The sequence below is a fragment of the Barbus barbus genome, assembly GCF_936440315.1.
Source record: "Barbus barbus genome assembly, chromosome: 3".
Classification (NCBI taxonomy): Eukaryota; Metazoa; Chordata; class Actinopteri; order Cypriniformes; family Cyprinidae; genus Barbus; species Barbus barbus.
The window spans coordinates 19,701,763-19,845,941 of NC_136731.1; the positions used below are offsets into that span (position 1 = coordinate 19,701,763).

At 39.5% G+C, this 144,179-nt stretch overlaps 2 protein-coding genes across 4 annotated transcripts; one reads left to right on the plus strand and one right to left on the minus strand.

Moving 5' to 3' along the window:
- Window positions 1–38,402: 38,402 nt before the first annotated feature.
- On the minus strand, window positions 38,403–107,789 carry LOC306850023 (uncharacterized protein). Its single transcript, XM_079385437.1, has 67 exons — window positions 107,460–107,789; window positions 92,845–93,012; window positions 92,505–92,718; window positions 91,492–91,654; window positions 85,993–86,115; window positions 83,689–84,132; window positions 79,623–79,742; window positions 79,413–79,535; window positions 78,674–78,724; window positions 78,529–78,570; window positions 78,312–78,374; window positions 77,363–77,437; window positions 76,994–77,077; window positions 74,642–74,698; window positions 74,443–74,496; window positions 74,304–74,357; window positions 74,039–74,092; window positions 67,267–67,320; window positions 67,042–67,095; window positions 66,631–66,675; window positions 61,179–61,232; window positions 60,997–61,041; window positions 59,853–59,906; window positions 59,709–59,753; window positions 59,287–59,340; window positions 58,926–58,970; window positions 58,443–58,496; window positions 57,837–57,881; window positions 57,571–57,624; window positions 57,172–57,279; window positions 57,033–57,086; window positions 56,691–56,744; window positions 56,549–56,593; window positions 56,333–56,386; window positions 56,196–56,240; window positions 56,016–56,069; window positions 55,887–55,940; window positions 55,459–55,512; window positions 55,216–55,323; window positions 54,907–54,996; window positions 54,665–54,718; window positions 54,470–54,577; window positions 54,261–54,368; window positions 54,129–54,182; window positions 53,986–54,039; window positions 53,784–53,891; window positions 53,361–53,414; window positions 51,417–51,470; window positions 50,470–50,523; window positions 50,236–50,289; window positions 50,042–50,149; window positions 49,917–49,970; window positions 49,768–49,821; window positions 49,628–49,681; window positions 49,491–49,544; window positions 49,293–49,400; window positions 49,094–49,147; window positions 48,891–48,944; window positions 47,241–47,348; window positions 46,675–46,728; window positions 46,471–46,506; window positions 46,138–46,191; window positions 45,749–46,058; window positions 44,719–44,831; window positions 44,532–44,600; window positions 43,642–43,875; window positions 38,403–40,691 (listed from the first exon to the last, which is right to left on the minus strand). The coding sequence occupies exons 1-67, from the start codon at window positions 107,536–107,538 to the stop codon at window positions 40,545–40,547; spliced, it is 5,658 nt and encodes a 1,885-aa protein (XP_079241563.1). The 5' UTR covers window positions 107,539–107,789; the 3' UTR covers window positions 38,403–40,544.
- A 14,527-nt stretch (window positions 107,790–122,316) lies between these two features.
- On the plus strand, window positions 122,317–130,374 carry LOC306846759 (retinol dehydrogenase 8-like). 3 transcript variants are annotated; one of them, XR_013782108.1, is made up of 7 exons: window positions 122,317–122,599; window positions 125,489–125,650; window positions 127,325–127,504; window positions 127,699–127,792; window positions 128,139–128,322; window positions 128,468–128,836; window positions 129,121–130,371. XR_013782108.1 is itself a non-coding variant. In XM_079380352.1 (6 exons), the coding sequence occupies exons 1-6, from the start codon at window positions 122,491–122,493 to the stop codon at window positions 128,693–128,695; spliced, it is 957 nt and encodes a 318-aa protein (XP_079236478.1). In that variant the 5' UTR covers window positions 122,317–122,490; the 3' UTR covers window positions 128,696–130,374. The 3 variants fall into 3 exon arrangements, 1 of the variants encoding a protein (XP_079236478.1); XM_079380352.1 differs by having other exon boundaries at window positions 128,468–130,374; XR_013782109.1 differs by lacking the exon at window positions 127,325–127,504 and having other exon boundaries at window positions 122,467–122,599; window positions 129,121–129,439.
- The last annotated feature ends 13,805 nt before the right edge of the window (window positions 130,375–144,179 follow it).

Here is a 144,179-nt window from a genome sequence, read left to right on the forward strand (position 1 = left end):
TTGACTTTCCAGAAATCAACATGTCTATGTAAAAACTAAATTGTTGATATTAAGAACAGACATTTTTACTAGTAAGAATTGTATTTCTGATATGTGAAATTGGAATTTCAACTAGTAAGAAATTAATTCTTGATATCAACAATTGATTTTGAATGGCAGCCTATGGTGACATTTAACTAGTGAAAATACAATTACAGATATCAATAATTTAATTCTTGATATCAACAATTTAATTGTTGATATCAAGAATTAGCATTTTAACTAGTGGAAATCCAATTGCTGATATCAAAAATAGCCATTGTTACTAGTAGAAATCTAATTCCTGATATCAAGAATTATCATTTTAACTAGTAAAAATTGAATTGTTGATATCAAGAATTCATATCATGTGAAGGAATAAAAGTCAAAACGGCTTGCCATACTTGGGTGGTTTGATGCTGCCACTCAGAAAAGGTGGTGTGCCCTTCGTGCTGAAGCCTACATTAAATGAAAATGACAAAGCGACGCCACTGTGAAAAATCAAACAGAAGAGGGGGAGTCAGACAAGCAGCCGGGCCTTTCCATCTCGGAGATAATAATCTGACACTGTCCCTGTCAGCGGTCCCATCCACTGAGTTTACTGCAGCGCTGCTAATTCAAGCTCCATCTTCCTTCCTCTGCTCAGCTCAGTCAATGTTTGCTTTATTGATAATCACTTCAGATGGACCGAAATCAGAGAAATAATTTCTCTCCTCCATAGACAAGGGAATAGACAATAAAGAAGACTGCGGGCTGAACACCAGTCTGCGCACACAAATGAGCGAACGTACGTGTTTTTGTTCTCAGTTTGACTACTGAGAATCAAGAATGGAAATGACTTGTGGAACAGCACGTTTACATCATTTTGACAGATGGGTTGAGGCCTTCCATAACAGCGATAGTAGCTCTGAATATAAATATGCATTGCTCTTCAGTGTCAGGAATATTCTGTATATAGGCCTCACACAACTGTGTGAAACAGCAGTGAAAGCTCTTCTATTTTTGATGGTGACTCCAGAGTTTATGGTTCTGGGAGGTGATGTTTGACAAAAAGTACTATGTTGTGTCTGAGCTCAACAAAAAGGATTATTATTTTTATTTTTTTTAGTTGAGATTTGTACTTGAGCCACCAATATTTTGACCATCGAGAAAAAAAATGAATACAATTTTATTTTAAGATTTAAAAAAGAAACAAAATGCAATCATGAAAAAAAATGTGTTTTTAGTGATTGTGTGCATCTTATTTTAAACGTTATATTTTTTGGGAGCATCCTGCATACCAGTGGCATCCTGCCAACTAACCTGAAAGTCTCACACAGGCCTAAAACAATTATGAAATAATAAATCTTTAATATATATATATATATATATATATATATATATATATATATATATATATATATATATATATTAGTGACATATATGCATATCTTATATGAAATGTTAAATTTCGGGGACGTCCTGCATACCATTGCCATCTTGCCAACTAACACAGGCCTTTCACACAGGCCTTTGCCCATTTTTAAAAATTACATAAAAAAAACATGAAAAATGTATTTAAAAAATACAATATATATATTTTTTTAACAATGCATTTTTGAAGACATCCTGCAAGTCAGCGATTAACCACTAACTAACCCGAAACTCTCAAGCACAGACTTCAGTCCACTTTTAACCAGTCGCGTAGCTACGGGTGGGCCTTTCATCCAATGAGAAGTTTGTAATGGATGGATGCAACTTATTAATACTAATAAACATCTTATTTCACTGTAACTTTATTTATTAAAATTATTAAATGCTTGTTTTCATGGTCAATTACAGGTCGTTTCTTAGTTTTCCCTCCTCCTAGTGCATATCATCATACGCTTGTCAAAATGATGATTCGTCCGTTTCTGTTAGTCCCACCCACAATGTTATTTTTACGGCCTATGGTTACGACATAAGGATATAATAGTACAATGCACACCTTTGTGAAGTTAAATTTGAATATAGCTTAGTGAAGCAAACATTAATCAGATCAATTCTTTAAAAAGTAAAATTCTTAGCAATAAATCCGGACCGTCTACAAATGAAACCCGCCAGACCACCTGCAGGTGCTGGATTTGTCGATCGGAAACTTCTGAACCAAGGGTGTTTGATATTAGCATAGGTACAGTGTTTGATCCGCTAAACAGATGCGTCCTTTGTGGAAAGAAACACATAAACATTGTGCTAGATCCTGGTCGCCACAACAAACTGCACATTTCAGCGGGCCTCGATGTGCGAACTGACAGAAACGCTTGATTATGAAATCATCTGCGAAGCCCCGTTGTTTCACACTGAGGTAATGCTTTTTAATAAACTTCCTTTAGTTAACGTTAGTTAATGCATTAAATAACATTAGCAATATATTTGTCACCGTGTTTATTCATCTTTGTTAACCAGCTCAGGCAAATGTTAACAGATACAACTATTAAGTTTAATAATGTCCTATTAGTAAATTTGAAATGAACATTAACATAACAAATTACTAATGTTAATGCATGCTTTAGAAGTACTGTGTAAGGAACCTTGGTGCTGTATTTTTTGTTGGCAATTTGACATGCAGTTTTCATATGCTACACACCTGGCCCACCCAGTTTTATGTAGGCCCACCCACTTAAACATTTCTGGCTACACTAGTGCTTTTAACAATTCATGAAAAAAAAATTATGCATATATGTTAGATATATAAAATATAATTGTTTATTAAAAGTTAAATTTTTGAGAGCATCCTGACAACAAACCTGAAACTCTCTCATCCCACCCTTCATCCCATTCTTAAAAAATGAAAAATCATAAAAAAAAGAAAACATTTATTTAAAAAACACTTTATTTCTGTACATTTTTTTTTTAAACCTTACAATTCTGGGGGCGTTCTGCACACCTGACGTCCCAGCAACATACCCAAAATGCTTTTGCACATGTGCCTATTCTTAAAAATTTCATTAAAAAAATATATATATTTTATATTAATATTTTTTAATTACATATGTGTATATAGTTTTTTAAACATTGCATTTTGTACATCCTACATATCAGAGATGGTCCTGCCCAATACCACGAAAACGCTGACCATCGTCACGGTTTTCATCCTCACTGAAAATGCAGAAGATTTCCCCTCACTCCATCTCTTTTTCTCTCATTAATCTGAATGTCTGTTGAATTAATTCATTTTCTCTGTGCAATGACGACACGTTCAGCCTTATTAGAATCAATGTCACACTGAAAGGAAGAGGCAAGGGACTAAGAAATTGAGTGAACAGAAAGCAAGAGAAGATGTAGAATGCGTGCAAGGAGAGGCTGGCGGCGAAGGAAAGGATGAGGAGAGGATCATTACTGCTCCAGAAGAACTGTGGAGGCTGAAGCACATTAGCTGAACTCATATAAGGGGAATCTCCGTTCACCCTCCCTCTGCATCTATCAGATCACAGCACATCACAGAGAGGCCAGAGGATAAAAGCACGGCTCAGATGTAGAGATATAGGTAAGAGACATGCTGAATATCCTGATGCCTCTGAGCCTGAGGTCTCAGAACATCAGCAATGTAGAAATCTCCCACCACCCACTGATAAGAGATCAGTGTAAGGGACTGGCCAGCTATCAGCTTGCGCCGAAAAGTCGTGCTGCTTGTATACAGGAGAGAAAATGTGTGGCTGGAACGAGCTGCATGCAGAGAGCCACCTCCACTTCATCGCTATTCTTCGGCAGCCGCGGGGAGTGACCTTTGTAGGCAGAGAGCTTAAGATAGTTAAAATTTGATTGGATTGAGGGAAGCGAAAAGAGGAGAAAATAGAGCCTTTTTCTTTCATTGATGCTAACCTTGAGGAGAGTCCCAGTGAGGATGACTGGAATTTTTCCCTAAGAGACAAAGAGAAATGGAGACCAGAAAGACGTTGTCGTGCTGCATTTGAACAATATATATATATATATGAAATTATACTTTGCATAAATGAAGTCTAATGCATTCCTCAAGTACTCAAACGGAAATGCTTAGTCAATGGATTGAGAAATGTTGGGCTATGACTAAAAACAATATTTCTGAGTAGGTACAGTACTTCACAACCAGTAAAAAAAAGTCGGTTCTATAATGTATGAATTGGATATGTTTTGAATATGAATTGAACATTGTCACGTAACCTACAACGGGATAGTAATGTGTTCACTGAATGTGTATTTAAGAATCTCGCCTGTATACTCTTAAAAATAAAGGTTTATTGGCATCTATAGTTCCATGAAGAATCTCAAATATCCATGGGACCTTTCCATTGCACAAAAGGTTCTTTATAGTTGAAAAAAATCCTTTAGAATATGTTCTTCACACTTAGAAAAAAGGTTCTTATAAGAACTGCTCACTGAAAGGTTCTTTGTGGAACCAAAAATATAGCTTTAATGGCATTGCTGCACATTGCACCCATTTTAAAACCTTTATGTTTATATAATAAGAGCTTACTGTAAAGTCTGCTATAGCACCCACTTGCATTGTGTTATGAAAACACAGCGGCATACAAAATCATGTACTTGTGTAGAGCGTTTCAAGACTCAGAACTGACAGACACATCAAATCCAGTATTTCTAGGCGAGAAAGCATCTTACGTTTGTTATTTGCAATCAGAGGTCAGGGATTGCATTTCGCTTCTGAATAACCGTTGTAGTTCAAATGCGATAATACAACACAGTCTCACTCCTCATCGTCACATATTGACGCTTGTTCATTGCCCCCTGGCGTCAACATCCGAGGCAGAAGGTACCCCCTTTGCGTCCCTTTTCAACGTAGATGGCCGTCCTATACACGTCCATATAAATTCCTCATCTTCGGATTCTGACGCAGAGGGGCTCAACCAACGAGAGATATGGTGCGCTGGAAAGTTTCGGTTTTCATGCTCATAATCAGGTGTTTAATGTTAAAATAAAATTACCAGTTTACCCACCTCTTATTTTATCGTATATGGACCGCGCATTGCGTTATTGGATTTACAAAGGCTTTCCAAACGTGTTTGAATAAGCAGTGTTGGCCTATTACAATGATTGATTGTTGAAGTGTTAGCTAGTGTACTGCGATGTAAATGTAGGTGATGCAGTGTGATTTTTGAAGGCTAGACGTTGCACGTTGGTGCATAAACTCTATCTCGAGGTGGATAAACACTTGCTTTAAAGTCCCGATCTAAATCAAATGATTCGCAATACACGCTTTGAAGTCCCGATCTGAATCAAATGATTCGCAATACACGCTTTGAAGTCCCGATCTGAATCAAATGATTCGTGATGCACGCTTTGAAGTCCCGATCTGAATCAAATGATTTGTGATACGCGATCCGATCACTTTCTCTATATAATTTTTTCGTTGTTTGAATAACCGTGGAAAAAAAATTATAACAATTAATAAGCCTAGCGTACAATGTGTTTTATTAAACTGTAATCATGTTAAAATGTTAAAATGATAATTTTTCCGCACATGCACAGAATGAATCGGCAGGCGGACGTATTCGCGATCAATCTCAAGCATCCCGGCCTTTATTATGCCAGGGAGTGTTTCATTCAATAATGGTTTTGCTTGTGTGTTAGACGGCTGTCCACACGTATATTTGATGACTGAAACTGTGGACATAGGCCTGTGTATTTTTGACAGTAATAAAGACCTTATTGTAGAACAGTCCAAGCCTAATAGTAGGGCAACGGAGAGCCCATTCACACTTGGGATGGTCTAAATGAATTTAATTTTGACATTGAATGTGCCTTTCAATGGGCAATTTCTGTATGTGTGTTGTGGTTTTATTTGTATGACAATCTGTTTGCCTTGAAAATGTGCTATGTATTTAAATATCATAATTTGTGTGTGCGTGTGTATATTGTACAATTCAGAATGACAAAGCCAAAATTCAGGAACCAGGCCAGCAGGAAGTGCTGCAGTGCCTGCTACGCAAGCCTCAGCAATTGTAATAAGATGGAGGCCCTCAAAGACAGGCTGGATAATGAGTAAGGCAGGGGGTCTGGAAAAACCACAATGCAGCAAGAGTGGTTTCTTCTGCCCAAGTTGCGGTAAGTTAAAATACTTATGCTTCATGTATTGGATGGTTGTCAATATGAATCTCAAAGCACATTAACATCAATACTATCCTACTGTCAGCTATCAACATTATAATTTCTTACTGCGTAGAACAATCCAGCGTGAATCAACCCATATTTCTGTTGCTTGAGATTCACCGAGTGCTGTCAGTAAGAATAGGTACAGTGGGTACGGAAAGTATCAGAATCAGAATCAGAATCAGAATGAGCTTTATTGGCCAAGTATGTTTACACATACAAGGAATTTGTTGTAGTGACAGAAGCTCCACAGTGCAACAGAAAGACAGTAACAGGACAGGGCACAGGTAATGAAACACAATAACAGGAAATAGCCAATAACCAATGTACAAAGCAGCAAAAAAAATAAAAATACACAATATATAATATATAATATAGGTGACTATGTATGTACAGGTCAAGTATGTGCAAATTAGAAATGATAAAAATAAAAATAAGTGAGTGTGGTGAATGGATAATGTATTAGTTGTGTGTTCTACTGCGGAAGAAACTGTTCCTGTGTCTGGTCGTTCTGGTGCTCAGAGCTCTGTAGCGTCGACCAGATGGTAACAGTTCAAAGAGGGAGTGTGCTGGATGTGAGGGGTCCAGAGTGATTGTACCAGCCTTTTTGCTCACTCTGGATAAGTACAGTTCTTGGAGAGTGGGGAGGGTTGTACCAATGATTTGCTCAGCAGTCCGGACTACCCTCCGTAGTCTTCTGAGGTCAGATTTGGTAGCTGAGCTGAACCAGACAGTTATTGAGGTGCAGAGGATGGATTCAATGATGGCAGAGTAGAACTGTTTCAGTAAGTCCTGTGGCAGGTTGAACTTCCTCAGCTGGCGAAGAAAGTACAACCTCTGCTGGGCCTTTCTGACAATGGAGTCAATGTGAATATCCCACTTCAGGTCCTGAGAGATGGTGGTGCCCAGGAATCTGAATGACTCCACTGCAGTCACAGTGCTGTTCATGATGGTGAGTGGGGGGAGAGCAGGGGGGTCTCTCTGAAGTCCACGATAATCTCCACAGTTTTGAGCGTGTTAAGCTCCAGGTTGTTGAAACTGCACCAGACAGCCAGCTCCTTAACCTCCTGTCTGTAAGCAGACTCGTCACCGTCCTGGATGAGGCCGATCAGTGTGGTGTCGTCTGCGAACTTCAGGAGCTTGACAGAGGGGTCTTTAGATGTGCAGTCGTTGGTGTAGAGGGAGAAGAGCAGTGGGGAGAGTACGCAGCCCTGAGGAGCTCCAGTGCTGATGGTTCGAGTGCTGGATGTGAATTTGCCAAGCTTTACTGCTGTCTGTCTGTCAGGAAGCTGTTGATCCACTGGCAGACGGAGGTGGGGACGGAGAGCTGAGTTAGTTTATTTTGAAGGGTTTCCGGGATAATGGTGTTAAAAGCAGAGCTGAAGTCCACAAACAGGATCCTCACATAAGTCCCTGGTCTGTCCAGATGCTGCAGGATGAAGTATTCAGACCCCTTTAAATTTTTCACTCTTTGTTATATTGCAGCCATTTGTTAAAATCGTTTAAGTTCATTTTTTTCCTCATTAATGTACACACAGCACCCCATATTGACAGAAAAACACAGAATTGTTGACATTTTTGAAGATTTATTAAAAAAGAAAAACTGAAATATCACATGGTCCTAAGTATTCAGACCCTTTGCTGTGACACTCATATATTTAACTCAGGTGCTGTCCATTTCTTCGGCTCATCCTTGAGATGGTTCTACACCTTCATTTGAGTCCAGTTGTGTTTGATTATACTGACTGGGCTTGATTAGGAAAGCCACACACCTGTCTATATAAGACCTTACAGCTCACAGTGCATGTCAGAGCAAATGAAAATCATGAGGTCAAAGGAACTGCCTGAAGAGCTCAGAGACAGAATTGTGGCAAGGCACAGATCTGGCCAAGGTTACAAAAAAATTTCTGCTGTACTTAAGGTTCCTAAGAGCACAGTGGCATCCATAATCCTTAAATGGATGACGTCTGGGACGACCAGAACCCTTCTTAGAGCTGGCCGTCCGGCCAAACTGAGCTATCGGGGAGAAGAGCCTTGGTGAGAGAGGTAAAGAAGAACCCAAAGATCACTGTGGCTGAGCTCCAGAGATGCAGTCGGGAGATGGGAGAAAGTTGTAGAAAGTCAACCATCACTGCAGCCCTCCACCAGTCGGAGCTTTATGGCAGAGTGGCCCGACGGAAGCCTCTCCTCAGTGCAAGACACAAAAAAACACCTGAAGGACCACAAGATGGTGAGAAATAAGATTCTCTGGTCTGATGAGACCAAGATAGAACTTTTTGGCCTTAATTCTAAGCGGTATGTGTGGAGAAAACCAGGCACTGCTCATCACCTGTCCAATACAGTCCCAACAGTGAAGCATGGTGGTGGCAGCATCATGCTGTGGGGGTGTTTTTCAGCTGCAGGGACAGGACGACTGGTTGCAATCGAGGGAAAGATGAATGCGGCCAAGTACAGGGATATCCTGGACGAAAACCTTCTCCAGAGTGCTCAGGACCTCAGACTGGGCCGAAGGTTTACCTTCCAACAAGACAATGACCCTAAGCACACAGCTAAAATAACGAAGGAGTGGCTTCACAACAACTCCGTGACTGTTCTTGAATGGCCCAGCCATAGCCCTGACTTAAACCCAATTGAGCATCTCCGGAGAGATCTAAAAATGGCTATCCACCAACGTTTACCATCCAACCTGACAGAACTGGAGAGGATCTGCAAGGAGGAATGGCAGAGGATCCCCAAATCCAGGTGTGAAAAACGTTGCATCTTTCCCAAAAAGACTCATTGGCTGTATTAGATCAAAAGGGTGCTTCTACTAAATACTGAGCAAAGGGTCTGAATACTTAGGACCATGTGATATTTCAGTTTTTCTTTTTTAATAAATCTCCAAAAATGTCAACAATTCTGTGTTTTTCTGTCAATATGGGGTGCTGTGTGTACATTAATGAGGAAAAAAAATTAACAAATGATTTTAGCAAATGGCTGCAATATAACAAAGAGTGAAAAATTTAAGGGGGTCTGAATACTTTCCGTACCCACTGTATGAAGAAAATTGACATAGACCGAATTTGTGAAGTGGCAGCTGACTATAACTGAAAGGAGCACATAAAACTGATACTTTCCTTGGCTTCATTACTTAGTGTCAACTGCCATTTTGCTATTCTGTTTTTGTTGTATCAAATTTTCTCATTCCTCTACCTAATAACAGCACTCACTGATTTCGAGGAACAGGGATATGGGTTGATTTACACAGGAGTTTTCCTTTAAGGTTGATCGAAGATGCTGTCATGTTGTGACTGAACATACAATTTTATAAAAGTTACCTTTCACTGACATGTTTATGCGTGCATCCCACAGACCTTGACTTAATCTAAAGCTGGCACACATACCATTAACGGGATGACATTTGGATGGATGTAAACTGTGTCCAAAATCACTCATGTTCCCTCAATTTACTTATCAGCGCACAGATACATGTATCATAGACTTTACATGTGCACAAATAATGTGATTATTTCCAATAATCAGAATAAGGACTTAATCGCATTATGATGTTTACATGTCAAGAGCAAAGCACTTCACTCCCGTTTACATGCAATTTCCATATTCTTATTATTCGCTAAGAATTATGATTAATTTTTTAATGCTGTACTCACATACCCCAATACACAGGATAAATTATGGACTCAGAAAGAGCACAGGTGCGTTACTATCCGCTGTTTTAATTTATTTTACATCTAATCCAAAACGCTTCCCCACCATCGATATGCGTATTATTAACAGGTGCGTGTCACGTCATTCATGTACATCACACACACATGCGCACTTTGGTCAGAGCAGCAATACTGTGATTAAGGTGTTTACATGCCTGTATATTTAGATTAAAATCGACATACGCCACCTACGTTAATGCAATTATTCTTGCTGCGATTATGAGCTTAATCACATTATTTAGATCGAAGTATTGTGTTTACATGAGGTAAAGTTTAATCGCAATATTGTCAAAATCTCACTATAATTGCATTAAGAGGGTGCATGTAAACGCACTCACTCTCTATCCTATGCAACTGGTGAGCTTTCTAATAGTGGTGACCAAAAGTTTTCTTGTAAATAAATGGTTTACAAAAAAAACTTAAGAGTTTGCACCAATGTCAGCCTACTTATTTTATCTTTTTACTTCAACAATTTATTTAATTTCTAGTAAAATTGCACTGCTAAGGACCATTCATAACGCTGTTAAGGAACATCCAAAAGTAGAGATAATACCTCTGTCTTGACACTGGGAGGCTGTGTAGAAATATGTTTTATTTTTTCAATTTTCTTTTGTCTTTAATTGTCAGATAGAATAGTTGAGAGTGACAGGAAGCGAGTGGGAGAGAGAATTGGGGTGCGATCTGGAAATGACCACTGGTCAGGACTCGAACTCAGATCACCACGGTATGGTGCTGGTACTCCAGCCAGTTGTATGATGACCAGGGCCTAGGACTACCTTTCTTAACAGAGCATTCGAAAAGAGAAAGACATTGGCATCAATGTTGACAAAATCTTATCCAGTTTCTGATTAAATTTCTATTCCCACTCACAATATGGTAAAATATTAAATGGACTGCATTTATATAGCGTTTTTTCCACTCCTTCGAGCATCAGCTACACACTCATACACTGATGGCTGCCATGCAAGGTGCCAACCTGCACACTAATTACCAGTTACTAGTCACTGACTGACACTTTGTGAATAATAATTTCATACAAATGTGATATCACCTCGACAAATAGTGATGTTGAAGTACTTTTTTTTCATTTCAGGTGCAGAAACTTGCTGCTTTGGGCTATATGCCCATTTTATTTATGGGCAGAAAAAAAAATAATTTGTTGAGAGCGGATATATGTGCTGGAATGCCACTAACTGAGGGCACACGACCTTTTGTTGATGCCATGAAGGCGGCTTATGAATATTTACTTATAAAGCAAGGTTAGGGTTATGCAGAACTCATTAATTTTTAAATTATATTTTATAATGTTTCTCTTTGATGTATACAGATTAAAATGAATGTCAACTTGTTACCTCCTTAACAGGACCCCAGATGTCTCAGCCACAGACCCGGTCTGACCAGCAGATCCAGACCCAGCCTGACCAGCAGATCCAGACCCAGCCTGACCAGCAGATCCAGACCCATCCTGACCAGCAGATCCAGACCCAGCCTGACCAGCAGATCCAGACCCATCCTGACCAGCAGATCCAGACCCATCCTGACCAGCAGATCCAGACCCAGCCTGACCAGCAGATCCACACTAAAGCTCACCAGATCGATGATGGTGTCATCCTCAACCGCTACTTTTTGCCCTCTCCACCTCATCCCCAGACTCACCCTGAAGCTCAGCAGCTCCAGATTAAGGCTGAAGTCCATACTCAACCCCAGCCCCATCCTCAGCATGAACCTATCCTACCAAAGCCCCGCAAAAGAAAACGGGGTAAGGTAAATTTTCTTTGCAGCCATTCTCTATATTTATGCAGAATTAATTACATTTAAGTTTAGTTAGGTTAATGTTAATTTGGGACCTCCACAACAGAGCCCCAACCCCCAGAGTCTCCGGTCCACCATCAGCCCCAGATACAGGTCCAGCCCCAGCCCCAGCAAATTCAGCTGCTGACTGCCAAGCCAAACCCCCAAAAAATAAAAAAGGGTAAAGTAAACTTTCTTGCAGCCAATCTCTTTTGCAGAATTCATTACGGATTAAATAAACACGATGTACTTTCTGATGTAAAACTAGTGAACAGAGCTTTATTGGCACTGCTAGAAAATTCCAATTGGTGTTTGATGACATTACAGTAAGCAATGCCATGCTGTAAAGGTAAAGTGAACTTTCTTATTGGCCAATTTCTAATTTATTTATTTATATTTTTGTAATTAGGGAAATACTGTTGTCCTCAGATGAATTGGTTCTCTTTGATTTAGATCATTTTGATACAACAGTTAGGTCGTCAAATTATCTGTTATATTCTGATTGGTCGAGAGATGTTCAGTCATGCTATTTGACTAAAGATGTCTTTGTATGGGATGATATTAGACTCAAAATGATTAATAGATGCACGCACAATTCTCCATGTACTGCATACATTTTATGCATGTATCTTACTAACCACAAACAAATGTCTTTCAATTTTCAAGTCTGTGGAATTTGGGATTAAATGTTTATGCAGTGATTTTAACAAATACACACGTTTGTGTATAAAAATGTTGTGATCTGCATTAATATATCATAAATTGCTCATGCAAAAAGGAATCTGCATTTGTGGATCGGGTAACACACGTGCAGTTATTGACATCTTGTTTGCATTAATCTTGTTCGGTTCATTTGGATTTTGAGACTTCATTTTCGCAGTTTGCAGCATTTCACGACGCCCACACACACAACTACCAATGAACAAAGCCCAGTGCAATTCATTAACGTTTTTAACGATTGAAAAATTCGCAAATGTGCATCACTACACTGAAACAAATGCTTTTCAGCCAGTGTCTGCAGAGTTAAGAATTACATCAATGTGCAGCAATTTGTACAAATAGAGACTTATTTTTGAATACAAATGTTATAGTTTGTATTAAACTATCATAATTTGTGCATGCAGCGATTAAAATGTGCATTTGTGGATCAGGCGACGCACGTGCATTCATTCACATCTCTTCTGGGTCGATTCTATTTGATTCATTTGAATTTTGAGACTTTCGTTCCGCCCGTTTAGCCTTGCCCAATCCACACACACACAGCTCGCGATCCACACGCAGCTGAGCCTAAGAACATCAGCGACCACTAGATTACTATTCTCTTCTTAAAAAGTTTACTTGTTACATTGTGTGTTGTCCTGAAATATGTCCAGTTTAGCACATTTGGCCTTCTGTGGCAGCAGAGATCCTTGGAAAAATACTATTTTGGGTATGCACATGCCTTAACCCCTTCAGACATGCATCCACTAAAATGGACATCACATGATGTTTTGTTTAAACCAATATTTTTTTTCATAATATGAGCAATACCTGGTCACTGATTGGTCCTCGATCACAATGAGGATATGACTCCTAACTTAATCTGATTGAGCTACAGGCATAACAAAAGAGAGACATGACTAACCAACTAGACAGGAAGAGGAAGAAGTCCACATTTTATTTTTTATAAAATATGCAGATTTATGTTTATGATAGCCTCATCAACTTTTACAAAATTATGAAATATATATCAAATGAAAATATTCAAAGTTATTATGAAGATCTTTCAGAGTTGCAGAACACAGGGTTTTTTTTCGCTTTGGACATGAGGTCTTGAAAGCACCTCATGAATTACTTGTATAACAGGTTGAGACATTATTGGAAGCATTTCAAAGCTAAATACTGAACTACACATTCAAATGTTAATGTTTTATGAATTATTATGGAAATTAATATTAATATGATTTAATTTATGTCATCAAAGGGACCATAGCCTGTCAATCAACATCAATATTGCTTAATATTTGTCACACTGAACAACAATTATTACTGTATTTGCATAATTGTAAGGGATAGGTGGAGACGTTAATAAAACACAATCTAACAGGCAGCAAATTAAATTTGTTGTTAACAGAATCTGAAAGAAAGCCGAAAAACGTAAGACATCTGGACAAGAACGTGTGACGTCGCTGCACAGCTGGGATCTCATTGGCTGTGAAATTCTCTTGTCACCCGCAGGACTGTCTGTGGTTGGACTATCTTTTAACTCAAATTAAACAGTGCATCATGTTACAAAAGCATGTTTTGTTGATATTATCACATTAGTAATATATTAAGTTAACAATGAAGTGTTTCTATGTTGAGAGAAATCACTCCTAGATAGATAGATAGATGTGTGTGTGTGTGTGTGTGTGTGTGTGTGTGTGGAAAAAAAACACTACATATAAATGTTTAGTGTGATGTTACTGTATTTTACAATACACATGTTGCTATACATGTTGCATAAGTGATTAATGGTGTCTTTACCTTTTGATATCGGCAGGCAAGTGTGGAAGCCAAGTTGTTAGACTTTTGCTGATTCCAGCGCATGGCCATGACTGTGAGCATGTCTGTGCGTCCTGCAAACAGAACAAAAAGTATTTTTTCACTCTTCTTCACAGTAGAGGTAGGAGAAAAACAGTGCAGACTTGTTGGGTACCAGATACTTTTCAGAAACAATAACTTAGTCTAGTACCGTGGTGTCAACCTGCTGTCTTGTGCCATTTGATTACAGTTCAAGGAAAGGGTTAGTCGGTTATGTGGCACAGGATAGTGGGGAAGTAGCATGGAACAGTGACACAGGACACGCAAATGGCATAGAGCACTGTAGCAGGACAGTAGGTGAGTATGGTAAGGTATGCTCATGCAACAACAGTGCAGTATTTGCTCCAACAGACTCTCCTTATGATTTTCACTTCAAATAAAATGAGGATGATGGTATCGATCCACCCATCTGTCTTCAAGATTCTACATTCTAAATCTGCTTTGCTTGATATGTTCAGAGTCAGCATGATCCTCATCCTTGTTATCAGGATCAAATTTTACTGTAGTTTGAACACTTCTCATAGCAGTGTGAGAAAAGTTAAGAATTGCAGTCGCTTACAGACATTTATTGTATCACTTTATCAAACTAGTTACACTGTGTAAACACTGTGTGTGTTTACCGTACCTGCTTTTGACATGTGCTTTGTGGTAACAGCAATTCTCGAGAGGAAGGAATTACATTGCTCCACCTCCTCCCCAAGAATCAAACCAGCCCCCTCCTGGTACGCCCCACTCCATTTTACCTTCAAAAAAAAAAAAAAAAAAAAAAAAAAAATCTAAGTCGCAACAATCTTATGTTTAGGGAAAGAACATCACATGAAAAGTCACATTTTCTTACCTCACATTTGAAGTCGTGGGCTTTGGCATGAAACACTGATAGAAATGGCTTCATTGAGGGCAGATCCTGAAGCTCAGGGCATCTCTCACTCACTCTCTGGAGGTAAGGCCAGTACTTGCACGCAACATCCATAGCAAAGAATTTCAATGGCTTACAAACCATTTTTTTCTGGAGGTACAGAAGGTAAGCAAAAACCTCCCCCCTGAACATATTAAGGGCACAAAGGAGAACACCATGCCGACAAACTGCAAGTTCTAGGCCCTCCTCATCCATTTTGCTGCAGGACTTCTGTGAGGTTTCTCGTGCTGCTGACCACTGTCCCCCACAGACACCTCTGCCAGAGACCTAAAACTTGGAAGATGGTTAACAGTCCAAACAAACTCCTATGTAGGACATGGTTTTACAAGTAAATATAGTGATGTTCCCTTCCAGGAACTTCGAGCTGCGTCGAAACGCATACGGGAACGCCATCAGCGTAACCGACGCTCTGAATATTGTATACAACCAGTCTAATGGATAGGCGAGGCGTCACGGGCGGGGTGACATCACGACCAGGAAGTATATAAGCACGTGCGGCGGAGCCGGCTTCAGCTTTTTGTCATTCAGCAAGCGCTCTGTGTGTTGACAGTCTGATTTTTGTCTTGTGAGTCTTATTTAGTGTTGTCTGTCAAGAAAACTAAAAAGATGCCTAAAGTAAAGGCCAAGACAGTGGGCGATCTTGGATCGCGTTTCAGGTTGTGTGTCAGTCCCTGCCCTCGCTACATCACGAGTAGGGACACACACACACAATCTGTGCATGGTCTGCCTGGGGCATGCGGCATCGGCTCTTGAGAGAGCCGATTGCCCACATTGTGAGCAGTTCTCGCGCAGTGCTGGTCCCGTTTTTGCCAAGGCAGTGCGGCGACTGCACTCGTGGGGCTTGCAAATGGATCATCAGATCCAGCGCCCACTCTCTGTGTTCGGAAGCCGCGTTCTTCCCCCAGAGAGAGGGCTCAACACCCCGCTTGTCTCCCAAGTTTTGTAAGCTGCAGTATTTGCACAAGCATAAGAGAAAATAAAGCCGGTCCCGCTTCTGCCGTAAAGAAAGAGAGAGAAAGGCAGAGCGGCGGCTGCGCTCGCGGAGCTCGCAGGCTGATCTGGCTGGAATAAGATGGGCGTGTCCCTATCCGCCAGATCTGGCGCCCCGTCTCGCGGTTCGGAAGCGGTCTCTTCCCCCCCGAGACGAGGGCTCTACGCTTCGTCTCTCTTCCTCCGAGGAGGTTGATGTGACGAGCGTTCACGAGGTTTCGCTGCCTCTGTCGCCCCAATAATAAAGGAAAAAGAAGGACTCTCTTCAAGAAGGGAGCCTTCACCAGCTCTCCACACGGTGCTGGTCCCCTTTTTGCCGAGGCAGAGCGGCGGCTGCACTCGTGGGGCTCGCAGGCTGATCTGGCTGGAATGAGATGGGCGTGTCCCTATCCGCCAGATCTGGCGCCCTGTCTCGCGGTTCGGAAGCAGTCTCTTCCCCCCGAGAGGAGGGCTCAACGCTTCGTCTCTCTTCCTCCGAGGAGGTTGATGTGACGAGCGTTCACAAGGTTTCACCGCCTCTTTCGCCAGTATGAGGAGCTTTTAGAGGTGGTTAAAAAAAATAAAAATTTTTGAATGAACGTTTGAATGAACGCTTTCTGCGCTCGCGGCTGCCACCTCTACACAGTATGCGCACCCCGCACTTTCACTAAGTGTGTGGATGCGGCACTGGCCCCGTTGCGGCTTCAGGGCATCCGCATACTGAATTATATCGACGATTGGTCGATCCTCGCTCAATTAGAGCATCGGGCGATTCGGCATCGAGGTGTTGTTCTCGCCCACATGAAAGATCTGGGGTTCAGACTGAACGCCAAGAGAAGTGCGCTTTCTCCGGCTCTGAGAACCACTTATCTAGGCGTGGTGTGGGATTCGACCACGATGCAGGCACGATTGTCGAGTCGATCCTCACTACAGTCATGAGGCGGTTTGCCGCCGCTCTCTAACTCAGGGGGCTGCTGGGCGCAGCCTCCTCCGCATACCAGCTCCTCGCGCAAAAAGGTCCTGACGGGCGAGCCCCAGGACCGTGGAGGGCGACCCCTATTGGGGTACAGCGGCTTACACCGCGGCACACGGTGACCGTCTCCCCTCGGTGCCCTCTGGGGACTTGTCTACCAACCTGGCCGTTGTTCCAGGGTGCAGCTGGTCCCAACGAGTGTTCTCTCAGGTTTTTCCGCCCGTGAGCACAGCGGAGCTGAGAAACTCGCCTCAGCTGCCAGATCACGCGTCTCGTTCCGGTGCGCCGCATCGAGACAGCGGTCTGGCCGCTTCTCTTACACCAGAGGTCAGTCTCGAGAGACTGATTCCCTTAGGAGACCATCTGGCAGCGTGGAAACAACTGCCAATGTGTCTCTTTGGGTCCTGCCTTGCAGGGTCTGGTTCTTTCAGAGGTCCTGACGGGCGAGCCCCAGGACCGTGGAGTGCGACCCCTACTGGGGTGGAGTGGCTTACACCGCGGCACACGGTGACCACTTCACCTCGGTGCCCTCCAGGGACTTGTTTGCTGACCCGGCCGTCGTTCCAGGGCACAGCTGGTCCCAGCGGGTATATTTCTCAGGTTTATCTGCCCGGCAGCGCGGAGCCGAGAAACTCGCCCCAGCAGCCAGGCCACGTGCCTCCTTCCGGCGCACCGCTTAGAGACAGCGGTCTGGCTGCACCAGAGGTCAGTCTCGAGAGACTGATTCCCTTAGTAGATCATTTGACAGCCTGGCAGCGGCTGCCGTATGTGTCTCCTTGGGTCCTGCAGACTGTAGCGAAAGGCTATCGTATTCAGTTTGGCGGGCCACCCCCGCCATTCTGCGGGGTTGTCATGACTGCGGTCCGCCCCGAGCAGGCTCTGGTTCTCGAACAGGAAGTCGGTACTTTGCTGAGGAAGGAAGCCATCGAGTTGGTTCCTCCTCATGAGACCCAGTCCGGTTTCTACAGCCGGTACTTCGTTGTTCCAAAGAAGGATGGGGGGTTGAGGCCCATACTGGATCTGCGTCTACTGAACTGCTCAGTCAGGAAGCTGAAGTTCAGAAGGCTTACTATCAAGCAGGTCATGTCTCAAATCAGGTCCGAGGACTGGTTTGTCACGATAGATCTCAAAGACGCATATTTCCATGTGTCCATCCTTCCCTCTCACAGGAAGTTCCTGAGGTTCGCCTTTTGGGGGCAAAGCGTTCCAATATCGGGTTCTTCCCTTTGGCTAGCACTTTCACCCCGCACTTTCACCAAGTGTGTGGATGCGGCATTTGCCCCGTTGCGGCTTCAGGGCATCCGCATACTGAATTATATTGACGATTGGTTGATCCTCGCTCAATCAGAGCAGTTGGCGGTTCGGCATCGAGGTGTCGTTCTCGCCCACATGAAAGATCTGGGGTTCAGATTGAACGCCAAGAGAAGTGTGCTTTCTCCGGCTCTGAGAACCACTTATCTAGGTGTGGTGTGGGATTCGACCACGATGCAGGCATGATTGTCCCCTGCTCGGATCGAGTCGATCCTCACTACAGTCAAGAGAGTGCGAGAAGGCCAGCCACTCACTGTCAAGCAGTTTCAGAGACTGCTTGGGCTCATGGCAGCTGCGTCCAGCGTGATACCTTCTGGCCTGCTGTACATGAGACCCCTACAGTGGTGGCTCAAGACCAAGGGGGTCTCCCTGAGGGGAAACCCGCTCCGCGCTGTCAAAGTGTCACGCCGTTGTGTCCGTGCCTTAGACATGTGGAGGGATCCTTGGTTCTTATCCCAGGGCCCGGTATTGGGAGCTCCTTTTCGCCGCGTCTCGCTAGCGACGGACGCTTCCCTCACCGGTTGGGCTGCGGTCATGAGTGGCCACCCTGCCCGCGGTCTGTGGAGTGATCGCCACCTGACGTGGCATATCAACTGGCTAGAGATCCTAGCTGTGTTCCGTGCACTCAAGCACTTCCTCCTAGACCTAGGAGATCACCACGTGCTGGTCCGCACCGACAGCACGGCAGTGGTCTCTTGCATCAACCACCAGGGAGGTCTGCGGTCGTGCCCCTTGTATAAGCTGGCACACCAGATCCTTGTGTGGTCCCAGGGCAAGCTCCTATCACTGAGAGCTGTGCACATTCCTGGGCATCTCAACATGGGAGCAGGCGTCCTGTCGAGACAGGGGCTGAGGCCCGGGGAATGGATGCTTCACCCCGAGGGGTGAAGCAGATTTGGAGAGTTTTTTGGCCAGGCATTTGCGACTCGAGAGTCAGCATAATGTCCCCTCTGGTTCTTGTAGCCCCTCCAGCTCCTCCGGGACTGGATGCTATGGTACAGACCTGGCTGAGGCTTCGTCTGTACGTCTCTCCCCCCGATCGCTCTGCTCCCGGGAGTTCTGGCGAGAGTGCGCCGGGACGCGGTCAGCCTACTGTTAGTAGCACCGTTCTGGCCGGGCCGAGTATGGTTCTCGGACCTGATTTCTCTCCTCGACGGCACCCCGTGGCCGGTGCCGATCAGGAGAGATCTCCTCTCACAAGCCGGGGGCGCCATCGTGCACCCCCGGCCGGAGCTATGGAAGCTGTGGGTATGGCCTCTGAGGTGGCGCAACTCATAGCTTCCGGTCTATCAACCGAGGTTGTCGAGACCCTCCTTCAATCCAGAGCTCCCTCCACGAGGAAACTGTACGCCTTGAAGTGGAAGCTTTTCACTTCTTGGTGCGGAGATCGCCAGCTTGACCCAGTCAACTGCCCAGTTGGTACAGTTCTGGAGTTCCTGCAGGCCCGTTTCTCCGCAGGGTTAACCCACTCCACTGTTAAGGTCTACGTGGCAGCTATCTCTTCGTACCACGCCCTTATTGGTGGCCACTCAGTGGGCAGACACCCCCTAGTTACACGTTTCCTCTGCGGTGCGCTGAGGCCTCCGGTACGATCACGAATCCCCACGTGGGACCTAGCTGTGGTACTACAGGCTCTGAGTAGGGCGCCTTTTGAGCCTATAGAGGAGATAACAGACAGACTCCTCACGATCAAGACCGTCTTCCTGTTGGCCATCACCTCTCTGAGGAGGGTGGGTGACCTTCAGGCCTTATCTTCGGCCCCTTCTCATATTGACTTTGCGCCCGGTTTGGCCAAAGTGTTCCTCTATCCCCGTGCGGGGTATGTACCAAAGGTTCCGACGGTCGTACCACAGCCGGTCGTGCTTCAGGCCTTCTGTCCTCCTCCCTTCAGGGAGCCCGACCAGGAAAAGCACCACTGTGTGTGCCCAGTGCGAGCACTGGTTGCATACATCTACAGAGCTGCCCTGTGGAGGAAGTCGGACCAGCTGCTGGTGTGCTTTGGTCCGCCTAAGAGGGGTCTTCCTGCTACGAAGCCCACTCTTAGTAGGTGGATTGTGGATGCTGTCAATATTGCTTACGAGGCCTCTGGGCTTGCCCATCCGTTGGGAGTCAGAGCGCACTCAACCAGAGGTATGGCGGCCTCCAAGGCCCTTTGGGCAGGCGTCTCTGTCCAAGACATCTGCGACGCTGCTGGGTGGTCCACGCCCCTGACATTTGCCAGGTTCTATGACCTCGACATTCGAGCCACTCCAGGCTCCTCTGTTCTCTCGTCCTGACATCAGGCAGGGACTTGTCAGTCTGGCGGCATGGGCATAGCGTTCCCATAGCGTCTTCCGACGCAGCTCGACGTTCCTGGAAGGGAACGAACCAGGTTACGTATGTAACCCAGGTTCCCTGAAGGGAACGAGAGCTGCGTCTCGAAGCCATACTTCCGGCATCCCTGCCAGCGCTTACTTCATGACATGAAGCTGACGCGGGCGCCGCCGCACGTGCTTATATACTTCCTGGTCGTGACGTCACCCCGCCCGTGACACGTCGCCCTTCTATTGGACTGATGACATTGGATGTTCAGAGCGGAATGACGCTGAGAGCGTTCCCATAGCGTCTAACGACGCAGCTCTCGTTCCCTTCAGGGAACCTGGGTTACATACGTAACCTGGTTCGATTTTCATTATGATTTTACAGCAAAGTTACTTTCAAAATGATGAACTGTCAATCTAAACACTGAAATTTTGAAGTACCTTGCTGCACTCTTGAATCTATAGTGCTTACGGTTTCCATCAACAGAGACCGCAAGCATGTGTGGGGTGCATGCTGGGCAGTTAAAGTGGTCTTCCTGGATGAGTCTGTCCACTTCAAATCGGACTGCCTCCCACTCCAAAAAGCTTTTTCTGAAGCTGTCTGCTATGATCTTTCCAGTCTGTTTCAAAAGAGTACAGTAAAACAGAAACAGTAAAACAGATCAAGAAATTGAAGACCACTCTACATTGAAATAAGATAATATCCATCTAAAATAGATAAACTTTGGAATGTGAGTACTACTTTCATGACCTCTGATAATATACTTCAAAGGAAAAGAACCTGAATTGAAGAAGAACTTGACAGTCTACATCTCTAGCCAAAAAAGCTACAGTTTGTTCCAGTTTGTTTAAGAGTTAGCCAGTGCAACGTTTGGCCCGAATGTTTCCCAATGAACATTTATGTGATCAGCAAATGATACTGGGGAGAACACAACAAAGTGTGTCCCCTTCTTCATAAAACACTCAGTGCAAACTACATGACAGCACGGGTTGCTAGCCGTTTGTACACCTGTGACAAAAGGTCTGAATTTAACACATCCCTAAACAGTGTAAATGTTCATGTGTACTTGACCTCATACTGTAATTGTGAGTTACTCTAAAAGTCGTGGCCTAATGGTTAGAGAATTGGACTCGTAATCGAAAGGTTGCGGGTTCGAGTCCCCGGCCGGCAGGGATTGTAGGTGGGGGGAGTGAATGTCCAGCGCTCTCTCCACCCTCAATACCACGACTGAGGTGCCCTTGAGCAAGGCACCGAACCCCCAACTGCTCCCCGGGCGCCGCAGCATAAATGGCTGCCCACTGCTCCGGGTGTGTGTTCACTGTGTGTGTGTGCATTTGTTCACTACTCACTGCTGTGTGTGTGTGTGCACTTGGATGGTTTAAACGCAGAGCACCAATTTCGAGTATGGGTCACCATACTTGACAATACGTCACGACTTTACTTTTTTTTACTTTAAAATTACCACCACAAATACTTACACGGCCAAAGCGGACAGTTTGTTTATCTAGCATTCTGAGAAATGCTAGGCTGGACATCCCAGGTGCTGCCATCTTCAACTCCTCAAAGGAAAATAGGATGTCTGTAGCATATACTGTAGAAAATTGCGAAGTAGCAGGCCAGTAGTCATTATGGACCAGCTCATCCACTCCAGCACGCCACGTGGCTTCGCATACCTCACATTTCAACTCTGGCAAGTTGAGATCATGTCGGCTTGGGGAAAAGGAAAAAATTATATATGCACATTTTATTCTGACACTGAAATGGGAACCTTTGACTATCAGGAGGACACTAGCGAGGTTTCCATTAAACTTATTTGCATTTGATATTTGCATTAATGAAAATTCAGCTCAAGAATATACATCTGTGTTTGTTTCCATCAGCTGTGTAATGTGAATTAAAAATGGGCATTAGACTAATCAGGGGATGTGTTCTGACCAGCTGTGGGATCAAAATGTCTCCAGGACAACACTGAAACATGTAAATGTGCATATATGCCAATTAAACTGTTTCCATAAACTTTAATTTGCACTATGCCTTATTCACATCAAGAGTTAATCCACCCCCATCAAGCGAATCAAATTTATATTTGCATTAAGGGACTGATTTGCAGGTGTTTCCAATTTAGCATTTCTTATGCAAATAGCTGAAATTTGAATTAACAAGTTGGATAGAAATTCAGTCTTAAATATTTTTAAGGACTTAAATACAAAGGGCTAAACAAGGCAGCAAAGAACAGGTGAACTAAGGCAGGGACTGACACCTAGACAGATGAGGGGCAGAGACAGGAACAGGAACATATGGTAGGGATAAACAAAGGAGCACAAAACCAGGAAGTAAACAAGGGGAACACAGGAAGTAACACAAGGAGCAGACATGATGGATAGGGGACAAGGACAAGACAGTAGATGACATCACAATCAGAAGAGGGAAGAAAGTGATTCATGTCAGATGACACCCATCCCCAAAGTTCTCCTTACCATTCATTGTAACCACAGCAATGGGTTTTCCAGTGATGACACTTAATCTCTGAGAACAGCTACATATTGTCCCTGGCATCTCCAAGGGTACAAGACGCACTTGAAAAGAATAAACATTCACGAGAATAGTTAGAGGAGAGAAGATAAAGTCTAACATACACTGCCCTTCAAAAGTTTGGAAACACCCCTGGCAAAGTGTGGTTTTGTATGATGTCATCATAAATCCTTAGCAGTGTTTGGTGCAAATACAGTACATTAATGTAACTTGACATTGTCCTTGAAGACCAGCAAATATAATTTTCATTTTGATAATAATGGCAGTATATATACACACGTATCAAAGTCAGACATGCCCCTTTGCCAGCTGTGATGCCTGGTTACTGGTTTAAACTTGACCCAGGTTTTTAAAAGATTTTTGGGTCAGCACACCTTAATAGCTCCAACAATTGATTGCCAATTAAGTTTAGAATACAAATCTACAGATTATGCAGAGCTGTAATAGCTGCTAATGGTGGATATTTTGATGAATCGAAAATTTAAGTATTACTGTTTGTGTAATAAAATATGTTTTTGCACTTTGTGTTGTCCATTATCAGTGAAAATTATCACAAATTAAAAAGGATTCATGCCAATATTGTCCAAACCCCCACTTTTCTAGAGTGTTTACAAACTTTTGGAGGGCAGTCTATGTCAGCTCTTTAAGACCAGATATTCTTCATGGCTTAATCGACTGATCAGAAATGATTTAGGTTTTAGTATTTAGTTTTAGATAACTGGAATTAACAAGTGAGAAAACGTGACACTCAAAAACTACAACTTACCACACTGGGTAAGAACCTTCTCCACAAAACGATGTCGGTGGCAATGGCTGAAATAAGCCTTCTCTTATTGAGTCCCTGTTGTGGAAGACTTGAGCCTTGTGGAAGTTGATGTCACAACGGGCACAGAGAAAGGCGTGTGGTCGACAGACACAACAGTGGATCATAGCTGGACTGGAGTCACATTTCTGGCAGACTGGACTTGCCACATGCTGCTTAGCCACCATGTTGTCCACCAACCAGGGCCTCACTTTCACCCATCACTCTGAAACAAGACTTTTTCTTAATGACCAATCACTGGAGACTTGACAACTCCTTAAGGAAAGACTCTGTTAAACAATGGACAGTATTCAAAAACAACAAGTTATTAAACAAAAGAGTATATCACCGAACAACACTCATTCTGAAGTGTGTAATAATAACTGTGTTACTTATCATACTTACACAAAAATATGGAATGTGTATTACATTCATATTATTAATTAACATACAGTTTCACAGTGCAGAGACAATATAGGACATACCAGCGTTTACGTGAGAAAAGTCACAGGTCATTTCCACACTGGTTTCCCGGAGCCCTGAGAAGGGAACCACCAGTCTTTCCAGTTTGTCTGTGGCTAAGACCTGCTGTAGAATGAAAAAATAAATAAATTACAATTAGAAACACATACATTGTGATTATGTTTAAAAGGCATTCATGGTAAAGTTTTATCATTGCTTTTCCTTAAAGTATATATAGTAAGTATGTACATAATATAATAATAATCATATATTTTCTAATTCAGACCCATGACTTGTGATATGTTTATATCTCATTCTAAAAGGTAAAAATATATCTAGAGATAAAATCTAGATCTTAATTAATATGATTGAAAAGAAAGTCTGACCTGCTTGTTTTCTGGAGGATCTTGGCCTCCCATAAATAATGTTCCCTTCGCTGTCCCTCTTAATCCACTTCACAAATGGCTGGCTGGTGGATGGCTGGATGGCTGATGCTGCTTCCTGTTGCTTGTTAACGATCTCATGCAGCCTTTGGAGTGCATCTATGTCTTCTGCCTGGCTGACAAGACTGTTCACCTCCTCCAAGAGCTGGTTCAGCTTAGGATCTGACATGATGCACAACAAACAAAAGTGCACAAGGACAAACACACCACTAAGAGAGGAGAGGAGAGGAAAGGAGAGGAGAGAACAATACAAAAACGAGAACAGAGAGAAAGACAATACAAACGTGGCTTTTAAAAATGCCTTTTGTAGTTAGCTGCTGACTTTTAGTAAATAAACTGTATTTGAGAACCTGTTTATAGAGAGAAAAGAGAAAAATAAATCAGTATAGAATTGATAAGTAAACTACACATTACAATATATCCTGTGCATTTACCAAATGCATTTTTCTTTTACTGCACACATTTTAGCAGGGATAATTACAAACACAAAGTCTAGATTATTTTATTTTTTTTTATTATTATTTTATTAATTCCAAACTCTGGACTTATATCGGTCTCAAACTGGACCTACACTCTCAAATGATCTTCTGACAACACCTTCCGCTTGACAAAGTAGTCATGTTGCATTCAGTTTTTAGTTTGGATTATTTTTCTCACATAGTAGCATATCATAATATAATATGTCATTGATCTTGGCTGAAAATAAGCGTACATTTAAATTTATAACTGTAAAGATTTTAAATATTAGAAAAAAATTCCCGCTCTGGCGCAAGGATACAGTCTCTTCTAAGCACAGTGGCGAGACAGCACGGCCGGTGTTCTGAAATATTCGGTGTCTGAGATTTTCGGTGAAGCTGGGCGGAGCAAACATGAATATTCATGAGTTTCCTGTTTCGCGTTAAAGCGCTACTGAAAATATTGACTGTTTTCAGAATAAGAAATGCTTCAAAGTGTGATGTTCAGCAGGTATTTAGGCTACTGTTAATTTTGGCACAATAGTTTGTAGATTGTGCCATATGTTTAATTATTACAGCTATTAATTTGTTGATGTGCCTGAGGATACACTCCAATTTACTGAGCCAACATACATTTTTGTTTATGTACCTAATTTATTTTGACAATCTTTAAAACTGTTAATAACTGATATAAATGTATCTTTGCTGTGTTGACATAAAGTTTCAGTTGTGATCATTCTGGGGTGATTCTTTTTGTTTGCTCAGTTGGTAGCTTATATAACATCAACACAACTTTAGTAATAAATTCATGTTTTTGTAATATATTTAAATTATAATATAAACATTCTTAACACAGTGTTTCAAATGGTTAGAGACATGGTGTGATGATAAAAGATAAAGTCTTTATGTGGCTTTTTAGCATTTATGAATACAATAAAGATCACTTTGATCCGATTAAACTGATCCCATCAGAAGGGTGGATTCAGCGTGGATTTCATGCCCAAAATGTAATGAAAACTTTAAAAATGTATCAAATAATACTATATTTGGATCATGCAGTATCTTACAAGATATCCTATTTATTCATAAGGTTTTAATTTTATTTGTTCATCCGTCAGGCTACAGTGATTAGGTAGGCTTTAACATATTCAGCCTTTCAGTATAGGCCTACAGCAAAGTAGAAAGAGTTTGGCCTCATAAAATAATCCCCCAAACAGCTGTCAAAATTGACCAAAAACAATAAATTTTATTCTGTCACTAATTGATATATATATTCATCACAATCGAAAATATTTTTGTTTTTAGAATATTTATTAGTGATTATAAAAATGCAAAGAATGGCAATCACTGATTTTTGAAATCCAAAACAAATCCAAATCAGAAATAGTGTCTAACTATTGCGTCCCTTGTTGCACGTCCTGTTTGCTCGTTCTGGCAGAATGCAGGAGGTTGGTTAGGGTCTCCAAGGGGCTCAGGTGCATCATTGTCAGTACAGAGAGGGACATTGCGCTTAGTAGCGATGTTGTGTAGGACAATACAGGCAAGGGTTATGTTGCATGCTTTCTGTGGTTCCGCTCTCAGGTAGTTAAGGCATGCAAAGCGCCTTTTAAGAACTTCATTTAAAGTTCTACATTGTGATTTCCTATCCTGTTTGAGCACTGGTTATCCAGATTTGGTGATCCTGAAAAGTTCCTATCCGGATCAGATTGATCCAATCCGATGTTGCTTTGAAAAACTGGCTCAAAAGTAAGATGGATTACGTGATCACGGATCGCAAAAAAAAGGATTACTAAATCCGGATCAATTTTATCCGGATTAAACCTTTTGAAAAACCGGGCCCTGGATATAGTGGCTTCACTGGTTGTTTATAATGATATTTATACTTTTTAGATGAAGCTTTGTATTATATAAAAAAAGAAGGTACTTTGGCAAAACTGGTCAGCACGAAAAAAAGTGCCGAATAAATTTTTGAAGAGCTCCACAGCAGCCCAATAGGTGCTCACTGTGGCATTAAAAAACCCTGGATGCCATAAACAAGCGCTTTTATTGGCCTGGTATGTCTGTGGACATAAAAAAAAATGGGTGAGTTTAATATGTGAATCCTTCGTCATGTTTTCATTCAAGATTCAAGATTCAAGATTTGTATTCGTCGCATACACAATTATACAGAGTATAACCAGCAGTGAAATGTAAGTTTCATACATCTATTATTCCATCAAAACTGATTTTGATAATATATTTTAGGTCAAACACTGTGCTGCTTGTCAAAAAAGACAAGTGCTTCTCTGAAGAACCCAACAGAATCGTGGTAATTCATGTTTTTATGAAAAACACAAGGAATATTTTTGTTACAGCTATTTTATATAGTAAACATGAATGTTTATTAGGTGACACAGCATTGGGATATTGTGGGGATGGATTTAGTGGGAAAGCTCACACCAACAAAAGAAGGCTACCAGTATATCTGTGTGATGGTAGATTAATTAAGTGGTGTGAGGCTTTCCCACTGAAAAACAAAAAAGCGTAGAGGAGGTAACAGCCTGCATAGTAAAATTGTTCTACAAATTTGGTGCCCCTAAAAGACTCCTAACAGATCAAGGCACTGAATTTGTAAATACATTTTACTTGTCCGGGATGATTTGTCACCCCCCCCCCCCCCCCCCCCCCCACCCCCACCCCCCATTATGTCTTGTCCACTTACACATTTGAACATAAAACTTAACACCAAATCATTTAATGTCTTTAATGTGTTCAGCATTATAACTTCATGTCTTTATAGTAGTAACTGTGCAAATGAATATGTGGTATGTTACTTTAGCTACTTAAATCATGTGAAATGATTTTCGCTAGGCAGCCTACTACAATCTGTTATTTACCAGCTGAACATGCAAAACTAGATATTTTATCAGATCATTATGCCACCTTAGATATTTGTTATCAAGTTATCAAACAAAACTTTAAAAGACCCTGGAAAGGGTTTATAACACATGTTAATGGCATATCCTAATGACAGGCAGGCAAATGAATTGCTGTAATCATGAATTCAAACATAACATATACAATACACACTATTGTGCTCATATGAACAAAACTTCAAAAGCAAAAAAAAAAAAAAAAAAAGATCACTGTAGATCGCCACTGACACTGAAACATAATTACATTACGTCAAACTTTCTGTGCTGTGATGATTCTAGAGTGCGCTGATATTTTCAGTAGCGCTTTAACGCGAAAGAAACTCATGAATATTCATGTTTGCTCCGCCCGGCGTCACCGAAAATCTCAGACACAAATATTTCAGAACACCGGAGTGTCTTTTATCAGTTCACAGAGGACCAATCGGAGCGAAAATAAGCAGGTAAAATGCATATTTTCAAGAAATGATTTTATTATCCACGGTTTCAAGTATTGGGAACATTGTTTTGACAGTTTAAATTACCTTTAAAGTAATGTAGCCTTTAAAATAATGTTTTTTTTTTTCTGGCCGCTTACTCGCTAAAATGTCTGCATAAGCTTAAAACATGTAATTTTCTTTAACGGTAAGGTGTAGTTTTGTTTTTTGCCTTATGTTAATGAAGTATTAATCTCAACTGTTGTTTATTTTATGCTTTACTGATGCATTTTGTGGCCGTCTAGCCGCCATTTTTTCATTTGAGGGAAAAGGTAATTTCCACACAATTTATAATAATAACCGTGTTTGAATGGCAAAATACTGAGTTTTTAAAGCATCTGACATAACTTGCTCCTAAAAGCGGACAAATGCTGCTTTCGAACGCCATGTAGGGTGGATTTCAAACAGTTTTGAGACCACCGCTCTCTTTAGGCCTTTCTGTGCGCGCGCCTCGCGCATGCGTGAACACCTCAATGAGCTGACAGCTCTTATAATGACTAGCCTAATTAACATCAACCCTTCACTTTCTCATTCATGCATGTTTCTTTGAGTAGTACTGTGCTACGCATGTATATGAAAATACAGCAAAATAAACTATATAAAAAGATAACAATCTCTAACAGTAGAGGCATTAAACTGTAATACATACAAATCTTTTTAAGTATTTTAAAAGTAACATAAGTTTTCGTGTATGGACAGCAGTTAGATGTTTGATAGTGCTCTTAAGCAATTTATAAAGGATTATAAATGAATTTATACATTGATGTCAGCCACATTTATACATGATTTTATACATCAATTGCTCTCCATATAAAATACTGAATATATATATATATAGAACTGTATGTAGAGCTTTATACCATATACACTGTTGAAATTATTCCTACTTTTGTTTTTAGATAATGGAGTACTACGGTGCAAGTTCACGTATACACGGCGACAAATCAAAACAAAAGTGCAAGAATATTTAATGAGCTTTGCTGTGGATGCTCTGGAAGTTCTTGATGAAACTGTTGAGCAAAGTGTGAATGATGAGCAGGTTTTTGAAACTGACATGTCACATCAACTGAATTTGACATTGGATAGTGATGAAACAAATGACTCATTTCAAGATTCTGATGAAGAGGAAATGGAGCCTCAGCTTGACATGAAGACAAAACTGGCCAAATGGGCAGCTAGTCAGAATATCTCTCAGTCTGCTTTGTCAGAATTACTGCACATATACTTATAAATGAAGGTCTTAACTTGCCAAAAGATCCAAGAACACTTATGTCTACTTTAAAAGACTGTGAAGTCAAAAGAATGGGAAGTGGAAATTACTATCATTTTGGCCTTTGTAATGCAATATGTGCTGAGCTGAACAATGCACAAGATGAACTCACAGACACATTAACTCTTAAGACTAAATGATGATGGAATACCACTTTTCAGAAGTTCCAATGCACAGTTGTGGCCCATACTTGGTAAAATTAAGGAGCTACCTAGCTCGAAAGTGTTCATGATAAGTCTGTATGCTGGCCCATCTAAACCACCATCAGTTCATGAGTACATGAAAGATGTTGAGCAATTTAAAAGACTCACAAAGGAAGGCTTGTACTTCAATGAGAAACATTACAATGTTCCCTTGCCTGATGCATTTATATGTGATGCTCCTGCAAGGGCTTTTCTCAAATGTATAAAAGGTCACTCAGGTTACAGCTCTTGTGAGCGTTGTGTGCATCCTGGTGTTCATTTAAAAGGAAAAATAGTGTACCCAGACATGGAAGCAGCCCTGAGAACAGATGCCCAGTTTGAAGAAATGTTAGCTGAGGAACACCATCGTGATATGTCACCTCTTCAGGAGTTGGGAGTAGGTTTAGTTACATCTTTTGTACTTGATTACATGCATTTAGTGTGCTTAGGAATTGTCCGCAAGCTTGTTTCACTGTGGGTTAAGGGACCCTTGACATGTAGGATTTCATCAAGTGTTCTTTCTGTTGTATCTGAGAACTTGAAACGACTTAGGCAAAATTTGCCTAGGAATTTCTCAAGAAAGCCACGATCCCTTTATGAATATAGTCAATGGAAAGCCACAGAGTTTTTGTTATATACTGGCCCTGTTGTGTTATTTAAAGCATTGCCTAAATGTGTATATAACAACTTTTTAGTCTTATCTGTCCAGAACTGTGCAGTGACTATTGTGATTATGCTGAAAAGTTATTGAAGTTTTTTGTCACAAATTTTGCCAAAATCTATGGATCTGAGTTTCTTGTATATAACACACACAGCCTTATACATTTGGCACAAGATGCTCGTAAATATGGTTCTCTTGACTCTGTATCGTGTTTTCCATTTGAAAATTATTTAGGACATTTGAAAAGGATGGTTAGGAGACCTCAAAATCCTGTTGAACAAATTGTGAGACGTGTGGATGAGAAACAAACTTTTAATAGGGACTCAAAAGGAAGTTCAGCATTGAAAGAACATCTTAAACAGCCACATTTCTCTGGACCTACTCAACCAGGATTTTCCACATGCACACAGTTTAAGCAATGCCAGTACAAAGGAATGACCATCTCCTGCTCTCCGGGAAACAACTGCTTTGAAATTAATAGCAGAGTTGCACTTGTTAGAAATCTTTTGGTCTCTCCCATGACAGACATTTTTGCAGTATGGGAGTTTTTTAATACAGGGACATGCTTTTTTGACTACCCTGTTGCTTCTTCAAGTTTGGGAATTACTGTTGTCTCAGCACTCACCGGACAGTTTTTTGTTGTTCCAGTGGCACAACTTTCAAAAAAACTTGTTGTTCTCCCTATGACTGATGTGTATGTGGCTTTGCCTCAGCTGCATGATTACTGACTCTGTACTTTAATGGTTCAGAATGTCCCTTTATAGTGTAGTGGAGTTCACTGATGAGTACACAGACGATGGAAGGACTGTCATTGATGTCATCCCTACAAACTGGATTACTGGACCAGAAAGAGAAGAATGCTTTTGGCCAACTGGTAGGACTGTGCCCATCAGCAAGGCTGTTAAAAAACTATTAACTCCTGGAGCAGACTGGGCAAAGTACAGCATACATAGGAAATGCAGGTAACTTGAACCATATGGTTTAAAATTTTCCAAATGGTAGACTTGTGTTCCTAAATGTATTTGATTTATGTTTGCTTTTTTTACAGAAACATATTCCGCAGCAAGAGCTAAACTTCGCAGGGCTGAGGATACCTCAGATTTACAAACTGACTCTGAAGTGCCATTGAAGCGCAAAAGATTGTAAGTTAAAACTCGTTTTCTCGAGTGATGCTAGTTGGGGTTAGGAGCTAATACTGTAACAAAAACATTATTTTGCTTAAACTTAAATATATATGGCTTTGGGTGACACCAACATTTTAGATAACTGTAAAATTTCTTAATTCTCAATTTTTTATACCAAAACAATTATAATAATACTAATATTTAAAATTCATACATTATAAAGACAAGTGAACAGTAATAAAATATGAACAGAGAGTTCCGCTACAGGACCTGCCGCTCAGAGAGTCACCGCTATAACAACAACTGAAGACTTGGAAGCAATGAATGAAAAGTTGCAGGACCCAAGATTAATGTCCATTGTTGTAAGTTCATGTTCAGAGTTCACGTTGCTTGCTGGTCTTATTTTTGTGTGGTGATCCAGGGCTTGAATTTCAATGTGGGTATTGTGCTTGCGTGCTCACTAAGACATGATTTATGTTCACATACACACAAAGCAGACGCACACAAAGCCGCCTCTCAGACAGTGTGCGTCTACTGAATTGATTTCTTTTTAGTGTCATTAATGTTAATCAAACAACATAAGAGAGTTGTGTTGTCAAAGGTACCGACTTCGGTATCAGTTGGTATTTAAATTAAAAACATTTTACGATACCAGCAATTTCCTGCGAGCATTTTGAGTACTTATGAGCAGATTCTTAAAACACCTCTGATTGGCCATTGTTTTCATGTGCTCAACAGATATGTCTATGATTGTGTACAATGATCATTGATTCACGCTCTCCACTAAGCCAGGGTACCCGCGGTGTCTTAAAAGCATTGATAAAGTCTTAAATTTGATCATCTCAAATTAAGGCCTTAATAGCCTTGAATTTGGTATACAAATTCTTGGATTTCGTTACAAAGGTCTTTTTTTTTTCTTTTTTTTTTTTCTTTCCTAGGATTAAGTTCATACCATAACAAAATTAACTGGTAACGTTACCAATGTCTAGGGCTGGGACTCGATTCCAAAAAGAATCGATTCCGAGGCGTTGGGAATTGAGAGTCGATTCCATTAGGCGGAATCGACTCCTCTTTAAGATTTTTTTTTTTTTTTTTTTTAACACAAACCACAGCCTGTAGGCGATTTCATTTGTCAACACAATCATGTCACCTGTAAAGAAATAAAGTTCAGACTAAATAAATGGATCCAGTCGTAACACAGAGTGGTTTAGGTAGGATGATTATTTCAGCATTGTGTAGCAATCAGCGCAATGACTGACCCAATGAAATCTTTAGAATCGGTTGCTGGACGGGGTTTGATCTTCCTCCTTGTAGTTTAGGACAAGAAGAATAAATCTGATTTCTTACACTGCTTTTTAAAAAACAACTACGTACAGTATGGAGACTGACGCTATCAGTGACTACGTTTACAGGGGCAGCAGTAATCTAATTATTGACCTTATTCTGAATAAGACAATATTCTGATTAAAGTGATTACATACACGAGTTGCTTTCAGATTATTCCGTTCATGTTCCCGTTTTACGTGTTACAGATCGATTAATGGCACGCATCATTACGTCTCCATGCCATGCAGTCCAACGTTTCTTCCAGAATTATCAACATACAGTTTGTCTTCGTTATGGTACTATGGTACTATAAATAGTTTTGGCTGTTTCATTTTCAAATTATACGAAAGCTACGAGTCACTTCGTCGTCGTATTAACAACGTTAATAGTTAGATTAAGGTGTGTAGCCTACATGTCTGTAATGCAGTCCGATAATGCGACTAAAATAGGAATAATCCACGTCTTAATTCAATTTGCGTTTACTTCTATTATGACTTTAGCCAGATTAAGGTAATTAGAAATCACTGTTTACATGGTAGTTTCTTAATCAGAGTATTGTTTTAGGCTAATCAGGTTCATATCGGAGTATTAATTATTTTAAATTGCAATAATAATTCGCAATATGATATAATGGGATATTTCACATTTCGTAATATTATATAAAATGGGAAAGTGTCAGTTTAATCCGCTGTGGCCAAGGAATCCGAATTACGTTTGGGTCAAGCCTGTGCCAGGAAATGACCGCGAGGCCTATTGCAACCAAGAGCTGCGAAGGCTGTAGTGTTCAACACCAAGTTTAAATGTATTTGTTTATTACAAATCAAATGTGTGTTACGCTGTTGCGTATGTATTAAATATAACTGATCATTTAAATAAAATGTTTTATTTAATTCAAGTAGCCTACTTGTACATAATTATTTTCTAGGGTTTGAAATTTATACAGATTTGACATTTTCCCCTCATACTTCTGTCGGAATGGGTACGAAGTTGGCATTGAATTTCATTTGAAATTGTATTAAAAAGGTCTTAAAAAGACTTGAATTTCATTTGGAGGATCCTGGGGCTACCCTGTAAGCGCTTACACAGACACACATGGGGGCATTTGAAATCCGCATCTATCAGCAGATCCGTCAGCGGATCCCTAATATATCTGCTCATAGACAGATCCTCTGAGATGCGGCTTTCAAATGCTTCCGTGTATATATCTGTAAGCGCTCAGTGAAGAGGGTGAAGCGATGATTATTGTAGTCAATCACAGACATATCTGTTAAGGGCGTGAACACAAGTGCTGAAAATGCTGGTATCGCCACATTTTGGGTGTTGGAAAGGCGCTATATAAATAAAAATTATTATTATTATTAAAATAATTACTATTTTAAAAATGTCAGCTCCGACTGGTACTGAAGTCGGTACTTTTGACAACACTATAAGAAAGAGAGAAAATCTCAAATTAAATTCAGGTTCTGAGATCACTCTGCAGGTGAACTGATTTATGTATGTCATATACAAATAATTTTGTTTGTGTTTGTACTTAGGTTGCAAAGGTAGCAGATATTGGTGGTTCTTCATTGGATGATGCTACACGGAGGATGATGAGATTCCTGATTTCAAATGAATTGGCGATCCAGTACAATCTCTTTGGCCGTGATGGCAAGAAAAGATTTCGAGATCTGCGCCTTTTTGATGTTATATGTGGTAAATGTGTTTTATTGCTTGCCTACTCATACAGATTTATGTGTAAAGCACTTTTCACAATACACACATATGGATACTACAATTCTCAAAATAATAATGAACCATTTGGTACGACATCCACGTATCAATAACAATCATAATGCCAGGTTTATATTACACCGTTTGCAGTGCGTATGCGGTGCATATTTTACAGTGTTCATGTTACATTTTACATGTACTTATTATAGAAATAAATTGTGCATTAATTTATGCAACTAATCTAAGCCAATCCCTAATCCAGACCCCATAGAAATAGTAACCCCAAAATGAAAACGGTCATATACTTAGCCTCATGTCAATACAAACCCATAAGAAATTCATTCCAGTGGAGGGACAGAAATCTCTGATTTCAGTAAAAATATCTTCAATTGTGTTCAAAAGACAAACATGTTTTATGGGTTTGGAACAACCTAAGGGTGAGTAAATGACAGTTTTCATTTTGAGGTGAACTAACCTTTTAAACCTATAGTAAGTAAATGTTGTTAATTAATATTACAGAGTACTTAAATGTACACCTACACTGTTACAAGGACACTATAAATAAAATAAAATGTAACCAAAGTATGTAGATGGACATTTTCAGATGATTGTGTAAACTTTTGTTTTTATAGGTGGACTGAAGAAGAATGCAATGACCAAGACCGTGAACCAGAAAGACATAGAAAAGGCACTCTCAAAATGGTTCACAGGAGCTAGAGACCGGGGCGGAAAGAGAGCAATCAGGTCACAGCAGTTTTCAGGACTGTAATCAATTTTGTGTGTCCATCCGCACAAATTGTTGAGTCCAAGTGTACTTACTGTATTGTAACTTAAACAGAGTTTTTGTGTTGTCATTTAGGTTTTAAAAGGGTTTCTTAAAAGGGATAGTTAACCCAAAATTTAAAAAAAATCTATACTATCTGTTCTATTGATTTAAACCAAGGGTGTCAAACTCTGATCCTGGAGGGCCACAGCCCTGCAGAATTTAGACGCAACCCGAATTAAAAGCACTTGATCCAGCTAATCAAGTCCTTCAGGCTTATTTGAAAACTAGATGGTATGTGTGTTGGAACAGAGTTGGAACTAAAATCTGCTGGGCTGTGGCCCTCCAGGAGTTTGACACCCCTGCTTTAAACCCATAAGACTTTCATTAATTTCTGAAACACAAATGATGTTTTTAATGAAATTAAGACATTTCTGTCTCTCCATTGAAAGTCTATTCATGACTTTTCAGACCACTTGAATTAAAAAATGAAAATTTCTTATGGGTTTGGAGTAACACTAGTTTTCATTTCTTGACTGTTGATTTTTTTTTTATTAATATTATTTTTTAATACATAAGTTTGGTTATGTGAAATCAGCTGTTGGGATAGTATTACACTGTTTTAAATTAAACTGGTAACTTTGGTGTTTTAACACTACAAAAACTTCAAGTTTTATTGAAAATGTCTGAATTATAATAAAGTATTTGATATACTGTACTTTTAAATTTTATTTCTGATTTATTTATTTTTTAAATTGCACTTCATGTTTTGAGATTTTGTAGATTAATGAACAGTGGAATATTCAAGCAAAAAAACTGACATTCACCTAACTAAAATACTGATTTTGCTTTTATCAATTATTAATTTATTTTTTATTTTTCTTCTATCACAGGTAAATTAGAATTGATAATTATAAATACTGTTCAGGCTTGATGCGTCAAAAAACCAAATAAGAACAGGCACATATGGGTGTATGCCATATGGGTTTCAAAGCGAGATCAATATGTGTCTTATGTATGTTGCCCAGTTGGGCCCCATTCAGGTTCTATATGAGATTTATGTGGGCTAATTCATATAGGGCCCAAGTGGAACCCGCGGACAAACCCATCTAGGCCCCATATTGGCCCCATCTGGGTCATAAGTGGGACCAATATGGGTCTTATATGTGTTGCCCAGTTGGACCCCACATTAGGTCACAGTCAGGCCCCATATGAGATTCATATGGGCTACTTCAGATGGGGCCCACATGGAACCCATGGACAAACCCATGTAGGGCCCATATTTGGGGCCCACATGGGACCCGTGATAGAATGTTGACTGGGTACTTACACGTGTATGGAAGTCGAGAAACGCAATGGTGCATGGGATCGTCGCATGCAATGATGTATCACTGCTGAAGTAGCTGATTGGCCAACGTGAAGTAGGGTACAGAGGCAAGAACCATTATTATTATTATTATTTTGTACAACTGCTCCGGTCAAACTATAATATGCACATTATAGCCGCTCTCTCTGAACTTCCAAGTCGTAGATTAACTGCTGCGTTGCTTAGCAACGCCAAGCAAAGTTTGGATCTATTTTGGGGGGCGGAGGATGAACGAACAGAAATGAAATCTAAACGGTAGAAAATACAAATAGATGTCTTAACTTCGTTAGTTGGTAACAGTTGTATAAAATCAATATAACAAGTATAACACGCAAATCGCTTCATTGTAAAGAGCGCAAATTGATTTTGACCCTCTGCATGCGTCAAAATCCGACGTTGAGGGTGTGACCCATTTAAAAAGTCTATCCTTTGCAGACTTAAACCTGTATTTTTTTATTGCAAGATAATGCCTACATCTAGCCAAATTATTTGTCATTATGACCATGAAACCTGAACTCCAGCCCACGCGAGAGATTCGTTGGTTGCTCCCCCCCCCGCGTCAGAATATGAGGGATTTATATGGACGTGTATCTACGTTGAAAAAGCGACGCAAAGGGGGTACCTTCTGCCTCGGATGTTGACGCCGGGGGCAATGGCCAAGCGTCGATATGTGGATAATAAGGTGTTTCTAGGAGATGCGCTTGTTGTGCCAACAACATGAAGGCAATTTATTCACTTTCAAGAGGTGAGCGGGTATCTCTTACTGGTTTCAGAATGCTTGGTTTGTGTGCTTATAAATAATTGCAGAGGTTGAGAGGAGAAAAGCGCATTAGCAAAACACGCAGCAGACAGGGACAAACGAAGGGGAGGTGAACGGGGTGGGTTGCCAATTCCCTCCCCTATTTCATTGTGTCCCTCCGCAGATATGGTTAATTCTCCTTGGCTCACTTTTTAATCTAAAGCCATTTCATTATTTACACACACACGTACACACAAAGGGCTGTCTGCTTCCCCTTCTCCTCGTGGTTCCTCTCCTGGGGAAGGAAACAAAAGTTAATTGAAATAAATGAACTGGGGAGTGAATCAGAGTTGATTACATCTGCGCGGTAGGAAGTGATGTTGATTACAAGTGCAGAGAGAGCACTTGCTTGTCTGTTGCCTTTACAGAAGACATCACAGTGCCTCTGATCCTCTCCAAAAAAAACACTTGCCTCAGAACCCCCAAAATTGCTTGCACTTCGAAGACAATGAAAAGGTTTCCTTAAAAGAAAAGCATTTTTTAATTCGCTCATCACTTTTTCACAAATACAACTGCCAGGCAACAGATTAGTATCATCATTCATACTTTAGAATAACTGTACACCATGTAAAATTAGTAGCACAGACAATCTACAAAGGAGGGTTCAGAGGTCAGGATGGGCAGGACTGAACTCAGTTTAGGAATGAGGATACCATAGCAACCAGGCCAATTAATATTTAGTCATTCTGGGATTGTCCAATTAACAAATTTGGTTGTTCCACATTATGTAGTTTCAAATCAAGCAACCCCTGCCAACAGATAATCAATATTTTTGTAAAGAATATTGTAAAATGTGTTGTGCTGATTAACAGATTGAATAGTTTGCTTTATGTCAGTTCCAAATCAAATGATATCCTTGGCTTAGTCTGTATTTTTGTCTTGCTTCCCAGGACAAATATTGAAAAATTCTTAAATCAAGATAAATTTACTTGCAAAATGACACAAGTCTTGTTTTCTGAAGAAAAGAAAATAATTGCGTTAATGTTTAAAACTAGAAAAATATCTGCCAATGGGGTCAGAAAAACAAAACTCAAACAAGATTATTTTTCTTACCCCACTGGCCACCAAAACTTGCTTAGTTAGAAAAAAAGATGAACAAAACATGGTATGTCATGTACTGGAAAAGTAGCCAAAAATACTGAGTAAAAAATATTTTTGCAGTGTATAGTTAACTTTAAAATGTTTTAATGTTAAAGTTAAAAAGTGCATAGTTAAATTTAATGTTTTTTTTTTGTTCAAATTGAGAAAATATAGTGTAAAATTGATCGCCATTGCTCACTAATCAGATTTGGAAGTTTCTTCTTTCATTTTCAACCGAGAGTAAACCTTTTTTTTTATTATTTTATGAGTAAACATTGGGTAAGATGCATTTACTCTCAGCATTTTTGTGTATGCCAATATATTATATACATATCAGCATTACATCATTGGCTTGCCTGCTCTTTACACTATATTGGCTATATATTACAGCACTTTTTTTAGTGTTTATTTCCCTCCATTAGTATTATTAAGCAACACAGAAGTCTTCCCTTTTAATACCTCTGCCCCTGAGACAACAAATTATTATTACACACAGCAAAAAAAAAAAAAAAATCACCTTAGCACCACAGTGGGAACACACAACAAACAAGACATATCAACACATACACAGCACACGATACTCTGAGGTTGATGATCAGGAACTTGGTAATTACAAATTCAGATACGAATGTGTTTACATAAAAAAGAAGCACAATTTAGTCAGGCTTCAGTGTAATGAACAAAGGTTGATACTCTAGCACCATGGAAACATGGATCACTGACAGGCAAACATACTAGGCTGCCCGCTAACAAGACAAGCAGCTTAAGTGAGCAGACTACTTTACATATTAATAAGCAACTGGTCTAAATTTGAGTCATGCACATAAACTGCTTTGCATTTTGAAAAGCTCGGGCCTTATTTAACATTGTTTATGTATGAGCTTGCACTGATTAAAGATGAGTAACTGCAAGTTTGATGCGAGGGAATATCCAAATGAGGAATTACAAACAGATCGGGGTGGTATTTTCTTGTCAAACTAGTAAAGAGGTATAAATTTGCCTCAGTTGGCATCACATTGCAGTCAAGGCAGGAAAATGGGTCTCAGAAATATTTACTCTTCAATGTCAAAGCTGATCCCTCAAGTGGCAAATTAATTTCAAATCATCGCTATCAAATGAGACAAACAAATATGAGATCCCAGTCACAGGCTGTAAATTCAACATATATGCTACGGGCTAAAACGGTCTGTGGCGCAGATGACAGACAAGTTATGTATTTGTTTTTCAGTCGGAGCAGTTCTGGGAACTCTAGCAGGTCATGCCTCATAATTTAATCCACAGGTGAGTACAGTATAAAGACAGATGGAAAAAGAGATAAAAAAAAGACTTCCCTTTGATAAATGTGCTTAGTTTGTCCTGGTTGGCATCCTTGCGTAGCCACCATGGATTTTTGGGCTTTTGCAACCCATCAGATGTTCAAAAGTCATTTGGAAACATGCCACCAACCCACCGTCTACATATTGTGTAATAAATAGCACTCGTGGCCTCGTTTCTTTAGCTGGTGAGTCCTGTGATGAAGCGCACTGTGTTAGCCATTAAAACACACTGGTCCAACATGGAAGCCAAACTTCTGGTTGTTATTCCCAAAGTCTGATACTGCCACATCTATGACCGGAAGAAGCTCTGATCGCGGAGAGTCAATCTGCAACACGGTCCTCTCCTGACCCTTACGTGTCTGTGGGAAGAAAATAAAATGTGAGCTGAAAGAAGGCTTTTATAGTGTATTTTTGCTCTGGGATGAATTGCTGAGTGTATCCCTGTGAGGTTCTTCTGCTGGATAAAGCATTAAACTCTTGCTGAAATAGGCTTATTTGGGTGCTATTTTAGAATTAGCGTGTTCTGATTGTTTTTAGCTCCCCATTCTCCACTGACAGAAGGCTAATTTGGTGATTCATTAAACTCCAAGAAACTAAGTGTGGGCATTTTTTTCTAAGGAAGTGTTAAACTAATATTTTCCATACAGACAAAATTGCTGTTTACAAACAAACACACGGTGACGGCATAAACAGGCTCTTTAGGCACCCCAGAAAAGAGCTGCTTTAGATTAGCACTTCATTTAAAGCAGCAAAAACATTGGTGGAGGTTTGGCCTTCTTTGGATTTCCACCATGATAAATGGATTAGGACTGTGGATTTAACTTGGGATTTGAGCACAGATGCTTTTTGTGAAAGGATATGCAGATTTAAACCCTGCAAATAAAATGTTAATTTATTTTGAATGGAATAAGTACTGCAACTATCGAAAAAAATATGTTAAGTCTATAGCCCCTTTCACACATACAGACTTTACTGGAAAATTATTGGTAAATTGCCATAAATACATCATGTGTTAACAGGACCTTTTCAAAAATACTGGTAAATTTGTTCTGGCAATTTGAGAAGTTGTAACATTGCCAGTAAATTGCCAGAATTCTGTTCATAACGCGCTGACATAAGATGTCTACTCTAGGCCAATCCAGAGCCACTGAAATTCAAAATTCAACGGCTCTGAGCCAATCATAACAATCTGACGGTATGAATTTACCTGTCATTTGAAAACGATGTGAGAATGGTATTACTGTGTGAAAGGGCTTATGTAAGATTGCCAGTGTGGTCAAATGTATACTTGAGAATTAAAAGATGCATACAGTATAGCTCAGGGCTATTCAATTGGCGGCCCGTGGGCCCAATCCGGCCCACCAATCATCTTCATCCGGCCCGAGGAAGAGTATGCAGGTGGCACATTTGCCTTGAATTGTTCTTGCACTAATTAGTTTGTCCACAAGGTGGCAACATTGGCCCGGGCCAGTCAAAAAGAAAAGGGAGAGACGCAATAACAACAATCTACCGGAAACTGCAACATCAAGATGGCAGCGTTGACAAGCTCTTATGTGAGGGAGTTATGAGATATCCACAATTGTGACGTTAGTTAGTTTAAACAAGTTTAAAGACAGTGTTATCGGTCATAACTTCTGGCGAGAAATAGCGACGACACTGGACGAAGATTTTTATCAAAGCAGGAAGTATAGTTTAAAAATCTGCGTGTTTGGCTGTACTTATAAGCTGAGCCACTTCAGACAAGCATGCCAGCGCTTCAATGGACAAAACCACACACAATAATGTAAAAAAATTTGGTTTTAGTGAGTTACCTCATAAACACAGTCTTAAATCAGTTATAAAATCCCAAATTACTGTAAAGAGTTGGGAGAAAATTGGATATGAGACACATCCGCGTCAGGTTTTATTAACGAAACGGTGCTGCTTTTAAAGTGAAACCTGCTGCTGTCTGTGATTGATGTAAATCAAGGAACTAAAGAAAATGAGAAATCACTTTACTGCTCTGCTTGCTCATTAACGTTTGTAGCTTGAATAAAGAATAATTAATATAGCCTTTGCATACAATTTATAGTTTGTGAAGATTGTTTTAAGTTCACTTATAAAATAAAGTTATCATATTTTATATTTATAGCCTATTAAATGTTAAAAATAACAATATTTCAGTTATACTGTAATATTAAATTAATATTAAATAATAAAAAATATTAAATATTTTTTAAAATATATAGATTTAATAGAGACAACAGTAACATTATTTGTATCAATGATACTTCTTCATTAATAATAGGCTAGTAAAAAGATGCCATTAAATACATATTAAAAATGTACCATCTTTATGTTGTTTCTATATTCATTTAGAAGTTCAGTGTGAAAATATGACACAAATATATTAATATGCATTTAGTCACATTTTTTAATTACAGAAAAAATGTGTGATTATTTGTTTTATTGAATGGCAGACAGCACTAATGTTAACCTTTTATAGATGTTACTGTTGGTAATATTAGTTAATTTTACAGCTGAATATGCATTTAAATTGAATTTCCAATTTTATAGCCCCCCCCCCCCAGAAAAAATTGGGACGGCCCCCCACCCCCTTGGCCCCTTCAAATGTTCAATTCGATAATCTGGCCTTCAAATGAAGTTAATTGAATAGCCCTGGTATAGCTCATTTGCTGGGTAGCCAAATATGTGTAGTTTTTACTTTTACATGCCTGATTTCTATTTAAAAATTGCACTATATGTTTGAGGGTGTTTGTTCACTAACCTGTGGACAAACTGGTTGTCTGACAAACTAAAACACTGATTACAGTGTTTATACTATTTAAATACTATTTAGATTATTCAAAAGTTGTGGGTCTACAAGATTTTTTCTGAAACAAAAAATCTCATATGCTTTACAATGCTATATTTATTTGACCAAAAATACAGTAAAAAAACAACAACAGAAATATCATAGTAACATTAATATAATATTGCTTTTGTTTATTGTAACATTTTAAGATATAATTTATTCCTGTGATGGTAAATGAATATTCAGCATCATTACTCCAGTCACATGGTCCTTCAGAAATCGTGCTGATATGCTGCTCAATAAACATTTCTCATTATTATCAATGTTGAAAACACAGTTGTTGCTGAACACCATTTATTTTAAATAGAAATATTTTGCTACATTATAAATATTGATTAATTTAATGCATCCTTGCAGAATAAAATTAATTCCTTAAAAAAAAAAGAACAGTAGTGTAGCTCAATATCAAAACCAAAATCTGCTTATTTTAATTTCATAAATAGAAATCTCCTCACCTGACAACCATCATACAGTGCTTTGATAAAGGGCGATTTGGCTTGCATCATCTCCTCATCGTTGCTGCCACGGAACCGTACGGCATGTTGATGGCTGTGGCTCGCCCCGTCATACCAGCCGACAGAGTTCTGGCAGCTATAGGTGAAGGTCTGCGTAGCTGTGGCACTGAGGAGCTTCAGGAAGGTCAGCTGGACCACAGGAACTGGATTTCCATCAGTGTCAATATAGGAGAACTGCAGCAAAAGGGAATCATGGGTAAGGAGCACTCAGCTTAAAAGTATCAAAGACGGTTCTTTAGACACATTTATTGCATGACATCCATACAAACTCGCACACCCCTTCTAGATTTTATTTCTAATGAAGGCAGGAAAGAGTGACATCTGTCTGCCTAAATCTCCATAACAAGGTCAGATGTTGCACCTTACGAATGAGCTCCGAGTGAAAAAGGCTTTAGCTTTTAGTCTCAAGCTACATTTAATGAGTCAAGACGGATGGAGGTCGCTAGCGTGCACTCAAGAGAGTTTGGCCCGAGGCGTTTCAGATAGAGACGCATATAAATTCCATCATATCCCTTTTCTAGACCAGACATACCATTTATTTATTTTTTTTATCAAAGACATACACCCATTGAGTGATGCACCTCAGTTGATTGTTTGACAGTTTAGAAAATCTCTTTCACCATGTTTTGCTGTTAATTTGAGAGTAAAAATTCTATATAACAACTGGTCTATTTATTGCATCAGGCAGTATGTTTCTAACAGACTGTGGGGCGACAATGAAATTAAATGTTCTAAAACAAAAAGGTGTCTAGATTCAAACTTGGTGCTGCATGCATGCTGACAGTAAGACAGTTAAAAGATGAAAGAAAAACATTTGAAGGAAAAAGCACCTGTTTGCCCTTTCTGTACTGGCTGTACCAACTGCCAGGTTTTTCTTTGTTCCAGGCAGCCAGCTTCACCTGTATTGAGAGATGAGAAGACAGATCAGACGTGTTTTTCTTCAGACTCCAGAAGGCCTATTGAACTGAGACTGTAGGAAGACGTGTGTAGTGTACGTGAGTATGGTATGAGTGTCACCATTTCAAATCGTTTATCAGGGTGCAGACAGGTCTCCCCCTCCGAAGTGAAGTTGCAGAAAACCTTAATGGAGTCTCGATGGCAGCCTTGGTTTGGGTCAATCCAGTATTCACCTAAGAGGGGGTGGATTGCAAGACCTCTTTAAATAGTTTTTAAATAATCATTTAGCTGGGGAGAATAACATGGGGAAAATTCACTAAATAGTCACTTTCAGTATTAAACACACAAACAGCACAAACACAACTCTTTTCTATGTAAATTAGAATCATTAAAGATACTGCTAGTGCTATTTGCCAAGGTCATGTGGCATTCAGAATTGAGAATTCTTTTTAAATTACAATTCAATTCCTGAATTTAAATTGATGTAGACTCAAAATGTATTTCATGAAAAATGAAGACATGCCTGTAGCTCAAACTGAGTATGGCACTCACAACACCAAAGTCATGGGCTCGATTCCCAGAGAAGCATAAATTGACAAACTGCATTTTGCAAATGCTAAATGCATAAATTCAAACAAATTAAAATTCAAAGAAACCTCAATAAGCGCCATTTCTAATTGCCACATTCTGTTTTTTTTTTTTAAAGCTTTTTCAGGTATCTGGTAGAATGTAGTGATTCTATATAGTAGAAGGGTTAAAGTACGCACATCCAAAAATGTCTTGGCCTGCAAGATCTGCACACGGTTAATTTCTTTGAATAAAGGGAGATTAACAGTGTGCAGATCATTTTTCTATTATTTAGTGATTCCATGTAGTTCCATTGAAGTTTGTCAGGTTGTGGTTGTCTGCAGCATCTTTTACAACCAAACACTCTGAACTGACCTGCTTGATAAGAGAATTGCACTGTGCAAATTTTATTCAGCTTAGATTGTGCGCTGTTACCTGATTTGCATAATTCCTTTAGTAGGAACAGGCAGCAGGCAGCATGTGCAAATAAACCAAGACGGGCACAATTAGCAGGCATTCTTAGTGAATTCCCCCCATCGGAGAAATTAATTAACTAATGGGAAATGTGTGTAAAATTCCTCACCATCTTTATATTCTGTATGACACAACATCAGCTCCTTGCATGTGCGGGCAGGACTCTCGAAGGTCCCGAGTGGTTTTCTCATGAGCTCCACCTCTGTTTTCATTGAGTTGAGTGAAGCAAACACCTCCTCCATGCCTTCTGGTTCATCCAGAGACTCGTCTGCCTGTAGGAAATCCTCCATGTTGAGCTGGACTGCTTCCTCGTCCTCGCTCTCTGCCCTGGCTCCGGCTCCTTGTCGGTTTGAGTGTCTCCTTCGCTTTTTACGTCCCTCTCTGAATGGCAGAGGCTCGATCATAGTGGCTGATGGGCCCTAGAGAAACAGAGTGAGACATGAGGAGACAGGAAAGCAGAAACAGACAGAAAATTAAGGAGATATTATGATGGCTCACAGGTGGTCCAGGTGGGCCAGCAGGTCCTGGATCTCCTCTTGAACCGATGGCTCCCTTTGGGGGAAGAGAAACAGAAACAGTTTAGTCAGGCATCCCTAAAATTGGCACAACCCTCAAAGGGCCCTGCCAACTCAGTGCCTCATATGGCGATTCGTTCAGAGGGATTATCCAAGATAGAGCAGCAGAATGCAACTCAGGCACTGACAATGTCTTTCACTCAGGTTTCATAACAGAAGCAAAAGCTCAGATCAAAACAAACAAATACCATATAACAGAGAGGCTGAAAAACAAGATTGCAATGAAATATATATATACATATATATATATACAGACCTGGTCTCCTTTAGATCCTTTCTCACCTATTGCACCCTACCAGTGAAAAAGAGAATATCAGTAATGAAAAACAGGCATATGATTCCACAAATAAATTTAAACCTAACAGGTACCTTCAAAAGTAGTTGCCTTTCCACTATAAAACCAAGAGATAATCAATAAAGAGAGTGAGAAAAAGGAATGCATATAAAAATGACAACTCACAGACAACCCAGGGGGTCCAGGTGGGCCAGTCAGGCCGCGGGGACCACCAACACCCTATTATTAAGAGATCAAAATAACATTTTCTTTAAGACCATCCTTAACAAAGGCAGTTAAGGGGTGTATGTGTAGCATGATTCTAATATATTTACACTGTAACAGTTTCAGTATTATTACCTAATATTTTTCATTGGCACCTGACAACCAAGATGAAAATCTCTATGGTGGCTATTGGTCATTCATGCTAACATTTGCCCAACAATCAATATACAAAATAGATATTAAATTAAAATGCATCCTAACGTTCTAAGAAATTGGTCATTCAAAAAAATTCTAGCTAAAAATCCGTTTTAATTGAACATTTCTCATGAAACATTCTAACTTTCTTAATTTTTTTAGCATGTGCTCAGAGAATTTGTGATTGAGAATGTTTGTGCATTACAGTTGCCTACTATAATTATACATACATTTTAATAAAACTCAATGAAAAACTCCAACACAGACCAGAAATCTAATGCTAATATACTATATAGTATAAATTGTTTATAAAAGCAGAAATGTATACATACACCATCTCCTTTAGGGCCTTGTACTCCCTGATTTCCTGGCAGGCCTCGATCTCCTTTTTCTCCCATCTCTCCTGGAGGTCCAATCAGTCCAATCAGCCCAATATGACCCTAGACAGCACAAAGAACAGCAGAGCTAGACTAGTGCACTACAATTACAATTACAAAGTCATTACAATTACAAAGACTTCACAATATTTCACAGTGAGCACAGTGCCGGGAAGTTATGCTTTGAGAGTTTTATGCTTGACTTTTGTGAGAGATGTAATTGTTGGTTTCAAGCTGTTCAGTTATGTTCTCAGCTCTCTCAAGCTGTATTGTTTGGGTTACGTGAAATGAGCTTAAAGGTCCCATGACATGCTGTTTTTTGGATGCTTTTCTATAGGCCTAAGTGGTCCCTAGTACTGTATCTGAAGTCTCCTTCCCGAAATTCAGCCTTGGTGCAGAATTTCAGCCACTACGAGCCAGTCCCACAATGAGCTTTCCTTAGGACGTGCCATTTCTGTGTCTGTAGCTTTAAATGCTAATGAGGAGGAGAGAGGCGGGCAAGGTGGAGGGTGGGTGTGTGGCCTTAACCAGCTTGCGGCCACGGTACCATGCACTAATGTTGACAGTGGATGTATCGCAATGGCTCGTAGACACGCAGTCGTTCAAGCTTTTCAGTTTGACCCAGAATCTGATCCGGATGGAGAAGCACCGGATGAAGAAGTTGCAACTCAGCGGCTACAGCAGGACCATCTCCGAATGGTTCGTTTAAAATATTGTGTCTGGATACGGTCAGTGTTTCCCACACATAGACTTTACCTGGGCGGGCCGCAACAATATCCACGGCCCGCTGCCATCAGCTCCCGTGTCTCACACACGAGCGCGTCTTTAGAACAATATGTAGTAACTTCCAGACCCTTTTGGTGGCTTTTTTCCCATAACGGGTACATACTAACAAAAAAACCTATCATTCAGTTGGAAGATGCCTCCAGTACTGCCCCGCGAGCACGAGGTCTGACTCTCCCGCTCTCCTGACTCTCCTCTCTCGGCGTCTGTTGTGACCATAGACTGTAAAGGTTCTGACCAGCGAGCGGCAGAGAAGCAGCGCTTTCAGTTTGCCTTCAAGGGTTAACATGTATTATTAATGGGTCGTGTTTACTATTTATACTTGTTTTATGTATGACAACAGAAAATATGTAAATGTGAACAGCTTTATTGGGCATTCAGTTGTATTACAGTATGTGACAGTTCATAGAGTAGAACAGATCTGAAGTGCCAAAAAACAATGCTTCGCTCGTTTGCAAGCCATGATGTCTCTTGAGGAAAAAAAAAAATATTGCGCTCGCCTCATTTTCTCATGGGCGGGCAAAGCAGAGAAAGGGGAGGTAACCTTTCCCCGTATGACGACATAAAGCAAAGATTCCAGATTGGGCCATCTGAGCTTTCATTTTCTCAAAGGCGAAGCAGGATACCCAGGGCTCGGTTTACACCTATCGCCATTTCTAGCCACTGGGGGACCATAGGCAGGCTAGGGGAACTCATATTAATGTTAAAAAACCTCATAAAGTGAAATTTTCATGCCATGGGACCTTTAAGTGAAACGAGCACATCTATGATGCAGTCAGGTATCATACCTCACAGTGTCAAGTGTTTATGATTCCCTCATACCTTATCTCCTTTAATGCCAGAATCTCCTTTCAGTCCTGGTAATCCAGCTGGACCCTATATAAAGCAAAGCCAGTCACAAAGTTCAATTTCATTTTGAGGCAGAATTTTCTACAAGCCCCAAATCATTTGCCTTCTTTTCTTAGAGCAGCATTTGATACAGTTATAGATCGATATGGGAGAGAAAGAAGTGGTGAAAACCCTACCATAGGTCCTGGGGGTCCCGTTTGCCCTGGAGGCCCATTTAACCCTTGCTCCCCCTTAAAAAGGACCAAACAGAGTGGTAAGTTCAAGATAGATTAAGCGGTCAGAGAGATCAGTAATAAGAGCGGGTAAGTAATGTTGTTCGATATCTGCTATCAATAGCAGATTGGCATACTGTAACATAGATGTGCTTAGACTCACAGCAGAGCCTGGAATCCCACGCAACCCCTCTGGACCAGGGTTTCCAGGGTGTCCCTGTGGTCCAACAGGCCCTGTTTTTCCCATTGGACCCTCGGCACCAGCAGAACCCTAAATAAGATAAAAATGTCAGTTGTTCTTGTGTAAAACTATGCCATGCTATATGAGAGTTTAGATGAAGATTTATTTTAAAAGACTCACCTTTGCCCCCTTTTTTCCCTGTTTCCCTTCTTTTCCCTCGGGACCTACATGACCCTGTGTAGAAGGAGACTAGTGATTAGATTACAGAGGTTTTTTTTTATAGTATGGGAATCATTCAGTACACAATAGAATCCCACCCTCCGTCCAGGTGGCCCTGGAGGGCCAGGCTCTCCTGAGGCTCCTGGGGATCCCTGTTCAAAACAGAATATTTACTTGAATTAGTTTTACAAATGTATCATTAAATCGATATCTCTAAGTGCTTGAATACTCTACTTACAGCTTTGCCAGATTCGCCACTATCCCCTTTAGCTCCTGGCCCACCATCTATACCCTACAACCAAAATTATATTCAAATAACCACGTGAAATTACCATCAAAATGTATCAATCTTGAAGCTTGTATTAATGCAGGTGCTGCTGCACTTACATTAGCACCTGGCTCTCCAGGGGCCCCTGCGTCTCCAGGAAATCCAAGGGGACCCTATTGAGGAAAATGGATGGTGTCAGAGTAAAAATATCCTGACAGTTTTAACTATAGGAATAGTTACTCACTGGGTGTCCTTTGGGTCCATCTGATCCAGGTGTGCCTCTGATTCCTGGGGGTCCTGCGGCCCCAGGGGGGCCAGTATCACCTTTCTCGCCCACTTCACCTTTGTCTCCCTTGACATTAAAGCAACAGGGTGCTTAGTGATACATGGGGGATCAAAGACTAATGAGAAAAGAGGTAACAGGAAGAAATTACTTACAGGGGGGCCAGTTTCGCCCACATTTCCTGGATTCCCTGCTTCTCCATCCTCACCCTAGATACAGAGCAAAAGAGACCGACAAAGAGAAGCAAAAAGAAAGAAAGCGACCATCCATCATAATTAGGCTTACATGTTCACGTAGTTACAGAGGCAGTACCCTCCAACAAATAAACACAACCTCCCCCATAAATCACAAAAACACTTGTACATATACACAGTGAGAGAGAGGTCTACCTTTTCTCCCACCCTTCCTGGCTGGCCCACTCCGCCCGGCATGCCCTGAGGACCCTTGCCACACAAAACAAAACTGAGTCAGTTTCATACATAATGCACGCAAGGCTGTCTCCTCTACTTGCAGACTGTTGACATTACAGTGATGAGATTACAGAATACCGAGCATGCTCTCTGTGCATATGCAATCTTATTAAGCTAAAACGCCATGTTGTTCAGCTTCCTCCTGGCTGAGGCGTTTATGGCTGCAGTGGCTGAGAATGAATATCTCGAATGAGTCTAAACTGAAGTGGCTGCCCTGGTCTCTGGAGTCTCTCTGCTGAGTGCCTTGAAGTGAGGTGCACACATGAAGCCAAATAGATGACCAGCACATCCATACTGTCCGCTTTTCATACGGTGGGCACAATGAGCCCCGGTACACAACTCTTCTCTTCTCCTCTCCCGCTCTGTGAAAGTGCTGGTGTACAGGTCACTGCTGCGTCTGTCTCGGTTTTCTCACTTTTCAATTATTAACACATGGGAGATGTTAAAAGGCGACCATTAATAGAGGTAAATATAACTCTCTCTCAGGGATGATAGTCTAATATTCCTTAATCATTCATAGAGAAGTAAATATAACTCTTGCAGAAGGATCATATCCCACTTCTTGTTAATAATTTAACACTCAAAATCAGCAGAGGGTGGGGAGAAAGAGATATGGGGAGGATGAAAGTCTGAGGAAAGAGAAATGAGGTGTCGTATGTGGCCTCATAACAGCCTGGGGGGTTTTCATCTGCAGCAGAGTGTTGATACACAGGACAGGTTCTTTGGAGTCGTGAAACAAAGACTCCTCATTATGTCTCAGCAGTACTGGGACAACAATCCTTAATCAGCGCTAATCTACTGTCCTGCACTTGAACCCTACTGCACAGGAGGTTGATAGACAGGAAGGAAAACACAAAGACACTTACCTCTCCCCCAATGGGTCCCTGGGGGCCACGTGGGCCATGTTGTCCTGGAGGGCCCTGATGAGAAGCAGAAAGATTAAGCATTTCCTACATATCATTAGACATGTACTCTCTCTTTCACTCTCTCTCTCTCCTCTTTTTGCACAATCAGCACCTTTCTCTGTGTCAGGGGTGTTTTTTTTGTACATGTCTGACATGGTGGTGACAGGCTATTATTACAGGCGGCCTGAAATTTCTTCTCTGTGTGCTGTGTCTGCGTTTTAATGAAGACCATCTCGCTTCTCCATTCTCTGGTTACACTGCATGAATTCTCAATGCCTGAGGCATACCTCTTATTGCTGCGGAGGGCAGAACACGAGCCATTAATCAAACTGGCCAAAACTGTTGCTAGCACACCGCACACGGTCTCCACCGAGAGATATTAGTACAGCATGAAGCATCCAGCTGGATAGACTACAGCGAGGATCAACACCAAGACTGAGTGTGTAGTCTCAAAAATATACAATACCCCACTCTCCAGAATCCATCACAGAGGCTTAACACAAACTGGTACAGCGAAAATGGGAAATTCAGTGGCTATGCATTAGGTCCTGGAAATCCCATGATCCTCGGCATTCACTCATGGATGAGATGTTCCCAGTGAGGTCCTGTGGCTTTGTTTTTGCCCGGTTTTGATGCACTTCATCTAATCGTGCAAGTGTGTGGAACCATTGAGAATCTTATTTTGCATTCCTTCATGGTTGACGGAGCCGTGAGAAGACTGTCACAAAGGAGTGCGCTCATTAGACAGCCCAGGCTCACGGTAATCTGATTAGCAGATGTCACGCTGCCTTCCACTTCAGAACCAGCACCACTCTCTTTCTTCTGTCACTCTCGGCTCACACAGGTCTGACACTTATACACTCACACACATGAATGATGCCCCAGTCTCACACAGCTTCTCTCATGGTTTCATCTTTCAGTGTATTATAGTTCTCTACTGACTCTCATCCTACACACAGTCCTATTAAGAGAAATGCTGTGTTGTTTTGGAACGTTGGACTGACTTAATGTGATACTCGAGTGAATGATTATTTTTTCATGAACAAGTTTGTACTATAAACTACTATTTTATGTTAATGTAACAAAAGTGTAAATGTGAGTTGTACTTGAGGCTCCAGGAACAAGTTTGGGAACCACTGGCTTAGAAAAGTTAACAGCACTCTTGTCTTTGACAAGTGACATGATTTGAGGAATCATTCAGGTTTGGGACAACATGCGTGTAGAAGTACTTCTGAATTTTCCTTTCTTTTGGAGAATTTAAAAATTCCATTTCTATATTTGCGGTCTTTGAATTTGAACTGAGGTAGCACATCAGAGCTGAACTGAACCTCCTCGAATGCCTCAATTGTAGAGCTGGCTGTTTGAATGACTGTAGAAATTTGTGCTTTTTTAATTTATATATGAAGAGTTCAGATGCAAAAAGCCTCTAAGTGACATTTGAAAATGTCTTTGAAATTTTTCTCAGGCTCCTATGTTTATGTTTAGTCATTTCACAGTGATGGCAATGAAGAGAACCTATTCATTGCCATTAAAGTGATATTACTGAACCTTCACATAGGAGCCTAATAAAATGCTAATTTTAGAAGAAAATTTCAAATGGCACTTAGAGGCTTTTGCATCTGAATTCTTCATATACTTTTTTTATATCAGACCATTTCACAGACTAGCATGGAAGAACACTTCAACTCAGTTATGATCAGTTTAAATCAGAATAATTCTCCTGTGTGATTCATCCCAAATTCAATTAAAAAATCCAACTCAAGAACTAAAAAAGTTTTTTTATATACTGAATTTTTTCCAAACTTTCTGCATGCAATGTGTAGCATTTAGGGGTATTACACAGGCTAAAAACTTATACTAGAGCCAAAATATTCATATGAGGAGTTTAAGAAATGCACATCTTACCATAGCTCCAACATGGCCACTCTCTCCCTTCTCTCCAGGGGGTCCTGGCATTCCCTAAATAAACACATTTAAATTTAGAGTCATACAGTTTCAAAATTAAGGTGGATTATTCCCCTAAATGAACTGTGAAAACTATGCCCCATCTGGATGAAGATGAACTAAGATTTTGCAAACAGTGCATTCATGCATGCAGTCAATAGATAAGGACATCTGGAACTGACAGAATGCTCAATATGTAACAACACAGGGATGCAGGCTTAAAAATGGCAGTCTACTTGCAAAAACGTCCAAAAAACCAACAACCTTCTGTTATTGGTTGTATTTTATAGCCCCAACTCTAATTTCATAGGTTTTGTTTGGTTTAACTAACCTAACTGTGGAAAGATGGTCTGAAAAGCCATAGATATGTGGCATATGCTGTACCTGCAACCCTGGTGGTCCAGTCGCCCCTTTGAAACCACGAAGACCTTCATCTCCTTTAGGGCCGTACATTCCTTGCTGTCCCCGGGGCCCTGGCTCCCCATCCAGACCCTGAAAGAGACATCAGCACTGGACTGTGAACACATACAGAATTCCAACCAGCATCACCCTCACATTGGGTCACGCACACCACACTCATACATACCGGTGATCCTGGCTGTCCAGGAGGTCCTTGGCTCCCAGGTGGCCCTGGGGGACCCTGTGAGATAAAACAGAGATATGGTGATACATACCTCTAATGAAAGTTCATGTATTATTCAGCACTTATGACAAAATAGAGATACTAACCCCCTCTCCCTTGTCTCCTTTGCTGCCTTTCTGCCCTGGTCCTCCTGTCTCCCCCTGAAAAACATACTCATGCTCATAAACAACAACCAGCCTGAGCACAAGCAACTGTTGAAAAAGTAGCCGAAGCTGTACCTTATCTCCGTCCTCTCCAGGTGGACCAGGTGACCCTGCAGGACCAGGTAATCCCACAGGCCCTTGTTCTCCATCTCGTCCAGCAGGACCAATTGAACCTCTCTCACCCTGAAGAGGAACAGAGGTAATTGGTCATTACTCTTGAAGCTACTCTAGCACAGTAGTAAATCTTCTCATTTCACAGAGTAAAATATCCTGTCGACACTCACCGGCTCGCCCTTCTCTCCCATTGGCCCAGGGGGGCCAACACCTCCTGTACGACCAGGCTGACCAATGGCACCTGCAGGTCCAGCGGGTCCTCTTTCTCCTGTGGCACCCTATACAGACAAAGGAATTCAACATTTTAGTTAGGTGAAGTATACTGAGGAAAACACATAAGAGGAGGAAGGTGAAAAAAGACTTACAATTGGTCCTGCAACACCAGGGGGGCCCTCCCCACCCTTCAGACCTGCAGTACCCTAATAGACCATAAATGCAAGACAGTATAGATTAGATAGTTGTCAAAAAAATCCTACAGCATTAAACATCTGCCTATTTGTAAAAAGCCTGCTTTCATATTGGAACAGTTGTCACTTATGTAAAGGTAGCAGCCATCACAGTAGGGATTATAAGAAGATATTCTCTCAGATGTGCTGAGGTATGTTACCGGAGTGCCAGGTAAGCCTCTTTCTCCTCTGAATCCATGACGCCCAGCAGGACCACTCTTCCCAGGCAGCCCTGCAGGGCCTGGATCTCCCTGGAGACCAGAGAACACAGAAAAATGGATCTCAGTTTCCACAACTCTCTCACTCATTAGGAGTCATCCATCACTCTTTATAGGCACTGAGCCATGCTGGGAGCTCTATTCATATTAAATGAGCAGAAACATATGGAGTGTAATGCGCAATGTAACATAACTAGATGAATGTTTTTGGGGTGTTACGTGATGATGATGATTTCAATGCTGATATCTAACCTTGGCACCCTCTTTGCCTGTGACTCCTGGCAGACCTTGCTCTCCAGGGGGTCCTGGGGCACCCGGATGTCCCCTGTCACCGGTGGGGCCAGTCTCCCCAGTTTTTCCCTAGAATAGAAGATAAGTGAGACAGCTTTATTATATCAGATCAAACATTCATAAATGTTGCATAGCTTCATGGAACTGAGTAAAGACCATGAAGCAGGAAGGCATTGTTCATCCAAGCCTGTGTGATCGACTTACCTGTGGGCCAACCACTCCAGCAGGCCCAGGGGGTCCAGTCATTCCTTGAAATCCCTGTATGGAAAAACATGAATGTGAAAATGTTTTTTCCCACTGATTATAAAACAACTAATTACTGTTCAGTGTATCTAGTTATGGAAATTAATTTAAAGCCCAAGATGGCCCCTGTCCCAAATGCTGTCCTCATGATGTGATGCTGTATAAAATGTCAGGTAGTAATTCACGGTGAAGTCTGCATTAAAGCACTTGTGTGAGTAATTAAATGACAAGTGGAATATACAGTGGTCTTAATTGTCATTTAACAATTCAGAAGGCTGCTCACAAGTCACATCAAATGTGTCACCAGTCCACATCAATCGCACCATTTGGGACATGACCATGGTTACCTTTCTCTGAAATGATTCTTTTTAAAATATGAACTGACTCACCGGCTCTCCCCGTTGGCCTGGATGACCTGGCAACCCATCCTTTCCTGGAGGGCCCTTAAAAGAAAGGACAAAAAACGTGAGAGATATCCTTTTATTCTCAAAGAGTTTTTTTCTTTGCTGGTCACTTACGTTTGGTCCCTTTGGCCCGGCTTCTCCATCGCGTCCTTGTGGACCTTGAGGGCCCTGAAGCAGAGCAGAAGAAACACTGTTATTCATTTATCTCCGGCAATAAAAAGAAATGTGAAATCTCACATTAATCTGGTTGATTGACCGTGTAATATGAGGAGAATTGTAATAGATAACACATACTCGCTCTCCTACGGCACCTTGTGGGCCGTCATGACCAGCAGAGCCCTGTGAATAAGACAAAGAAAGGGACGTTGCATGAATTTAAACACATACAGGACCACCTTTTTAAAATGGAATCTATAGGATGGATTTCTTACCTTGGCTCCAGGCTTTCCTGTTGGTCCTCTTATTCCTCTTCCCCCACGTGAACCCTACAAACAACAGGAAGCAAACACATAAATATGCTTATAATGGATGCATGATTAAAATAATAGTTCAATCAATTATTATTGACTGCTCCCTTAATAATCCCTGTATGTGTTTTTGGTAAAACCACAGAGGTTTTACATTTCATTAGCATGCTTAAGACTTACATTTGGACCTCTTTCACCATCGGGACCAGGCTGTCCAGCAGAACCCTGTAAAGAAAGCATATAAAAAAATGAGCACATAAACATTGATGCAGCAGGGTATGTGTAGTCCCTCGGACAGTGTACTATTGCACCGGCCTCTTACCCTCTTCCCTTTCTCTCCTTCCACCCCAGCTGTTCCAGGAAAGCCCTCTGATCCCTGTGGACCGACTCGAAGGTTAATCAATTACCACATTCCATTCATTAATCAACCTCTACATTTAATTAACCACAAATTAACCTCTAAAGTCCCATTACCATAAATAAGCTAAATAATAATTGTAGTTTCAGATAAGCTATTAATAAAACAGCCTCTAAATGGCCATTAATCATCCTCAGTAAAAAGTTGATCTTGAAATATTAATATGCCATGACTGAAACTTGCGGCTTTCAGATTTCGGTAAAAAAAAAAAAAAAAATTATTGTTATTTCATTGATAATGCTTTACCTTGGAGCCTTGCCTGCCGGGATATCCAGGCAATCCTGGAACACCAAGTTTGCCCTACACATGGAATAAGAAGTTAGGAAACTGAAGGCAAACAAAAATAATTGGAATATAAACAACGCCAAACAGAAGCAGCAATTACCTTTTCTCCAGCAATGCCCGCAGGTCCAAGCTCTCCCAGGGGTCCTGATTGACCCTTCAGCCCTTCCGGTCCATCTTCACCACGACTTCCAGGAGCCCCATTATTACCCTGGGCATGCACACACACAAGTTATGCCATCAAAAATATACACTTTTACATTTTCTGAAGAAATTGAGAGTTTGAGAGTGGTTACCACTGCTTTTTAGTTGTATGTTTTGGGCAAAATACCTTTCCTCAACAAGCTGCATGATATGAAGTGCAATTTGCATCAACAGCACAAACAGCGTGGGACCACTCAAATATTGTAATTGAATACTTAATGCAATGGAACACTTTTGAGCAATAATAATGATGTTTGTTTTAACAAGCACATTATTCAGGCTGAATGGAAAGACTCACTCTGTCTCCTTTGATGCCCATGTCACCCTTGGCCCCTGGGAAACCATCTTCACCCTGTAACAGACAAAAATAATTAAATTAAATTAGCCGGAAATACCTTGAAAATCCTCCACATAGATGAAAACATAGATGCACTCAAGAAGCCAAGAAAATCATACATCCTGTGATAAAGCATAGTGCTTTATCACTACACTGAACACTGAATGTGTCTTCTCTTACCTTGGCTTTGTTATGAGAAAACAAGTGGATTATGTTTTTTCTCTTACCTTCTCCCCCTTGCTACCCTTCAGTCCCCTCACCCCATCTGCGCCCTGTTAGAAAAGCACAAAATATATCAGTATACCGCAGGGATCTCTGCACATTTCCAAACCTTAGGTAGGAAATGTTCACCTGAAAGGCAGAATCTCAGATAGGCTGTCTTGACATGAATACCAGCACTGACTGTTTAAAGTAATAAAAGTCACGGCTTACAAAATGCTGGAGGTAAGACATACAGCAACAAATAAAAACACCATTGTGACAGAATATAGACACAGACGATAATAATCTGGATGACAACTTCGGAGTAGATTTATGTGCTATCAGGATAAATCCATTTTTATTCCTTGACCCCATGCTGAAGGCATCACACACTTCCTCACAAACAAGCCCAGACAGGTTTCGTTTTCCTCCTTGTTGCGTTTTCAACTGTCCATCATGAGTGCTGCGCACTGTCAAGGTTTTTCCGGGGAGAATTAAACTGGTCTACCTGAGCCAGTTGTCTGCCATTCACCCACAGTCGGACTGTCAATCAAAAGTCCCCCATCCTAGACAGAATGTCTTTGAGTGTCTTTGGAGCTAACCGTACAAGCTGCTATCTCAAAACTGCTCACCTTGACTCCACGGGGCCCGGGATATCCAACCGGCCCTTGTGCTCCTGATAAACCCTGAATAGAAAAAGAGCCCATGTTAGTTTAGTGAAGGGGAAAGCACTGCACTAACAATACCCTGTCATTTATCTACGATTAAACTATTGCAGCCCATGTGTCCCGACGACAATGCACTCGCATGAATGCTTGGTGATGATGATGCAGCGCAAGGGTACATTGGTGAAAACGAAACAATGACCGCACAATGGCGATGGCTTGATTCAAGTGTGCAATTACTTTTGTGAACGGTGATAATTTAGCGACTGCAGCTGGAGCGCCTGTAACAAAAGTTTTCAAACAGAGGGGACCATGGCAGGGCAGGGCAGTGCTTTTCTGCGTGGTGCCGCATTTAGACTCTTGGCTCTCTCCATTTCCTCTTCAGAGTTTCACCGCTTATTCAGGTCAGTGGAGCAGCGATGTGTGTGTGTGTGTGTGATTGTAACCCACCTGGTGTCCCTTCTCCCCTGGGGGTCCCTCTCTTCCAGGATGACCCTGTGATTTGAACAGGATAACCAGTTGTTAGCATGACAGCAGGCTGATTAGGGGACATCCTGTTTCTGTGAGAGAGCTAATGAGCCAGCACAAAAGGCCAGGCCTGGACTAAGGACTCTGCATCATCACTTTTTCAGCATTCTGTACATGAAAATTATGCTGTGAAGATTTATTGGGAATGTTTGTGATAGCGGATGAAATTCGCTAATGCGCATGTGTCCGTATGCTCCATAGTGTCCCCTGCTGGCTGGTAGAGATACTTAATAAAACAAATAAAAAATTCAGTCCTGTGATAGTTTTGGAGAACAGTACTTACTGGAGGACCATCAATCCCAGGAAGGCCCTGCATTCCAGGTTTGCCCTCAGGGCCCTGTTTGAAAAAAAAAAAAGCAGAAACAAACAAATAAAAACACACACACGCAAACACACTCAATATTAAATCCTCTGATCCAAACCACAAACCAAAACCTTCTTTATACCCAGCATGCCCAGCTTGTTAACTGCAATCAATATCCATAATGTGCTTAGGCACATTTGAGAGAAGATGTGTGTGCGTGTGTACGTGAGGTTTCACTATTGATTATCTGTCTAGATTCATATGGAAATCTGAATAAAAGCACACACACTAAGATGCTCACTCACCCACACTCAACACTTCTTTTCAAATGCTCATCTACTAAGGGGTCAAAGTCAATCAGTGCTTTAAAACTGAAATAAAGCAAGACTTGTAGAGTTTACCTTCTCTCCTGGCAGGCCTATAGGCCCCTGTGGACCAGGGAAGCCCTGAAAAACAGCATAATTATTCATTAAAAGGCAAAAGTGTACATTTACATTGCTGGCATGGCTTCAGTAGGCGATACTGGAGTGTAGATAGATGTATACCTGTATGCCTGGGTTCCCCTGTTGACCTGGAGGTCCAGGCTCACCAGGTGGTCCCTGTAAAATGGTAGAAAAGTCATCAGTTTTGTGTGATAATAATCATCATTTTGTAAAGGCATTCGTTTAAGATGTCTTCAAGTCCTCCTGGGAAGTTTCTACTTGGTTTGCAAGTGTAATTATGACATAATTGTAATTATGTGTTTGTTAAATTTATTTAAAATGGACATGGTGGGCTATTTCATTTTTATTTCTTTATTTCATTTTTTTAAACAAGATGATGTGTTGCTCTAGTACCACAAAATCAATGGCAAAGGATCTGCATTATTGGTGCTTTAAGTATGTGTTTTAGCTCTCCCCAGCTGTCACTGAGAACGTTGGGAAATATATTTTTGTTGCTCAGGGGTGTTGCCTCATAAACTGGCTAAATGAGTAGTATTTTCTGTCGAGCTTTATAGCTGGTTTTAATCAATAGTACACAAAGTGCATACAAACTAAAATGTACAGTTGACAATGAAAAATTAACCAAAATTTTGCAAAAAGAGCAAATAATTTGTTGAGAGTTACACACTGAGAATGAGAGACTTACCCATATGGGACTTATCCATATACTTCCATTGTAAGTGCATTTCTGTCAACACATTTCTTTTTGAAAACTGTGGAATGAGTCCAAATTTTCTGTGGTAAGCCACAGATGTTGTCAATAAAACTTGAGTTGTTTTTAACACAGGATCACTCCCTTAATTATAACCTATATCAATTAGCTTCTCTTGTGATTCTTTAATTGACACACCCCCAACTCTGAAAATTGGGGCTCAAAGAAAATCTTGAGTTCCCACCAGTAATTAAACCATTGTCGTGTCATTCATCTGCAATCATCTTGTAAATACTATCATTCCAACATGACTTAACAGCAGCATATGTCAGTTGAAAAAATGCAGGCTTGAAGTAACTTTGCTCTGCAGTTCTCAAGGGATCTGCTACCCTGTCTGTCAGTGCAACAGACCCTCTACAGGTTATTTCTCAATGGTTATATATATGACATGTTGTTTTGAAGAACCATACTAAACCTCACTGTGCTCTTTTCTAGAATTTATTGGTTTGCAGACATTGTGTAATACATGCATGGGAAACTTTATAATAGACCCACCAAGTTGCCCTTTGCCCCTTGAACACCATCAACGCCTTGAATTCCCTAAAAGCAAAACACAAGGTTTTGTTTCACAAAAAAAGCAGCAATTATATATCTCAATTACACCACAGCACCTCATATTCATGTTGTACATGAAAACTAGCCTTTATGTAAATATGATGGATGGGCAATTGTCTTACCTGCTGCCCAGGTGGACCAGGTGGCCCTCTTGGCCCCACAAGTCCTCTTAGCCCCTGTAAAGAAAAACAATCAGAAACTCATCAGAAACTCCCATTATTTATTTTATTTAACCTTTATTTAAACAGGAAAAGTCCCATTGAGACACAGTCTCTTTTACAAGGGAGTCCTGTATAGCACGTTCAAACATAGGTTACAAGACAATAAATTACAATATAAAATACAACGCAGATTTACACAAAATTTACAAAATATTTGCATGTGAAGATGCAGTGAATTTAAAATATATAAACAAACGAAAATAGTGGCTAGAAATCAATGTCCACCCACCATTAATTAAAACAATTACACATGTCCGTCCGCATATCCGATATTCTTTTTTTAAAAGCAGCTAGTGAAATTAGCGCACCAATCTTAAATCCAGACTGGAGTTCATTCCAGGACGAAGGACCATAGAATGACAAACCCCTCTTTCCTGCTTCTGTCCTCATTCTTGGTACATTAAAAAGTAGTACATCACTAGATCTTAATCGATATGTACTTTGGGTACGAACAAATTTGAAACAAATATAAGACGGCAAAATACCTAAAATCGCTTTATAAATAAAAATGTACCAATGTCGCATCCTGCGCGATTTAAGTGACGGCCAATTTACCATATTATATAAGATGCAATGATGTGTCTGATAGCCAGCATTTGTAATGAACCTGAGAGCCGCATGATAAAGAGGGTCTAATATTGACAAAGTAGATGGACAAGCAAATTGATAGATGATATCCCCATAATCTATCTGAGACAGGAATAGTCCTGCAACCAGTCTTTTTCTTATAGCCCTTAAAAAGCAAGATTTTAATCTATATAAGAATGCCAGAGTGAATTTAAGTTTCATAACGAGAGCTTCAATGTGTTTTTAAAGGTAAAACCTTTATCAAGCCAGATACCCAAATACTTGTAAGTATCAACAAGTTCAATAGCTTCATCTTGAAGTGTCTTAATAGCAAGAACTGGGACTTTAGTACCTACGGGGGCAAAAATCATTGCCTTCGTCTTTTTTGCATTTAAAAGTAACTTCAAATCAAACAAGGCGGATTGTAATGAGTTGAAATCTGACTGCAAATTCTCACAGGCAGTCTCAGATGTAGAGGCACAAGAATACATAATTGTGTCATCGGCATACAAATGATACTGTGAGTATGTAAATTCACTACAAACATTATTTATATAGATAACAAAAAGCAAAGGACCTAAAACCGATCCTTGTGGCACACCCTTTTTTAGAACGACAGGGTCAGATGTTACATTCCCATGTCTTACAATTTGCATCCGTTCAGAGAGATAGCTGTGAAACCAATTTACAGCTCTATGACCAACACCAATATTCAACAAGGTTTTGATTAGCATGAAGTGATCCACTGTGTCAAATGCCTTTGTAAGGTCAATGAACACAGCCATACAGAATAACTTTTTATCAATTGCCGCTTTTATATCATCGGTAACTTTTAAGCAGGCAGAAACTGTGCTGTGGCCAGATCTAAAACCAGATTGCATGTTGTTAAGAATATTTTGTGAACCCAAAAAGTTTTTAATTGATCAGACACTAAAATCTCCAAAACCTTAGCTAAAACCGAAAGATTTGAGATAGGTCTGTAATTATTTGCATCACATGGATCCCCAGATTTTAGTAATGGTGTGACGTAAGCCTGCTTCCACGAAATAGGCACTGTATCAGTGCAAATGGACAGGTTAAAGATATAAGTGAGTGGTTTCACTACAATTTCAGCTGCCATTTTTAGCAAACCAGGATCAAGTCCATCTGGCCCAGCTGCCTTCTTGGAATCAATGTTCTGCAAAACATGTAAAACTTTTGATTCCAAGAATGGCGTAAACTCAAGGATCGAAGAGGAAATAATATCAGCAACCACTTCCCCTGGTAGTGACTGGGATATAGGTTCCGCCCGGAATAGATTATTCCAAGATTCCTCCATGTTGGTTTCACCATGGGGAATTTCACCTGTTTCTACTTGGGAATTATGTTGAACAATAGAGGTTTCACCCAATGTTTTCTCAAAGATATGACCTGCCTTTTCAAAATGCTCATTAAAAGCATTTAGCATATCCCTCTGCTCTGTTATCACAGCACTTCCTATTTTCAACTGGTGGGGGAAGCCATTAACGTTCTTATTTTGTAATGCTCTAATAGTTTTCCAGAATCTAGAATGGTCATGCAAACTAATTGACGTTTGCGCCAAATAGTATTCAGCTTTAGATTTTCTAATAAGCGCTGTACACTGATTTGTAAGAATTCTAAAAAGATACCAATCATTAGCACTCTGTGTTTTTCTAGCTATTGACCATTGATTATTTCTGGCATGGATTAGGTCAGCTATATCTTTAGAAAACCAAGGGTTGTCTCTGTTTTTTATCCTAAACTTCCTAATGGGGCATGTTTATTTGCAAGCTTTAAGAAATGTTGCTGAAAAAAAGCAACAGCATCCTCAATGGTAGGAATCAATTCTATTTGAAGCCATTTCACTCTGGATAAAGTCGTGGCCTAATGGTTAGAGAGTCGGACTCGTAATCGAAAGGTTGCGGGTTCGAGTCCCCGGCCGGCAGGGATTGTAGGTGGGGGGAGTGAATGTCCAGCGCTCTCTCCACCCTCAATACCACGACTGAGGTGCCCAATTGCGCCCCGGGCGCTGCAGCATGGCTGCCCACTGCTCCGTGTGTGTGTGTGTGTGTGTGTGTGTGTGTGTGTGTGTGTGTGTGTGTGTGTGTGTGCATTTGTTCACTACTCACTGCTGTGTGTGTGCACTTGGATGGGTTAAACGCAGAGCACCAATTTCGAGTATGGGTCACCATACTTGACAATACGTCACGACTTAAATCTTGAAGGAAAGCTTGCTCCGAGAAATGCCTGAAACAACGTCTGAGAACAATCCGACCTTCGGATTTGGGTAATTTTGTACTCCTAACACATGCAATAGCACAATGATCACTCATATCGTTTGGAAAAACACCAACAGCAACATATTTATGTGCTGCATTTGTTAAAATAACATCAATGAGTGTATCTTTACCTAGCTGTGAAGGATTTATCCTGGTAGCACAATTTATAAGTTGTTTTAGATTTAAAGAATCACAAACCCGCTTTATGCTCTCAGACTTCTCAGTCATCCAATCCCAGTTCAAATCACCCAGCAAGATTAATTCAGATGAATGAAAATTTAATATCACCTCTGACAGACTAGTGACTATCATTAATGGCAGTGGGGGGCCTATAACAACCGATGACAATAAGTGGAATATTCCCAATTTTTATTTCCACAGCTATAAATTCAAATTGCTTAGGAATTGATTTAGAAAGCCGAACAGAGCACTGAAATTTGTCCGAAATATAAACTGCAACACCTCCAGCCCTACTTTTACGATCAGATCTAAAAATTCTATAACCGTCAATAAATAAAACATTATCAGAAACAGAAGGTTTTAACCAAGTTTCAGACACTACTACAACATCAGGTTTAGAGATCATGAACCAAGTTTTAAATATATCTAATTTGGGAACAAGACTTCTAGCATTTATATGAAGAAAGCCAAGCCCATGTCTATTACTAAATTCTAAGGGGGTTGAAAGCTGATGTAAACTTTCGGGAAGCAAATCTGGACCTGGATTGGTGCTCACATTTCCAGAAACCAGAAGGAGTAATAGGATTAAAATTTTAGAGAAAGATTTCGTAACACTAGATACCTTGCTATGATGTACAGTGGGCCAAAAAGTGCCCCTACAGGCAAACGCGTCCAGAAGCAATAATTCAAAAGCAACAGTACATTTTATACCATCTAAAATAAGCACATTATAAAGTGAAGCAGTGGTCAGATCAGCAATTAACTGGCCATTTGACACAATAAAGAAATCGTTGCGACTAGAAACACATACATCTTCAACTTGTGGCCCACTCAGGAAAGTATAAAAAAGAGCAAACAACAAGGTGTACTTTAACAACATCGTAACAAGTTTTTTGCTTTTCTCCTATTTCTCTAACTCTTTCCCTTAAAGTAAACTTTAATATATCAGTTTATATGCTTATAAGACAATTAAAACAGTCACCTTGGCAGATGCTTACATCAAAACACAGGAGAAAACTATGCACCTTAACCAGCGAACCTTCACCAACAGGCAGTCAAATATAGCTAAGCAACAGCAGCGCTTGACAAGCGATCCCCCGAGCCGGCTTACTTCTCAACAACGAGGAGAGATAACGTTCGGCCAGTCAAACGATCCCTCAGCCCGGTAACACCACTCAGGCCTGTTCAGCGATCCTCCAACCCGGCTTACCTCAGCAACGGCAGGAGGTAACGCAACTCACGCCGATTCAGCGATCTCTCGACCAGCATGGACCAGCAGCAGCAGGAGGTATAACGACACCCACGTCGATTCAGCGATCCCTCGGCCCAGCTTAGCTCTGCAACGGCCAGAGGCAACGCCACTCACGCCGATTTAGCAATCTCTCGGCCAGCGTAGACCAGCAGCAGCAGGAGGCACAGCGACACCCACGTCAACTCAGCGATCCCTCGGCCCAGCCCAGCAACGGCCAGAGGCAACGCCACCCACGCCGATTCAGCGATCCCTCGGCCAGCGCAGACTAGCAGCAGCAGGAGGCACAGCGACGAGGAGAGATAACGTTCGGCCAGTCAAACGATCCCTCAGCCCGGTAACACCACTCAGGCCTGTTCAGCGATCCTCCCAAATTGGTCAAATATAAAGGTGTTTTTTGTCCTTTTTGAGCTTGACAGCCCAGTCGGTAGTTTAACGTCTCGTGTTCTACTACATTAACTTTATGAAGGTCAAGTGTGTTAATGATCGAACAGTATATCATCACAAATTACAGCTGGTTTATGCACAAGGGTGTATATGCACATCTGTGCTATTGTTTATGCGATCATGTGTGTAAAGCTCCTCTTTCCTCTAGTGTATGTGTGTGTGTGTGTGTGTGTGTGTGTGTGTATGGCTGGCGTGTGTGTTTTGTTTTTGTCAGTCTTGGTCTTTGTACACCGGCCAATCCACCTGTTCCAGAGCCACATCTGTGATCTCCAGGGAGGTGATTGATATGGAAATATAATCATGCAGGCCAGGATTTCATCTCTTCCCTTCACCAATCTCCCAGCTCATCTATCTCCATCCCCGCATTTATCTCCACAGCATCTCTCTCTCTCGGCAGGCACCGCGCTGTAATGGTGCTCAAGTCCCTTACTACTCTAGGTGATCAATTTAAACAGCCAGAGCCCCAATGGATCACAGCTCACCTGCCGAGACTTAAATGATGCTTGAGCCAGCGTTAATCAGGCTGTGCCAAGCAGGAACACGGGCCCGCCCATGGGATGTCAGAGACGTGTATGTGTTTATGCACCTATGTGCATGTGTATCTGTCTGTGGGTTGGGTCGTGTCACTCACAGGTTCTCCCGGTTGCCCTCTTGGTCCAACAGGTCCATCCGAACCCTGTAATAGGACATGTCAATCAACAAGTTTGCCAATATAATCATCTTCATTGCGGTAGAAAAAATAAGTGAGATCCGGCCTTTGGTCTTTGAGGAAGGATGTCAGAAGGGTTATGTATGCAAAAATATTCCCATTCTTGAAAGCTGTGATCAATGTGAATTGCTGCTGCATACATTTTTCAACTTTACATAATGAGAACATCCCACACAGTGCAGGGCTTGTCTCTTTCATGCGATTTGTGAGTACACACCTGAGGCAGTGCAGCGGATCTTTAAACGGATTATTAGTAATCTGATAAAAGACTCATTTAGGGGGTTGCACAAAGCTCCGCAAAACAGGATAGAAGGAAAGGCAAATCTGTGTTACCTTATGACCGGGATCTCCAGGTGGACCATGGGGTCCTGGTTTTCCGCTGTCTCCCTGAGGAATGTTCACATGAGAGTCACATTTAAGATACAGCACACAATATGAATTCTAAATTAGATCTATTAAAAGTGAAGCAGAGCGCTTAGACACATCTAAGAGCCACTCTCGAGTGAGCAGTAAACAGACTGTGTGATTTGATTAAGCAATTTGGTGTTCTCTACGCACTCTATGTCCTTTGTTCCCTGGAAGACCAGGTAGTCCATCAAAGCCCCTGTCACCCTGCAAAAAAAAGACAGAGATCCATGAGCAAGATTGACAAAGCTGCCTTTTCAAACACACTCCAGCAGCACACATCATTAGCTAAACAGAACTCGTGTTCTTTCACAATGTCATATGCTTTGCTTCAAACACACAGATGTGAGCAGTGACTACGGGGCAGAGGTGTGTGTGGCATGTGCTAGGGTTTGACAGGCCGTCTCAGAGGAACCTTCCCATCTGCTGTGATTCTCAGCCCGCATCCGGTGCTGGGACTCGGAGAGCTGCGGGAGTACCTCACACTTCCTCATCAAACACGCTGCTGTTGTGCTAAATAGCTCTGCGTGATTTATTTACTGACAGGTCCTGCAGCTGGACAGGGCTGAATGCTTGCTATTGTCAGCGCACATAATAAAACACAGCTCTCAATAGCAAACAGTTCCATCAATGACCAGAACTATTAGGGTCAAATTAAAGAGTTTCCGGTGTTCCCATTTAGCTCTGGCAGCTGAATCTACAATTTGAGTACATACACACAAAAGCTAATCCCACACAAAGGCTAGATATATGTGGTGATTGCCCATGTAAAATTCAACAACATAAAGAGAGCTGCGGGAATGAGTCCTAAAACCCAGAAATGACCATTTTTCCAATTCTGGTTGTATCAGCCCAAAGTCAATGGGTTTTTGGTTAAATGCCTAAAATATGGTCTGTGGTTCATACAAGCCTACAATATTTTCATGTTTATTCTGTGACATAAAATACCTCACTCATGATTTTTGATAATGATCTTGAAAATGGGAGTACAGAATAGTGTTTTGTTAATGAAAACTATGACGAAAAATGTTGGCAAGCTTCTTTTTTCTCCTGACTAAAATGAGACTATGACGAGATGACAATAAGGTCAATAAACAATAACTGTGACTATATCAACATGCAGTAAAGTTGATAAAATTTTTTAATTTGAATAAAATTAAAACTAATAGACTTTCAAATCACATAACAAATGTTTGAATGGAGAAATTTTACACTTTTATCCACTAAATGAGCTCATTTCAAATTTGATGCCTGCTACAGGTCTCAAAAAAGTTGGCACGGGGGCAACAAAGGGCTGAAAAACCAAGAAAATTTGAAAAGATTCAGCTGGGAGAACATCTAGCAACTAATTAAGTTAACTGACATCAGGTCTGTAACATGATTAGCTATAAAAAGGATGTCTTAGAGAGGCAGAGGCTGCGTCCGAAATCACATACTTCCCTACTATATAGTATGTGAAAAACAGTATGCGAGGTGAGTAGTATGTCCGAATTCATAGTATTTGAAAAACAGTAGGCGAGAAGTACCCGGATGACCTACTACTTCCGCCCGAATTCTGTAGTAGGCATACGATGAACACTTTACTATCCCATGAGGCCACGCGAGAGGAGGCGTCATATTCGAAAAATGGCGGAAGGCGGCGACGCGGCTGTTTTCAAGTGCAAGTACCTCAGGTACAAATGTTGTTTATTGTGGTTAAACTGCACTTGTTTAAAATAATCAAAGTAAACTGCTGATTTATTAAAGTTTAAACGTTGTAAATCGATGAGATTACTTCATGAATCAGCTGTAAAAGGTTTTTGTTTCTATTCATTCTCTCTCTCTCTATATGCATGTATGTGTATGCATTCATTCAAGTTTATTCATTGATTCATGTGTCTTTTGTTTGTCCTGTGTATTTTTATATGTATTCATTCATAACAATAAATTACTTTATTTCGTTGCTCCAAATCAGCCTTTGTCACGGTGTTCATAGGCGTGTCTTTTTATTCTGAGCTAAATTGGTGATTATACTTGCATTATTTGATAAATATTTTATAAGCTGTGGACAAAGGCATGATCTGCGAGAAGCTGACCTATGCCTCCTCTGAGCTGTTGATCCAATCAACGTTAAAACGGCGATGAAAACGGTAAGAATTATGAGCAACATTGCTGAAGAGTGGGCTCTTTAAATTTTCGCGCTGTTGTGACGACACATGACACGTGACAACATGAACATGGCGGATGTAGTACGTCCGAATTCCATTCATACTACCCTCATTCATACTATATAGAACGTACTTTTTTGACGGTCGAGAAGTACGTTTGAATTCAAATGTAGTACCTACACAAGTAGTATGCGATTTCGGACGCAGCCTGAGTCTCTCAGAAGTAAAGGAGGCTCTCCAATCTGTGAAAGTGCGTAACAAGATTATGGAATACTTTCAAAACAATGTTCCTCAATGTCAAATTGCAAAGGCTTTGCAAATCTCATCATCTACAGTCCATAACATCATCAAAAGATTCAGAGAATCTGGATAAATCTCTGTGCCAAAGGGACAAGGCCAAAGACCTTTGTTGGATGCCCGTGGTCTTCAGGCCCTCAGACGACACTGCATCACTCATCGGCATGATTCTGTCATTGACATTACTAAATGGGCCCAGGAATACTTCCAGAAACCACTGTCGGTAAACACAATCCTCCGTGCCATCTGCAGATGCCAACTAAAGCTCTATCATGCAAAAAGGAAGCCATACGTGAACATGGTCCAGAAGCGCCGTCATGTCTTGTGGGCTAAGGCTCATTTAAAATGGACTGTTTCAAAAGTGTTCTATGGTCAGACGAGTCCAAATTTGATATTCTTTTTGGATATCATGGATGCCGTGTCCTCCAGGCTAAAGAGGAGGGAGACCTTCCAGCGTGTTATCAGCGTTCAGTTCAAAAGTCAGCATCTCTGATGGTATGGGGGTGCATAAGTGCATACGGTATAGGCAGCTTACATGTTTTGGAAGGCACTATGAATGCTGAAAGTATAAAGGTTTAAGAGCAACATATGCTCCCCTCCAGACTACGTCTATTTCAGGGAAGGCCTTGTGTATTTCAGCAGCACAATGCAAACCAAAAACTGCAGCTATTACAACAGCATGGCTTCATAGTAGAAGAGTCTGGGTGCTGAATTGGCCTGCCTGCAGTCCAGATCTTTCACCTATAGAGAACATTTGGCGCATCATCAAATAAAAAATACGTCAAAAACGACCACAAACTCTTCAGCAGCTGGAGACCTATATCAGGCAAGAATGGGACCAAATTCCAATACCAAAACTCCAGAAGTTCATAAGATGATACACCATGGCAAACATGCCCCCGTCCCAAATTTTTTGAGACCTGTAGCAGGCATGAAATTGGAAATGAGCTCATTTTGTGCATACAATTGTAAAATTTCTCAGCTTAAACATTTGCTATGTTATCTGTGTTCTATTGTAAATAAAATATTGGCTCATGTGATTTGAAATTCTTTTAGTTTTCATTTTATTCAAATTAAAAAAGTCCCAACATTTCTGAACTTCCACAGCTCCGGGCGAGGGTGGACGATAGTGCCCCCCGCCTGTGAGAGGAGATCTCTCCTGACGGGAATCTCCCATGGAGTGCCGTCGAGGAGAGAAATCAGGTCCGAGAACCATACTCAACCCGGCCAGAACGGCTCTACCAGTAGTAGACTGACCTCGTCCCGGCGCACTCTCGCCAGAACTCCCGGGAGCAGAACGATAGGGGGAAAAGCGTACAGACGAAGCCTGGGCCAAGTCTGCACCATAGCATCCAGTCCCAGAGGAGCTGGAGGAATCAGAGAGAACCAGAGGGGACATTGAGCTGACTCTATAGTTGCAAACAGGTCCACCTGAGCCTGGCCAAAAACTCTCCATATCTGCTTCACCACCTCGGGGTGAAGCATCCATTCCCCGGGCCTCGGCCCCTGTCTCAACAGAACGTCTGCTCCCACATTGAGATGCCCAGTAATGTGTACTGCTCTTAATGAGAGGAGTTTGCCCTGGGACCACACAAGGAGGTGGTGTGCCAGCTTGTACAAGGGTCACGACCGCAGACCTCCTTGGTGGTTTATGTACGAGACCACCGACGTGCTGTCGGTGCGCACCAGCACATGGTGATCACTTAGGTCTGGGAGGAAGTGTTTGAGTGCTCGAAACACGGCCAGCATCTCCAGCCAATTGGTATGCCAAGTCAGATGGCAGCCACTCCACAGACCGCGGGCAGGGCCATTCATGACCACACCCCAACCGGTGAGGGACGCGTCCGTCGCTAGTGTTACACAGCGACAAGGAGCTCCCAGCACCGGGCCCTGGGACAAGAACCAAGGTTTCCTCCACATGTCTAAGGCACGTACGCAACGTCTCGTGACCTTGAAGGTGCGGAGCAGGTTTCCCCTCGGGGAGAACCCCCTGGTCTTGAGCCACCACTGTAAGGGTCTCATGTACAGCAGGCCAAAAGGTATCATGATGGATGCAGCTGCCATCAGACCCAGCAGTCTCTGAAACTGCTGTACAGTGAGTGACTGGCCCTCTTTCACTCTCTTGACTGCTGTGAGGATCGACTCGATACGAGCAGGGGACAAACGTGCCTGCATCGTGGTCGAATCCCACACCACACCCAGATAAGTGGTCCTCTGTAATGGAGAAAGCACACTTTTCTTGGTGTTTAGTCTTAACCCCAGGTCTTTCATGTGGGCGAGAATGACATCTCGATGTCAAGCCGCCATCTGCTCTGATTGAGCTAGAATCAACCAATCGTCGATATAATTTAGTATGTGGATGCCCTGAAGCCGCAAAGGGGCCAGTGCCGCATCCACACACTCCGTGAAAGTCCGGGGTGAGAGTGCTAGGCCAAAGGGAAGAACTCGATATTGGTAAGCTTCGCCCCCGAAAGCGAACCTCAGGAACTTCCTGTGACTGGGAAGGATGGAGACATGGAAGTACGCATCCTTTAGATCTATCGTGACAAACCAGTCCTCGGACCTGATTTGAGACACAACATGTTTGATAATGAGCATCTTGAACTTCAGTCGCATGACTGAGCGCTGCAGTTGATGCAGAACTAGAATGGGACGCAACCCTCCATCCCTCTTTGGAACTATGAAATACCGGCTGTAAAAGCCTGACTGAGCTTCGTGAGGAGGGACCACCTCGATGGCCTCCTTCCTCAGTAAAGCCTCGACTTCTTGTTCCATCACCAGAGTCTGCTCGGGGCCGACCTGAATCAGAATAACCCTGTTGAATCGCGGCGGCGGAGCGCCGAACTGAATACGATAGCCTTTCTCTATCGTATGCAGGACCCAACGAGATACATTTGGCAGTAGTTCCCATGCTACCAAATAATCTACTAAGGGAATCAGTCTCTCGAGGCGGAAAGAACTGAAAGTAATACTCGCTGGGGACGGCTGCGCCCTGGAACAGCGGCAGGGTTGGCAGACCGATCCCCTGAGGGCACTGAGGCAAGACGGGCACCGTGTAATGCGGTGGGCACCGCTCCACCCCAGTAGGGGTCGCCCTCAGAAGTCCTGGTCTACTTGCATCAGGACTTCTTCGCCGAGGACCTTCTAGCCTGAATGACGGCCCGCAGATCCATCTTAGACTTGGAGGTCCCCGGCGCAGAGCGAATCCTCATCGACGCTCGCCAGCTCAACCTACTCGGAGGAAGAGAGACGAAGTGTCGAGCCCTCACCTCCGGGGGAAGAAACCGCAGAACGGGCTTCCGAACCCAGGGAGAGGGAACCAGATCTGGCAGGCGAAAAAGAAGATAGGGACTCGCCCATCTTCTTTACATTAGCCCTGTTTTTGACTAATTGCTTGAATGGATTTTTTATTTTTATTTTTTTTCTCCATTATTCTAAAACTAGAATAAAATGCTCAGACATTTAGTCAACTAAAACTTGGCTAAACAAAAACAGAACAAGCCTGACTAAATAGGATGGTAAATAGAAAGCACATTTGACACAGGACTAAGACTAAGACTAATTTAAAAAACTAAGACTAAAAGGTCTCTGCACACTGAGTCCAAAATTTTTATCCAAAATTTTTTCACGTTAAAAAATAAATACTACCTCACGTTGTGTCAATCACGTTTGCACACTGCCTCCGAAACTTTCGTCCGTCAAAAAAATGTTAGATCAGGTTCGATTTTCTGCGTTTTCGCATCTGTAGCATGCATTTTGATAGGAAAGGATGGGGAATTCGGAAAAATTTTAAAACGCATGTGAAAATTTCGGACTCCGTGTGCAATGGACTTAAGTCTAAATTAAAAATGGCTGACAAAATTAACACTAGTACTGTACAGAAGTTTTGATAATATTAAGGAGGACTTACCTACTCACCAGTCAATTTTTTTGTGTTTATAACAATGAACTATTTGAACTCAAACTTTCCATATATTAGGGTTATATAGGCTTATATAAGTTGTGTTAAATTGTGAAGATTATCTTAATGAACAAAATGTGTAGAAATCATTAACTTTTGTTGGTCACAGAGCTTATGAGTTGCAATAATCCAAAAGCCAGTGGAAAAATCCTACTGGCTTTTTGTCGATGGAACCAGGGTGATGCTAACTTTTGGATTGGCCAACAAAAATACGTCATACCTGCAGAACTCTTTTGTGGTTTGTTGCTAGGGCATTGCTATGCAGTTGCTAAAGAGTTTCTTGCCTCTTGAAATTTCAAATGAGATATGTACTGAGGTTTAATATTTAGCATTGGGGTGGTAAATGTTCAAGTATGAGCAATAGTAGTAATGACTGCCTAGTTATCATAGGGTAAAGTCAGATGTGTAAACACATGGAAGAATCTCGAATCGCAGAGGAAGCTGATATAAATGGTGGAATACAGCCACAGCCCTTATTATTGTACACAGCCTGTCCTATTGGGACTATATGGTGAATCACCTTTGCTCCTGTCTCTCCAGGAGCCCCTCGACCTCCATCTACCCCTGATCGACCCTGCAAGGTGAAACACAGAATACCACTTCGTCATCATATTATGTGCACCGCTTTATGCAATATTCATGAAGCAAAAAACACAGCACATCAATATAGAAACTGTTATCACCCAATTCATATTCATGATGAGGTTAATTAAATGGATCAGACTTGAACTTTGATCACTCATCCATTGATTTTCTTGCACTGCTTGTGAGATGTTCAGTCTTACCCTTTTCCCTGGTTTCCCATTAAGACCAGCAGGACCTGGCAACCCACGTGGGCCCTTAAAAGAGACGAATAAGAAACAGAGAGATGATTTTAAAGACTACTGAATGTAAAGAGGGAATATCAAAAGGAAATGTCCTCACCGCAGGCCCAGGCTCTCCACCGTCCCCTTTTGATCCACTGGGACCTGGTAGACCCTGGAACAAACATACATTTTCAAAGACAGAAAGTATCCATTCAACACCCCCCCCCCAGAAAAAAACAATCTGAATTTGAAGTAGATCTCATAGGCTGTGCTAAAGTCTGAAATAAACTGGAAAAGAAATGACAAAGATTTCTCACCACTGGGCCCGGCCTCCCAGTGAGACCTAATGGACCTGGAGGTCCCTTCAATGATAGCTAGAAGCAAAGAAAAATAAAAACAAACAAAACGTTTCACATTTATCTTCATCCTTAACCTGCATTTGTACTGAATTTGCAACATTACTATGTTGTAAAAAAAAATTAAATTACCTATTCTCAAATCAGGCTTTAAACTGAGCATAGATTATAAACAACTGTTATTTGTATAATATACTGTAACTAGTGTTGTCAAATGATTAATTGTGATTAATCGCATCTAATATAAATGTTTTTGTTTGCATAATATATGTGTGTTCTGTGTATATTTATTATGAATATATAAATACACACACATACATTTCAGACCCCTTTAGCGACTTTTTTTTCCCAAAAAGCGCCTAGTGACCAATCTTTAGTGTTTGCCCGAACCGTTTTTAGTTTCTGAGACTCGCCGGTACTGCCATGCGAGCGCGAGGTCTCTTTCCCGCTCTCTCTCTCTCTCTTAGACTGCTCTGTTCAGTGAGTGGCTAAGAGGAGCAGCTTTTTTTTAGTTAATACAGATATTTTGTTGCTTCTCTAATTTTACATGTAACTTTAGCCGAAATCACAGCACAGCTATTGTCTTTATCTTATGTGTAGCCTATTTTATTTTATCTGACGACGACTCGATTATCAGTATTTTTGTGCAGATTAACACCTTGGAAGGGAGAGCTGGTTATAACCGTTATGTAATCTTAATGGGTCGCGTTTCAGTCACTATTTTATATTCATTCTATTGTCTGACAACAGAAACAGTAAAATATATCAATGAAAACAGTTTTATTGAGAATTTAGCTGCATCAAAATACAGTATGTGGGCACATACAGGCAAACAAATGTAGGCTAATAATAAATAATAAATGCACATTTTGTATGTTCTATTTTCATGTGTCTAATAGACATGGACAAGTTCTTTGAAAAACATCTATGACCTTTGTAACATGTCTCGTCTTCATGCTCTATGTTAACTATGGTTTCACTAATAATAATTTTAAATAATAATAAATAATAATTTTGTCCATGCCCATGTTGATTAGAGTATTAAAAACTTGAAAAGTATTCATTTAAGGTACATTTAGAACAGATAAAAATATGTGATTAAGTTGTGATTAATCACGAGTTAACTCATGACAATCATGCGATTAAATCGCGTTTAAATATTTTGACAGCCCTAATTTACATGTCCATAGTTATATTCATATAATGTATATTATAAATAAATATATTTAATAAATAATTTTTTTTTTAAATATATACTGTACATGCATGTGTGTGTATTTATATATACATAATAAATATACACAGTACACATACATATATTATGTAAACAAAAACTTTTATTTTGGATGTGATTAATCGTTTTACAGCACTAACTGTAACACTGTTCAGTATTACACAACATGTAGATTTTTACAATTTCTGAAGACACTGTGGGAAATGCTAGAGATCTGAGCAGTTTTTGTTTTAGTTTTGTGCACTGTAAATAAAAACATGAAAAAATTAAGATAATAATAATAACAAAACTGTTTAAGCTTAATGAAGTCAGGTCAATTCAATCAAATTATATTTTATTTGGATAAAAGAACTCAAAAAATCAACTTCAAATGTTTTTGTTGTTGATTTGTGAAAAAATACTTTTATTCAGCAACTGTTTTCAACACTGATAATATTGAATGTTTCTTGAGCATCAAATCAGCATATTAAAATTATTTCTAATGGATCATGTGATATTGAAGCCTGAAATAATGGCTGCTATAAATTCAGCATTGCATCGCAGGAATGAATTACATTCATAATTATAGAATAAATAAAACTTAAAAAAAATGATAGTGTAATTTAGATGTGTTTTTACAATACTGTACTATTCAAAATATGTACTTTTTTCTCTATTGTACTGTATATTTGATCAAATTATTCCAGCTCTGGTGAACATAAGTGACATGAACAATACCCATTCTTAAGTTAAACAAAATTATATGGTTTGGGTCCTTCAGTGCAAGTTTATCGGATTCTTCCACTTGTTCTATTTTCTGCATAGCCAAATATCACAAATCTCAAAAACTAACAGACACCTCCCATCACATAGCCACATAATTTGTAAGTATCATTCATGTCTGTATCAGATATACAATACAGGGTGAGTTACAGTACATACAGTTTTGTATTTTTGGGTTTGTTGAAATCCCTAAACCTAAATGTAAACATTAGTAATGGTGATGCTTGTGTTAGAAAACAATATGGAAAATACAGTCGTGATAATGAGTGAAAGGCACAGATGTACGTGCCAAAGACAGTTTGGTTTGTGTGTCTTACTTTGGTCTGTTGTAAGATGGCTTGAGCCTGCGCCTCTTGAGCCGATATCACAGGTCCCTTCTGAGAGTCTCCTCCATACTGGAACTGAGTGCAAAAAAAGAGATTATTAACTAAATAACTGATGTACTTTAAGTAACTCACTATTAAAGATACACTTTAACATGTTAAGCACACAAATAAATGGAAATATACTGGATGCCATTAACAGTGATTATATAACAGCTCCACCATGTGGCCAAAGCATGCTATTGAGGCTCAGTCCTACTGTTATGTGAGGTAAAATTTTTATTATTTTCCTCTGGCAAACAACTCCAGCTAATGAGATGCAAGTGGTTTAAATGTGTTACTGAAGGAATGACTTCATCTTACGGGTAACATAAGCAAAGTGCCTGGAGGACCCGGTATCCCATCAGCGCCAGGCAGCCCTGGACGTCCCTCAGGTCCCTTGTGGGAGGAGAGACAATTAACTCAATTCATTGATGGAGCATTTCTGTACATGCATGTGTGCACAATTGTGTCAGCGATACTTACTTGACAAAACAATTGCTTGAGCAACAGCATTCCTCATTTACTCCCTATCCATTGGCTTGTTTCCTGAATGCATTCTAACACATAATGATTTCTTTTTAGTGTTGCCCGTATCAAAGCCTACTGTGCTCATTTGCCTGGTGTAAAACATTTAAGAGCTCAGCTAATCAAAGCTGTCAGTCAACAGTCCTCTCCCAACAACACAGAACTTCAACCTTCAAAAGAAAAGATAAAACCTGCGGCTAGAACATTTTCATTTGCCTTTCACTCAATGTTATAAGACCTCTATAGATATACAAGGCCAAAAAGAGCTTACATCTCAAGAGAACGCGCTTTCTCAGCCTAGTCTGATGTTTTTACTAAAACTCAACAGTTTTGTGAAGCTGACACCCCAGAGAAGTTGATTCACAACGGGCCAGAGGTGCTAAACTGAGTGGAGACAAAAGAATAATCTATTTTCATCCCTACTGTCAGAGGTAAATGATGAATTCAGGCTCTTTACTGCAGTTGGAAGTCTGCAGTCTGTGTAAAGAGTGAGTCATGCTACAAGAACAGACACACTGTCCAGCGCAAATTAGGTCAAACTATCAGAAGAGTCATGGCTCCCCTGATGCCTATGGTCTCGGTAGAGGTTAGTGGTCCCTTCGAGGGGCTCTGACTCATCAGTGAGGTTTGTTCCATCTGCACACGATTCCAATCACCCCCCCCGATCCCTGGGAGGTGTCCAGTCTGTCCTAGACTCGAGGTTCATGTCAGGTCATGTGGGACAGCTGATTATGAGGACACTCACCATATCACCTGGGTCTCCACTGGGTCCCGGGGGGCCTGTGATGCCATGAATTCCTGGAAGACCCTGGAAAAATAAACAGACACACAAATCGTTTTTTATGAAAAAATGCCGGACACCACTTCAAGACCACCTGAAATCACTTGAAAGCTTTTTTCCCTGTTTTTTTTTTTTTTTATTTGCAAAAACTCCATTAAATCTTAATAGTATTATGACTTACTTGTGGTCCTGGTGGGCCAGGAGGTCCTTGAAAATATGTGCCCTAGTTAGTATAAAACACACAGATTAGAATTAGATTGCATTAGCCAACATAAATCAGTGTGTGTACAGTATGTGTGTGTGTAACTTCACACTCCAGCACTCACTGGTTCAACAACAGCTGGTTCTCCCTTCTGTCCTTTCTCAAATTGCCTGCCCTGTAAGAGAAAGAAAAGGTGATAGATAAGATCTTGGTCACAACTAGCTGGGATTGGAGTTGTTACAATAATACTACTTGTTACAATAAGTAGTTTTAAAAATTTCAATGTAATTTCGTGATTATTGATACCAATTTTCATACCACACCAAAAACAAATGTGTTAATGGAACATGAACATTTATTTAAAAAGTAAAATATTTAAAGAAAGAAAGAATAAATGGACATTTATTTAAAAAGTTAAATATAAATCCAAATAATCTCAAGATGAATTAAAACTGTTGTTTAGCTTTCAATATTTTTCAGTTAAATAATCATTACTTTTTGCAAATCTTCTCAAGTAATTAAGCAAATGTAAATAAATAATCTACCTTCCTATTGGAAAATGGAAATGTATTTACATAGGTAAATATTTATAGAAATATTAAATAACTTAATTAAAACAATGACATTTAGCTTCCATTATTTCTCAGTTAAGTAAACATTGCTTTTGCATATTTATGCATATTGCATATTTTGACATAAATCTGATACTGTATAAAAACTACTATTATGGATTTCTGTCTTATTTTAGTATCAACTCTGTCCCAAAGAACCAGTACTTTGGGCATCCCTAATTGGGATAAAGAGAAAATCCATATTTAACTGTGTGTTTTTAGTTCATTTATTATAGAGATACCAAACTGTACCTCTCCATCCCATGTGCCCGGCTTCTCCCTCTGCGCAGGGTCAAATCGGTCCTCATAAACTTCATATTCCTCATATTCCTGTTCAAAGCTGTTCGAGTCGTTTTTAAACTCATACTCCAAGATCTATGAATGCAGAAAACATCCCAACAGCAGTTATCACCTCAAACACGCTCGCAATGTTAGGAAAAGCAGGAAACAGAAACCACATACCTCATAATCTGTGATATTGGGGCCAACTGTCACTGTGGAGACCAAGAGCTCATTGTGTTCATCGCCATAAAGGTCATCACTAAACTCCTCAACCTCTGGTGTTTTAATCGGCCTCTCTTCCTGCACACCAACACAGCAGAGTCAGAAGCAGCACAGCCATGGCAACCGCAACCATGGAGATACCGAGCACAGTAAACTTGAAGTTGCTTGAACACACTTGCTTGAAGTTACAGCACTGAAGAGTAACAGATGTTTGATTGCAACTCTTTCGCACCCTTGAGTACCGAGATTTGTTTGTAGTGCAAGAGTGCATAGCAAAGGATAAGTTCACTTCCAGAATAAAAATTTCCTGATAATTTGCTCACCCCATGTGATTCAAGATGTTCATGTTGTTGTTAAAGTCTTTCTGTCTTCAGTCGCAAAGAAATTAAGGTTTTTGATTAAAACATTCCAGGATTTTTCTCCATACAGTGAACTTCAATGGTGGCCAATGGGTTGAAGGTCCAAAATGCAGTTCCAATGCAGCTTCAAAGGGCTCTACACAATCCCAGCCAATGAATAAGGGACTTATCTAGCGAAATGATCGATCATTCTCTAAAAAACAAATAATAATAATTTAATTGATAAACTTTTTAACCACAATTGCTCGTCTTGCACTAGCTCAGCAATGCGCATGCCCAGGGTGCGAACTATGGGGGAGCTAGGGGGAGCTCGGCTCCCCTTAATAAGACATGGGCTCCCCTGAAAACGTGATTTGAGAAATTCTGGGGGGTCTCAAAAAATATTGACAATGTGTTATTTTGACGTGCAATTTCAGTTTTGTGTAATGTGATCATCGTGGATTATTATATGTAAAATTGCAAAAATATAATTCATTCATGCATGACGGCGATTTAAACCTAATTCACTTCAATAAAGATAACTATACATGCTATTCTTGTCATGAGCATCAAGGTGTGGGGGCGCTGTGGTGCAAATTCATTCCACTCATGGTTAGTGCATGTTAACTCAAAGATTCATAGAAAAAATATAAACATTGGATTCAACATTGGCCATAGATCTGCGCGCGCAGTCCTTGAAATCCATTCTGCAGTTAGCATCATATAGCCACCATGGCAAAAAGAACACAAGGCAGTTTAATGGCACGACCGATTCACCTGCTGCAAGCCCTGTTAGCACACCTCCCGCGGGGATGACAACGCAAGAAGTCACTAACCAGGTTTCTAGCCAAGGATTTTTTTGCGAAAAATATTTAGCGCTTTAAAATATTTATGATATAGCTGATGGAAATGCCAATTATCGATTAAATTTCTCATGTGTCGACAAAATCTTTTTTCGTTTAACTTTAGCGCATAAATTCCATATCGATACTTCAAAATGTCGCAAAAATTTGTTTGGAAACACTTTTTGTAGAGAAAGGGGGCTTTAATGCAAATAAATGTGGAGTCACATGACAGAATTAGCCTATAGGCAGCTCGTGTTCATGGTGTTGCTCAAGTTAAAGCACCGTTTCCCTGTAGTTCAAAAGCGCATTAAATCATATTCATATTATTAAATTGTATCTCAAATTATTTCATACATGGTAAGAAAAAGACGAGTTGCCTCTCAACATACCTATCTTAGTTTGGTGTTAGTAGGCTAGCCTACGTTTACATGATTTTTTTTTTTTTTACAGTGCACTGTTCAGTTTAAATAGCCTGTAGTCCGTGCCTTTCAGCTTGACCACCATAACCCCGTGATATTATGCCAGGCACATTTTGTTTTACATGAACGTGAAGTACAAAACTTTAAAATTAATTAGTTTTGGCTTCTTAGCTTCTTATATTTTTATTCTTGTTTTGTTCTGAGTTCTTTCTACCGTTAAATTTGTTGATTTGTTGATGAAATAAAATATTTGTTTCATGTTTCTTCAATATTTTTGGCTGACTGTATTTTATTATGACATGAACAGGCTATGCTTAACTGCGCGCGAGGCGCCGGCAAGATCGCTTGTGTATTTTTGTTTTTTTTGGGGTTTTTTCCCCCTTGTAAAAGTGGAAACAACTTGCACTAACCTACTCCTTCATTTGTGGTCATATAAGAGTAAGACATTATTCAAAATATTTATTTTATTTGTATACATTCACAATAAAAAACAAAACATACTTTTGTGAAATAAAGGAAAACAGCCGCTTTCTCAAGAGTGCATCACAAAAATGAACCGAAATTCTGCATATAGGCTGCTAATTGTTGCAGTTTTTTTCTTTCGTTTTGTTAATTCATTAATTTAGAAAAATATATTTTGCATATGGACCTGTTTCTTTTATATATAAAAGCTTATGTTTTTAAGCTTTTATATATTTTAAGCTTTTCACTGCAGGTGCGTGAATTCTCACGTTCATGTTGTTTTTGCTGCTTTTTGCGTGTATAAAATGAATCCCTGGAAAACAAATTTTGGTATTTGTAATGGGTCAAGCCACCTATCAATTTAAATTTTATTTAATTGTAATTTAACATAATCTTGTCGGTTAATGGTTTATATGGCTCAACGACCATCGGTTAGGAGAAATAAAATAACCGGAATGAACTTTCATATTTCCTATAAATGTTAATCAGAAAAATTATAATAATACAACTGCAACTGTTTATGATCATTGCTTGATTATCAACAGTGGCCTATCTATCTAGTCTATAACAAAGTACAAAAAAACAAACAAAATAAAAAACACTTCATAAAAATTATTTTATGTAGGCCTATACAATTTAATATAGGCTTTTTTTTGTTTGTTTCAAATGGATGAAGAACAGCTAGCCTAGCCTATAATTTATGCAAAATGATAAATTATGTATGGAAACAGCTCAAGGGTAACATTTTTCATTTTTTTGCGATACACCAAAACTTATGCGACAATTCGGTTTTTAGGGATGACGTCATGACGCACACCATTTTATCGGTAAAAGGCCAGTTGGATGGAAACAGCAAAATTCGCTAAGTTTAAAAAAAAAAAAAAAACACGAACAAATGAAACTGCAATTTTGACCTTGAACCTATTGGCCTCCATTGAAGTCCACTATATGGAGAAAAATCCTGGAATGTTTTCCTCAAAAACCTTAATTTGTTTGTGACTGAAGACAGAAAGGCATGAAAATCTTAGATCACATGGGGGTGAGTAAATTAAAAGGTATTTTTTATTCTGGAAGCTAACTTATCCTTTAAGTATGTACAACGTGACTGCGCTTGCAATATGCTGGCCAAGCATTTGCAACTGCGTTTGTGTACTTACATAGAATATGTTTCTGGCCTCACTGTGCTTTAACTCTCCAGGTCACTGTTGACTAATTAAAATGTTAGCACGATTAACAGCTGCAGGTTATAGAAATATTCTGGTTACAAAGCTGGCTTGAAGGCATAAATTCTGCTGAGCTGGTGAGTGTGGAGTAGGTGGTTTTATTAACAACGGGAGATGTCAGCACAAAAGCCATATGTTCTGGTGGCAGCCATAACAGCATGAAAGGAAGGGTGAGCAAACTTGGCACACTGATATTGGCATCTGAGTTGTACCTCAGCAGAAGCTTGATTCATACAGCAAAATCTACAGTTATCAGAGCTGTCAGAAGTAAATGTATCAAAAAGATGCATGAAAATGGATTTATGTTAGACACAGTCCTGTTTTTCATTCTGTCTTGGTGCGCATCTTTCAGTTTCAATCTGTAAAGCATGCCAAGTCAACAAGTAAAAGTGTAACTCTATAACAAAACCTGAATGAAATATGCATCATGTCTCATAATCAACTTTCGACACACATCAAAGTGTCATGGTCGCAATGAGTCATAATCCATATGCATTTTGAGTCAACACATCTCACTGAAGCTACAAACTATAATGACATTGTAGTTTTTATCAGCCTAACGTCTGGGAAGAAGAGTTTTGGTGCTGTTATTGGGGAGGTTAGAATGGCAGAGGCTGGTTAGTAGTACAATGGACGACTGGTGGTTAAAAAGTGTGAGGGGAGTCAGTGATTGGTCAGGAGAACAATGGGGAGAGAGGAGGAAGTATGGGCAACCACACTGGCATTTTAGGTTCTACCTCCACCTCCGTCTTTGAGGATTCAGAAACTGCGGTTGCCAGTACAGACTGGTCTTCAAGTTCTGTCACAGGCTTTGTAGTGGCTTTGGCGAGCTCGTCCTGATAGGTGTCAGGTTCATGAGTGGGCATATCGGGTATGGAGTCCATCAGATCCACCATTGTTGTTGGAGATGATTGTACTGGTGACTTGGGCTGCTCCGTTGCAGCTGGTGAAGTCCCTTGATGAGGTTCCTGAGCCAAATACTCCGGCAGCTTAGAGGACACCTCAAGGAAACCTTCTTCGAGAGCTTCGATTTGCTTTTTCTTCTTACGAGATTCTTTTTTGCCTTTCTTATCTCTCTTTTTCTTGTTCTTTTTGCCTTTGCGATCTTTCTTGGAGCGTTTCTTTGGTTCCACAGGCTCATCTCCCTGCATGATGTCATCGAGGTTATGAATGGGTTTGGCCTTTTATTGATGGGGCAAGGGGTCAGAGGTCAGGCATAGATGAACAGAATTAAAATTTTTACAGAGGTAAAAACAGTAGGACAACACAACTTGTAAATCATGCTGACATGTACATGACTGGCTCGCTACATCTCTACTTAAATTAATCTAAAATTATGATGGCTGACTGATTCTGCTAGACAATGTATTGCTCTCTTTGCAAATTAGGTCATAGTTCAACTTGTTCTCAATTCAGATATGCGCTACATTATCAGCCCACAATTCAAGGGGTCGGAGTTGAGCTGCTTACAGGCTATTATGAGAGGCCCTGACTGAATAGGCTTGATGAGGCCTGTCGGGGGGAGATTATATGAATAATCTGAGAACCAAAGCGAGGTGTTGAGATGCCAAGTCGGGCAGGATAGAATGGGATCAGTGTGAGCTCTGGTAATAGGTCAGTAATGTGCGCAATGCTGATGAATCTCGCCATTAGTCCCTCTTCTCTCAGCTGTTGTGGGAACTGAAAGCCAGCTGGCTCTACCTCTGAACGCCTGCCGATAGACACTTTTCCTTGAGCCAACTTGGAGAGAGACATGCGCAGACATTTACATTCAGCACACTTGCACAAAACTGGGCGTGGGAGCTGTGAGGAGAAATTCATGTACGATGACCTTAAGCGTTCCTCCCAGAAGGCTGCAGAGAAATGCTAAGCCACTGACATGGTTACTCACTGGGCTGACTCACCCGCACGTGCATGTGCACAACAAACACAAATCATCACAATCGAAAAAACATGTTCAAAATGTTCACATAAAAAAATATCACATTATGAAGACAAACATGGGCCAAACTGTTTATTTGAAAGATAAAGAAGTGTCCTTGCATCATGTAGAAAGCTTCTTGATCCCTAGGCTGTGAGTAGAAAATTAATTAATTAGAAAAATGCTATCTTTGCTAAAAAGAATACAGAATTTTTGAGTCAATCACCTGAGCCATAAATTTCATAGTATTAATATATATACTATTATTCAAAAGTTTGGGGTAAGTATAATTTTTGAAGAAGTCCCTTACGTTTACCAAGACTGCATTTCTTTATTCAAAAATACAATGAAAAGAGTAATAATGTGGGAAACACTTTATTCTAAGGTCTCTTAACTAGTTGCTTTTTAGCATGCATATTACTAGAATATTAGCCATTTATTAGCAGTAATTAAGCACATATTAATTCCTTATTCTACATGACCTTATTCTACATCCCTAATCCTACCCAATACCTAAACTTAACAACTACCTTACTAACTATTAATAAGCAGCAAATTAGGAATTTATTGAGGGAAAAGTTGTAGTTAATAGTGAATAAGTGTACCCAATTCTAAAGTGTTACCATAATGGGAAATAATGTAAAATTCTATTTGAATATATTTTAAAATATAATTTATTCATGTGATGTGAATTTTCAGCATCATTACTCCAGTCTTCAGTGTCACACGATCCTTCAGAAATCACTCTAATATGCTGATTTACTGCTCAAGAAATATTTCTTATTGTCATCAGTGTTGAAAACAGTTGTGCTGCTTAATATTTTAATCATCACGATGCATGATTTTTTCAGGATGCTCAAATGAACAGAGAATTCAAAAGAACAACACTTATTTGAAATATACATTTTTTGTATCATTATAAATATATTTAGCAAGGAGACAATAAATAACAGTAAAACTACCATTAAAGATAAGTATTAATTTCTTTATAAAATAACCCAAACCTTTGATCATTTATTTAATGTAATATTACATATATTATACTGTATTATCAGTCTATCAGTGGAGAATGAGGTTTTTTGACTACATGGGGAGCCAAACTCACAGAGAAATCACTAACCTCTTCAGGAGCCAAACTCTGGGTACTGTAGGGCAAAGGGCTGTCACAATCGGGAATGTAATCTTGGCAGTAGTCAGCTGCAGCCTGAGGATCATCCACGAGCAAGAGCTGCTGGATCTCGCCCTGTAACACACACACATAACACTCACATTGATTCGGTAATATTCACTGTACTGGTGTAATTCTTGTGATCAAAGAGAAATAAAACCCCCTTTAACACTGTATAATAGGAGAACATGCTGATGTAAAGCAGAAAAGTGATTTAAGATGAAAACAACTTGTGTAACACTGATGAAATTGGGGTAAAACTTGTGGAATGTATTTTATTTGCATATCGCATTAGGCATTTTGAAAGCACACTGCAAATAAGAGTTTATGCAACAGGAAAAACAATCTTTTCAAAAATACATTTTTACAGTTTTTAGACATCTAAAAATTGTTCAACAAATTGTTCATAAGTTCACTCTGTCTCCTATATTGCTATTACAGAAATACCATTTCAGCCAAAAGACTACGTATTTGACTGTAGTCCATGTCACTACACTCGTGCCAATGTTGCAGTCCTACTCGCCTCGCTCCGAGTGAGATTCGAACCGCAGTCTCCAGCGTGAGAGGCGGGCGCTTTAACAAGGAGGCTAAAGGCCATTGCCTCTAGTGTCAGTCGCTAGAGCGCCTCTTGAGATTAGGGGAGTGAGGTTTACCTGCACAGCTCCTACTCGCTGGCCTCTGCTACACTCACCCCCCTAAACCTCACTCCCATCCGGGTCACGGCATCAATGTTGGGGTGAGTAGGACTGCAACATTGGTGTTGCAGTCCTACGCTGGAGACCGTGGTTCGAATCCCGCTCGGATTCCAACCACGGTCTCCAGCGTGGGAGGCGGGCACTCTAACAAGGAGGCTAAAGGCCACGGCCTCTAGCGTCAGTTGCTAGAGCGCCTCTTGAGATCAGGGGAGTGAGGTTTACCTGCACAGCACCTACTTGCTGGCCTCTGCTACACCAGCATCAGCCCACTAAGAAACTAACTCATTGTAATGGGCAGCAATGTAGTGCTAGTCCCAGCACATAGGATGCATGTTTTAATAATCACTACACATCTCTGACTATGTTGAACTCAAGATTGAAATCAGGCCCTAACCAAGGGGTTAGTGCTATAGCCACAATAGACAATGATGTGGACATGTCTCCTCCCTATAATGAGATATGTCCAAATTGAACCCCCAGTTTTTTTGCTGATGTTAAAATGTGTTTTACATATTTAGGGTGGTCTACCACAGTAGTTTCATCAAATCCAACACAATGCTTAAGTTATAATGGTGAGAGAGCGCAAGGTAAGACAGCATATATCCAGCAACATTAAGTATTTTTTGTCAAATTTAGCTTTTTGAATGGAAAATAGCCTACATCATTCGTGATTATTGTAATTCATAATTGAATGTGACTAGACAAGAAAGATTAATGGAGTCATTTTCAACATATTAAGTACGTGATTAAGAGTGATGTGCATGTTTAAAAAAAACTATATTTGCAAGTAGATCAAATGCAATATTTTTTTAAAAATCTAGTTATATCTCTATTCAGTTTTTTCTTTATTCTCTATATCTCCTTATACAGCAAATAAAAATTATGAAATCACTTTATCCTCTTAATCTACTAATTCCTTTAAAGAAAATTTCCAATCTGGCTGCAAAAAGCATCTTTCTCCATTCAAAAGTAGCTTCAAAAATGTATTCTGATAGAATAAAATGTTTTACTAGCAGCATCTATAAAATATTTTCAAATAATAATATTAAAGTTTGTATATTATAGGATGTTTGTTATAAAATGGATCTCTAAATTCTTAACAGATATATGTAAATAACAAAATGTATGTAAAATAGCTGATTTATTGTACACACATACACACAAACACCCGTAAGCATGAGGTTGCTATGTGATAAATACATTATAAATGTTAAGAAATGCTCAAATCCATACTGAATTCTTAACTGAAAATATCTTTAAGACCTATTGCATGTTTGAAATCAAGATGCAATACCATAGGAGAGAATGCCCCCTACTGAAAGGCAGCCATAATTCCATTAAATTATTTAGACTTTCTGAGCAGTCTAATTTTCAGACATTAGCACAGAGCACATATATATTCACAATAAAGATATCTTTCATCATAAAGCCCATGGAGAATCTTTGACTCATCGCCGCTGGGGTCCTGCCAGTACATCAGTGGAAGAACAAGAGGTCAAAAACTGGCAATACCCAAGATACCACACAAACTCATTCAGCAGTAGAGTACAGCCAAACCACAGCATTTCTCACACTAATCTGACATGTGTTGGATCTTAAAAAGAAAATAAATCAGTATACCTAGCCAACTAATTACACTCCACTGATCCCACAAGTGTTCTCTTCTCTCTATCTGCCGGCTGAAATTAGAGCCTCATGCTTGACAACTCAAGGACTCAACAAGCCCATTAACACAACATGGTTTTGTTTCTGCATGCTTTAAACCAACCATTTAGTATCAGTGGACCAGGCATGAACTGGACATTATGGATCTTATCTGCATCTAAACAGAAACACAAACAACTGACAAAAAAAATCCTAGAAATAACTTAAGATGTGGATAATCGGCTGTTTGTTTTGTGTGTGTTCTAGTTCAGTTCTCTAGTTCAGAAAGACTTCCTCAGCTCTTTAACAATTTGTAAAAATCTGTAAGCAATAGACGCATTAGCTCTGGCCATAGTCCCTAGGCTCCTGAGCAGCTCTCCCACGCTGAGAGATTTGGACCGGAATATAAATCCTCTGGATTCCCCCTCAATCCAGGGCCTGGGAACTGGCCTCAGATTGGGTCGAACCTACACATCCCCCAGTACCAGCCTCACCCAGATCACACTGACCCCATGACACAGATGCAGCTCTATTGGAAGCATTAGAATGAGTGGGGAGTGGACCCCGAGAGAAGGAAAAATGAGGACAATTAGTCATCATTCATCATCCCCGTTGATCTGAAAAGCAGAACGAATAAGGATGAGATTTTTTACATTTTCTTTAAAATTACAAGACGTGGTACAGACTCTTAATCATGGCACAAATAGAGATGGTATGCCACACTAAACTAAACTAAAGGGCTTGCTGCCCAGACAGTCAATGACTTGACACATTTATTTAAGGAAAGTGTCTTCAGGCTACCATCATCATGTCATGTCTGGTTAGCTTGTGAATATTTTAGTCATTAAAGTGAATATTTCATGACTAAAATATTGTTTGCTGGTAGGAACTGAATCATTAGGCTGGAAAAAATGAACCTAATGAAAATTAAATTGATCCAAATTAATAAAATATTAATAATATAAATAAAATATTAATTCTGCTTTCCCTAATAAAAAAGTACATGTGACCAAGGACCACAAAACCAGTGCATATTACTAATAAAAAATTAAGTTTTTATATATTTGTGGTAGGAAATTGACAAATTATCTTCATGGATCATGATCTTTACTTAATACTCTAATGATTTTTGCCATAAAAGAAAAATCGATCATTTTGACCCATACAATGTATTGTTGACTATTGCTACAAATATACCCGTGCTACTTATGACTGGTTTTGTGCTCCAGGTTCACATATTTAAAATACATATTAAGTATAGTTCAAATTTATTAACATGTTAACTGACATATCGCTCAAGACTTACTGATATAAAAATAATTAAATATTATTTGGAGAACTACTTGTGCACAATGCACATTTCTTAATATTAAGACTGAAATGTTTTTTAATATCACTATTGAACAGGATCGTATGATTGTTGAATATTTAAAAGCAATATATTTTAAGTGTTCATGAAGTATAACTGCAATAGTTCCACTTTAGCACCATAAAGAGTTGGACCTCAGCACTACTTCTGCACAATTAAAGTGCACTAAGATCAAAATTAGTTGTTCCAATTTAGCAGACTTTAAGTATACCAGTTTAGTATACCAACAGTACAATTGTATGGTATTTTTTAAGTACATAATTATGTAAATGTATTTGTAGTATACTTAGCAATAAATAAATGTATTTCAAATACATTTTAGTGTATTTATTTTTCATTAGGGTTAAGATGTTATTTTTTATTAACTAACCACCAAACCACATACACAAGATTGTGGAATATTACAAACAGTGACTGAAACATCTATGCTATCATTAAAAATTGACCAGATGGAGACATCTTAGTAGACAGGATGTCACGTAAACGGGATTGAGATGAGCCCTGATGACTACTTCACTGAAAAGATAGAATTTTTAAGGTTTTAGACACAATCCAGAGATAGTGTCTTGCTCTTAACAGGATTTTTTAACAATGGGATATTGTTTTGGGCTGGATTTTGGGACATATGGAATGGAATAGGATGGGTATTGTGTTTCTCTGGTGATGTTTGGCCAAAACAGCTAAAGGTAAACAGCGGTATTGGATGAGTGGAGTTGGGGAGGTAAAGTTATTGCAGTGGGCGGCAGGGGCACATGTGGCATGTGCTACATTGGACCTACAGAAACATCTGTTTTTTTGAGGTGGAAGCAGATAGAGACCAGAAATGAAACACAATGAACATTCTCATTAAAAGGCTTTGGAAATACACATTCTTCAACAACAGGTTTTTATTTTTTAAATTAAATATCCAAGATAGCACCAAAAATAGACAATGTACAAAGAGTAAAGGGTCATCTTAAAAAAAAAAAATGTGAATGTGTGCTCATTCAGACAGCACTAATTCACCGGTGAGAATATCAGGTATTCTCTAGAAGTGGAGACAAGCCTGACCAGCACCTGTTTATCCCTCTTTGTGGAGAAAAGACCCCAAAGTTAGCAGCCCAGACAACTGCCTCCGATCCACTCTATTTCAAACTATTCAATTAAACATAAAACAAACAGACTGCCACTGCTTATTCCATTAAAGCAAAGCAGAGGCATAAATATATATGAATTTTGTATGAACGCAAATTAAGCTGATCTGAGATTCCCTGTCACCTCTCAAGAGAAATATCTTGTTTGCTGTTTGTTTGAGAGTCACGGGGGAGTACAGTGAGCGTATACTGCAGCATTTATAACGAAGTTGAAGAGAAGAGGGTTGGGAGACTATAAAACTACAGCACAGAGAGTGTGTTAATAAGCACAAGAAAGCCTATTAGGCTCACAAAGCCTGTGCAGAACATGTCTGGGTCCTATTTCACCCCAGCCCAACCACAAACGTGGTTTATTCCTATCTATATCTTGAAGGGTTTAACCGAACGGTTTGTTCACATAATATTCAACTGATTTATGAGTTCAGAATAATTTTTCTTGCAGTTGACAGTCTTAATGTACTGTGAGTAATCACCTGAGGAAGTACATTGATATGCATTACCGGTAGTTAAATTTTACTGTCCTCACCTGTGGTGTCTTGCTTTAAGAAAACCTTAACCTGCCCTAATTGGACTATTTGTGTAATACGTTTCCTTGTTTTCCATTTCATACCTGAAATACTTCCTCATCTAGCAACCGCGTCCCAAAAACAACGACTCCGTCCGTGCTGACCACAGGGCTGTCTCCACGCATCAATTCCAGCGTCTGCACCTTCTTACAGTCCAGGTACAGCGTAACGGACTTGGCCTCCACCCTGTAGGCTATCCGATGCCATCTGAGAAGAGATGACAGCAAGGTTAATCAGTGTCAACAACAGCAGAGCTTTATCACAGTACTAACCCAGGGGTAAAAGTGATATTTATTGCTCTTCCAGGAGCATGGCTATTAGAGGTGGATTATGGGTGGCTTAAATGTGAAAGAGCATTCTATAAATGGACGCTGTGATGCTGTGGTACCATAGCCAGATAAGGAGTTGGAAAATGTATTTTTATTCTTCAAGAGTCACATTTTAAAATACCTCTCTTCCTCCAACAATTATACATGTTGGAATACGTCTACTAATGTATTAATGAATGCAAGGCATGATTCATAGTGCATAATAGTGTGAATACTAAGTATTTCCAACGCTATTTGACAAAAAAAGGTTTCTACTTGTCTATGTTTACACCTAGTAACATCCATTTCAGCTGATCTGATTAGAGATAAATAAATATTAATCTAAACACAGTCCAAAATATTTTGTGATCAGATTACTCAAGCCAAATTCAGAGATAGTTTTAAGATCTTTGTATCTTTACTGCAAACACTAGTATGTTCTGATGTATCTTGAACAACGAAGAATGAATATTTATTCATGAATATGCATCATAGACACATTCTTATCTAGTATAATCTGCAAATTTACCTCAGCAGATCATTCTCTTCCTCTAGAACGATTTTCCTCGTCCGCTGACATCAACCAATAGCCAACAGGCCTATATTATTAGCTATATTAGCTATTCAGGCATTTATTTAGCAATATCACATTTAATCTGAATAAAAATCCTGTTTTGCTATGAAATACATCAGATTATAGAAATAAAATGAAAACTTCAGGGCTGCTTGGAATGCATTAAAACACTCACTTTCCGTCAGCCAGATTGATTTTCTTAAAAATGGGGTAGAGATCTGGAGCTGGCTGGCCTTGGTGGTCTTCATAGAGGAATACAGGCGATCGGCCAAGCTCCAGCCCCAGCTGTTGGACTCCCTGCTCATCATACAAAGACACCAGGAAGAACTGAGAGTTCTTCTTAGCCTTGACTGTGGTCATCAGAGAGAAGTTCTCAGGGAAAGCAGAATCTATAAAGAAAACAGCAAAGCATTGTTCGCATATAACACAATGACTGTAGAATTTTTGTCTCAGAATAATCCTATAGCCTTAAATGCTTGAAGAGGTTGTGAAAGTACATTTCAAAGAGTCCATACCTGGAAAGAACTGTTTAGTTGGGGCACTGAGTTGAATCTTTTTGTCTATCCTGTAAGCCATGTCTGTTTCTGATGCATCCTTTCTTTCGGTGCACAGGCCGGCCTCCACTGACACTCCCTCCATGTCTTCAGATAGCTCTAGTATCCGTAATACATCGATCAGATTAGCTGTAGGCAAAAGAGAAAACATTTTAACTTTCATCTGCAGGCTGCCATGAACAGACTACTTAGTAAAAAAAAAAAAAAAACACTTTAGTATCCTCAAAAGAAAAAACTTATCTTAGTTGAAGACTTGATGGAGGTGTTTATTTGGGTATTAATAATGAAGAATGTTAATTTTATAAAATCTGAGTTGATATCTGTTAATATGACATGGTGACAAATCCAATAAAAGAAACTTGAAAATAAAAGAGCACTTGGATATACTTAAGTGCAAACTGAATTTAACATTTTCGGGGCTTAATTGCAAGATAATTCCAATTAATTCAAAATGTATTATAGTTTACATTTATTTTAAATGCAATTAGCTGAACTTCAGAGTGCTTTTTTAACCACTTAAGTAGGACTTAAGTACGTGTGTGCATGTCATTTCATAATTACCTGTTGCCATTGAATTATGGTTAAAGTGTACTGCAGTGTACAGTACTTTCATGTCATTATTACTGTAATCTGAATTAAATTTGTACATATATGTGTACTGTAATCACACCTTAGTTACTACCATAAAGCACTTTAGATGTTAATCAACACATCAAAATAAGTGCTGACTATTAAAAGTGTGACAAAAATTAAAACACAATGATTTAAAATGTATGTTAAAACCAAATTTAGAATTTGACAATATTACAAAGTGAAATTAAGTACAGAGAATAGAATAGTCATGAAAGAATATTCTCTGAAAGTACCCTTGCTCAGTCTTTTATTTCATTAATATTAGATTATCAGCAAGCACAGTTCTCAAAAAATATACTTAAGATTTGAAGTACAACACAAGTGCGCATTCAATATTATGCACACTTTTGGGTTAATGAACTATGGTGCTTGGCAAAAAAAGTTTTGGAAAGTCTATTCGATGTTGCATGTATCAGTATTGAAAGAATACTAGTTTGGAACACTACGAGGAATGTAAAGCACAAAACTAGAGCCTGATGGCCCTGCCGCTGTATTATTCACTAAGCCAATCACCTTTGGGTCACGGCAAGATCGAACAACAAGCTGAGAGTTTGGCTGCCGTTAGTTTGCTGATCTGCAGCCAACTCAAAGTGTGTTGATCTACTTGGAAGCTTCAAGATGCAGTCACGTTCAAATCAAGGCCACAGCTGGTTATGGATGAGGTGTCATGGGATAGAGCTATGACATACAGCCTAGCCTGAGATAGTTAAACACACACCTGACAGGTGACACCTGTCAGCGCCTCTTTTAAATAAATGTCTCCATGACTTCCACTATCTAATGTTTACGATCACTTGAAATGTATTTACAGGAAAGTTGTAAGAAAACACTTTATAGCGTTTAGAAATAACTGCTGTTGATGTTTGATTGAATTACAGTTTTAATGAATCTCCAATTGCACAGGTTACTCTAATGAAGCTAACTAGGGGGTTTCTTTTGACTAACCGCAACCTTTGGATGTGTGACAGCTGAAACAAGGATCCTACATTTAAATTGCCCTCCTGTTTCCATGGCTCTCCTTTCTCTCCTCTGTTAATTAAACATGTGGGAAGAATTTGTCCATGCCAACTAACTGCTTGCCAGAAAAATAGTATTCCATTTTATGGCATTATTTATTTGTTTAGCAGATGCCTTTATATGGGCTGGCTCAAAGCATGGCAACAGACTAGTAAAAAGGCAGTGCTAAAATCCAGGCGAGACTCAAACACAACGGAAAACATCAGGTACTCATTTAACGGTACTTCAGACAGGGTTGTGTCAATATGTTGTGCCATATATTTTATTATACAGACCTTGTAAATAAATTAAGTTTTCGGCTCACTGCCCATTGTCTCACAAACACACATAAACGCGCCACCCAACTCAGCCGCATCTGTTAATGTTCACTGGTTTAAGTCCATCAGTCTGAGGTGAACTGTATTTGACAGTTCAGTAAATCTGTCTGTGTAACTGTGTAAAGTGGGATATGGATGATTGGAAAAATACAGCCACTTGAGAGAGAGAGCTGGTGTCTGTATGCTATTGTTATGCTCTCGTTTAAATACACATGTACACATAAGGAACTGGTCAGTAAGTCAGTGGTGTTTATCTGTCTGAGCAGCCATGTAATCTGCGTCAGAATAGGCCCAATTATCACAGGACTCTAGTAGGGTTCAGCTTTGCAAATGTCAGACATCTCGACTTGACATCTCAGCCAAAACCATAATCCAAAACCAGTCAATTGTGAAGTCTAACAAAACAAGGAATTGCCACTGACAATGCCTTTGAAATATATATGTGCACAACTGTTCAAAAGGTTGAGGTCAGTAAGATTTCTTTTTTGAAAGAAACTAATGTTTTTGATGAAAACATTCCAGGAATCCTCTCCATATAGTGAAGTTCAATGGACTCCAAACGGTTGAAGATCAAAATTACAGATTCAGTGCAGCTTCAAAGGGCTATAAACAATATCAGACGATGAATAAGGGTCTTATCTAGCGAAACGATCGGTCATTTAAAAAATAAAAAATAAAAACGTATATGCTTTATAAACACAAATGCTCGCCTGTTCTGTGATACGCGGTCATGAGCTGAAAAGGTCACGCTTGACGTAGGCTCCATCTCATCTTCTCCTCCAAGTTCAAAATCGTCCGACATCATTGTTTTACCTTGTAAACTCATTGAGTTGTAACTCCCTTTTCTTGTAAACGGCGTTTGACTTAGTATTTACATGTTCAACTTGTAAACACTGACTCTGTGCTGTCCTTTTCAACGTCATTATGTCATGACCGCGTATCGCAGAACAGGCGAGCATTTGTTTTTATAAAGCATATACTTTTTTTATGCATTTATTTTTTTAAATGGCCGATCGTTTCGCTAGATAAGACCCTTATTCATCGTCTGGTATTGTTTGAAGCTGCACTGAATCTGTAATTTTGATCTTCAACAGTTTGTAGTCCATTGAACTTCACTATATGGAGAGGATTCCTGGAATGTTTTCATCAAAACCTTAATTTCTTTTCAACTGAAGAAAGAAATACATAAACATCTTGGATGGCATGGGGGTGAGTAAATTATCAGGACATTTTCATTTGAAAGTGAACTAATCCTTTAAGTCAATACATTGTGCTAAAATTCTTTCAGCACATTCCCAAGATACCCAGCTCATAGTGAATAATGTTCTTGAATGCTCTCAAAACAAAGCATCCCAGACACAGACCGTCATGTTGCTTCTTAAGACAATGTAAATTAAAGACGGATCAACATTTACGACATACGAAACGAACAAACGAACTGAAATATTCAGTGAAGCACTGTAAGAATACCAATGTTTGAAATATTGCTTGGGAAACCAGACAATTACGCCTACTAATAACCTTAAATGGTCACAAAGTCAATGCGTTTACAAGAGCATAAGTAATAGGATAGGAACAGAAAAAAACATGCCCAAAATAAACCCTGTTTAACAAATCCTTTACAAAATAGGCCCTTCTCTGCTGAGATCTCCTGAGGTCTAGGAGAATGTTCCTCACCCAGCATCATGAAGGGGCCTGGGGCAGGTGGCTGGACGCCATGTTGGATATCCGGAGCCAGTCCAGAAGCAACATGCTGATGCTCTGTATATCCGCCAAGAGCCAAACCTGAGCCAAGTCTACAAATCACATTCATCAGAGGCTGTGAAACCCAAGGCGGTGCTACCTGTCTGTTTTATTCACCTGTACGCTTCAGCCAAGTGCTGCTCTCACAGATCTACCTGTAGCTATGTCACCTACACCTGTCTGGGTGCGGCCGTCTGGCACATCCCAAAATGCTTAGTCTGGGGGGCTTATCCAGTGGAGGCGGCTTTCCAGCATCATCTCAAATAACTGCTGAACGAATTCAAGATTTATCAGAGTTGCAAATTACTTCGAATGCTTGATGAGTGTACCTGCTCAAACCATAAACACGTTTATGTGTGTATAAAGCACTTTTGACTAAAAGAAAAGTTCACCCAAACTTGCATGAATTTCTTTCTTCTGCTGAACACAAAAGGAGATGTGGATTACCAAACAGATTCTGGTTCCACTGACTTTCATAGTATGGGGGAAATTATATGGACGTCAATGGGGACCAGAATCTGTTTGGTCTTCAGAATATATTTTGTGTCCAGCAGAAGAAAGAAATTCATAGAGTTTTGGAACAACATGAGGGTGAGTAAATGATGAAAGAATTTTCATTTTTCGGTGAACTATCCCACTTAAGTTGTTAAAAAAAAAAATCACTCTAAATTTCAGCCAGTTGTGTTTAATCTAAATTTAAACTATAATAAATTTTCATTTAATTGCAGCTAACATGCAGTTATGTGTTTAAAGCATTACATTCAGTTCACACTTAATTATATTATTTTATAATAAAGTGTTCTTCTTTGCAAGGGTATCACCCTCTCATGAGTTTGTCACATTACATCCCTCTTCCTCTATGCAGGGGGCTTCCAAAAGAGGTCAGAAAAACAAAACCATGAACCAACTCAAACACTACAAATACTATTTTAAGTATATCATATGATTACTTTTCCAATCTATCCAATTAAACTCTGAATAAACCAGTGAAGTGCTTTGGTTAAAGTCTATTAAAACATTAAGTTTCTGATCTCGTGTTTCCACAATATGTAATAAAATCTGTAATATGATACATTGTGGTTTATACTGGCTGTCTGCACTCACTGTAAACATCCTTTGAGCATCAACCTTGTGTTCCTGCCGTCTCTGCAGTTCTCATATTGTCCCACGTCTTTATTTACTGAAAGCAGCGCACTTGGGCTAGGACTCTTGGCTAAATTATTAGCTGTAAAATAAACTATAATTTGAGGGAACTCCCTTTAGTGTTCATCAGTCAGTATATATCCTCCCACATTGACTCGCGACCACAGGAATATTTACCAGAAAGACTCCGGCGGTCTGGAGTTTCTCTCCACAGCTTTTTAAAACATAATACCACAAACTGATATATACTTACTTATTTGCTATGAAAGACTATTGTAATTTGACATACTACTGGAGTCACATAGATATAAGTACTAAATCTGTGAAAAACAACATTTAAGACCCTTCTGAGGCTGGATATAATTGAATTACTGGTCGTGACCCCTGACCTCAAGGGGGCTGGAGCCAAACCCTGAAGACAGCAGAAGCAGTGAAGCAAGGAAAGATGGGACAATGCAGCTCAGACACGCCCAAAGGCACTCCAAAACGCTATCCCAGCTTACCACCCCTCAGCCATGGTCAATCTCTAGTTACTCACACTTTAACACTCGTTCCACATTAGACAAGCAAAAAACGCAGTTCAAATCTCACATTTCCTTTTGTGTGGTGTTGGATCCCATTTCACCTCGTTTGTCTTTCAACAAACTGTTTCATATGTACATAGTTTTCCAAGAAAGCGTAGGATGGTGGTTATATGTAATCAACTAAGATTTCCCCAATGGACTAGCACTGAACTCCTCTACAAAAATTTTGAGAGCTCGGAGCATAAACGTGATTGAGATTTTAGTCCTGGTCTGTTTCATGTTATCGCTAATGTTTGGAAGTCATTCAGAATGGTGGCTGGGTGCTGTTAGAAAAACCTGGACCTGCCCCACCACAGCAGTGAACTCTTTCCCCCTAGGAGTCACACACCACTAAATCCACAGTTTGGATGGAATGAGATTGTTTAATACCATCCCCATCTCGCGCAACATGCAACCAGATTCCCAGCTAAAAAATAAAGAAACAACAGCTTCTCAGCTGCAGAATCGCCCATTTCTCTAGTGTGTTGACAGCTTGATGGCAGTGGGAGCAGTATGTGGGCTTGGAGGCGGCACTGAGGAGCACTGTGGGATACTGTATCTAGCGTACTAAGAGTCTGGGAACTGCTGAGTGGACGGCACTATTGTGCCAGGGAGCTGAGCATCATTACACATCAGTCTCACATTCCTCTCCTTGTAAAGTTTCTTTTGTGATATTTGCTCACTGTGAGACATCCAGCAAGGCCCACTGTAAGTGGGTCCACAAAAGGAAACACCTGCATCTCTCGGTCTCTCACTAAACACTGCTGTCCCCCACCCCAATATAGAAATTAAACGCACAAACCCTCTCAGTCTAAGACAAACCAGACAGAGCTTTACATTATGCAGCTACTGAGCTGCTATAATGTACGGCGACTGTAAGGGAAGGTGATATTTATTATTGTTTAGCAAATTTTCATAGGCAAAATCCAATCTGAAATTCCTTGTAAGGGCAAAAAGTTTCCAAACACATAATTTGCAGTAGAAAAAAATTATTCGAAGTGGTTTGAAAGTGAAGTTGTAGTACTCTCGTGAATGATGGAGGAAACTGACAGGAAGAGTACAAATTCTTGAATAAAGTCATTATTTTTGTTTTTTTGCACACAAAAAGTATTCTTGTAACTTCATAAAATTACGGTTGAACCACTGATGTCACATGGACTGTTTTAACGATGTCCTTACTACATTTCTGGGCCTTGAACGTGGTAGTTACGATGTTGTCTATGCAGGGTCAGAAAGCGCTTGGATTTTATAAAAAATATCTTAATTTGTGTTCCGAAGATAAACTAAGGTCTTTGGGTTTGGAACAACGTGAGGGTGAGTAATTAATGACAGAATTTTAATTTTTGGTTGAAGATCCCTTTAAGTCATCCATAGGTTGATTTTCAGTATGAACTTTGGTTGTGTGGTGTTTTCAATATTGCTTTTTGTTTGAGTGGCTCAACGTTGACCAATTGTATAATTTCAGGTCAGGGCAATATGTTTTATCGAACGTTAAACATGTAAGACAGGAGTCTGGAGTGTTTGGGAATTTTTGCAACTCCCCTTAGTGTCACTAGTTCTGTAGAAATCTTTGATTATCTACTTGATTTATGTTTGCTTCGATTGCAATCTTTGCTCATCTATTGGAAATGTGAAAAATGTCAGAATCAGATCAAACAGGGTACAACTACTGAACTACTAAGAGAGGAAATGTTTTTGTCTTTGTCCAAAGAAACAATTGCAGGTTACTTTACTCTAGCTTTACTCTTACATCTAACTAGTTCCAACACACTTTCCAGGAAGTTTCTAGTGAGTCTGAAGACCTTGATTAGCTGATTCAGATGTGTTTATTTAAGGTTGGATCTGAACCTTGCAGGACAGTGGCCCCCCAGGAACAGGTTTGGACAAAGAGAATTAACTGGGCCAGGCTGTAAACACTAATTTTACCATTGTTTATATTTTTTTCTGATTTGAAATATGTCATTCAAGAATTACCTTGACCAACATTGTGTTCCCCCATTCAAACAGACAGGAGCTGCACTTGAATGACTAGAAATAGTTTCCCGGGTAGTTACAAATATGGCCACAGAACTCACTTGGGGACTTTGGTGGAAAGTTGTTTACATGGGTATCATAATGTAAATGAGGACCTCACTCCTCTTGCAGGATCAGGCCTTTAATGCAAAATATAGTATATAGCCACACAGAAATGAGGATGGAGCTCTGCTTCTGTGAGCCAGATGTTTGTATTGTTTCTGGATGGAGGACACATTTTGCACAGCAGCACTGATGGCCCAAGTTCCTCAGCAGCAGGGAGGCATATCTGTTTAGAGAAAGAAAGGGCTCTTTTGAGTAGAATCGCCCATCCTCATTGGCGTCTTAGTCTTTTAATATTCTCATCCATACTGTTTCATGTATTTGTTTGTTCAGTGGGATCAAAAAGAACATGCATGGCTGCTCTACTGCAGGAATTCCCAAACAGGGCGTGTGAAAGGTGAGGATCGGGGGCAGCAGAGTGGGAGGCAGGGACCAGGCACATATGATAACCATAAAGAGAAGATGCAACATTAGAAATAGTCATCCCACAGTCTTAGAACTCAAGGCCTTTGAAGAAGATGGGACAGACAGACTGGATATAAATATGAGGAAGAGGAACAGAAGAATCCCAAACAGAAAAAAATGCCTTTGTTCTCCATGTCAGACATGACAACACATTGTGGATACAAAGACCTGCAGTTAAACACATGAAACTAATGCCAGACTTTTTCGGAGTGATCATGCAAATACCCGACAGCTGACTCAACAAACCACATCCTGCTCCGTCATATCAGAATCCACTGCTGCACCAGACAGGAGTGATACCACTGCGACTGCATCTCTGCAGATGCCCTTCAAACTGAAATAAAGTCTGACTTCTCTGACCTCATCAACATATATAAGGAATTCATTGCAATTATAAAATCTACTGATCTACTTTACCTGTGTCGTTAATGGCATCAGCACTCAAGCTACATGAACTGCACAAGTTATGAAACTTGATGATCTTGTTTTCCAGCATCTTAAGCTTCAGTGAAAGCAAGAACATCTGACTGCCTGAGAAAGGAGTCTTATGATCTAATGTCACTTTGCTTAATGATATAAAATTAATAAATATATCTTACATCATAATATTTCTTTGATTTTGATTCAATTTTGAAAATGCTAAAACATAATTTGGAGGTTTACAGGCTGTAAACAGCAGATGCACTGTCATTTATCATTGGGATTCTGTTACAGGTTTTATTCATATTTTGAACCAGAATTTGTTTATATTTTTTCATTTTAGCTTTTTTTTTAAGTTAGATATTTTATATAACTTAACATTTTATTATTAAAAAAAAAAACATTAAATTTTAGTTTCAGTTTATTATAATAACCTTGCACTTATAATAACCCCAATGCTCAGAAAAAAAGCAGTGATTATATGCTCTCTATATATAACCACTATAAACATGCCACTCACCTTTTCACACTAAACATAATAGCAGCATGAGTAATGAATAAGTTTACTACTTATCATGCTTGTCACACACAGAAAAGTCCAACATCATTTTTGTGTAATAAATTAATTGTGTAGGGTACGCTAATACTGCTGACATCAAAACAAGTTTTCAATTGAAACTGCTCACATCTATGGAGTCTGCTCTGGGTTATGGTGTTGACATATATTATATACTACATTTGTACAATAGCAGATTTGGCTAACTGACCAAGAGGAATTTTAATCTACTGGAGTAGGTCAGTAAGCACTCATTCACCTACGTCTCAAGCCAACGTTAAACTGTTTCACAGCAAACCGACATGGGTCACGAGCAAACTCAAACATGACATGACTGTCTATTGGAGAATTTCCTTCCTTAACAATTCCAACTATGGGAGTCAGGTAACTACACCTGATCAATGAGTTTAACCTAATAGAGCATACTAAAGACAAAAGAGTTGTGAAAGCAATTAAAATGGGTATAATAAAAAAATAGAGGACCATGGGAAGTGTTATGAATTGTAACACCATCAGTTTACGCTATTTGAGGAGGTGAAATCACTGTCACACATGACCACCACCCTCCTGAGGTGACAACTAATGAAGAATTACATTGTTCAAGGTAATGGATGTTAAATGAGAGAACTATTTCACGAGTTCGCACTAACATATAATATGATTGAGCAATTAGTAAGCATATTTGGCGTGCTGTCAGGAGGGAAGGCTCCGAGCTCGGGATAGAGCCCGAACCCAGAGAACTCCCCCCTCATCCCAAGAATGGGATGAAATTAGATTGGCGTGCGGAGTTGGGGTGGAGGCGGGATGCTGGAAAACTGTCATAGAACAGAGGTGAGTTGGCTGTATGTATAATATATATATATATATATATATATCTGATGTGCTTGTTAAGGTGATTAGCTGACGAGCTGCACCTGGGCCAGACTGATTATCTGATCGTGCTCCTCCCGAACCTTGTTAATAAAACATCATTTCACGAGTTCCCAGTAACATATAATATGATTGAGCATATTTGGCGTGCTGTCAGGAGGGAGGGCTCCGAGCTTGGGATAGAGCCCGAACCCAGAGAACTCCCCAAAAGAAGCTAATGGCATGGCTCCCCAAAAATACGCTTGTCATGAAGAAAAATGGGTTGTGTGATGAGGCGAAATGAGGAGCATGATGGAAGGCCAGGTGAGGGACTCTCGCTGCGTCCGAAGGGAGCTGCGGCTCTGCTGCACCGGAAGGGAGAGTTCCTCTTGCAGCTGAATACTTGGCGTAGTTTGAAACGTCAGATGCAGGGCTGAGGCAGTATCGAATGAGCAGGGCACTGCTACGGCAGTATCAAAAATGAGGCGGGCACTGCGGTGGCAGTATCAAATTAGCAGGGCACTGTGGTGGCGGTATTATGTGTCATTTAACTGATCAGGGTAAGATGGGCTTTCTTTATGTGGAGATGATTGGTCCTGATGCAGCTCTTGAAGGCGTCCGATGACCATCGACCGAGATCTTTGATCTGCTGCTGTGAGAGGCCTTTTTTAGCTGCTGTGGTTGCTGCCCCGATTCGGAAGGAGTGGCTAGAAAATCTTTCTACGGGTATGCCTGATTGGACGAGGGTGAGTTTTAGATGTTTTTGAAACCAAAAACGTGTGACGGGTGGTTACGGTCATCGACGAAAAGAGGGTTTGAGAGGGGATGTGGACTGGGAGCTTCTGTATTGGAGGTAAGAAAAGAGGGCCTGGTACAGTTGGATTGGTGATGGGAGGTTGAAGATGTAAATGAAATGACCTCTTTTTTCCTGATCTGATTTGCTTTGTTTGATAAAATAGGAGATGGTTTCGCTGTCAAGCACGGAGCATCTCATTTAGCTGAAAAAAAGCCAGAATGAACATAGCGTCAAGTGTACGAGCAGTATGAAGTGAGTGGTACGCTGTGCGGAGAATATGGAAGCATTTACAAAGAATGTCTAAGGTTAAGGGTTGTCTAGTGTCTGGGATTGGAGGATGAGAGCGCTGAATGCCTTTGATTAAAAGAGATGTTTGAGAATTATTTATTTCGGGAGAGGGAGCGCCATGCATTAAATTGAAAAAATTGGATGCCGCTTAAATAACCTTTGATGGACCGGGCTTAGAGATTCTTACGGGTGCTGAGATGGGAGACGAAAGATGTGATCGAGAGGAGGGAGAAATCGGGGAATGGCAGGTTGTACGATAGGTGAAAAGCTTTGAAGCATCTCCAAGCAGTTAGGTAAGATTGGATGGTTCTGGGAGAAACTGCTTGGAGGATCAAATCGAGTGACGCGTTGAGAAGGGGATTTAAAGGATGATTTATGGGAAGATGAGTTGCGAATAGTGAGGAACTGGGGTGGGAGATGAGTCCGCCTCCGGAGCCAGCAATCTGAATCTCTGAAACATGAAACGAGAAAGAGAGTCAGCAATTAGATTTTTTGATCCAGGAATATGTTTGGCAGTTATGATGAACTGATCGCAAGCTGAAATCCAAATTAGACGCCTGAGGAGTGGCATTAGGGAGGGGGAATGAGAACGTCCTTTATTTATGCAGTGGACAGCTGCTTCGTGGTCGCAGTGAACTAAAATGCTGCGTGCTGACCAATCTTTCCCCCACAGGAAAGCAGCAACAACCAAAGGATAAAGCTCGAACAGTGCTGAGGACTGAGGAGCGTCTAGCAACAGAGGAGGCCAAGGAGACGCGAACCAATGACCTTGATAGAACCCCCCAAAACCGATGGAGGGGGCCGCATCAGTGAACAGTTGGATGTCATTGGGGGAAGATATGAGATCATTGTAGAAAAAAAGATAGGCCGTTCCATTGTTTCAGGAATGTTACCCATAAGTTAAGTTCGTGGCGACATGCGTAAGTTAAGGTAATTTGGTCTTCTAGAGCCTGCACCGACGATGCGAGTGTTAGGAGATGCGAGATGAAGGGGCGGCCTTGGGGAATTATGCGCATTGCGAAATTGAGGTGACCGAGCAGAGAAAGAAGCTTGCATTTGGAACAATTTCGGATGTTTGTCAAGATGTTTTTGGCTGGAATGGCATCGGGAGGTGAGATGATTAGGAAATCATCGAGCAAGTGAATGATGTGATTAATGGAGTAATTGTTAGAGAGAATCCAGCAAATGGCTTCTGATAACGTATCGAAAATTTTGGGGCTGCTTTTGCATCCAAATGTTAGGCGTACGGAGAAGTATAATTTCCTTGCCAGCGAATTCCAAATAGATGCCAAAAGTCTGGGTGGATAGGCATCACCTTAAAAGCAGAAGTGATGTCTACTTTGGCCAGCCATGCACCACAACCTACGTGTCTTATGATGATCGCTTGATCTATGTCATGGTAGTGCAATGAATATCCCTCAAGGTGAATGAGGCTGTTTATGCTGGGAAATAGGAAAGTGTGTGGAGCTGATAGATCGATGATCAAGTGTTTTTTCCCCGAAAATGTTCTGGTGGCAACGCCGATGGGGCTGATACGAAAAAATTCGAAAGGGGGTGCATCGAAAGGGCCGATCATGAAACCGGGTTCAATTTCTTTTTTGATCAGATTAGTCACTACATCTGGTTCTGCAAGTGCAGATTGGAGACTGTCGCAAATTGTGTTATAGAGATGGCATGTAACGCCGGGGTTGAAACCCTCTTTGAGACCTGAAAGTAGAAAATTTGTGAAGTTAGTGTCTGGGTGGTGGGATAATTCTGTGGAAAGCTGAGAAATATTGACTGGAGTCGATAAGTAGTTTTTAGATTTTTTATTGACAGCTTTGTAGACTGGGCATACTAGACGGGCATGACCTCCGCCGCAATAATAGTGACTGAAGGCGGAGGCAGCCTCGCGCTTGCACTAGCCCCTGAAGCTTGATGTAGGGGATGAGAAGAAGTTGAAAAAAGAGGGAGGAGGCCAGTTAGTTTGCGTCGCTGGCTGGTGTAGTCCTGAGCCGGCATCTACTGTGGGGGCTGCAGGCCACTGAGAGAAAAAGGGAGCAGAGGTTGAAGAAGAGAAGTGGTAGGGTAGCTGGGCATCCTCACGCTAGCGTCTGCTGCTGGAGCTATATAAGAAGCAGGAAAGGAAGAAAAGGGCTGATGGGGTAGGTTAACATGCGATGCAGCAGGCAGCGCGGTGCCTGAAGGGGCTGCGGCATCTGGTTGAGCCAGGGAGTGAGGCGGAACAGGATCTGGAAGGGCTTGCTGATGGCCTGCTGTTTCTCTTTGACCGTGGGGAGCTGGAACTGGACCTGGAAGAGGAAGTGCCAGAAACATGAGAGGTTTTGTTCTTACGGACTCTACTTGTCTTTGAAGGGGTGTTGGTGTGTTCCAGGGAGACGTAAAGGCTGTAGAGCTCGGCTTTACTCATCCGTCGTGAAAACCGGACGCCTGAATTGGCCACAGCTTGTCTCAAACCTGCTATGGTCCATTTTGCTATGGGAGGAATGGACGGTGAAGCAGAGACGTAAGATGATGCTGAGGATGGTGCTGGTTGTCTTGATGGTGGAGGTGAACGAAGTCTTCGATGGCTCGGTGTGTGATCTGTTGATCTTGCAGACCAGTGTCCACGTGCCGAGGTGCGGGGCCCGGCGGCGTCACTTGGCCGAGAAAGAGGTGCTTTTTCTCCAGTGGCTTGCGAGGCAAGTGCCTTAGAGCCGGTGGCTTGAGAAGACAGTGTCTTTGAGCCAGTGGCTCGCGTTGGAGTGGCTAGCTTGTGGTCAGAAGGAGACGATACTACTTCGGACATGGTAGCAGACGAGTAATGCTGGAAAACTGTCATAGAACAGAGGTGAGTTGGCTGTATATATATACACCTGATGTGCTTGTTAAGGTGATTAGCTGACGAGCTGCACCTGGGCCAGACTGTTTATCTGATCGTGCTCCTCCCGAACCTTGTTAATAAAACATCATATAATTTGAATCTGCAAGTTTGTGTATTTACTTTGAAATATAACCAAAATAGTTTTTTTTTTTAAAAAGGACAAGGAGGTTTGTAACAATTACCAATGTATTTCTACTGGAAAGATTGAGCAGATACTGTATATAGACATACATTTCACACAATGAAGAGACTGAGCAACAAACAAACTGTTCACATGAAAAGAGGGTGGGGTTAAGTAGGGTCATGATGGGGACCGCCAACATTTTTAAACATCACAAAAAAATTGATGACCAAAAACTCCCAAACTCAAAACTAAAAAAAAAACAAGTTTCATTAGCTATAAGTAAAAGACTCGAAATACTATTCGAAAGCTATAATAAACTGTAGCTTAATCTACGTTTTAATACTAAAGACAGCTAAATAAATCACGGAAAAATAAACATACAGTCTAAACTTAGGTAGAGTGATTTGGAAACTTAAAAGCGTATTAGTGGCTGTCAGTCATCCTCAAACTCAATGAACAAGTTAAGGAACATAGCCTATTCGACATTTATCTCAAGCTTCCCCCACATTAATAAAAGCTTGTTATAAAATTATGCCCGCAGATGGTAACAAAATATTTTCAGCAACTTAAACTAAAACAAAGTTTATTGACTATTGAAGCCGCATCTCTAACAACTGCATAGGAAATAAATATGTGGTTTCAAATGATGAAAAGCATATTTAAGTGAGAACAAAAAGCACTGTTAAAAAACATTGTTTTAAGTTTAAATTTAGGCTAGTTTACCTGCATGCGTCGTTGTGGTGCACAGAGAGAGAAGCAGCTGCACTATCGCGCAGACCGCAGTCTCCTTCAGCCGCCTCATGTTCAGGACGCGTTACCTCCACTCGACCAGCAGATTACGACTGAGAAACCCCAGAAGCCATAAACGTACGAGAGAGAGAGAGGCAAGTGCTGCTGCTGTCCCGGTCTGCAGTTGCACAAGATGGAGAGGTTTTTTTTCTCTGAGTATCCTCCTCTCCTCCAAGACCGCTAAGCTCTGTCCCTCTCATTCAGTTTCTGCCTCCTCTCACTCCTTTCCAAACTTTCTCCCCCGTCCCCTCCTCTCCCTCCAATGATGCGTTTATCTCCAGCCTCCGGTGCTAAATGGTGCCTCCAGAGGACACGTGTCAGAAATTGCAAATTGGATGTATTGTGAAGTTGCTGTAATGTAGGCCTATATATGTGAACCTGGACCATAAAACCACCAGTCATAAGAGTCAATTTTTCGAAATTGAGATTTATACATCATCTGGAAGCTGAATAAATAATCTTTCCATTGATGTATGGTTTGTTAGGGCATGACTATATGTGGCTGAGATACAACTATTTGAATGTCTGAGGGTGCAAACAAATCTAAATATTGAAAATCGCTTTAAAATTGTCCAAATTAAGTTCTTAGCAATGCATATTACTAATCAAAAATTAAGTTTTGATCTAATTACGGTAGGAAAATTGCAAAATATCCTAATGATTTTTGGCATAAGAGAAAAATCTATCATTTTGACCCATACAATATTTTGGCTATTACTACAAATATACCTGTGCTACTTATGACTGGTTTTGTGGTCCAGGGTCACATATAGCCTGTAAAATGCATTGAGAGCACATTATAAACTAGCCTAAGGTGATTTACTGGTCTAAGGCTGATCTTAGGACTAGTTATGGGCACTTTTTTAGGTAGTCAGAATTAGAGACCTTCTTTAAACCAGCCTAAACAAGCTAAGAGATCAATACGTAGGCCTTCTCAAAATATATTGGTGGCCTCTAGTATTTTCACCAGGTAAGAAAATGGTTTTAAGTCAGTTATTTCTATCTTTTGCTGTAGTGTTTCAGTAGGAAATATCCGTTTACATTTACAAACATTCAGTTTGCCATTAATTGTAATAATCCAGTGCGATTTTTGTCTGACAACCTCCAGTGCTCCACACAGAGCATCTCTGTGTGGAGCACTGGCTGTTGTCAGACTCCTTGTGCAAACAAAAATCTCACTGGATTACTATATTTTACTACTACGTATTTTATTTACTTCATGTTTCCTCAAAATTCAACCAAATGAATGATTTAATGACACATCGGAGATCAAGCCTTGAAATTCATAGTAATAAAAGAATGAGAAATTGAACACCTTTGGTCAGTTAATGAAGCGTAGTGGGAAGAGTGGGAAGGTTATCTGCTCATCTCTCTTCTCTCAGACCAACAATGCACCCCCAGCAACTCCTGCAACAAGATTATGACTCCATGATCACTCACAAGGTGGACTGTGGCCCGGGCCCCTCCAAATGACACTAGTATTTATCCTAACACATCACTGGAATACATAGTGTTTGATTATCTGTCCATTATTCACTCTTCTGTTTAACATATCAAAATTCCACATGGCAGATCATGATTAGCATGACATTGTGCTTTGCATATAAAAAAGGGAAAGCCCACCAGGGCCTATACTTTCTTTGACACAGTATATCCTTTTTATATTGCCTGTAAAGTTTGCATGGCCGTTGAAGCACTTTGGCCAAAAATTCTGCTGCGGCTTTGGTTTGAACTCGCAGACTGACAAGCCTTTACGAGATAGATTCCTCTAATTGACAATAATTAATGGAGCCGACATCACCATAACCCAGGCCATGACCGACCTTTGTGGATGAGCCAGTGCTCATAAAGTTTGAAGAGAAATAGAAGAAAGTAGGAAAAGTGATCCGCTTGATCCTCCTTGGGGGGAAAACACAGAAAACAAGACTGGGGGAAGCGTGGGACACACTATGAAACTCTCTTTTCTTCATTCTTTCTCAGTTGTATCCTGCAGCGTGACCGTGTACATATTTGTCATTTCACAGGAAATGCGTGTTACTCTCAGGTCGCTCTGAATGTGTATCTCTCTGATTAATACATGTTTTTCATGTTAAATATTATAAACGGCCATCAGCAATGTGTGCCTTCTGGGGAACCTAACAAAATTAAAACCTCCATGCAATACAAAGAGATTAATGGCTAGTGGAAAAGAGCCTTTCTCAGATTCATAAAAACAATCTAGTCACAGTGATAATCCGCCCTGTGGATGTGAAGGTAAACATGGGACAGATTTGGGAAGTGCACAAAGGGAACAAAAGACAGCTTATATTTTTACAGATCTCATCTTATCCTTTGCGTAAACTCTGTACTCTCACACACACTTTCACCTCAATTTAGTGTTACTCAAACTCTCATAAATTAGACCTGCATTCCTTGTGGTTTTAGCAGATAGTTACTAAGAATGAAGTTGCACAATTAAGTAGAAAGTGAGAAATTCCAAATTCTAGCAGTGAGTTTCAGTCAGACCGATTCAGACATTGGACAGTCGGATGGATACTCTCAAGAGTATCCAGCCCCACTCCATCCCTTATGCTCTTTATATACCGAAGCCTCATGCCCATCAAAACTGACGCACATGGCCCCTTTTTTGCACCATGTGGATTTTTTAAACATTCTAAAGTTCAACAGATTGCTTTATATCTCAAACTGTATCAAAATATCAAAAATGTATTAAACTATAATACATTTTCAAAACATTACATTCAGTTCCCACTGAATTCTTTCTGTAATATACCTTTTGAAAGCGTTATAAAGTGTACTTCTTTTTTATATAAGGCTTTTTTATAAAGTATTTTTTATATAACCATTTTTCTTTCATTTTGGCTTCAGACAACTCAGTGAACAAGCTTCACATCACTCGTTTTCATATGGCCAAAAGCAGTCTCTGAATTTGACAAAGACCTCAGCTCCAACAATTGAGATTCACTTTATATACTCAATCCCTATACTCACTGTCCAAGCAAACATCTTAAAAAAGTTTCTAATTTCTAAGGAACACGTATATGCAACAATGACTTGGAAATTGCTGTTTATATAAATGCATTACTCAGATTTGAGTAATTGTCTGGAAGCTGAAAGTCATCAAAACCAGTGTCTCTTCAAGGCATATGTTAGGGATTAAAGATTGTGAAAAGACCTTGCTGAGAGTAAGTGTCAATCAACATATAATTCATGCACTAAAGGCCTATAAGCACTCTAATTTAAAAAATAGAGAGCTTTGCATTTATATTGTGTTTATAGGCTTCATGTTGCATTTGGCACTTTCTCTGTTTGCATAAATCATTGAAATGCGACTGCCTCTGTTGTCTACCCGGGTTCATGGAACATATGGCACACCACGCAGTTACATTAAAGCACATCTGTGACACAAATTAGTCTCATGTAGCAGTTCAGAAACTTATAGCAGATATAAGAGCTGGCAGGGAATGAAACCATTTGAGATTTCCTTGAAGAAGAACAACAGACCAGCCACCCATATAGTGTGATAAAGAATCTCAAAGGCCTCCATGTTGACTGCACTGCTCTGTCTTTCTACGTCTTAAGGTCATATCAGAGACATATGTGGCACTTGAGTAAAGTGTTTTTATGTATCTGCTGCATCTACACTCATGTCTTCCTGCAGAGTCTCCATGAGTTAGTGATGGTAAAGTTTGGAGACTTTCATTTCAGGAAACCTCAGATAAGAGAAGAACTTGTGGAATGATGCAGGTGAGATACTGCGGCCATGACAATATAGAGACTAATATAATCATTAATCACAGAAAGAGAAAGCGAGGGAGATTCGAACATCTTGGAATAACAACTGTTTTCTTTTATGCTTCACAAAGGTGGAACGTGCTGGGACAGGTCAGCAATCTGTCCAAAAGGGGAAAATATGCATCTGATGTTTCAAAGTAATAAAGCGAGTCTCCACTGCTGCCAAAACATAATGTGAGGTATTTCGAAGAGAAAAAATGTCTTTTCACCCGTTGAGAACTCAATCATGTTATATAATTCACTGCACTAAACGGTAATACATGTTTGTAATGTCATACAATGTATTGGCAAATTTCATTACGTAAATTATAAATCCAAACAAATATGGCAACCATAAAGATTTTGGTAATAAATGAAGGAAGAAAATAGTCAAAAAATAAAGACATATCATATAGTGTGTTTAATTGTATTAAATGTACACTTGTAGTGTACTTCAAATCCTAAACGTATATATTGCATTCATTTCACATTTAAGTATATTCAGTGATAAGTACTTATTATCAGTACAGTATTATCAATAAGTACTTATTACTATGAAATAACATACTTTAACAGTGTGCTTCTTTTTCACAGGAGAAAACACAGTACATGCAGAGAATTTATGGTTCTGAAAAAATAACACTCTCTCATATCCCATATCTCATATTGATTTCTCATCCAATCACATAAGTGCTGAATTGACAAGCATGTCCAGTGTCCTTGAGGGCAGAGCTGTAAAAGGTACTGTAGTGAGCTGTAGATGCCTGACAGGCATTCTGTGAACTCCTACTGTTGCATCTATTTTTATATGCATGATGTTAGGAAAGATCAATGAGATCGAGCCAGTTAAGAGAAATGCTCCTGGATACAGTATATCTACAATCAGCTCCATATGACCAATGATTTACTGACTGGGACTAATATATGATCCACATCAGATTCCCTCTGGCACTGCAGACTCTGTATTTCTCACTGCCTGCTTGTCTAACTGCCTCATGCATGATCCTATCAGATTAAATCACAAATAAAACACCTTATTTGTGTCATAGTATATTTCACAGCTGCCTGGAATACTTGATTCTGACTGGTCAGTCAAAACATTCTGCAGTCAAATATTGCAATACGTATTGGAAATTTTGTTTGCAAAATACATTTAAATAAATAGATTTTTCATCCTTTGTTTTGGTTAGCAGCATCAGCTAATTCTACAATACACATCAGCTTACTGTACTTTTGTCATGAGTCTGTTCTGTTTCTTGCCATGTTTTCCGTTGACCCAGTTTCCCCGATTGGTTAATTAGCTCCTCACCTGTTTCTGTTCTCCCTTAATTATGACCTGCCTTTATAAGCCTGTGTTCTCCTCTGCTCCCTTGTCTGCTATTATTTGATGTTACTGGATGAAAGCTCTTATTATTAAATACCTCTTATTCTTTGGATATCCCGTTGCCCGTGTGTTTGTTCCGCCTGTCTGGAAGCACGTACCGTAACAGAATAGCAGACCGAAACAGTTTTTGCGGCGTTATTCTTTTTGTTTACTTTTTTTTTTCTCCCTCTCTCCCGGAATGGACCCTGCCATGCTACTCCTGTGCCTGGAGCAGAAGGACCGTTCGCTGGTGGAACACACCAAGGACTTCATCAACCTGGCGTGCCTTACCCACTTCGAAGACCGCTCGCTCTGTGTTTTCTACATTGCCAACCTGAGCGAGCAGTGTAAGGCACGCCTGCCAGCGAACGGTCCCAAGGAGAATTTCGCCGCTTGCGTGGAGTGGGTGCTGGAGAATAATGATCTGTTTATCTTCGGTGACCCTGCTGAGGTCAGCTCCAGCTATTTTGAGGAACTGTTGGACCTCTTCGAAGAAACTCTTATTGACTGGTTTGGGGAGGCATTACCCCACTCTGAATCCCCTGTGTCTCCGCTGGTTCCGTCCAGCCCTGAATCTCCTGCGTCGCCGCTGGTTCCGTCCAGCCCTGAATCTCCTGTGTCTCCGCTGGTTCCGTCCAGTTCAAGTCCTTCCGTGTTCCCTCCCAGCCTCTCTCTCCCGCCTCCTCGGTACCAGTCAGCCAGTCCTTCAGTCCTCCCTCAGCTGCATCAGGAAGGCCCCTCAGCTCATCCTCAGCACGCCATGTCCGGTGGATCGGTTGAGCTTCGGGTCTCCCTGCAATCTGCCACCTCGGGGTTGGAGGATCCCCAGTCCTCGCCTCCAGCCTGCGAGACCCGGACTCCAGCTCGGCCCTCCGATCCATCGGCTCCACCTTGGATCATGGCTCCCTCATCTCCACCGTGGCCCCTCACTCCACCAGCTCCACCGGGCTCCCTCGTCCCTCCGGCTCCGCCTTGGTCAGTCGTCCCCCTGCCTACTCCATGGAACTCCACTCCTCCAGCTCCGTTTCGTCCCTCCATTCCTCTGGCTCCGTCGGGTTCCTCCCTCCCTCTGGGTCCACCGTTGTCCTCTGTCACTCCGGCTCCACCGTGTCACTCGGGATCCCCGCCTCCGCCTCACTCGCCTGAGCCGCCGGCTCCGCCGTGGCCTTCCGGCCCATCCGTGTCACCCTGGCTCTGCGGCTGCTCTGCTCCATCCTGGGCTCCTTCTCCACCGGCGTCATCTCCGGCAGTCGGCCCCATGGTGTCGGTGGTCCCATCCCCACCATGGCTCCTCCCGCCATCGACTCCGCCGTGGGCCGCCATCCTGGCTGGCCTCTGGACTGCCATCTGGCTTCCCCTGCTCCGGGCTCCTCCCTGGCTCCTCCCACCCTCCACTCCCCCTTGGATGCATTTTTTGGACTGTTTTTGTTTTTTCCTGCTCCCTATTGCCAGGATCCCTCCTACTCCATGCCCGCCTCCTGAACCCCCACCCTCCCTCCTCTGTTGGTCGGCATTTTTCGGTGCGAGGACGCACCATTCCGGGAGGGGGCGAACTGTCATGAGTCTGTTCTGTTTCTTGCCATGTTTTCCGTTGACCCAGTTTTCCCGATTGGTTAATTAGCTCCTCACCTGTTTCTGTTCTCCCTTAATTATGACCTGCCTTTATAAGCCTGTGTTCTCCTCTGCTCCCTTGTCTGCTATTATTTGATGTTACTGGATGAAAGCTCTTATTATTAAATACCTCTTATTCTTTGGATATCCCGTTGCCCGTGTGTTTGTTCCGCCTGTCTGGAAGCACGTACCGTAACAACTTTATCCCTTAATTATTTGAATAATACACTGTAAAAAGTGATAAGTTGACTTAACTTAAAAAAAAATGAATAAACCTGTTGCCTTAAAATTATGAAGTAAATAATAATTAAAAAAAAAAAGTTAAGTGAACTTGACAATTCACTTAATTTTTTTTTTTTTAATTATTCTCCCGGTTTCACAGACAAGGCTTAAGCATAGTCCCGGTTAAAAATGTAAGTCTGAGCTGTTTCAACTGAAAGAAACTTGAACTGACTGATTTTAAAATATATCAATGCCTTTGTTTTGTCTCAAAATGCACACCAGTAATGTTTTTTCTAAGGTACATTTATAAAGATTATTTAAATGACCTAACTGAACTATGGCCTAATCCTGGTTTAGTCTAAGCCCTGTCTGTGAAACCAGGCCCTTTTTTACTTAATAATTTTAAGGCAACGGGTTTCCTACACTGTAAAAAGTGATAAGTTGACTTAACTTTAAAAAATTGAGGAAACCCATTGCCTTAAAAATTTTCAAGTAAATAATAATTTTTAAGAATATATGTTTTTAATTATCATTTACTTAAATTTTAAGGCAAGGGGTTTCCTACATTTTTTTTAATGTTAAGTCAACTTATCACTTTTTACAGTGTAGCTTATGATGATGTAATATATTTTTAAAGAACCATTAACATTCTTCCTAATTCCTGAGTAAGTTCCCACACAGATTTTCTCACGATCATTCATCAATTGTCTGAGAAGAAAAAAATGTCACAGCTATTGAGGGGTCATCTTTAGGATGTAGGGTGTGTGTGTGTGTGTGTGCAAGGAGGTGGTCTGGATTGTGCTGAGGAAACTCTACATAGGTGTAGATTTGATGAGAATACTGTAAATGACTTACAAACCTAGAAGACACCTGAAATTGCTCAATTAAGCATCTTTAATTTCAATAGTTTTATTTAGTTCAAGCAGTTCAAACTTGATACCTCTTAAAGAAGAAGAAAACATTCAATACTTAAGGAAGAGGAGGACCAGATTTCCTGTAATGAAGCACAGCTCGTTCTTAATGTGGAAAATGCCTGCTGTAAGAACACAACATATTTTTCCACCTCAGTTTGGGTCCGGATTGCTGCGGTCGTGGGAGGAGTTCTCAGTGTGCTGTTTATTTTGATGATTACCAGCGTGGCGGTGCCTGGAATCATTAGCATGCAGGATCGTTTTTTTTAATCAGCCGGTAAATCAATGAACACTTCCAGACTCGAATCCGTTGTTGTCTTCCGTCCCGTGGTTCATTTCTCCTCATCTGTCTGCCCACTTCCTACAACTTTCCATTCTCTTTCTTTCTTCTGTTCTTCTCTGTGAGCTCGCCTCCTTTTATTAAAAGGCACATATTCTTTTTCTTTCTCGTCGTTCCTTCCCTTTTCTTCCCCCTGCTTTTGTAAAGTTTGCATTCCACACCAACTCAGCAGACAGCAAATAGCAAACAAAAGAGCAGAAAACACCACTCTTGACCTGCAGCAAACATTCTTGTGAATGTGTCTCTAACTCGCCTCCAGCTACCCAGAGAGAAAGAGCCTGCAGTGGACACATAAGAACTATTTCTCACTCTAAGAACAATTTCACATCTAACTTAATTAATCGGCTAGAAAACCATCTGTGAATAGTAAACATTTCAATGCAATAGTAACCATTTCATTCAGAGTATGCAAATAGAGATAATACTAAAATCATTCAAAGTGACACTGAGAAAAACAAAATAAAACAACAACAACAACCTGGCCTTTGGATACCTTTGCAAATAAATCAGATGGAATATTTTAATTTAATTTAATTTAATTTAATTTAATTTAATTTAATTTAATTTAATTTAATTTAATTTAATTTAATTTAATTTAATTTAAAATGTAATTTTGCTTAATTTTTCTTTTTTGTTTGACTTTTATTACATTTTATTTTAATTTATTTAATTTATTTTTATTTTTGTTTTTATTTCATAAGTTGATTTACTTCTAATTTAATTTAATTTAAAATATAATTTTACTTAATTTTACTTCTATATTACATTGTGTTTTAATTTATATAAATAAAATGATTTACGTTTAATTTAATTAAAATGTCAATTTTATTGTTTTGTTTTATTTTTATATTACATTTTGTTTTAATTTATTTTATTTTAATTTATTTTATAATTTAATTTAATTTAATTTAATTTAATTTAATTTAATTTAATTTAATTTAATTTAATTTAATTTAATTTAATTTAATACTTTTATTAGGATCTTTTACAATTAAGATGGATAATTTAGATAAAAAGGTGTTTGACGAAAACACTGTGGCCAAAAGGATTCTATCTAAAGATTATGTACAATAAAGTTTTTGGGTTTTTTTTTACATCTGTCATCATCTACCCACCATTATGGTGTTCAAAACTTTTCCCCCACCAGAACAGAAGAGCAATTATCATGAAACCTTATGATTATGTCAAACATGCTCTTTTCCACACAATAAAAATAGCTGTCAAGTTCACTTGCAGTCTTTCTGGGTTTATTAATAAGAAAATTATATATTAGGTTGAGAGTTTAACCTTGGTCTCAATGCTGAATAAGTTCCATGAATAGTCACTAGACTTATATGTAGACTTATAGACTTAATGTTTTGTTGTTGTTTTTTTTCTTTAGTCATTTCTTATCTCATCTAGGCAACAAGTGAACCAAGAAAAAAAAAAGCATGATGCCCCTGTGCTGGGCTAATCTTCACAGACAGGAAACCAAAAGAGCCACTGAACTCAACTGGAGTGCAGTCATAGGCAGTAGATTAAGGGTCAAAGGTCATGTCTAGATAAGATAACAAAAAAATATATATAATGCATTCTAAATGTAAGTTCTGCATGAAGCTGTCTTGGACACACAATGAAAAAGAAATATGCTCATGAAAGCAGCAAGAAAGAGCGAGCGTGTTGTAGAATGACAGCAAGCAGAGGCCTGTACTGCTGCTTATTTATTCAACACACACTCTCCTTTTCTCTTTATCCCTCTCTAAACCTGTGTAAGATGCCAGAGTGATAGATTAGAGGCTAAAATTCCCTACCCTGACTCATCCTCATCCATGTAGTCCTTTTACCTAACACACACACTTACACTCACTAGACACCTGTCTACTTTCTCCTAAAGCAGAGGAAAGGCACAGCAAGGAACCTCATGCATAGCCATCCCTTATTCAAATTCAGATGCAACTGATTAAATCTGAGCAAGGAGAATTTAAAAACTAAATTCACTAAAACACTTAACACCTTGTAATTTTTTTTCCCGCACACACCAGTAAAACCCATGTTGATGGGTGGTATCAACCTCTAAAATTAGTAGAGTTGCATTTTCTCCAGTTGGACAAACTGTATAATGAGGAACACAATTCTCCACTTCATGTATTTTTTATTATTATTATCATCCTAATTAATTTTTAGAACAAAAAATGACCACAAATGTGCCCTTAACATTTGTCAACCAGCCTTATTTTAGTATTTTTTATATACACTGAAAAGAAAAAAAGTGTTGAAACAATTTTCATTTAGAAATTGCTAGGACGTTTCACAAATAATTACAAATAACACATTTAACACATTAAATATGAAATTTTAAAATAGTAAGACTGAAATAGTATTTTTTTATAAAACATATTACAGTAATCTGTTTATTTACGAAAAATCTTTTATATTTAAATTTATATTAATCGTTTATGTATTTATTTATTTTATTCTTGTTAAGTGCTTTTGTCATTTTATTAGTCTTTTTCATATATTATTTGTATATAGCATAAATTAATTTTCATTTTAGTTTTAGTAGTTTAAGGTCTTCAAAAACAACAACAACAACAAAAAACATAAATAAAATAACTAGGCTTATACAATTTTTTTCATTTTATACAGTTTTTCATCTAATATTTATAATTTCTTTTATATCAGCTTTATTTCAATAACCAAAAACAAATTTTATTCAACAATAGCAAGACTGTTGTCAACTGCCAAAGCAAGGTCAGAGTAATTCACTGTTAGCATATTTCTATGTTTACATGTGAAAGTAGGACAATTCACAACAAAGTTTGTTCCAGTTGATGCGGTGTGGCCTAAAATATGAATTCTGATTTATTTCTCCTTTCACTGAACCGCTGCATTCTGCATTTTGTCATGAACTTGGTTTTGTGGCTGCAAGGCTAAACTTGTGTCCGCTGTGTAACTCTGTCAGTATGTAGGATGAGGGCTGATCCTGAGAGGGCTGGAGCAGGCCATGAAACCATGCTGGGAAAACTATGCCTGCCCTCAGGAAGAAACTTTAAAAGGCCTGACGGAAATCAATAACTACAAACAGTGAGGCCTGTGGCGTATCAGATCGTTCTGTAAACAAACCGAGCCTCCACAGAGCAGATATGCAACGCATCAAACTCGATCCTCCCCATCAACCCAAGCTAATCTGTTATGCTAAGTGTCATAGCAGAAAACTGCAGAGTGGGTCTTTTCTAGTCCATGCCTGTATGACTGCTTCAAGTTAAATATTCTACCTTTGGACTTTTTTTTTACTTTTTTTAAATATAAAACTTTGTTTGTCAGTCTCATTTATTCCATTACAAACCTTCTTTACAGCCTTGCAGCTGTGGTCACAACACAGTCAGCGTGTCTAAACATGTGTGACCTCTGCATTAGCGCTTTTCATTCTTATCATCTGACACCTCTCAATGATGTCCAAATTGCGACTCATGCACCTGACATCCAATCCCTTGCCAGTAAAATTGCTTTAAACTGTTTTCAGAAAAGGACTTTTTCACTATACTTGTCACATGTAATCAGGTCAAATTCTGCTGGGGTTTTGACCCTGTTTAAGCTTTGTGAAAAATAAAAACACTTTAGCATACTTTTATAAAGACTTATTATACAAATATATACTTAATTGATAACTAATTGTAATGTTTCATGCACTTAACTAAATGTGAAATTGCAATTGGACTCAATTACATTTTTATATGTAATTTCATATTACTTCTTGTCTTTGAAATATGGTTAAAGTGTACTGCTGAATGTACTGACAAGCATTTATGCTAAAATAAAACATACTTTAAATGCCATTTCTATTCCATATTACATTTAATATATATACACACACACAAATTATATATATTAACTTTAAATGTAATATGGAATAACATATTACATTTAAAATGATCAAATACTTTACATGTTCTTCACTATGATAGTCAACTTAAAAATAAGTATACATCCTTAAAGCACAACAAAAAAAAAAAACATTACATTACATTATAAAATATAATATTCTATCATCTGCAAGTACAGATCTTGTGGTTGTTATTATTTTCAAAAATACTTTTAAGGCTTGAATCACACTACTAGAGCACATACAATTCAGCACACGTTTACAAGGGAAGAACTGAAGTATGCAACACATTCAGAGGGAAAATGTGATATCCAAATTATGGGTTATGTATTATGGATTGTGTAAACCAGATAAAACAGGACCTGGATCAATATCTTTTGTTTATCCTGGAATAACATTTGTGTCAAAGTCCTAATCTTATTTATTATCTACCCTACAATCAAAGTGAAATAGTTCATGAGAATGTTTTCCAAGTCCCAGTACTAAACCTAACCCTAAAATCTGACCGTTAAATTAGACTGTTTAGACCTTCATGCTATTGCTGATAATAAGTCTATAGGTACCATTTATACACTTTTGAAGCTAATTTTTCTGCCTATGCTTCAAGTGCTCCTCTGCTTACTTTTCCCCAACCTACTGATGCTGATTGTAAGAAAATCTGCAGAAAATTACTAGGATCATATAAAGAGGTTGAAATCCTGCTTGTGAAGCAGGATAACGAGGAGATTAAGGAGATGATCATAGATTATAGGAAACATGAGGGAGGAGACACATTCACGTGACTGCAGTGGAGAGGGTCACACCACTGGTCATCACATAGGTATTACGTTGCAAAAAGCATGACTCTAAATGTCTAATTCTACTACAAACTGTTTAAATGGGTTAGAATGTCAGCCTGGTATGGGAGCTGCTGTGCCCTGAAGCGCTGTACTGAACAATGCAATCAAATTATGAGCAGCCCAAACATCCAAGACTTAATCAGACCAGATCTATTCCTAAAGACCCTAGTTATAGATTTATTCCACTTGCACCTTCTGGCAAATGGTATCAGAATATTCAATCAAGGACCAACAGATTATAAAAGCAGCCTCTATGTGGAGGTAATGAGGCTACTAAATAGCTGCAGTCACCCATCCCTGATTCATATGCATAAACGCTGACATAATTTTACCCGCGCTGTTTGTGTTATGGATGTAAATGATACCTCATATCATGCAACTTGTTTATTAACCTTTCTAAGCGACTCTGGTCCAGTGAATGAAAAACCTTAAGCCATAGTCTTAAAGGGATAGTTCACCCAAAAATGAAAATTCTGTCATCATTTACTCACCCTCAAGTAGTTCCAAACCTGTATGAATGTCTTTGTCCTGCTGAACACAAAGGAAGATATTCTGAAGAATGTGGGAAACAGAGCAGTTCTGGGGCACCATTGACTTCCTTAGTATTTTTATTTTTCCTACTATGGCAGTCAATGGTGCCCCAAAACAGCCTGATTACAAGCTTTCTTCAAAATATCTTCCTTTGTGTTCAGCAGAACAAAGAAATTCATACAGGTAAATGACAGAATTTTCATTTTTAGGTGAACTATCCCTTTAAGTCTTGAGTCTCAAACCATATTGGGACCACAGTTTTATAGAGACTTTAGCCAATAAGCAAACTTCTACAGTAACAACAGAAATCCATTCACAGCAGTATAGAAACCCTCTGGCAAACACCCAGAGCACCTTTGCATCATTGTGTCAAGTTTTACACAGTCAAGCATGATTCACCTTTTCTAGCTTCTCTACGAGTGGAGTTTCACTGTACATTTCTTAATATGTTGTCATGGACACGTACTGTTGGCTTACATCATTTAAATTACCTTATGCCTTCATCACTTCTTTTTGTATAATTTTCAAACTTTTATGAATGTATTTTTTGTGTAAAAAGTTTCTTAAATTATGAAAATCCATTATAAAATATAAATTATTACATTTAGAACGATGATTATCTATGAGGAAATAATCATTGTGCTATTTACTGTGTAGAAATTATGAATAATTTTTTAGGTTTTCAAAAACCATGTCCTTCCCATACATAATTTTACATCACGACCAAACATTTCTAGACGTCTTTAGGGGAAAGGTCTATTAGATCAGCACTGATCGTCATGCGAGTTAAAGCTGCATGTGTTGTATTAAGTTTTACCAGCAGGTGGCAGTACAGACTAATGCAATTACTAAGAGCTTTAATCATTTATGAGTGTTGAAAATGTTTATGGTCATTATATTTACTCTTAGATAATACTGAAAATAAAATGAATGTAATAAAAAATAACAATGATAATAACTAAGTCGCCATTTAGGCCTATAATTAAAAAAAAAAGAATAATGATGAATTCAATCAGCAATTTATAAGTGGAGGATGGTAAAGCAAAACCAAATTCACTTTAATTAATTACTACCATAAATAACAGCATTTTAAAATCATGTTCACTCAATAAACTGAACTAACAGACTAGAAGGCGTGCAATAATGACATTTGGCCTAATTAAATAGACTTAATTAAAACAGATTACTTTTAAATGTTTGTTGTTTTACTTGTTTTATTTATTTTATCTTGCCTTAGACCCCCCGCCCTCTCCCCCAACACACACACACACACCTCTCCCCTTTGCACTCACAGCTCGCAATGCATCTGACTGCCTTAATCTGTTTGTTTTTCAAAGCAGTACAGTAAACGCAGATGCTCACGTAAGCATGCGTGTTTACGTCCTCCTTTAACTAATCGATTCTGTCTGCCATGTGACCGCATAACCCGCTCACATGAGCGCCGAGTTGCATGATCCGCTTTAAGTTTTTTAAAGTCCGCTGCTACAGCTCGCAGCTGACACAGGAGTTGCCATGGCGAGCGGCGGCGAGCAGAAAGTGGTGCTGATCACCGGCTGCTCCTCTGGGATCGGACTGCGGATCGCCGTGCTGCTGGCCAGAGACGAACTGAAGCGTTACCATGGTAAACGCGCTCATTTGCGTTCTAATTCCTTCAGCGCTCAAACGTCTATAGAACGTTCTAGTTTTGCTTAGAATATTTTAGAACATCCTCAGATTCTAGAAGTTTACACATGCTTACAGTTGCTATTAATCGATTGCATACAAGTCTTCTTTTGTAACGCAACTGTTGGACATTTTCATTACATAACACGCTTGATAATTCGTTTGTCTCTTCATCCCCAACCGCAAGATTATGCATTCATTTTTCTCTAGCTGAACCCAAAGGCTCTTTATTATCATGTGAAAGCGCAGTTTCCAGGGTACGGCTCCGCAAGGATACCGCTTGCCAGGCGGAGATCATAAAGAGACTGCCAGTTCTCTTTCAAGTGACTTCTCCAGTACAAAGCTCCCTTTATGGCTGTGAATTGTAGACCGCTGCCCTGGTTTAGTGCCGTGTCTAATGCGCCCATAGTTCACACACTGGAATGAGTGTTAGGAGAGGGACAAAGTTTGAGACCTGTACAAGCGAGGGTCGTCTGAAGACTTCATCTGCACTCGGTGCTGGGCAAAACCATTGGACGTTTGTTATCTCCCAGTCAGCTACATCCAGAGACTCCTTAATGCCAATCAAATACAATGCATTCGGTTCGGCCTTTGGTGGATTAAGAGATAAATCTGATCTGTACTCTATATAGTACATTATGTTGTATGATGCTTACTGTACACTTATTGATGTGCAGTCCTGTAGCCAACTTCTACATTACACTTTAGTTTTACCTTCTTCTTTATAGCTTTGGTTCATTATTATAGTAATTTTAACACAAAGTATGGGGGCTGTTGAAGTCCCCTTTTTTACTACACGAAAGGGATGCTTTTAAGAAAGCTAAAACGAAGACGTTAAAACGAAATACTATCAGAATAGGAACTTTACCATTCCACCCTCTTCTTTCCTTCTTTTTCATCTTTTAAATGAATTCCGTTTGAACTTTGTTCTCATTCGTAGAGTATTGCAACAGTGGATTCATGCCGAAAAACAAAATCCTCTGAGATTAAACATTTCATTGGTTCTGGTTATAATGAGGAGCAGTGATATATGCCAACTTCAAAGAAGCCAAAAATCCAATTACAAGAGAGAGCGACTCATTCAAGAATGTTTAATCTGCCTCAAGACTTACTCTGAAACGACAGCTTTCACAACGAGGCGGTTGTTCTCGCAAACACTTTTATGTTGTGGCCTAGTTTGGCCACACATGCTTTGTGTGTCGTAAGAATGAATTTCTTCTCTCATCAAGTCCAGTTTACGCTGCATAAATACATCTAGTTTAAGCAGACAGGAATGCAGATTTCCTAGCAGCTGCGTCTCCATCGTCACCTTACATATGCATTACAGTCTACTCATGCTAACTGGTTCTTGTCAACAGCAGCTGTGCTGATCACGGATGCTGTCTGTTGATAGACGAACACTTTGATCCGCTATCTGTAAAATCAGAGATGATTTAATCAGCAAATTAAACATCAATATACGCAAGGTGTGGTAGTGTCACAGAGACAGACTGTTAAAGTAATGCCTGACAGCATCAAAGAAGCAAAGTAAGCCTGTGATATCGTAAATATTGCAGTTCAAACTGAAAAATGTCTTTATTTATTTAGCAGACACTTTTATGCATAGTGACTTATAAATGAGGATTACAACAAAGCCATTCATGTTAAGGAGGTAGTAGACAAGTGCTGCTATACAAAGTACTACACGCTAGAAAAGAGATGAGTGGGAAAAAATCATTATATATATATATATATATATATATATATATATATATACTACCTTACAAATGTTTGGGGTTTGTAAGATTTTTTTAATGTTTGTGATAGAAGTCAATCATGCTCTTCCTTTTAATCAAAAATATAGTAGAAAAATTCTGAAATAATATTGATATTTAATACAACTATTTTCTATTGTAATCTATTCTGAAAATGTAATTTATTTCTGTGATGCACAGCTAAATTTTCAGCATCATTACTCCAGTCTTCAGAGTCACATGATCCTTCAGAAATCATCCTAATATGATGATTTGCTGCTCAAGAAACAGTTGTTATTGTTATTGTTGTTGTTATTATCAATGTTAAAAACAGTTGTGCTGCTTAATATTTTTTGTGAAAATCTTGGAAGGTTTTTTTTCCCAAGATTCTTTGATGAATATAAAGTTTAAAAGAACAGCATTTATGAGAATATAAATCTTTTGTAACTCCGTAAATATATCTTTACTGTCACTTCTGATACATTTTTTTAATTTTTTTTTTATTGTACTGACCCCAAACATTTGAATGGAGTACAACTGATCACTGATATCACACTGTTGACTGGATTTCTAATGTTTTTATAAAGATAACCAAATCCAACTAAAGATTTACAGAATGATGATGTTCAGCAAGCTTATTATTACATCTGGGATTGGCGCTTGATTTAGGTCAGTGTCCCCACAGATGTTCAAAGTGCAAAGTGCATTAAAATGTTAATCTCTTTAGCTTATCTTTCTGCCATAGTTTAATTAAGCAACACTTACCACTGATTAGATTGAGTGCTTGGTTTGGGTCAGCATATATGTCAGCGCTAAAAAAAGATAAAAGGGATCAAATTAAATCAAACTGCAGGACAAAGCGTCTAAGAGTCAACTCAAGTCACCTTTATTTATATAGCACAATAAATGATACAGATTGTTTTGAAGCAGCGTCACAGTAATAAAACAATTGGTGATGAAAACTTCTTCAAATATGAGACAAATTCAAAAAGCAGCTTTAAAAAGACATTATTCAACTCTATAAAACCTCTACACGTAGCTATTAATCTTTCATTTTTGTGTATTTACTGTTATTCTGTTGATGATAAAATGATTCTCTGTCACTTGTCTTGAAGTTATTGCCACAATGAGAGACCTGAGAAAGAAGGACCGGCTGGTGGAAGCGGCGGGTGACACATACGGAAAGACCTTGACACTGCTGTCCTTGGATGTGTGCAGTGATGACTCAGTCAGGCAGTGTATTGACAATGTAAAGGACCGCCACATCGACATTCTCAGTGAGTGCACAATGCCTTTGACCTCTTATAGGCTTTTTTCATTCTGCAGGGGAAATCCGATATTTTTTAGATGGGCTGTTCAAAAAAATGGGCTTGTATAAAAAAATTTTTTTTTAAACCACTGGTTGCTATAGCAATGAGACTTGTGTAGTTTCACCTTGCAATGTTTTGCCTTTGATTTTGTTCCATTATCGTTGGTTATTGCAAACAATAAAATATGCTTTTGGTACAGTTAAAGGGATAGTTCACCCAAAAACGAAAATTCTGTCATCATTTACTCACCCTCAAGTTGTTCCAAATCTGTTTGCATTTCTTTTTTCTGCTGAACACAAAAGAAGCTATATTTAAAAATGGTGGTAATCAAACAGTTGTTGGCCCCCACTGACTTCAATAGTATGAAAAAAAAATGACTATGGTAGTCAGTGGGGACCAGAGACTGTTCTTCAAAATATCTTCTTTTGTGTTCAGCAGAACAAAGAAATTTGCACAGGTTTGGAACGACTTCAAAGTGAGTAAATGAGAGAATTTTCATTTTTGAGTGAACTATCACTTTAAGAGAGTATTGTGGACTTGCAAAAAAGCAGTGACTAATGGGTTCATGTCAGTTAACTGTCCTCTGTGGTCTTTTACATCCTATACTTGCCATTCAAGACACATATTTAGAATTTATTACGGAAATGATATAGGTGATATTGAGTAACAGTTAAAGTACTTAGATGTGGTTTACTATGTCAACACATCAACTTTTTCAAGCACAAATAAAACATTAAAACGAATGATTTGAAATGTACCTTAAATAATTGCAATTATTAGCAACTGCACTTTTGAAAAGAGTACATAATTGTTAAACATTAATCAAAGTGTACTTTTTTTAATTGCACTTAATTTCATTCATATAATTTTATATATATATATATATATATATATATATTAAAGATATATGATATAGGCTACTTTGAGATTTGAAGTGCACTACAAGTCCAATCTCAAGTATGCTTGTTTTTCATAGGGGTTCACTATCAGTTCGATTCATGTTTATTTGTATTGCGCTTTTCACAATACAAGCAGCTTCACAAAAAATTAATGTTTAAAAAATGAAAAATACCTGTACAGTTCTAAGATTATACAAATCATGCAGTTAGTTAACAATAAACACTTTAAAGCAGTGATTACATGAAGTGATTAATGGTCACATAATGACCACCTGTTGTTTTTGTTCTTGACGAAACACCTATTGTATTAACCCGTCACATGACGAATAGAAGAGACACACAAATCCAATCCAATCCTATTTGACTGTTCAGACTCGAACGCATTAACAAAAAACTTTAATAGGATTTCAAACGAGTCCACATTCGAAGGCTTGCATCGGGCTTAAACTGATTGGATTTCATGTTTTTAGCATGTTCAGACTACAAAAAAAGAAACTGAGTTGGACAGAGCAAATCTTTTTTTTCTGCCTATGAACACATTTCAGCAGAGGTACAAATTGTTCAGTCAATTTAATGTGACATAATTTGAGAACTGATATTACAGATGACCAGATAACTAGAATAAGCGTGTGCTGACTAGTATTATTTGAAAGATATGTGGTCACTATAGATTAATACTAGCCTAGTGCCTCAGGGAAAAGTCAAGACCACAACCACCCATCTTTCCTCTCTGATTTTCCAGTTAATAATGCAGGTGTGGGTTTGCTGGGCCCTGTGGAGAGCATCAGCATGGATGACATGAAGAAAGTGTTTGAGACCAACTTCTTCGGAACTGTGCGCATGATAAAAGAGGTCATGCCGGACATGAAGAAGAGGCGAGCCGGCCACATTATCGTCATGAGCAGCGTTATGGGTCTGCAGGGTAGGATGGACACACCAGGCTTTAGAGGGCTGACTGAAACCTTCTGTGTCACACAGCTGAATGCTTGACAGTCAGAGGGACAATAGAGCCATTCAGAGTTATGCACTTAGCTGAAGAGCATTATGACAGCCAGATATGGCACATATGGTTTGACACATGATCACTGAATATGTCTCTGTTGAACTCATCTGCAGGTGTGGTATTCAATGATGTCTACACGGCCTCTAAGTTCGCCATCGAGGGCTTCTGTGAGAGTATGGCTGTGCAGCTGCTCAAGTTTAATGTGAAGTAAGTGTAAAGTCTATGTGTGTCAAGTCTGACTTTTTTAGCATGAAAAAGTGAAAACCATAAAACCATAACAATGAACATATCAATGAAATATCAAATTGCGATGATGTGAGGGGTGATTTTTTCAGCTAATTAGAAAAATTCAGTATCAGACAGAAGTAAACTGTAAAAAAAAGTTGAGCAAACTTAAAAGTTTAAGGCAACCAGCTTCAGCAAATATCTGAGTTTTGGTTTATTTACATGGCACTACAAACCTGTTGTGCTCATGAGACTTGGTGTAAACAGGCACTTTATTGTCTTTAAAGTGTGCTATGGTGCTAATGTAGTATTCCTTCTATACTCCCAGAGTATCTCTGATTGAGCCAGGCCCAGTGCATACAGAGTTTGAAACAAAGATGATGGAAGAGGTGGCCAAGATGGAATATCCTGGAGCAGATGCAGACACAGTCAGATACTTTAAGGATGTGTACATACCATCATCCATCGATATCTTTGAGGCACTGGGACAAACCCCTGATGACATTGCTAAAGTATGTATCACTGTTTGACTACAAATATACGAACGCTATACATTGCATTGAAAACAAATACTAATTTGCCTATATTACTCCACAGATTTTCATTTATACACTAAACCTATTACTATTATTCTCTTCTTAATTACTTACAATCCAGTGCACCAAGAAAGTGATTGAATCCAGCCAACCCCGATTCCGGAATCTGACCAACAGCCTCTACACACCCATTGTGGCCATGAAATATGCGGATGAGACCGGAGGACTCTCAGTGCACACTTTCTACAACCTGCTCTTTAACTTCGGCTCACTTATGCACATCACCATGAGCATCCTCAAATGCCTGACATGCAGCTGCCTGCGCAGACGCACCATTTCTCCTGACTGAAGAGGGCAGAGGCTCCCAATTCCCTCAGTTTACAAAAGAACTGACACAACTCAATGCAACAAACAGAAGAAAACAATACTTCAAAGGAATAATCCACATTAAAACACACATGAATAATTTGGATTTTTTTCACATAATCAAGTGAGTTACTGTCAAAGCAGACATTGTTTTAAAGGAGTCAGCTGGTTTAAGTTATTACCATGATAGTCAATGTTGGAGAATTTTTGCGTTTACGAAAAAGAAAAACTAGTTCATGAAATCAAACCATACACCATGACAGACCATTCCAAAAGCTAATTGTGATGCTTATGATGGTCATGATTCAACTGAAAAACAATCACAAAGCTGCCTTTATTTGTACTAATGATTTAACAAGTAGGCTAAATGTCTGTTTAAATCTTTCCCCGCCATTGACGGAATCCCAGCTTTCCGTGTTTTCGTATGGGAGGAGGCACTATTAGACATCTTCTGAAAGAGTACTGGATCAACGTCTGGATCCAAACACGACTGGCAGAGACCCATCTGGGAGCAGACCAGTCTGAAGCTCGGAGGGCAGAGGACTGATGTAGAGGTCTACGCTCCCGCGATATATTCACTTTGTCCACCCGCTGGCCGCTTTGAATAATTTTCTTCCAGACCCAACCATTCCCGCTAAATTTAGATCTCGTTTCCAGAATCACACATTTAAATTTCCTCTACTGAAAGAAAGAGAGAGAGGCTAACAAATAAAAGTGTAGTCTGCACAAAAATTGTATTTGTTATTTTATTCGTCTTGTCAAAAGACTTTTGACAATTTAATTTTGTAAGGCACAAAATTCGTTTAACATTTTGCTGGCAGCAATTAAAAATAAGGAATACAATTTTTGTACAACATTTTTATTTTCGCTGTGACACTTTTTTCCTACTGTGTTGGCAACAGTAGGAAAAAAAGTGTCACAGAGAAAATAAAAATGTTGTACAAAAATTGTATTCCTTATTTTTATTTGTCTTGTCAGGATACAAATCATTTAACATTTACAACACAATAGGAAAAAGTGTCACCCAGAGAAAAAAAATGTAGGTTGTACAAAAATGGCCTATTAGACTAATTTTATTCGTCTTGTCAAAATAGTAAATTCGTTTAACATCTTGCTGTAAACACAGTAGCATAGGAAAAGTGTTTCAGAGAATAAATAAATAAATTCGACATCTATCATTTAAAATGATAGGCTAAGCAAAATATAAACAAATGAGTTGAACGTGCTTCAAGGACAGCGCATCCACACTTTGCTCCATCTTTATTCTGCTCTGTCACTCATCACAACCTGCCTGCTCTGTCTGAGGGCCGTATATTCATCCCCAGTAAAGCCTGCTCTGAGGACCGTTATGTACATGCATAACAGTCCACGTGCAGGCTGTACCTGCGCAACGTCGGGAACGGGAGATTGTTAGACCGCCCTCTCCCGTTCAAATTGCACCAGAGTTACCGACTGCTACCGCGTTTTACTCGGGAATTTAATCCTGTGTTGCAAGAAATCTGGTCGGGTCCCGCGGACGGGACAGCAGCGGTAATGCAGCCCTCTAGACTGATGCATTGCGTTGAAGTTTTTTTTTTTTTTTTAGGACTGACTACTGAGGAGACAAAAATAGTGCTGTCAAACGATTAATCGCATGCAAAATAAACGTTTTTGTTAACATATATGTGTGTGTACTGTGTATATTTATTATGTATATATAAATACAAACATGTATGTATATATTTTTAAAAAAAGTTATATTTATATATTAAATATATTTTTATATAATATAAATTATATGAATATAAATATAAACATATAAATACATGTAAATATTTTCCAAATATATACTGTATGTGTGTGTCTTTATATATGCAAAATAACAGTAGACACATATATTGTGTAAACAAAAACTTTTATTTTGGATGCGATTAATCGTTTGACAGCACTAAAAGTATAACAACAAACTTGGGAAGACTGAGGACTGTGAAGTTTAGGTAATGAGAATATAGTAAATTTGGGTGTTGTGAGGAACTGGGATTTTTGACCAAAGGTCTGTTTTACAGTGAGGAAGATGAGAGGAGAGTAAATGAGTGGGAAAGTGTGGAAAAGGGAAAGAATGTGAAAAAAATTAAAAGGAAGAAAAAAGAAACATCCAGCATTGGAGAATCAGAAAGTGAAGGAAGTTAAGAGAAAGAGAAAAGAATGACAGAGGGTATAATAAACGTCGTTGTTAGAAGGAGACGGAGGAAGAAGGAAAGTCTACCTGATTAAATTAACAAAAATAGGACAGATTTGAGAAGTGAAATATGCAAGGATTCCAGGAGATGAGAGCTTGCTAATTGAATGTAATAATTGGAAAATTGGAAATTTGCAAGGGGGTAATCTAATGAGTTCCCATTAATGTTAATGTAAGGGAACTAGTGGAAAACTTAGATGCGAGAAATGGAACAGTGTCAAGTGTAAGAATGACGAAAGGAGTAGAGAAAAAGGAAACCTGTATGAATTGAATTTGAGGGATAAGACCGCTTAAGATCTTAAAAATAAGTACCAAATCAGCAAGTTGAATCAAATGTTCCCAACTCAAAATAGAAAACTTAGTTAATATGCTACAATGATGAAAATTGTTTGTTTTTTATCCAAGACCTTAAGAGTTTGTATATAAATACTTTCTACTGGTTTAAGAAAAGACCTACATGTTTGAGTCCAGGTAGTCATGCAATATGTGATATGGGAAATAATCATTGAATTCATGAATAAAACTGCTGCTTCGTTAGTCAAACAATTTCTAATAAATCTGAAATTCGCTAAATTAAATTTCGCAATATTTACCACTGCACATGTTTTTTAAAAGTAAGTTGAGAATCCAATAATAATCCTAAATATTTAAATTCATGTACTACCTCAAGTTTTTGTTCCTGAACAAATACATCTGCTTTCACATCATAATCTGGCCTTTTAGTAAAAAACATACAAACAGTTTTTCTGACATTAAGATGTAAACATGAATTGATAAACCATTGTGCAACTTGATTCATAGTGTCCGTCAATATCTGTGCAGCCTGTTGTTGACGTTTTGCATGTACATACAGTCAGGTCAATAAATATTGGGACATCGACACAATTCTAACATTTTTGGCTCTATACACCACCACAATGGATTTCAAATGAAACGAACAAGACGTGCTTTAACTGCAGACTGTCAGCTTTAATTTGAGGGTATTTACATCCAAATCAGGTGAACGGTGTAGGAATTACAACAGTTTGCATATGTGCCTCCCACTTGTTAAGGGACCAAAAGTAATGGGACAATTGGCTTCCCAGCTGTTCCATGGCCAGGTGTGTGTTATTCCCTCATTATCCCAATTACAATGAGCAGATAAAAGGTCCAGAGTTCATTTCAAGTGTGCTATTTGCATTTGAAATCCATTGTGGTGGTGTATAGAGCCAAAAATGTTAGAATTGTGTCGATGTCCCAATATTTATGGACCTGACTGTACAACACAACATCATCCGCATACATTTGACAAATAACATCTGGAGGACATACATTTGGTAAATCATTTACATACATACTAAACGATAATGGTCCTAAAATAGAACCTTGCGGAACTCTAATATTATAATCCAAGTAATCTGATGTTGCGTTTATAACCCGTACACATTGTTTTCTATTTTCTAAATAAGATTTAAACCACATAACGGCCTCTCATGATTTACAGTTTCAAAAGCTTTCTTAAAATCCAGGAATACAGCACCAACTACACCTCCTTTATCCGTCAAGGATTTAATATTTTCCAACATAAAACAAATTGCCGTTTCTCTAGAATATTTTTTTCTAAAACCGAACTGCATAGGGTGAAGAGAAAAGGCACTATTATCAAGATATGTAATTATTTGCGCCGCTACCCATTTTTCAGCGACTTTCGACATTACAGGGAGAATACTTATTGGTCTATAATTACTAATTTCTGTATAACTTCCAGATTTATAAACAGGAGTCATTACTCTAAATTTCCACGCAGAGGGAAACATTCCTTGTGTTATCAATAAATTGATAATCTGAGTTAGTAATTCTTTATGAGTTTTTAAGAAAAGAGTATCTAATCCATATATATCTTTAGCTGTTGAATTTTTAAGTGAACTAATTATTCTATCAACTTCTCTATTTGACACCTGCTTCAGAGTAAACTTAAGACAAGACACCATCCATCAATGCAATACAAGGAATATCCAGACAAATAGACTAGGCAAGAACACTTTACATCTAAAAAATTATTATTAAAAGTATTTGCTATCATAGCATGATCACCAATTCGTTTTCCTTCTAACGCTAGTTCTATATTTCTCACAGATTTTTTATTTTCCTGTTAAATTTCTCAGATTTTCCTATATCAATTTAGTATTTCCTTTTCCCTGCTCTATTATAGAAATATGAAAATTTGCTTTGCTTTTTTAATCTTATTTATTACTCTATTTCTTAAATTATTAAAATTTCGCTTCTCACATTCCATCTTAGATTTTAGTTTCAATGCGTTATCTCTTTGTTTCATAAGTGACCAAATATTTTCATTTAACCAAGGTAGGCAATTTTTCTTCCTTGGTCTACTTTTAGCTTGTCTCTTAAAACTATTCACAGTACTTTGGATAACATCCATTAGAACATTTGTTTCGCTTTTAACACAATTTCGAGAAAGATGTTCTTCCCACTTTATATCTTCTAATGCCCCTTTTAAATTATTTATTTGTTGCTTATTTATTTGAATCTCAATTAAAATTACAATATACAACATTACAGTAAATAATACAATCAATCCAACATCTGTGGTATCATTTTATCTGGGGAAAAAAAAAAGTTAACAGCGGCAGTCAACAGAGAGCTTGCAAATTACTTATATAAATGATCAGAATCGGTATCGGCCGATCATGATGACAAGAAATCAGTATCAGCTGCAAAAATCCTGTAATTTACTGGGGATGTGAAGTACTTAAAGAGGTGGAGGTGTAGCAGATAAAAGAAAAGGTATCATATGTTGAAGCAGTTGAGTCGGCTGGACAGGAAAAAAACATAGGTAAAAAAGAGCAAGGGAAAGTAGATGGACAGCAAGGATAAAGAAGAAGAAACTGGTCACTTTCATTGCAGGGGTAATAAATGTGATTTGAAATTTTGTTTATATGATTATGCCAGGTAAGTCTTAATCATGATGGAAAATAAATTTGGGCTTATTACACTCCCTTGTGGTGTCACATTTTATACAAAATATTGATATGACAAGACTTGACCTGTTTACCTGTATAATCCATCCATTTAAGAAATCCATGATTCAACTGAACATTTTCCCTCCAACGCCCATTAAATACAGTTTGATTAAAAGCCCCTCCTTCCACGAAAATTTAAGTTAACACAGAGTACATACAAATATATGTACAAAGATAGCATTCAGATTTTTACAGTAACAAGTTCATTCAGGGTTCCCCTCGGTAAAAAACCTAGATAGGACTGAAAGGGCACTTTAGTGTTGCAGATTAAAGGAGACACCTGTACATGATCCAAAATAAAAAGTAAGGAGGGAAATAAAAAGGAAGAAACAAGTCATAATAATTAAACTGAGGATGTTTTTGGACAGGACAATGTGATAAATGACAGGAGGAGTAGACAATTAAGCACATCTTTATGACATGCAAGAAATTTATACAAGAAAGTCAATATCTGAAAAATCAGCTTTGGGAAATAAGTATAGTAGAGTACAGAAGTATAGTAGGATGTGGACAAATTTACCAAGGGCAGAAATATTAGTTTAATTTCTTAAGAAGGACTGAACTGGAAGGACAAATTTTAATTAATAAATTAATAGAAAGTTATGGCAACGCTATGGATGCCAACTGCCATTAAACACTAAAGAAGAAGAATATACATGCAGAAACAAGCAATCGTGTATGTAAGCAGATGCATATATAAAATAACGTGATCATCAAGCATCAAACAGCAAGTAAATCAAAACTGCTACCAAAATGTTACCAAATAAAATGATGACCCAGAAAGTGATATAGGACTGTGCAAGCTTTGAGGGTTTTGATGGAAGCAATCTACTCCATCTATGTTTTGATCATCTTTCTGAATCCGAACTGGATGTAGTCTTTGACAAAAACCTTATTTTCTCAGCTTTTGTTCAAAATGTTGCATTTTCCATGAAATTCAAGTGCTGACAAAAAAAGAATGCTTTAAGATAGAATAAAACTTTTTTGTTTTGTTTAAAAGCAGAAGCTCTTTTCTTTGTTTTGACATATTGCATGTTCAGATATTCATACAACAAAACACTCAGGGGCCAATTCATTTTTGTGAAAATTATCAAAAACGTTGTTGGTGACTGGCAATTAAAAAAAACACCGGCAGGGAAAGAGTTAAAAATTATTTCTGTCCTCTTATAAGCTAAGTGTGTTTTTTTTTTGTGTGTGTTTTTTTTAAATAACTTTAACATTTAAGTCTTAAAGCCCTATTTTAAAAATGAGTTGATTAAACTCATAAACTACTATAAATAACATTGTAATGTGATCAATTAGCTCTGGAAGCATATTAAAGTGTAGTTTGACGGTTTTATTTGTTGCATATTTGTCTTGCTCTAATTACTATTTGTTATTTTATATATGCCTCATTCATTTTCTTTAATTCTGCTTCTTTAATCAGCTGTTCAGCCTAGAACAACAAACTCTGACTACACCACTGGAAACACAGTGGAACAAAATTACCACATGACTGTTGTGGCACACTCAACATTAGCAGTGGCCAAGCATTCTGATTTCAACCACCAGAGGGCGACAGAGTACATTAGCAAATAAAGTCGTAGTATACAGAGGAACCATCTGAGATCTGTGCTGTCATTACTATGGGTGCGTCTCAGTTGGAAGGCTGTATCCTAGTGAAGTTGTGTCCTTCCTAGTCCAGTCCCTCAAAGGCTTCTATGACTCCTCCTTAAAGGTGAACACTAGAATGAGACAGTCTAGTAAGTGTGCAAGGATACATCATAAAAGTTTCAGCCCCAGCACTATGTAAATATTTCATATTAAAAATCTATTTATTAACTGAATATAAAGTGGCTATTTTTGGGTGATCTGAGGACACAGAGCATACACTTGATGCATCCTTCAAAATATACAGAATGATAAAAATGAAGTAAAGAAGCCTTCAAATTGAGACCAGACTTGATATGTTAGCCTAGCCTTACTAGGATGCAGCCTTCCAGTTGAGAAACACTGTGTGGCTGCATTCAAAATCGCATCTTTCCATACTAAATAGTAGCCAAAAACAATATGTGAAAAGAGTAGTTTGTCAGAATTCACAATATTCATAAAACAGTAGATACAAGTTACCCGTATGACTTGTTACTTGTTATTCTGAAATGTGCATCCAATGGACACTTTTCTGTCCCATGAGGCCACAGAAGAAATTTTGTGAATGGCAGTGAAGCAACACATCTGACACTGTAGGTCACATGACACCATGATGAATGCAATACCATCTGGGTAACATTCATGCAACACATATTCATACTACATAGAACTTACTTTTTTAACAGTCGCAAAGTACTTATTCAAAAGAAGGGTTATATTATATTATATTATATTACACTTTTTATTAAGTGTCCTTAACTACTATGTACTTACATTTAAATTAATTATTTGATACAATGCACCTATTGTGTACATACATGTTTTTACATTGTACTTGTAGGGCTATTTGAAAAAAAAACTGCATGTGTAATTACATTGATTTTATTGTTGACCCATCCCTTACACCTTAACCCACCCTTAAACCTACCCATACCACCAAACCTGTCCCTAAGTGTTTTACAATACAATATGAACACAATAAGTACATTGTACTCATTATTTTTATGCAAGTACATAGTAGTTAAGGCCCCCTAATATAAAGTGGCACTAAAAGAAGTACCTACTTATAGAGCACTAGATATCGTACAAAAACAGTGTGTACTAGGTTGAAGGGGGTTAAATTAGGCTCTAATGAAATCAGTGTTAAAATTCCTAACACTGACCACATGTTGGCCATACTGAAAAAAATATATTTTTATGATTATACAGAGTACCAGACCCCTTCAGTCCTGTGTGTGTGTGTGTGTGTGTGTGTGTTTAGTCACTATGCAATGAAAACAAACAAAAAAATGGGAAAAAGCACAAGCCAGATACAGAAAGTGAGAGCAAAAGATGGCAGAGATATAAAGATCGTGACAGCAAGCAGAGAGACAACAAAATGAGCCCATAAGTACATTCCGACGCACTGCAGATTGGACAGCGCACACCCGGCCAATGATATGTTGATGGATATAAAGAGGTCATGGCCTAGTCCCCATCCGCCACCCTCCCTCGGCACCCCCAGCCCTCTCACACACACACTGCTTTGTGCGGAGTGAGAGAATGTGACCTGGTTCCCATCCCTGAAGAGCTGTGTTAATGACAAACTCTTCAGACAACATTGAGCATCCCTTTCGCCTCCCCCACCAGCTGTCCCTCTCAGCCACACCACCTCAGCACGGCGCAGCGTGCAGACGGACTGCACAGAGTCCATCCGGCCTACATCCGGCAACACATAATCATGTCCTCGGGTTCTAAATGGCTGGAAACTTACATCACAAATGCATTCACGTATCAGCGACGGTAGACCCTTCTGTCTGCCGCAACAAGTCCAAGGTGCGCAAGCGAGAGCGTGCATTCCTACGCATGTGTGTGCGTGTGTGTCTTCATCAGAGGCGACAGCTCAGTACAATGGGACAAAGAATCTGTCAATCACAATCAAAAGGGAAATGGAAGGGACGGGAAGTGGGCCACGGAGCGCAGGGGGCTGGGGAGTGGAGTGGGATGTGTCTTATTTGGGAAACGAGGGTTGAGGTTCCCTGCATTCAATAGGGGACCTCTTAACTAATTGAGCGATTGCAAGAGTAACAAATCTCATTAAACAAGACCATTATTCTTATCAGGCCACTGTGGTGGCGCAAAACAGTTATGACATAATCAGCCACAGTATTGTCTTCCATAGGTTTTGGGAACATTTATCGTCCAGGCACAACTTTTTCCACAGGCCTTTCTGTAGCCTAAAGGGATGGTTCACCCAAAAATGAAAAATCTGTCATTAATTACTCACCCTCATGTTGTTCCAAACCCATAAGACCTTCTTTCATCTTCGGAACACAAATTAAGATATTTTTGATGAAATCCGAGAGCTTTCTGACTCTCCCATAGACTGCAAGGTTACTACCACAATCAAGGTCCAGAAACATCAGTAAAATAATCTATGTGCCATCAGGGGTTCAACTGTAATTTTACGAAGGTCTTACGGTTTGGAACGACATGAGGGTGAGTAATTAATGAAAGAATTTTCATTTTTGGGTGAACTATCCCTTTAAACAGCAGAACATGGCGCTAGTAGGAAGTCGTGGGAAGTTGTGGCCTAATGGTTAGAGAGTCGGACTCGTAATCGAAAGGTTGCGAGTTCGAGTCCCCCGGCCGGCAGGAATTGTAGGTGGGGGGAGGGAATGTCCAGCGCTCTCTCCACCCTCAATACCACGACTGAGGTGCCCTTGAGCAAGGCACCGAACCCCCAACTGCTCCCCGGGCGCCGCAGCATGGCTGCCCACTGCTCCGGGTGTGTGTTCACGGTGTGTGTGTGTGTGTGTGTGTGTGTGTGTGCATTTGTTCACTACTCACTGTGTGTGTGCACTTGGATGGGTTAAACGCAGAGCACCAATTTCGAGTATGGGTCACCATACTTGACAATACAATCACCACAAGTTCATGGGTTTGATTCCTAGGGAAAGCAGGGACTGATAGAAATGTGTGCTTTGAATGCAATGTAAGTTACTTTGGAGAAAAGCCCCTGCCAAATGCATAAATGTAAATGCACAAAATGAAAGAAGGGAAACGTTGCCAAGTAGGCGTAGATTGTTCTCCGAGACGTACATTCGAGAGATAGAACAGCAAGAGTGCGTAGGCTTCCAGCATTATCTTTGGCATGCTGGTTGTCTGACACATTCCTGCAACATCTGGTCCCTCCACAGCCTGGGTCATCTCTGGTTCAGCCCTTCACAGTCTTTGACAGGCAGGACATTACAGATTGTCAGTAGGATATCTGCAGGACCCAGGCCTCGGGAGCTCTGCAAGAGCAGCAGTCGTCTAGACGCTCTCTTCATTCTTGTCTCAGAAGCAAACGGACGAGAGTTTCTCTTTAGAAGTCTTGCTGGAGAAATAAAGTGCAATCAGTGGTGTTGGCTGAGCTAATTAGTGGCTGTGCCCAAATGCCTACAGATAAATGTTCAGTTCCTTGTGTTTTCTCACAGGTGGTTTCCTGACTTGTGCTGCTTCATTAACAGTCATTTAGTTGTTATTGTGATGTTTCTGCCTGTATTTTGTCTTCTCAGTCATACATACTGTAAAGTTGCTACAATCAGAATAAGGTAGGATTTCTTCATATTTTTTTTTTCCATCAAAATTTACTGTATATTGTCAGAATAACAGTTTGAGTAAAAAATGTAACTGAAAGATTAACATGAATGTCAGGTGTCATTTGTGATCAAAGTCACAGATTTCCAAAAATGTCACAAATTTGATTAGCAGCATTAGTGCAGAATCTTAAATAATGTTTCTTTATTTTAGTTTTTTAAAATGACCAAAAAAGACTAATTTATTTATATGACAAAATACAATAATTAAAAAATAATAATACATTTAAATAATACATTCTTAATATATATATATCTTGTATTCCAATTAAAATATCTAAATATCTTTAAAACAAGCAACAATAAATTGAAACACAAAATGACATACAATATTTTTTTAAGGCATTTACTCACCCTGTTCTTGTTTCAGACCTATTCAACTTTCTTTCTGCTACAGGAAAGAAGATCATTTATAGAATCTTTAAACTGTTTTTGCCTAAAAAATAAATAAAAATACAAATTGGTTAATTCAGACAACATTAGACACCACAACTGTCATTGTATGGACAATATATATATATATTTTTTTTTTTTCTTTGTCCAAATTATCTTTTGTGTTTCACAGAAAAAAGAAAGTCAGGTAAATGATTTTTAATTTTTGAAGGGAACTGTCCATTTAAATCTTGTTTTTAGAGAAATAATAAAAAACAAATATGCAAAAAACAAGAAAAACTATTTGCCAAAGGGCTAAGAAAAATGAATTTAATTCAAAGGAGAAATAGGTTTATTTTTGTTGCTGTACTGGCAAATACTTGTTCTTGTTTTAAGCACGAACCTCATGTCATTTTATTTATATTGTTTTAGGAGGTTTGTATATTTTGCTTAGATAGCGATTAAGAAAATTATTTTTTGATTAAGAAAATGATTATTTTGAGGGTAGCAGAACACCTGGCATACATTACTGAGTATCTGCCGGCCCAAGCACAGCCTGTCAGAGCTGCCAGTGAAAACAACAGGGCAGCCTAGGACTATCTCTTGTCTGTCTCTCTGCATGCCTGCTAAAGAACACAGAAATTAACATGAAATAAACATGTTTTCAGAGCTCACTGTTGGATCCTTCTGTGTGATCCTTCTACAGATCTCATCTACTGCTACGAAAAGTCACATCGAGCAAGAATGTTGTAAAAACAAGTTTTAATGTCATTACTGCACTTCAGTTGTTCACCTTCCCACTCTCTCTCTCTCCAGGGACTTCCGTGAACTTAAAACGGCGCTGAAATCTTTCAGGGGGTTCAAATGACTTTAATGTCTGATTAAAGGACTCAATCTCCTGTTCCACAATTAAGCTCGTCAGACCTCATTTTGATCGCAGTGATTGTGCCAGGCTTGGGTGACGAACACAAGTAAACATCTGCCACCCAGCTGGGGCGACATACGATATCCCTGATTTTATTGCAGACACAAAAACTGAGCCCCCCACCCACACACAACATGTACCCCCATAAACCCCATTGGCTGGTGCTTTTATGGGATGAAAGGAAAAAGAGGAGAGTGGTGTCAGAAAAACGAAACTGCACTAATCCTCTGGGCTCAGCTGTGTATGCAGGTAACAGCCGGAAAGAGTGTTTCACTCGCTTTTATCTCTCACTCCCATCTTTCCTACTCCAGGTAATTATTGGCACTCCTCCTGCTCCCACGATGCCTGGTGGATTACTCCTTACTGAAAAACTGTTTCTTATTCCTCAACTCCACCCTCCACTCTGTGAATACACCCTTTACAAATGTCATAAAAGCACCCTTACATTACATTTCACGTTCAGGTTTTACGTTTCAATTTTTAATTAAATATGTGGAAACACAACCCAAGATCTCTCTCTCTCTCTCTCAGTGCGTTTAATCCAGTAGTTTTTTCACGTGAATATAAACTTTGCAGTTTTCCCAGAATTCCATGGTTGTTCTGGCTTGGGCCCTTCGTAGCCTGACATCCAGATAGAGCATAAATTGTTGTCCGAGTAGGTGGTTTAACCCCAAATGCCACAAATAATGCTGAGGAAAACACTAAATCACATCTATATTCAGTAAAGCCACACAGTTGGGGGGAAGAAAAAAAAAAGAGATTTTTTACAAAAAATACAAAATTTTAATGGGATAGTTCACCCAAAAATGAAAATTCTGTAATTAATTACTCACCCTCATGTCGTTCCAAACCTGTAACCCATCAGGGTACTCTTGTGAACACGCATCAAAGACTGACACAGAAGAGAAGAATTGTTGAATAAAGTCTTTTTTTGTTTGTTTGTTTTCTTTGAACACAAAAAGTATTCTTGTAGCTTCATAAAATTAGGGCTGAACCACTGATGTCACGTGGATTATTTTATTGATGTCCTAACTACGTTTCTGGGCCTTGAATGTGGTAATTAATTTGCTGTCTATGCAGGGTAAGAAAGCTCTCAGATTTCATCAAAAAAGTCTTAATTTGTGTTCCAAAAATAAACAAAGGTCTTATGAGTTTGGAACGACGTGAGGGTGAGTAGTAATGACAGAAATTTTATTTTTGGGTGAACTATCCCTTTAATAAATACACTAATTACTAAAAATTAAATAATTTTAATTATATTTTGAAATATATTAAAACAAAAAGTTATTTTAAATTGTAATAATATTTCACAATGTTGCTGTTTTTACTATATTTTTGATCAAATAAATGCAGCCTTGTTGAGCATAAGAGACTTCTTTAAAAAAAAACTACTTTAAAATGGTAGTGTACATGATTTTATATTAATAATACATGAATATCATATAAAAAGAAATTAAAATTAAATTAATTAATTAAAATTAGGTTCTCAAGTAAACGTATATTCAAGAAAGTTTAACGAGCATTACTGATTAAGAGAGTTATTTTTCTGGAGTGCACATTAATTCTCTTAGGTGTGTCTTTGACATTTTCCGTGGCTACATAGGCAGATGCCCTGAGCCTATGTGAAAGTGAGCCAAGATTCTGAGCTCAAAGCCTCTCTCACTTGCTTGCGCACTCATTCACTGACTGTCTTTCAGGTCTGGTTAGGGTGGGAACCACTCGTCTCTATGCCAGCTGACTGTACTGAGGCCATTTAGCTCTCATCATTGCTTATTCAGCTTGAGCACATCACTTTTTGGCAAGTGGATGCGCAGAAGTTCATTCCAATATTATTTAATGTTCATAAAAATAAACAGTACTGGCTGCCTCAGTTTGGCCTGGACCAATCAGAACACAAACACGCCTCTGTGATTTGGCGGCTGTTCCTCACTTTTAGTCGCATATACACGCACACCCACACTTAAATATTTTGTCAATACCAAATTTCCGTCCTTTTTTCACTCTCCAGTTTTCTTCTTTATCCTTGCCATCACATTTTTTCAGGTTTCCTTCCATTTTGTCATCTTCTCTGCGTACTACAGGCAATGTGAGTAGTTCTGTACTGACGTCTATGTCTTTTATTTTGCTCAGTGATATGCAGGAACTCTTACAGCTGGTCTACAGGGACCAGAGCAGTTCGGCTGTGGAGGTCATTTCCTGCCCTTGTTGAACAGAAAATCTGCCACTGCAAAGACCAATTCTTATCTCTCAAAACCTGTAAAAACAAAAAAGGAGCAAATGGTCTCCTGCTTCTCAGAAAACACCACAGTACTGTGACGTTTCTCACAAACTATGCTCACATTTTCCAGGATAAAGTCTGACAATCAAAAATCGCATTATTTCACAAGGAACATGCGATGCAATTCTATGTTAACTACAACCATTTCAAAGTTATAAATATCTTTATATCTAAATATCTTATGCAGTGATTTTTTAAGTTGATTTTGCTTTATGAACTTTTAGATATTTGGTACAAATTTACAAAACAGTTCCATTAGTTAACACATCTAAAATTAACTAACAAAATAAAGAGTTATTACTTTAAATTTTAAGTCAAACAAATTTATTAAGAATTGATTATTGAAGTGTAACGAAGGGCAAATTTCATTATGAATTTGAGTCACCAACTAAGAACGTAGCACAATAAATAAATGAAAATAACTACATAAATGCAAAAAAAGGTGTACAAGAAAATGTCCAAAGTATGGGAGCACTTTAAAGAACAATTGGCTGTAATTCTTTTATAATGCAAGCAACAGTGTTGTAACCAGGAACATGTGAGCCTCAGGGTGTAAAAGCGCATAATTAAATATCCATTGATTCACCAAAGAAATAAGTGACAGTTTATCTTAATTATTTGTTGCCGGAGTAGTTAAATGTGTGTATGTGCGAGTTGCGTAACCCACGCGTACAGGGATAACGGGTTGGTTGGTGAGACAGAAGTCAGTGTGTTCCCTGGCAGTGGGCTTGGCTGGATGAACCGGGTTGTGCCCTCACATGTGGGGTCACCAGCACCATGAGCAGAAAGCAGAATCCCTCTCATGTGAACACCCACTTTTCCTGGTCTTCTGCCAGGAAAGAATAGAGTTGCGTGTTTGGGATTTGGTGGGAAAAGTGTTCCTCGGAATGTGACTTTGTGAGGGGCGTGGGGAGGGATGGCAAGAAGGCCCTGTATTTCTCAGTTCCTGAGGCTACGGGATAATCAGGGGTCAGGCCGCACTCTCTCCAACGCATACCCACTCTCTCAAACATACAAAACCCACTGCTGACACAACACATACTGTACCTCCAGACTGAGCCCTCGGGCACAGCGTGGACACAGAGAGGCATTCAGCTCTCCCTCGGTTCTACCACACAAATGCCCCATACAAGGCATTTCACAGTGTGGACAACAGATCCTTTCTGGCTCAATATCACACCTCTAAATGACAAATCTGCCTGCTGAGAAGCCCCGAGACGCACCCATCCGCTTAATGACTGGAACAAGAGTATTACCTGATGAGTAATCTGCCATCTGTTTTGTTTTAATAAAGGATGCCCAGAACAATCTAGAAGATTAAATGTATTTATAACTGTTATTCTTGAGAAGCTATAATTTAGGTTAACTTGTATGACCTTCTTTTTGAAACTTTGTTGTGGAATAA

Excerpts from the sequence above, each read along its gene's own strand:
- LOC306850023 (XM_079385437.1), bottom strand. The coding sequence starts at position 107,538 with ATGAGGCGGCTGAAGGAGACTGCGGTCTGCGCGATAGTGCAGCTGCTT. Across the intron at positions 67,321-74,038 it reads CTGGAGAGACAGGAGCAAAG|GGTGACAGGGGCTTTGATGG; the intron begins GTGATTCACCAT and ends TTTTTTTTGCAG. Across the intron at positions 59,754-59,852 it reads AGGGGAACCCAGGCATACAG|GGCTTCCCTGGTCCACAGGG; the intron begins GTATACATCTAT and ends GCTGTTTTTCAG.
- LOC306846759 (XM_079380352.1), top strand. The coding sequence starts at position 122,491 with ATGGCGAGCGGCGGCGAGCAGAAAGTGGTGCTGATCACCGGCTGCTCC. Across the intron at positions 127,505-127,698 it reads CAGCGTTATGGGTCTGCAGG|GTGTGGTATTCAATGATGTC; the intron begins GTAGGATGGACA and ends ACTCATCTGCAG. Across the intron at positions 127,793-128,138 it reads CTGCTCAAGTTTAATGTGAA|AGTATCTCTGATTGAGCCAG; the intron begins GTAAGTGTAAAG and ends CTATACTCCCAG.